Source organism: Thamnophis elegans, chromosome 1, assembly GCF_009769535.1.
Source record: "Thamnophis elegans isolate rThaEle1 chromosome 1, rThaEle1.pri, whole genome shotgun sequence".
In the NCBI taxonomy this organism is placed as follows: Eukaryota; Metazoa; Chordata; class Lepidosauria; order Squamata; family Colubridae; genus Thamnophis; species Thamnophis elegans.
The window spans coordinates 65,493,282-65,626,727 of NC_045541.1; the positions used below are offsets into that span (position 1 = coordinate 65,493,282).

A 133,446-nucleotide genomic window follows, 5' to 3' on the forward strand; every position below is an offset into this window, starting at 1 on the left:
ATATTTAACAACTGTAAACATTCTTTCTAAAAATATCTGGGAGTTTTATGTTTGGGATGGAAGGAGGTATATGATTTTGCTATGTAATGGGATGTACCAGGCTGCTTTTGAAGCTGGATTGTGTGTGAAACAGGGCAGCGGAAGGAGTCCTGCCATTTGGAAAACTTTAAGATGAGGTTTGCATGGAATAGAGCAATATGGATTCAATTATGAAAGATCCTGTTTTCCAAAGTGATCAATTTATACGTTGATAAAGTTACTTCTATCTTTGAAGCTATCCCTTAACCATTAGACTCATTAGCTATAGGATAATGAGAAATTAGCCACAGAGAACTGCTTAATGAGGTAATCCTGAACTAATCATTTGGGGACAAAAAAACCCTCTAAGTGACAGGGACTGCTGTTGCCTGTGGCCATAGTCTCTGCCTTGTGTAATGAGTGTGTGTTTATATGGATATGCTACCATAAATACTTATAGCTTGCTTATCTTTCATGCAAGGAAGGATTGAGTCTAATGCCAGGGACAAAATTAGTGCTAAAACATTTAAGCTTGTGTTTTCCTTTTCAAAGAAACATATGTCCTTTGCTGCCTCTCTAGCAACACAGCAGTGTTTTGTTATAACATAAAGCAGAACTATGGAGCCTCCTTGCTTGCAGAGCATCTGGCACATAGGCCCCCATGCTACAGCTGCTCCTCATAGTACCACTACCCTGGGTTGCTCCCAGGTTAATAGGATTATTTCAGGAGGAGCTTTGCAGCAAGCTGCCAGAATAATGCCAGAGGGAAGAAAAAGAAGATAAGTTGCTTCCTTATAGACAGGAAACATTTACAGAGCATAACAAGGTATGCTCAGGCACTGCTTCCTAAGACACAAATAGCTTGGGGCCATAGGTTTGTGCCTTAAAGAAACAACTCCCATCAGGACTAGGTTGTGCAAATGACACTTCCACAGCACCAGTTTCTTGTCCAACTCCTACCAGGTCCCATACCTAAAACCTCATCTGAAGTACTTGAGTTGCATTATGGCAGCCCGGCATGTACTTTGGGATTGCAGTATTGACGGCTGTGCTTATTTTGAAAAGACTGGTTTGCAGAGCTACTCAAATCTTGTGGAGATAGATTCCCAGAAATTAGTATGGACTTCAATTCTGCTCTTTCCTTTCTGGCTTCATGTATTTTGGAAGGAAGGATAACTGCTGTTTGTAACTGCAAAGTTTCTTGGGATGAATATTGATTATGAAGAAGCCTGTGGGAAAATGGGGACCTGAGCCTTTTATCACTGCAGAGGATTAGTCAGGACTCAATCAATTCCAGGAAAGAAACCGAACTGGCTGGCCTGGAACACATAGGACAATTAACCAGTCAGTCATGCATCCCCTCTCCATTGCCTTGGTAGAGCATTAAAACACATTAAGTACTAACAAGTGTTAAGGTTTGAATTTTCTTATTCCCAGTGAAGGATGGGATGCGGACTGTTAATCAGGAGCAGAATCCTGTTTGCTTAACATATACATATGAAATGGTATGGATTAAGAGTTCTTCATTACACCAAGTATCAATCATCTAGTGGTTGCCTGGATTATTTTTTTTCCAGCTTTGCAGCCCAGATATTATAAATTGACAAAGCTAGTGTTAGGACCAGCATTTGTTGTGAGCTACTTTGTTTATTTATGGATTGATTGATTTATATCCTAACCAAATTTTATAAATCAAGGCAGAAAACATACCTATTATTCCTTCTTCCTCCCATTTTCTCCAAAACATGCCTGTGAGGCAACAGTACCCTGTACAAAAAGGAAACCTAGCTACCAGGGTATGAGAGGAATTAGAAAAGTTGTGCTATGGGAGGAAAAACAGATTAGTAGTTGAGTAGAAAATGCAGTATTCTATTTGGGACTCAATTCCCCACATTTTGGGTTAGGCCAATGCAGGGAGGATTCCAAATGTTGATTATGGAACAAGAGTGTGATTATTTAGAGAACAAGAGTATAATTATTTATGTCAGTGAATTGGTGTAGTTTTTCAGTTACTGTATATACTCGAGTATAAGCCTAGTTTTTCAGCCCACTTTTTGGGCTGAAAAAAGCTGCCTCGGCTTATACTCGAGTCAGTGAAAAATTTGCCCGAAATGGAGGAGAAAAAGGGGCGGGGCCATGCCGCTGGGTGACACTTGTGAATGGCCCGGCGCCCCTGTGAGTTTCCCCTCCCTCTGTGTCAGTTTGCCGCGCAGCGCGCACCGCACCATCCCCCCTCCTCACGTTCTAATGTAATGCAGGGCTGTCTTACGATTCCCCTTCCTCCCCCTCCTGCCGCTCTGCAACGATGTCCCACCTCCTCCTTGTTATGGCAAGCAGCCACATAGCGATGTCCCACCTCCTCTGGTACAGTGATCCAATGATAGGAATCACTGTGCCGTGTGTCATAGGAGGCGGGACATCGCTCCCGCGGCTGCACGGGACATCATCATCACAGCGGGACATCAGCATCATGAGGTGAGTGAAGTATTTCATTGAATACACCGCTAGTTTACTGTTTTTCTTTGAAATAAATATTCAAAAACATTATTGGTATCTATTTTTATTTTTGAAATTTACCGGTAGCTGCTGCATTTCCCACCCTAGGCTTATACTCGAGTCAATAACTTTTCCAGTTTTTTGTGGTAAAATTTGGTGCCTCGGCTTATATTCGGGTCGGCCTATACTCGGGTATATACGGTATATCAACAAGAGGTAGTGGTTTGTTTTTATTCGACCCACATCTTGTTAATGTAAAAAGTAAGATAAGTTCCACCACAACTGAATGATGAAAATTCTCAGATTGTGAAATTTTGTGTAATCTAACATCCTACATATTTTAGTAGGCCTTCCTCTTTGGAACCTTTACGTAGCAAATGCATTTATTCATTCTGTATTGTGTGCACACTTCTTTGAAATTAGGCCCTGCTGTATCCAGTGTGTTTTGTATATAAACATTCATAAGAACAGGACACAAGCCCCTTCTTTTGTTAAGAAGTTCAACATGGGATCCTGGCATAAACTTTGTAGTTGTACTAGATCTTCCGATTCTGCTATTCCCAAGCCAACTTGCAATTTCCAGACATAGTGTATTTATGAATAAGAAATATTAAGGTTGAAACACAGGCCTGAGCTATTGCTTTTATGTCCTGCTTTAATTTTGTGGCATTTAGTTGGCTACTGTAAGAACAGATTGCAGGATTCAATAGACTGTTGATCTAATCCAGCTGACCTTTTTCTGCCCTTCCATTTTTTATTCATTTTTCACATGTATTTTCACAGCAGAGCTTCCAGAAATATAAGGGAGTTTTCCACTGTATATCTACATTACATTTTTCAGATTTCTCTTAAAATTACCTGAAGAAGATAAAGTTTCGGCCTTGGTGGAAGGATATTCCATTAAGTAGTGGTCACAATTGAAAAACCTGGTTTATTTCCTCTATAACCAGATTCCTCTATAAGCAGTGCCCATAGCAAATGTTAGTGGACAGATAGAGCTTTCAGTTCCTTAAATTAAATTAAAATGTTCCTTAAATTAAGCAGATTAGGCATTCAGTAGTATTATCTTTTGTTATTGTCCATGGGGTTTTCATGGTAAAGATATTGGAGTGGATTGCCATTTCCTTCTCCAGTGGATGACGTTTTGTCAGAGCTCTCTGTTATAACCTGTCTGTCTTGGGTGGCTCTGTACGGCATAGCTCATAGCTTCATTGAGCTACACAAGCCCCTTGGCCACGACAAGGCAGTAATCCATGAAGGGGCCTAATGCTGGAAACAATTGAGGGCAAAAGAAGAAGGGGGATGACAGAGAATGAGGTGGCTGGATGGAGACACCAAAGCATTAGACGTGAGCTTAAATGGTCTCCGGGGGATGGTAGAGGACAGGAAGGCCTGGAGGAATGTTGTCCATGGGGTTGCGATGGGCCAGACATGATTTCACAATTAACAACAAAAGTATTATCTTTGAATTAAGCAGATCCGACATGATCATCACCCAGAATTCCCAGATCACCTTCATTGTTCTTAATTATGTGATAGGTAACTGACTATCAGACAGTTTCCCATTTCTACCTCTAAATAAAAATAAAATATGATTCAAAGAATTGTTTTCTTTCCAGTAGCTTTGATGTTACCTTCCCTGTAAAAAAATGCTGCCACTGTAACCAGATCATTGTTGGACATGATTCACTGGGCTGCTGATCATTAGGGCAGGTAGTTCAGGTAGCAATTATATATAGCAGGAATGGCATTGCATAGCCCACCAGATGATGCTAAACTTCAGGTCCCACGCTAGCCAGTGTATTACGATATCGAGAGTTTCAATCTCTCCAAAATTGTAGAGGGACATATTGTTCACCCTGAAAGCGAGGAAGAATAGGGACAATTGTTTCATCCAGATGTACCCAATGTGCAGGTACCAGGTATAATGTGTTGGGCTATAACTCTCAGAATTCCTAGCCATGTACCCAGCAGATAGTCTATTAGAGCAGGCTGGTTTCATAATTTCATAAGCCATTATCTACAAATTCTTACCAGGTATGAGGAGCTTTTGAAACAAAGCAAAAACAAAAAAAAGCGCAACCCTAGAAAGAAAGAAAAAAGCAGTCAGTTGATCATTTCACAACAGCCAATCAGAAAATGCCTTGCCTGCCTTAGCAACAAAGAGCACACCAATCAGAAGAGGGCATGCTTTTAGTCTTGGTTTTCATTGGCTGTGGGGAGGGAGGGAATGAATAAAAGCAGCGGATGGAGGGGGGTAGGAAAAAAATAGGAAGGAGCTTCTGCTTTCCTAGGCTGCTGGCCTCTTTGTGTGCATGTGAGCTATATACCACCTTCAACGCTCCTCCCTCTCCATACTAACAACTGATTGCATTGCTGCAGAAGGATTCCTATATGTCCATGTGGGCGGTGGGTGGCTGTGGAAGGAGGCTGTCTGGAATAAAAACAAGCATCCAGGTTGAGATGCATTGTTGATTCAGGATTTTGTCCTTTCAGTTGCCGAAGGCTAGAGTGGGAGGGCTTGTGTGCTGCTGCAGCTTATATTCTGGTTGATTAGCAAATTCTTCATGAGCAGGAAATGGTTAACAAAGCGATGCTTTGCAACCTATAATCCATCAGACAGGGCAGGAAATGGGCTGTTGCATGGTTTGATTTTAAACCCAAGCCACTTATCTTTTATTTTTCTTGCCCTTTGTGCCACCTCCTATATCTCTATTGTTCTTGTCTTGTGGCAAACAAAAAAACACAAATACGAGAAGAGACTGCCTGAGATACTTAGCCTGTTCTTAGCTTTAGGCTCGAGCAGCCCATGCACACCAAGATAGGGTTAATGCAAGCCGGCCTTTGACAGATGCTTTTTCCACACTGCTACCCACCCCCTTTGGTGACTCACTCACTTACCCCCTCAGTTCTTTAAGCCAGAGACTGGGGGTTGGAAGTGTGGGTGGGGGGAATGTTGTTAAAAGTATCATCTGTTCTTAGCTTTGTTGCTATAGAGACCATACGGTGGTGATTCTCTTTATAGCCACTCCCTCCCCTCCCCCGATTTTGGAAACTTCTTGTCCCATTCCTATTCAGCTCTCCCTTCTTCCAGAATTGCTCTGAGCTGTTCTGTCATGGAATATGATATAAAAGAGTTTCCAGCAGGCTTTGCAAGGTTCTTATAAGGGAGGAGGATCTGCCAGCTTCTGAATAACCACAAGAATAGAAATAACTTGGAGTTAGTTATCTGGCCTGTTTGGCCCCTTTAACGTCTTGCCAACATTCTAGAGAGCTGCTTCTGCTTGACTGTAATATTTTCTGGGCTCAAGTTCCAGGAGCTGGTGGGTGTTCCTAACTCTGATGTCATTTGTTTAATTCTGATTCTTAATTGCTGCTTGCAGCCATTACAAAAGGGGTTGTTTCAGCTCAGTGGCAGAGCAGGCATGCATTGCATAAGGAAGATCCCAGCATCTAGCAGAGCTGTGAGAGAATCGGGAGTTATGTGGGAGTGATGATCTGATGGCTGAGGGGGAGCTCCTTAAGTTCCTGTGAAATTCTAGCAGAACAGCCCTGTCTGTAGGGAGTTGCTGGTTCTTCCTTCAGAGATGTTGTAGCCTGTGAAGACATTGTAGCCGATGGTAGGTTATGCTATCAATCGTACCACGCTGGACTTCCAAGAAGCTGAGGTTCACCATGCCTTTCCTATTCTTTCTCCACAGATGGAAATGAAGTCATGAGGCAGCATCTTCTACAAGTGACTGGGAGAGAGAAGGGAGCCTGACATCGCCACAGAAGACTTGAAGAGCCATGACGTCAACTGTACAGTCTCTGCGTTTCCCACTGCTTCCACATGAACCAGACCAAGACCGGACACATAATTGTGATCAGGAGATTGAGAGGCACTATCAAGTAGTGCCCTCCGTTGTATGTGCCATGTGCTGCCTCTTTGGTATCATCTATTGCTTCTTTGGTGAGTGTGTTGTTGGGGGGGGGGGGGATTGGCTTGTAGATTACTCCAGATCTATAAGGAACAATTAAAGCATGTGGATTCAAGATGAATGTATTATTTCATTGTCTTATTGGGACATTTTAATGGGCAATCCCACTTATAGCCAGTCACAAGTCTTATTAACTGTGTAGCATGACAAAATTAACTGATCATAGGGGAAGGAACAAATGTGTTGGGTCAGCTCTCTAATTCACACTTAATTAATCCTAGTCTCTCTTTCATTGAAACCTTTTACATGTTCTGTCGCTGTGAAGTACGGAGGGGTAGGAAAATCCCCACACATCTGAAACATAGGAAGTGGGGGGGGGGAAAGGGCCAGCCTCCTTTGATACATCTGGTGAAACTTAACAAACAACAACAACAACAACTGGGGCATGACAAATTCAGCCATTTTTGAGTTGTGGCTACCTTCACACCAAAATAAACGGCTCTGTTCACAGGTGTGGTCAGAACTGATGAGGTGGTTGTGTTGAAAATTGCTATTGTTTTTATCTTGGCTGTCAATTATACATGTATTTTGTATCTCTTATATTTCTTTGCTCATTTTAATTGTTAGTCACCCAATGTGTTTTGTTTGAGACAGGTAGCCATATAAATGGAATAAAATGAAATAAAAAATACTCCCTTGACTGAGGCTGATGGGGGCATCTGGTTCAGCCATGTTCCATGAACATAACCAATGTATGTTTAGTACTAATGTAATGAAACTCAGGTTTCTGAACTGTTCTGGCCAATATCCTCCTGTGGCTACATTCCTAACTATAGCAAACTCTATGACTGAGTCCCTGGATAAATGTAAAAAGCCCTAGAAGGAAACATTCAGAGTGACAGCTCTGTGCTTCCAATTACACATTATAGAGGATCTGAAATGTTTAAGGAAAGGATATAAAGTTCTCCTTTTAAAACCTCAAATATCCCTTAGTAATATATAATAAAAGGTGTACATGTGTAAAAAGGGAGCGTGCAAATTGTCATACACATGCACAAATGCTAACAAACACAGGTCTCCAAATGGAATGAGAATCATTCTGCTTTGCTAGAGCAAACAGTTGGGCAACCTATCCTATCCCCCTTATCACTCTCCTTTCTTTCTTTCCTTAGGATACCGATGCTTCAAAGCAGTGATGTTCCTGACTGGGCTGATGTTTGGTTCAGTAATCATCTTCATGTTGTGCTACAAAGAGCGGGTGCTGGACACTCAGCTAAGCGTGGAGGCCTCTGTGGGCATTGGCCTGGGCATTGGCGTGCTCTGTGGGCTAGTCACCATGCTGGTACGCAGCGTCGGGCTGTTCATGGTTGGGCTGCTGCTGGGGCTACTACTGGCTGTGGCTACACTGGTAGTGATGGAGCAGTTCTATCACCCGCCTACTGTCTGGATTCCCATTGGTTTATTGCTGGGCGTGGGCATGCTGTGTGCTGTCCTGACCCTACAATGGCAGCGCCTCTTCACCACATTGTCGACTGCTGTCTTCGGTAGTGCTGTCATGACTGCCACCGCTGACTACTTTGTTGAGCTCTTTTTGCTGCTGCAGTATGTTTATGAGCGTGTCAAGGTGGCACCTGCACGGCCCATCTGCTGGTACAGCTGGGTCATCCTGGGTACTTGGCCTGTCCTGGCATTTTTGGGTGTCTTGGTGCAATGGAAAGTCACAGCTGAAGGATACTCACATACTGAAGGTGAGTGTGGTCTTATGGGGTGGAGAGCAAAATGGCTGAAAGCAAGCAAATCGGCATTCAGATTAAATGAGGTTCAGATTAAACAAGGCCTTGTATTGACTGGTCTTGCATATCATACTTGAGTAACCATGGTTTATTTAGCAACAAAAAATTATTGGGTTCTCCTCATACACTAAGACCTACATTTAGAATGGATAACTTCCAGTTTTAAGCCACGTCCTACTCCTCCAACCATTGCTAGGATCACAATTGGCATAATAAAAAGCAGCAGGATAGAAACAGGTAGCCCTACCTAACTTTTGATGGTATGAATCAGGGATGCCATTTTCTTTGAATTTTAAAGTGTGAACATTAGAGCAGCTAATTTGGGCAATGAATCTTGGGTCATTCTGGCATCATGCCAAGGTTTCTGTTAAAGGTCAAAGCTTTCTGACGGGTGGGGTTCTGCTGGATTCCTGTATATGCTGTTGGATTCCTGTATACCATAAACAGTAGGACTGGGTTTAATATGGCAAGCATTGGTTGGGCCTAGACTTCCTGATAACAGGGGCTGGCACTGCTTTTATTGAAGTTATCCTTTGCCCCCCCCCCCCCCAAAAAAATTGCTTGTCATCCTTTTTTGTCAAAAGCTGTGAAATTACATAGCAATTTTTTCCTTGTTCCAGTTTTTGTCTTTTACAGATTTTTCCTGTCCCCTTTTGCTTTCTGGGGAGATAAATTATTTTAAGTTCCTGAATGTGGAAAGCTTTCCCCCTTGATCAGGTGTGAATGGAGTTTGAGAGGTTAGGAGGGTACAAGACAATTTCCTGATCATCTGATGTTATGGTGACAGGGCAACTATGTGGGGGCAGCAGAAAATGTCAAAATTGTAGCTGCAACCATATGATGAAAGCTCCACCCTTTAAAAAATGCATTTTACAGATTTTCAACCATGTAGTTACAATGCACTCCTGACTGATAAAAGGTGCCAATAATAGTGAAACAGCTCAGGGAAGCAAATTGTTCCCATCCTAATAGTAAAGCCTTCGTGGTCCATTTAGATACTTACCAGATCACCATTTTGGAACTGAGTGCAGCCATGTTTCAAGGATAAGACAAAACTACGGGGATGAGAGTACTTTGCTTTTCAGAGATCTTTTGCTCCCATTCCCCTCCTTAATTCTGCAAATGCCAACATTGTCCAAAATTAGACTCATGCTCTCATTTCCAGCTTTACTTTTATATAAAAAAATTCATGTGACACTATTTATAAATACTGATAGTATGATTTAAGGCTACTGGTAAATTGCAGAGGGGATGTCCCATGTGATTCACAGGCTGCTCCATAAAAGTGTAATATTGTTGTGCTGGTTTACTATCAATACTTGATCTGTTCCTTCTTTTAAAAATGAAATCCACCCTGGCCAGGGGTCTCATTATGAGATTGTAATCTTCTAGAGGACACTGAATTGTCTGGTGTAGATTAAATGAAATTAACCATGAATTATATTATATATAGCAAACTCAGAATCCAGCTAAAGCTGTCAAAATGAAACAAATGCTTTTAAGAGGGAGTGAGAACATATGATTCTATAGACGAGAGGTGAAATAAAATACCATGTTGATATAGGAACAGTGCCAGAAAGTATTTGGGGGAAAGTGATCCTGCCAGTTCTCACTTAGACCTTTTAGCTTTTGACACCATAAACAACACTATTCTTCCAGAGCAACTGAAAGAGCTGAGCACTGTTTTGTAGTTCCAAAAATCACTGTTGGGATGTACCCGGAAGGTGGCGTCGGGGGATTTCTACTTGACATTAAGGTTATCGTAGTGACCTGTGGCATTCCACAAAGATGATTTTAGGATTGAGGTGAAGGTTATTCTGGATAGTACTGCACTTCCCCAGAAAGAGCAGGTTTACAGCTGGGTGGCTTTTTATCCCTCATGTGCCACTGGATGTATGCTTGCATACCAGTGGAGCAACTGCAGCCCTTCTGGAGATAGTTGGACTAAATTATTCATGACTTGGTTTCAACCCAACTTGGCAATGCAATGCATTTTATTGGAATTGCCATTGAAGTGTCCATAAATAGCAACAGGTGGTACTGCTCACCTGTGCAAGGAACAGGAGTCATATTGTATACGCCTGTATGAAAAGATCTGCTGTCTGTGTGTGTGTGTGTGTTTGTGTGTGTGTGTGTGTGTGTGTGTGCTATTGGTTACTGATGGGTACGAGTTAAAATATTACTGTAGCCCTTTAAAGTCCTAAAATGACTTAGGACTTGAATATCTGCTTTTCCTGATGTGAACCTGAACACTTTCTTAGATCTCCTTGAGGCTCTTCTGAAGATGACCTTAGTGTTTGGAACTGCACTGTTGAGCATGTATAAAAGGTTTTTTTTAATTGTGTGGCTCTTGAACTAAGCAATGTGTTCCTCAAAAAGTTAAATGACTCCCAGTCTCTCAGTATTTAGGGAGTGGATACAAATGCATCTTTCACTAAGTTTTAATTGTTAACTATTTGAGGAATGATTTTAATACCATTGATTGTATTCTTTTACAATGCTAAATTTAAAGTTTTGCCTTCATTTGTAATGTTAAATTTAATTGTGTCCAGCTACCTTGAGTGTTGAAATAAAGGCAGGAATATAAATTGAAGATCAAAATAAAGATTAGAACTATGGCATGTTCCCTGATATGGCAATATGTCTGTACAAATATAGTTTGAGAAATATATTTGTGACCATAAGATTTATGTAGAATCTAACTTTAAAAGCATATTGACATGAATTTCATCTGAATGCTCTCGGTGTCAGTGGCCTAGGGTTGTTATTGTTAGAAGAAAGTCACACTGATTTCATCCTGAAAGGCAATATGTGTGCTTTCTATTAGCATCAAATGGAAGAAATGCCATTTTTACTTTCCATTTCTTTGAAATATGCACGAGTCCTCCTCACATAAGTACCCAACAATTAATTTGGAACAAACTTTAATATATGATTAAAGCTTAACTGATTAATTACAGTAATTAATCAATTACTATTTTAAAACTTTTATTCAGACTTTATTCAGGACCATGTATTTGCCTTTGAGAAGCAAGTAGCTATAATTGCGACTTGTCATCCTTTTTTTATAAACCCACTTTAGGGGGATGCAGCTGATGCTGGTGACAGCAGAATATGCTTAATTCTTTTTCTATCTGTTTCTTCCATGTAAATCCTTAATATCTTTTCTCCCTGAACTTTAAATGTGTACAAACAGTACTTATTCATTAAAGATTCTCCATATCATCCCAGCAGAGTTTAAGATTGGTTAGAGATTATGGTGTGAATATAGAAGACCTAACCAGGCTGAGCCTTTGCTAGCAGGGATGTACCCCCAGTTAATGGTTGATCCTGGAAAGAGATCCACCAAGCCAAGTACCTGGTCCCCAACCTATGGGAACAAAAGTTCTTTCCTCAGTCATGCCAACTAATGCCTCAGGACCTTTGTCAATCATCAACTTACCTAATTTTTGTTGGATGTCAACTCTGCTTTTTTCATTTAAAAAAGAAATCCACAATAAAGAAGTTTCAATATGGCTGCACTCCCTCATTGGGAGCCAGCCCTTTGTCCTGTGGGGTCTCACGCCACGCTCTTCTTCCCCCATAGTGATTATCAGTCGACAGCAGCGTCGTGTGCAATTGATGCGGATCAAGCAGCGGGAAGAGCGGAAAGAAAAGAAGAAAAAGCGGCCACATCCTCACCCCCACCTGCAACATAAGGCCCACCCGCCCGAGCCGGCCTACCGCCGCAAGCCTAATCCTGTGCGCCGATTTGATGGGGATGTGCTCTCCCCTGTGAGTAACTGGCCAGGGACTTCCTCCACAGCAGTAGGGCCATAGGAATCTCAGCTGGAAATTTGCTATTAATTTCCACCATCCTGTTTGTGAAGTATTTTCACAGTGTGCTCCTAGTTTACTTTTTCGATACCCTTTTCTTGCAGCATGGATGCGTTTCTGCATCTACTGCTTTCCTGCCCTCTCCCTCGGCAATTTAGCTGGGATTTATTTTGAGATGTAAGGAAAAAAACCAGAAATGAGAAGATCCCAGATCAGTGGTGAAATTCAGCTGGTTCTATCTGGTTCGGGCAAACCGATAGTGCTGGCAGTGGGAGGCTCCACCCACCTGCCCAGACGTCATCACGTCCCATTTTTGACACTCTGTGCATGCGCGCATGCGCGTAGGTGACGCATGCACTCACATTTGCGAACCAGTAGTGAAGGTAAGTTGATTTCACCCCTGCCTCAGACCCATTGGCTGCCTATGAATTGATACCTTCATGCTAGTTGAAGAGTTGTGTATGTAAAAAGATGTTCAGAGAAAATGCAATCCAACTGTGGCTTTGGTGGTTGCATTTGGAAGACAGGAATGGAGAAGCCTCTTTCTATCTCTTCACAATTTATTTTTAACCATATGGGAATGTCTACTTTTTACCAATAATGTTATCATAAGGAACCCCTACCCCCAAATTAAAATACATGTAGCGAGCTTTCCATCTAATAATAATATACATAATTATGCCAGCCAAAGTTTGTTGACACTTTTGTAATCTGTGCTGATGAAAAAAAACATTCTTATGACAAGCCATTGTATCCCTCCTGCTACTGGAGTACAGTACCTAAATACAGCATATTGCAACTTGTTTAAAATGGTAAAATGAGTGAGACGTCTAGCAGCTATTTAAGATGATAGCAGTACTGTAATAATTAGTGATAGCTCAAGATTATGCATGCCTCCTCCCAAGCACATCAGGAGATGAAGCTGGACTTACCCAAAGCATTTTAGAACAAGACAGCAAATCTGGTTTTTCCTTGTCGTAACATTTCAGCAAGAAATTGGGATATGATTTTTTAAAAAATCATTTAAAAATATTTTTTTCTTTTCCCAGAGCTACATACAGAGCTTCCGAGAACGGCAGACAGGTTCCTCTCTCAACAGCCTCCTGGCCAACGCTCATGCTACTATTGACATAGACTATGACTGTGGCTCCACTGTGCCCCTGACCACCGGCTCGGGTCCTGCCATGAGAGTATAGACCAGCACTTCCCCCAGAATACAAGTGCTGTCTCCTGTGGTCACCTGGGCCAAGCCATGTGGCTAGAACTAGCATCTTGGTTACCACCAGGATCTGAGAACATTCTTCACTGGTATTTACAGCCTATGCGCAGATGTATTTCAACACCTCTCAAACCGCTAACCATAAGTGGAATTCTTCCTAGTGCTTCTAAGCCATCATGCAACAAGGGGTGAGGAAGGAGTTTGAGCAGGTGCTTGAGGCAAAGGGCTGAAGCAAGATCTGGCTGTAATCCACACCTAGTCAGAAATGTGAAATGCAGAACTTGCGGGAGTGGGAGGTCATTAAAAGAATTACTCATGTGGAACAGCCCCAATGACAACATTTTCCTACCCATCACTTCTGGAGCGGGCCTCAAAAGGAAGGACTGTACAGACTGTATTTGCATGCACTGACCTGAAGGACTGTTTCAGGGTGCAGGTGCCATGGTGTACTGTTAGTAGAAGCTTATGACTCAGTTCGCTCCAGTCTGGTGGGAACTAGCCAGCTCAGGGAAATGGGGCCTTCTGGCCCTGGGCCCCTTGCCCATACCAGTGCCTGGCATTCTGTTTAAATGCGTGACTCAAGGAAGGAAGGGGAGGAGGGTGGGGTTTGACAACCTGGGCTGGGCTTTGTCACTGTTGAAGTATGCAAGTGTGAGTGTGAGTCTGTGTGCGTGTGGTGGCACTGGAGAAGATACGGAAATGCGACTGGTATCCAGGCAACAAACCTTTTTGGATGCCCCCCTCCCTTTCACTTCTGATGCTGGCAAGAGCGTGAGGTCGTAATGGAGCTGGAGAGGGGGAACCCATGTACATAGTCTTGTGACAGTTATTTGTATTAATTTATTATTGACCAAGAGTTGGGCTGGAGAGTTTTGCCAGATCCAGAAGTTGGAGAGAGAAAAGGGAATAGGGCCTTAGGCCCAAACCATGTTTTCCTATCTAAGTCTCATAAAAATGGTGGAGAAGAGAGAGAGAGAGGTGTTTCCCCTGCACTGCCGGACAAACGTTAGCAGGTCCCACATTTTCAGTTTGGACTTCCACTGTTGTCTCTGGGACTAGGGGCTTTCTCAATATCTCCAACTTTAAGGAAACTGGAAAGGGGTGGGGAGGATTCATCAGCCATTTTTTAAAAGGGGAGGCAGATAAGGATCCAGCAAGGCTTCTCTCCATTGAGAAACTGCATGTGTCTGTCACCGATCATCACTGTTGTCACCCCAGAAACTTTGCACTCTTGTTTGTTTTGTCTTTCTCTTTTTGTATATGTGCCAAACGCTGCCGGGCTGTGGCTGCGCAAGTAAAAGAAAAAAGCCTTTTAGGAGTAGTGCTTCCATCAATGAATGTGCTACAAGCATCAAACTTGAATCAAGCCATGTTACTTACCTATGCAGATAGGACTGGAGCCCAGTGAAGGCTTAATTCGTAAGGAGAATGAAGTCTACCCACATCTTAAAACAATATTTGTAGCAGATATATTTAAAGAGCAATCTTGACGTTCTGAAGTTTTCCTACTTTATTGGCAAAGGTATAACACACTCCAGACAATTGCTTTAAATTATCCATGTGTGTTTTTCCTCCAAAGGAATATCTTTCTCTTTTTGATTTCAGATCTTCTTTAAGGAATTGGGTTTAGAAATATAAATAATACACATAAAGGTATACTGCACACACATATTTACTGCATCTACACTATATTGCCAAAAGTATTCACTTACCTGCCTTTACTCGCTTATGAACTTACTGTAAGTGACATCCCATTCCTAATCCATAGGGTTCAATATGACGTCGGTCCACCCTTTACAGCTACAACAAGCTTCAACTCTTCTGGGAAGGCTGTCCACAAGGTTTAGGAGTGTGTTTATGGGAATTTTTGACCATTCTTCCAGAAGCGCATTTGTGAAGTCACACACTGATGTTGGACGAGTTTACATGGCCTACCACTTCGTGGCTGAGTTGCTGTCATTCCCAAACACTTCCACGTTCTTATAATACAGCTGACAGTTGACTGGAATATTTAGGAGCGAGGAAATTTCATGACTGGATTTGTTACACGGGTGGCATCCTTTCATAGTTCCATGCCGGAATTCACTGAGCTCCTGAGAGCTACCCATTCTTTCACAAATGTTTGTAAAAACAGTCTGCATGCCTAGGTACTTGATTTTATACACCTGTGGCCATGGAAGTGATTGGAACACCTGATTCTGATTATTTGGATGGATAAGCGAATACTTTTGGCAATATAGTGTATCTAGGCATACCCTAACCTTTCTGTTGAGCCTGTTGCAGCTTTATATGAAGAATGTGGGAGAACAGAATATAGTACACACCACAAGTTCAATGCATCTGTGAGGGGAAGTGAGTTTTATTGGGTGGGGAGAAGAAAGTAGATTGGCCATTCAGTTGGTCTAAATTAGACCCATTAAAGAATATATAAAGTTAGAGGTAATAAGAGTTCAAGTGCTTTGTCTTTTCCCCATTGATCCAAGACCAGCAGATCATCACATCAACCAAACGCAACATTTTTTTAAAAGTAGGACTTAAGAACATTTAACAAAGCAGAATGTGGTTCCCATGTCATGCAAAAGAGGAAGAAGACGACTTGTCTTTTTGTATGCAATTATTCATATAACCGTCTAACTTGTTTCCTTGGCTTTTTGCAAGGTTAAACTTTGCTGCACTGTATTCAGGACTTTCATGATGCTAGCACTCTGGTTTAAAAAAAACAAACAAACAATGGTTTAGACAAATAAATCTATCATGACTGAGGAACCATTCAACCACTTCCCCTTCCCTCAAATGTATATTCCCAGGGATAGGGATCTATAGTTACCCAGATGTTGCTGAACTATAATTCCCAGTAACTCTAGCTAACATGGCCACCATTGAGGAATCCTAGGAACCTAGGTTCAATGTCAAATTCAAAGATTATCACTCTGAATTCAGTATTTTGTTGGGCCCCTTTCATCTTCAATCAGTATTCCAAGTACCGTATTTTTTGGAGTATAAGACACACTTTTTCCCCTCAAAAAAGAGGCTGAAAATCTGGATGGGTCTTATACACTGAATACAGCATTTTTTGCCTCCCGAAACCCCACCTCCTTCACCAAAATGACAGTGCATAGCCTTTAGGAGGCTTATAGAGTGCTCCTGGGGGCTGGGGAGGGAAGAAATGAGAGAAAAACGGCCTGATTTTTGCTCAATTTTGTCCCCCCCCCCCAATGCCCAGGAGCATTCTACAAGCCTAAAGGCTATGCATGCCCTTTTTTTTTTGACAAAAAACAGGCCCGTTTTCACAAAAAAACGGGCTGTTTTTTGCTCATTTTTGCCCCATCCCACCCCCAGGAGCACTCTACAAGCCTCCTAAAGGCTATTCACTCGCCTTTTTTTTTTGAAAAACAAATGGACCCGTTTTCACAAAAATCGGGCTGTTTTGGGAGGTCTGCAGAGTGCAAAAACTTTTTTTTTTATTTGCCTCTTCAAAATCTTGGCCGTCTTATCCTCCGGTGCGTATTATACTCCAAAAATATGGGTAGATCTATGGTAATGTGCAAGCCATGGAAGATGTGATCCATTTCTCACATTATTTCCCAAGGCTCAGACTAGCCTTAACAACCAGGTTTATCACAGGGTCGTCAAAAAGAAAGTTTAATGAATTCCACATATTCCCTGAGCCCATCCAAACAACCCATTAGACATATTTACCTCGCACTGTGAGATGGGCTTTGGAACGGGCATTACCAATGGTAATCTTCACCATCCCACTCATGTTAGGACTAGTCCTGCAGAACCTCAGTTTATGGATGTGTCCCACACTCTCCATCTGCACCTGCAAGCCAGGCTGCAGCTCCTCCCCGTTGAGGCTCCACTGGGGAGTGAAGTCTGAAGGGGCAGATATTTCACACTCAAACTGCGCCTCAAAGGGAGCCATCACTTCCACGTTCTTCAGAGGTTGGACCACCTGGATTCCCTCAGCTGCAACAGAAGAGAACAACAAAAATTTATAGACACGGTAACCGCTCTCTAAAGAACGTGTCTGAAGTGAGCTAACAGATTGTTGGGTAATTTGCCATGGATGAGCAAGTGTCCAGCTTTAAGTATCAGACAAATACAACAACAATGTGGCTCACTCCGTTGTGTTAAAACTAGAGTAACAAGGCAAAGGTGAAAAACTGAAGAAAGGATGACTACTGCTCTTGTATGAACAAGACAGCTCAATCTAGGTATTAAAAGCAAACTCAGCTGAGCATATAACAAAAGAAGCACCCTGGTGTGAGATTCTAAACCAGGAACTTTTTGATGGCTGCACAGCTTTTTATTTTGGAGGACTGAAACGAAAAGTAAACTGTATCGTGCAAAACAGGAGGGAGAGGAGATTTATTTATTTAAAGTTGTCAATCCTGTTCTAGGGCTTCTGCTACAACTGTCATCTATTTGTTCTCTCAAACTTTGAGAAGTCACGCCAGGTTTACGGCAGTGTCACTAAAATGTGTTGGTGAAGTCAATAGGGCATGAGAAGCTGTCAAAAGGGGCTTTCTGCCATGCAGCTAAAGGTCACAATTTTTTTAATTCTAATTCTGGTTCCACTTCTGCCTCTTCGGCATTCTCAGTCTGTTGCTGGCTAGCAATTCCTGCTAATCCTTTCTCCATAGCATTGTCTTCTTTGAAGTATGCCATCTCCCCTGCCTGTTGGTTTCTTCACTGCACTCACACACTCTTACCCTCCACTAGCAGGCGGGCTGTGGAATGATCATCCAGGGCATCACAGGTATACAGGCCTTCATCTGCAGGATCCACACAGTGAATAACCAGAGTTCGGTAACAATCCAAGTTGCAGATTTCATACTTTGGCCCAGCATAGATCTCTGTGTCACCCCGAAACCAGCGCACACGTCCTCGAGCCTGAGACACTGTGCATTCCAGCGTGGCTTTGTGACGCACCAGTACAGTTTTATCCCGCAGTGGCTTCACAATGCGAATTGGCAATGCTGTAGGAGAGAGCAGGCCCAAAGGCTCTGAGAAGTTGGCTTCTCACCTCCTGACCCCTGACTCACTTTTGCAAATTAATAAAGGAGTTCTGGTTCCTTATAATACATTCTCAATAAGTTGCACACACGGAGACATTCTCAGAACCATGAGGCTTTTGTAAAAAGGAGGAAAGCAAATCATGCCATAAGCTCCAACCCTTTCATCATGATGCATCATACCAACAAGACACTATTTTTCTCATTTTGCTACATAAATATAATGAACAGAATAACAGAGTTGGAAGGGACCTTGCAGGCCTTCTAGTCCAACCCTCTTAATTCTGAATAATTCTGTATCCCTTAGTAAACCACTGAGAATTATTATATTGTGGTGGGATAGAAATTCAACAAATATGAGTAATTCTGCCCTCACTTGAAAACATTGCTGTGCATATAAATATAAGTTATAGACTTATCAAAGCAAAGCAAATTACTGGAAAGGGCAGTTTCAGAATATGTTTTCAGTTTTTTTCCCTCTCTGTTCACATATAATCTTTCCCAAGCAGTTTTTCCCAATCTTTATAGTTTCCATGCGTGTACTCTCATGCACACGGATGCACAGGGTCTGGTAGCTGCCTATAAACATGCAATCCTTGTCATTGTATAACGTTTGTAAATGCACAATCTTTCTTCCCAGAGACCTTCATTTTCAATGTAACAATTCTGAAAATAGGAACAAAGGAAGCAAAATTCTGTTTCTGTCCTACTCCTTCTCACTGATTTTTTGAAGTGCACCTGTCTCAAAGCAGATTGGGGGCAAGTATAGTTAGTAGTGTCCCTTCCCTGCAAAGAGAGAGTTAGGGTTAGGTTACCCTAACCCAGTGATAGGATTCAAAAATTTTTACTACTGGTTCTGTGGGCGTGGCTTGGTGGGCATGGCTTGGGCGGGACGGGGATTGGTGGGTGTGGCATGGCTTAGCGTGGTAGGGAAAGGATACTGCAAAATTCCCCATTCCAGGGGTGGGTTGCTGCCGACATTACTGCCAGTTCAGTGCACACGCAATTTTGCTCCGTGTACGTGCACAGTTGCCCATAAACAGGTTTGCGCATGCCCAGAACATTAAAAAATGAAAAAAAAACCTCATGCCACGCTAACTGGGGAACTGGTTTGGAGGTATAGGAGGCCTGGGTTGTGGCCAGTTCCGGCAACCCAGGCCGGCAAACCACTTCCGGTTCAGTTGAACCGGGCCAAACTGGTAGGAACGCACCACTGCCCCATTCCCTCCCCACTCCTAGGGGAAGGTTAATGTAAAATCCTCATTCCCTCCCCACCACACTAACAGCTTTGTTCTCCTGTGTAGGGCATCAAAAGAAGACCCAGTCGATCTGCTAATAGTCCAATCAGCTGGGACTTGAGAAGCAGTGAATAGATAGGGCCTGGCCAGCCAGAGATGGTATTTACCGATACTCCGAACTACTCAAAATTTCCACTACAGTTTGCCAGAACCAATCAGAACTGGCTGAATATCACCTCTGCCCTAACTCTAGTCCTAACCCTGCTCTTCCAGCACAAATACCAACTCCTTCTTTGCCTGCTGTGGTCAACCCAGTTCACCCGAGAACTAACATCGGACCCAACAGAGAAGTAGCTTCCTTACCTTCCACTTCCAGCCTGGCTTCCGAAGCTGCTGTCTTGGCCACAAAACGGACCTGGCCTGTGTCCTCAGGGCGGGCAGAGCTCAGAAGCAAGAAGTGGCGGGTTCCTTGTGGTGATGGGGGAGAAAGGAAAAAGAGGGTTGTCTGCGTTGTTAAGGAGAGACAGTGAGGGGGCCTAAAAAGACAGAAGGTGCCAGGATACTGTTGGCTGGAAGCAAGGACTCTATCTTGCTCACAGAAGTAATGAAAGGTTTGTCTGGGTTTGCAAACACTGATACATTTGTATTAGTAAATAACAGCTGTTTTAAAGGATGAAAACACAGCCTTTGTTGCTTTTTTCCCAGCCGGGGGGAGGGGGGAGATCCCCTCCTATCGCAATAAAATAAATGTAGGCTACAATTGTATAGGTCAGTAGTGATTGCCTATGATGTGATCCTGTCCGTCCCCCCCCCCCCAACATTGCTGTTTTGAAATCAAGGCACGGAGTAAGAACTGGTGGGAAGCCACCCAAGGGAAAGTTAGGTGTAAGCTTAATCAGAAAGAAAAGAGAAACATTTTACATTGGGAGACGCGTTCCAAGCCAAGGCTGAAGATGAGCAGATGCTGCTTTCACCCCCACCCCCAATCAAGGTTACTTTCTAAACTACAGCAGACATCTTTCACCATCCTTGCAGGGTTTTTTGGCTGAAGGGCAGATGCTTCCACCCGCATTGCCAGTCCAAGGTCAATGCTTCAAGCAGACTGAAAAGAGAATTTCCTAGATAGAAAGCAAGGCTTGGCTTCCTTCGGATATCTCTTCCCATAGGGCAGGAGGGGAGCCACTATCATCACTGATAGACCTAATAGGGGATAAAACGTCTTTGAAAGTAGAGAGTCTCTGCCATTCAATAACCACTTTCCTATCCTCTCCATCTCCGTCCCCTTTCTTCAGTGTTACATGATCCCTCTCTTGGTGAATTTGAAATAGGACTCCATTCTGCATCATTTACTGTACAACGAAATTTGCTGTACCAAGAAATCAGGGAGTGTCCCTACTGAGACGTTGCCAGGTCCACATTGCTTCTGCGGCTGGACTGTTTCTTACCTGTGTTCTATTCAGTGACTTGCCTCCTGTCTTTCAGGATCATTCCCAAGTACCATGACAGAAGGAATCACAAGCTAAGAAAGGGCCAACATGATGTTTTTCAGGGCAATTGCAGTGGGTTCTTTAATCACAAGTCCGCTTTGCATATAACAATTACAATGCAGGGTTTTTTGTTTGTTTGTTTGTTCAGAATAGGATGTGGAGCCATTCTCAGGGAGAAATTGTGCTTTATAAGAAGCCACCACATAAAATTAGGCTGTCCTATGCATCCTGACTTGTTTTAACCATGTCTTTTTGTTATTTAACTACAGTGTTTTCCCGAAAATAAGACAGGGTCTTATTTTTGTTTGACCCTGAAATAAGTGCTTGGTCTTATTTCCGGGGAGGGCTTATTATTTTTGAGGTGCAGAAGGCAGCAAGCATGGTCACCTCATGGCTGCTGCTGTGTTGCAATATTTTCAGGGAGGGCTTATTTTTGGGGGGAGGGCTTATTTTAGAGCATGTGCTCAAAAGCCCTATTGGTCTTATTTTCAGGGAAACAGGGTATGACTTTCATTTAGTCCTCTTCCAATAACTAAACAGAAAACTGAAAGCAGGGAAATTTGTACCCCATTCATATGAGGTTTGAAGCTATGTGAATGAACTCTACATTGATGTAATACCTTTGATCACCTGCCTTGAAGAGGCAGGAACCAAGCAAAAGGCGCATGCAAGCTTGCAGAGGTAGCAGCAAGCAAAATTACGTGTGGTCTGAATTTGCTCATTCATATCCTGATTTGATGTGCTATCCTGTTGTGCTCTAAGTGGTGTGCAAACATGGCCTCCTCCAAAACTTGTTTTTCTTCATTTTGATTAACTTCACTGAAATGTGCAGAATTAATTTTTCAGAGCTTACCCTGAGGACTGAAACTAATAACTTTGTATTTAATGCAGTGAGACTAATTTCAAGTTGGCTCTTTGATCGATTGCTCTTTTTTTAAATTTCTTTATCTTCATTCCTTAAGCAACCAAACTACCCTCTAAAGCAGTGGTCTCCAACCTTGGCAACTTTAAGACTTGTGGACTTCAACTCCCAGAGTTCCTCAGCCAGCAAAGCTGGTCCACAGGTCTTAAAGTTGCCAAGGTTGGAGACCACTGCTCTAAAGGATGAATGCATAAGAAAAGCCACTCAAATATTTTCCCAGGATATTCACTATCCCCCAGTTTGCTTTCTCTCCAGGTATATTTGGAACTTATTATTTTTGTAATAATAAGGGTTCGGAGCTAAGCTTTTTTTAAAAAAACAAGTAGTACTTAGGAACACTCGGTTGTTAAGACTTTTAAGAATATTTTCTATCATTGTTATAATCTGAAGTAGGAGAATGTGTTATTTGCTCAGATGACATTTTCCTCAATTTGTTTTTAATCTGTGGGCAAATTGTCATCCGACATATATCATAGCATGTTTACACTTTGCTAACTGTTTTTAAGGGACCTATCCTCATAACAATGTTTCTGTGTCAACCATGGCCGGCTGAAAGCATTCAGAATGCCCTTTAGTTAATTCACTGTCATAGCAGTATTTTCTATTTTTTGCTGCATACAAAAGTTGCTGTCCAATCTGTGATGAGTCTCATAATGATACAGACCAGTGGTGGGTTTCAAAATTTTCAAAATGTTGGCTCAGAAACTCTGGCATTTGAAGCACGCAAGTCTTAAAGCTGTCAAGTTACAAGACCCTTGCACCCCTAACCCTTTAGAAAAAACCCAGAGGTGTTCAAACTTGACAGCTTGTGGACTTCAACTCCCAGAATTCCTCCTCTCATTCTTCATCTTGTGCAGACGGGCGGGGGGGAGGGAGCTGGAACCGGTTCTAAACGGCACTGTAGGTTTGTGGAACCTCTTCTATAGAAGAGGTTAGAACTGGCAGGAACCCACCCCTGATACAGACCAATCTGTGATGAGTCTGATAATGAAAACAAGACCCCAGGATCTGTCCACCATTTGTTGGCCACTTAAGTTTCTGCAGACATACCACCCTCCATTCAGCCATTATTGGGTAGTGCTTTCCATGAGTATTTTGACTGGAGAGGTGAAACAGACCAGACACCTGACTCACACAGCCATTTAGTCTTCGTTTCTGGCAAGGAAATATGTATTTCCTGGAAAAAACAGCACATTGTTTTCTGTTATTCGCCAATCCATCCTACACCTTTCGGTCTACAAGGGTCTCTGCCACACCAAGCAAATGCCATTTTTCCAGGAAACTGGAAAAAGATTTATTAGTTGGTTTATTTTCTTTAAGTATAGACCACACCTCAAAATTCTTGGCAAGTTCGTAGCAGTTATGAAACAACAGTGAAACATGCATGGTGTATTTAAATTAAAATTATATTAAATTAATGTCAAAATACAAAACTCCTATGGTGCCACAATTAGCCCCTGAATTAACTTGGGTTTAACTAGCTTCCGAAAAGCTATATTTGGGAAGCTAATCATAACCCTTATGGGAGGCCACCCCAGAGAAGCAATACTGCCTGGCTTCAATCTCTCTCACTTCCCAGAAATTAGCCACGACTGACAGCTTCATTTAGGAAAAATGCCTTAAATAGATCAAATCCTGTTGGAAAAGATGGTTCCAAAAGTACCTTTAGTTGACAGAATGGGGGACAGGGTAAAGTAGGAAGAAGATCTGTTGATCTGCTTATAGGCTCCATCTTGCCTGATAAATTAAAGGTGGTAACAATAGGTCTATCATTCTTCTGGAATTATTTTTTTTTTCATAGGCAGATTCATTTCCTGCCTTTTCCTTGGACACTTTCCTCTGTGTCCACTTTGGTTTGGGCTGCAAGAGGGTTTGTACACCTGATTAGGCAGAATAGTCTTATCAGTCAGGGTCTTTGTCCTGTCCCCCCCAAATAGGCCTATGAGGGGAGCAGGATCAAGACTGAGCAGAAGTATGCTCTCATACGCAGCCAGTTTTTTTCAACAAACATTCATTTCTTGCAACGGACCACATAGTGGTCATTACTTTTCTACCAGCATTTGCACGTCTTAAAATTACCTTTTACCAGGATACACAATTTGGGAACCTTTAACCAGGATACACAATTCATTAGCATGCTCTATTTCTTTTGCCATTTATTACAATCTGCAAATATTCACTCCATTTTCTCATTCATCCATGTTTCCGAAACATTAATTTTAATAACCGTGCTTCTTCTTGCAATATACAGGACATTCCCTGCAAATAATTCAGATCCTCAGCCAACAACATAGCATTTTCTGCATAGACACGGCCATGGATTTTCAAGTTCTTCCAACAACTCATATGCATTTATCCATCCATACATGAAACAACTGATGGAACATCACACATTCTTGTCTTAGTCTTTGGGTATTGTTGAACGTGTAGTTAGTATTCCATTCATTCGGAAGCAGGCATTATTGCCATGATACATTGCTCCTATTACAATAAGCAACTTCAAGCCCCTTATTTGTGGATAATATTCCCTAATTCAAACCTTTTCACTTTGTCTAAAACAGAGATGGCTAACCTTTTTTGGCTCGGGTGCCAAAAGCGTGCATACGTGCGATAGCGCAAGGGCGCGTGCCCACACCCATAATTCAATACCCCCTGTGCACATACCCCCTGCACATGTGCGCATGCTCCCTCCTCCTGAAGCCTGGGGAGGACGAAAACTGCCTCCCCCGGCCCTCTGGAGGCTCTTCAAAGGCCAAAAATCAACTGGCCGGCGCACACATGTGCCCTCAGAGATGGCTCCCCATGCCACTTGTGGCACACGTGCCATAGGTTCGCCATCACAGGACTAAAACAACAAATATACAATAGATTTTATTTGATTTCTTCATTTCTCAATGACCTACTGGAAAGCAAAAATTTTATCTGCACATTTCAAGTCTGGCACAAAGCCTAATATATTACACCCATTTCTTTATCTTAGTTTCCTATTTCCTTCCTTCCTTCCTACCTACCTTCCTTCCTTTCTCTGTATTGTTGTAGGTTAGAATAACAGAGTCTTGAAAGCTGGCTAAACAAAATCAAGGTTGGTTATTTTGAGTTTCATTCTCATACTTTCCTCTTTCCCAAAGATAATTTGCCTTTTGTATCTCCTTAATGCTCCGTTGTTCTCTTCCACTCCCTAAGGTCAGTTTCTACCTGCTCTCTTTCATCAGTTCATGTTCTTTACAATTTATCCTTTTTGTATTCCAAGTTGCAACTACCTTGATCTCCACTACATGGGCCTCACATAACCTTCACTGCACAATGTTGATTTTATTACAGTTTTTACATATACATTTTAGTACAACAGAGAAGATGTTATCAGCTTTAGTTGCACCCATGCCACATACAGTATTTCCTACTAATGATAAGAATGTTTGGGTCAATATGCCACAAGTACAATCCAAGCCTAGTTTAACTCTAGCTATGTTTATGTTATTTTGTGCAAACAAAGGTCTCCGATGGGATTGTTGCCTCCTTTCTCTTGTCATCTACTGTCCAATATAATTGTGGTTTTCTTCTTATCTACCTTCCCCCTTGTATTCCAATCAGGAAATGTCATATCTATTGCCATGGCAAGAATGAAAGGGTACACTTACCTTCCTGTCGTATTTTCACAGTGCTGGTGACTTTGAGTCTCTCTCCATTATTATACCATTCACCTTTCACCTCCGCTAGGGACACCTCACATATGAAAACAGCATTCTCGTTCTCCTGCACACGGACATCCTCCAGCTCTCGCACAATCTGGACCTGACGTTCTATTTGGGGGGGGGGGCGAGAAAGCCCACGCAGTTAGAATTGAAAGGTATTTACAAAAGTGATATTTGGACTCATGTGGATTTCCTAAACCTCTACTCTTGATCATGGTACTCCCCCAGTTGTCACTAGAACAAACAGATGCCAATTATAAAAAATATATCACAAGTCATGATGAGAAACAAACATATTATCTAAGATTGTAAGAGCTACAGCTGTAATCTAATCACCAGAACATAGCAAGGACTCTGCTGGATCAAGGAGAAAGTAATAGCAGATCATTTTACCCTCTGAGGACACCAGAATGTACAGTTCAAAATGGGTTTTTAATAATAAACTACATTGCCAGTATTATTGGGTGAGAGGCTGAAAAATCCACATTCATCAAAAGGTTACAGGCTATCTCGGAAGGACTTATGAAAGACAATGAATTTTTAACCCATCACAATTGCTAATTGATTTGGTACTTGTAGTCCCTCTCATATAACCTGCATCTGCATACCCACACTTTCTTTCTTCACCCTTACTTCATCAAAATCCTACAAGAATGTTTAAATCCTCCATCAGTTTAACAATCAGCCCATGCATCTGATGAAGAGAGGAAGCTAAAAGTAAAGGTTCCCATGTCAGCTGTGTCCAATTCTAGGGCACTATGTTCATCTCCATTTCTTGGCCAAGGGAGCTGGCATTGTCCAAAGACACTTATGTGACTATATACCGAAGATACATGAACACTGCTACCTTCACACCAAAGTGATATATATTAACTACTTGCATGTGCATGCTAGGTACCCGGTTTCCCTGAAAATAAGACCTCCATGGATAATAAGCCCAATCGGGCTTTTGAGTGCATGCACTAAAATAAGCCCTCTCCCCAAAATAAGCCCTCCCCCAAAATATTGCAATACAGCAGCAGCTATGAAGTGACCATGCTCTCCCCCTCTTTCACTTCAGAAATAATAAGACCTCCCTGAAAATAAGGTCAAGCGCTTATTTTGGAGGTCAAAAGAAAATAAGACCCTGTCTTAATTTTGGGAAAACATGTTAGGCAGGAGCTGGGGCATGTAATGCCCCCCCTTCAAGAAATTGGTTCTTGAACATGGGTGGTCAGCCCACAAACTCAATGTCTTTAATCACTGAGCCATCATGCCTCGATCAAATGAACAGCAGTACACAAAAGCTATGCTTTTTATTAAAATATGTTGGTGGGGAAAAAGTGCTGTCAAACTCCTCCTTATTTTGGGCTGGTATAGCCTAATATAGTTCTCCTTCTATCATTCCTGCTGGATCAAGAGAAACATTCATCTACTGCCCGTTCTGCTTTTCTTAATGGCCAACCAGCTACTTTTAAGAAGCCCCAAGCAGGATAGGAGAAAAACAGCTCTCTAGCAACACTGATGTTCAGCAACAAGTATTCAGTTAGATTGCTCTCTCTGATAGTAAATGTCCAAAATTATCCTTATTTCATAGCCTGTTTCCAAGAATGGCCAGGCAGATATTTCCAGGAAGCCGTATTCCTTTTTATTCATTATGAAATTGCCCTTTCAAGCATAAACATGGAGATGCTATCTAGTGAGTGGGCTAGTAACCATGCATTACGTCTCTCCTCTAAAACCCACTTAAATATTCATTGGCTCTCATTTCCCATCTAGCTTTCTATAGAAGCCTTGCAAATTTGACTCACTATAGTGCACTGTGCATTGGATGTTCACCAGCCTGCTCCAGCCACTGGAGGCAAAAGTCAGGGAAGCAAAAGGGGCCTTGCCCTCATCCAGAACATGACAAGTGAGCATGCTTTGTATGGGGAGCTCCATCCCAAGCCTTTCCCGCTCCCCACACCATCCACTCCATTTCTGCTCTTATCCATAACCCAAGTCATCCATACCAAAGATTCTCAGTTTGGCAGAGGCATGGCAATCACCGGCATCACACATATATTCGCCAGCATCTTCAAGGCTGCAATGGTTGAGCTGCAGGAGACGCCGACGCCCCACTGAATATATGCGGCAGTTGGGGCTCACCTGGATCTCCTTGCCATCCTGTGAGAATGAAAGACATAGAGAACAGGGTCTGTTTTAGCTCTGAGAAAGGAAAGGGGGAGAAAGGGAAGCTCTCGGGTGGTTCTGAGGACACAGAGGGGAGTGAGGGAAGATGGAGATCGTATTAATCAAGAATGTTCCCTTGAATAAATCAGGAGGACTTTTCAGGACAGCCCGTTCCTGCAGTTATAGAGAAGATCAAAGAAATGGGGATGTTGATAAGAGGTAATACCCTCACCTTGTACCACTTCACCTCAGCCAGGGGTCGGGACAGCTCACACTCAAAGGTAGCTGAGCCTGTCTCGGGAATTCCCAAGTCCTGGGGCAAGCGCAGCATTGTAATTGGTGGCTCTACAAGGACAGAGATAGCAACAGCAATAGCACTTATATACTGTTTCACAGTGCTTTACAGCCTTCTCTAAGCGGTTTACAGAGTCAGCATATTGCCCACAACAATCTGGGTCCTCATTTTACCGACCTTGGAAGGATGGAAGTTTGAGTCAACCTTGAGCTTGGTGAGATTTGAACTGTTGGCAGTTGGCAGAATTAGCCTGCAATACTGCATTCTAACCCACTGCGCCAGCGCGGCTCTAAATACAGTTGCAAGTAGGTTGATGATGCACTATTTTGGAGACTAAAAAGATTAAACGTCTTCAAGGGATGGTACTTAGCCAAACCACACCAGTTTGCATCCCTTATCCTCAGTTACACCAATTTATCTAACAGACACCAATTTATCTACAGTACCTGTCGTACTTCCCATGCCCAGTTTTCTCATGCTGCTCTTGCTATCAAAACTGCTCTGCTCTGCAGGTACATTGAATTTTGGACATTAAATCTGTTAGAAAAATAGGAATAACCCAAAGAGCATCTAGTCTAGCATTCTGCTTCCTGCAATGGCCAGCTAAAGGATGTAAGGATGTTACAATCTGGGCATGATGGCACTGCTTTTTCCTACTTTATTTCCAGCACCAAGGTTGCCTTTCCTCAGTCCTCCCTCCACTAGTCCAGTACCTCGGACCGTAAGGCGCGCACAGCTCCGCACAGTATCCGCAGTGAAGGCCACAGTCCCTGTGTCATCTAGCATGAGCCTTTGCAGCGTCAGGCTGTGCACACAACCAGTGGCACTCATTTGGCAGGTGGAACTAGGCTTCACACGGATGCCGTCACGCGTCCAGACCCCCAATACATTGGGGTGAGAAAGCTCAAGCTCAAATGTCACTGTCTCCTTTTCCAATGTCTCCACATCTGATAGTGGTTTCTTCACTGTCACCTTCCGGGCTGGAGAGGAAGAAAAGTCTGATAGATCCAGTTTTGTCATGAAAAAAGCTTATTTCAAATCAAAGCAAGTTACCAGGAATGGCATATTTAATATTAAGACTCCAATTCAACAAATACAGAATCATAGGATGCTTCTTCTGTGACTCCCACTAGTAAGAAAATTGTATGTTTCTCTGAGCTACTTGAGTAGACTCCACACTCACTTTTTCCTCATACATTTATTGCAAAATAGAGTGGAAGGTTTTTAACAGATTCAGCACATTTATCAGAATGAACTAGTTGAACTAGAATTCGAGATAATTTTTCCTCATAAGAAACTTATCAGCACTAGGGCAATCTTAATGAATCTCACAAAAGCTAAGCAGGGTTGGACTTGGCTAATATTTAATGGGAGACCAAGAGGAAATCCCAGGACTCTGAGGTAAACTGGGATGTTTTTTTTAAAAAAATCCCAGCAGGCGGCAATGGCAAACCCACTTCCATATTGTTGCCAAGCAAGTAATGTGGACATGTCACCGTGAGTCACATTTAACTCAAGTGAACATTGTGTAAAAATAAATAAATGATAAACAAAGGCAACAGTCTTATGCAGTATCTTCTACTATATTTGGCCACTACATATATAACTGCTAAAGTTCAGATTCCAAAAAGACAAGGATAGGACAAAAATGAGATTGCAATAACTGAATTAAGAATTACTAGTTAAAAATAAGTATCTGTAAAATAGTGCACTTTATTAAAATAATTGATTTCTTATCTGCATACGCCAAGTTATTTTACTCATGAAAAAAATCACTCTTACACCCAGAAATATGCAAGTAACGTGTTCAGACCAGTGGTGAAGTGCAAATTTCTTTACCACCAGTTCTGTGGGCATGGCTTGGTGGGCGTAGTGAGGCTTGGTGGGCATGGCTTGGTAGGCAGGGGAAAGGATACTGCAAAATCTCCATTCCCACCCTACTCTGGGGCCAGCCAGAGGTAGCATTTGCCAGTTCTGCGAACTACTCAAAATTTCCACTACTGGTTCTCCGAATTACTCGAAATTTCCGCTACCGGTTCTCCAGAACCTGTGAGAACCTGCTGGATTTCACCCCTGGTTCAGACACTGTTACCTTTCCTTCCAGCATAAACAGGGACGGGAAGGGAGAAGCGAAGGGAAGGGAGAAGAAACGCTAACTGCACTGGGAAGAAAAGGAAAAGAAATGGATGGAAACAAAATAAGAATCAGAGGAACTGAATATGGAACGCATCAATGTTTAGGCTTACAGAAAGGGTTAAAGCAAGCAGAGCTTCCTAAGCAACTGGTAATACTCAGATAATCATTGTTAAAGGAGTTCTCACATTCAGCAGAGATGTCATGGAGGAAAATAAAACCCCTAAGATAAAACGTTACACTGACTTTCTCCCAAGGTTCTACAACATAAAACTGCGAGAGAAAACAAGATCAGGATAGAAATGACACCTACGTTCCACGCTCAGCCTGGCTTGAGTGCGATCATGCAGACTCTCACAGCGATAGGTGCCTCGGTCAGCAAGCTCAATCTGATGGATAGTAAGGACCCTTTTTGGCCCTTGCACCTCCATGGAGTGTCTTGGATTCTGCTGCAGTAAGATGCCTTGCTTCATCCACTGCACCTCCGCACTCTCCACGCTCAGCTCCACTTCCAAGCGGACATCCTGTCCCTCCTCAGCCGCCAAATCACGCAACGTCCGCACAAACAGCACCTGAGCCTCTGCAGAAAATAAGGCTCAGTGGTTGAATGCTAGCTGATACCTGAATGCATTCCCAGGCCACCATCCCTCCCTCTTTACAGAGAGAAGACAAGCCAGGATCTAGCCATTTCCCAAGGCCTGAGTCAGTCTGGCATGTTTACAAACATAGATTTCAGAAGACTCAGAACCTCAGAGCTTTTATTCCCCCCCCTCCCCCCCGCAAAAAAAATACAAGTTCGGAACCTGCAGGGCTGTGGAGATAAAGTTTTGAAAATTCGACATGCTGTGCCTAGATAAATCTTCAAAGACGAAAGGAAAGTCAAAGTAGAATTTCCAAAAGGGATTCTATTATCTTCCCTGCATGACTAAAGGAGCAGCATAAATTATGCAAACTAAGTAAGCAGAGATATCATTTGGAGTAAAGAAATTTATATTTTCTTCGCATGGAATTGGGAAGACAAGAAAGGACACAGCCGTGGCATCAGCTGATAACCCCCTTGTAACTCTGACTAATGAGAATTACTAATTACTATCACTGATGCACAGTACTTCTGCCCAACACCGTTCCTCTTACCTTGCACACTGAGTCTGCCTGAACTTGACAGACCTTCCGCACAGACGATGACTATGCCGGTGTCACTCAAGCGGCATTGTCGTAGGGTGAGGGTATGGCATAGCCCATTCTTGGTTATGGTCAACCGCTCACTGTTCACGACGTCTTGTCCATTCAGCTGCCAATTCAACCTGACATCATCGGGACATATCACCACTTTGAAAATGGCATCATCCCCTTCCAGCACCGTTAAATTATGCAGCTCAGAAATTATCTCCACCAACCTAGGGACTGAGAAAAAGGTGCCATCTCAGTTTACATGAAGTTTGCTAGCGTACAACCAATCCAACAGGAGACCCCAAAGTCCATCCAATGTGGTATCACCATGGGATTCATCTCTTAGGTAGGACATACAGGTTTGCCTCTTTGCACTGAAGCTTATTATTTATTTATTTATTTATTTATTTATTTATTTATTTATTTATTTATTTAATTATTTAATTAATTAATTAAATAAATTTAATTTATTTGGCAAGGAAGGCTGTTAAAATGGGGTAAAGCTCACACAACAAATGTCTCACTTAGCAACAAAAATGTTGGGCTAATTGTAATCATAAGTCAAGGACCATCTGCATAGCAATGCACAGAGGATAAGAGAATTGCACTGCAGCCTGGGAAGCATGTGCATGCTATTATGAGACAAGAAACAAGAATTACTTGAACAATTTCCTAATTTTGGAATATTCATCTTTCATTTGATGGGATCTGGATGTGTTCATACAACTTCTGCCTTCTTTTAATAAGTGGGAATAAAGGATGCTTTATATTAATGTGATGTTGTACCTAAAGATACTAGAAGTTGAAACTAGATGTTTTCCATGCAAGGCATCTACTTTCCAACTTCTCCAAAAAGAACTTACTTTGGACTGTGAGAATAGCCAAAGTACGGTCATCTTTGCTTTCACATGAATATTCGCCAGCATCTTCGGTCCTCACATTGCTGAGTGTCAAGGAACGCTCTCGTCCCTCTGCTCCGATCTTCACGTCTTCATTGGGTTCCAGCTCCTGCCCATCTTTCAGCCATGTTACATCACCTTTGGTTTTGCACAATTCACACCAAAACAACACCGTGTCACCCTGCACCGCTGTCACATCTGAGAGACCCCGAACAAACTTCACCAGTAGTTCTGAGGTGGGTAAAGAAAAGTTTGGTTAGGAGGATCAGATCTTGGCAACTGGCAGAAGCCAATCAAATTATTGGGGATTTAGAGTAGACTGGAAATCTTCAATGCATCCCAAATATTCCACAGCTCGCCACTTTTGCAGTTTTTCACATTCCTAGTTTGTTTGCTTTTTAAACTTCTAGACCTCATGACTATGGTCTACTCTGGCTCAAACATGGCTAAGTAAGGTGTCCCCAAATAGGAGACAGTCCCTGCTGCCTCTTCTCAAAGTCAATTACTCCAAGGGCCATGGCTCTATTCCTCTCAGGCTGTTCTGACCTAGGCTTCCTGATACAGTAAAAAGCACACGCTTAGTCCCCCAAACCCTCTTTGTATCTCAAAGGCTGTGAATTATGTTCATTCACTGCTGGTAAGGAGACACAAATAGTTGTAAAGAGTCCGACAGTAGTCTGCCAAAGTCTTTCGAGATAAGGCTGATAAGCACCCACCTTTATCTTCCTTGAAACGCTGCCAAAGACTTATAGGCAATCAGCTTGGCAAGTCCACACAGAACAAAGAGTCAAAACGGAGCTTCAGAAGGTAAATTGACCAGCATGAACCAAGTTGCTTCCTACAAAGGCTCACGTGCCTTTGCTCCTCCTTTATGTCCTATGGGAGGGGCCAATCACCTCCAAACCTTATTCCCGAGTCAGCCCTTCTGTCTTAACTGTTCTTGCCTTCTGGCAGCTCTGTGCATGCGCGCACAGGGAACAGGAGGAACCTGTTCCTCTGCCTCGCTGATGTCTCACTCTGGAGGCTCCGGAGGCAGCACATAACTCCCAGATGGCCCTGGCCCCCTCTCTGCCTCTGACAGCGAGCCATAGTTCGAGCCTTCCCCAGCCTCCAGGACTGACCCATGTTCCTCCCCAACCTCCTCACTGTCCAACTCCGCTGCCAGCTCTTCAGGCTGCCAGCGGACCACAATACAGGCTTAGACCTATTTATTTTGCCTGGCACAATGAAGTTTCAGGAAAGAGTATTTCCCTGCTTCTGCAACCTGGGATCATTTTAACTATCTTACTGAATCAGGCAGGGGTTTGTTTCGCCCTGTGTTATATTTTCAACAGTGACCAGGCAGACACATCTATAGTCTCTCATAGACAATAAAGCTGTCCCACTGCTTGACCACAAGCATATGCCAATCAAAAATATATTGCCTCTACACACAAATGGTCTATTTAGCTCTCATGGCTAATAACTGCCAATAGTTCCCTTACTGAAAATAACAGGCTATTTAAAACAAAAACAAAAACCACCCATTTTTATGGAAAGAACTACTGAGGAAATAAGAGGAAACCCTCCCTTCTTCCCAGCTGCTTGAGCAACACATCAGAGGTTGGGAAATTAAGCTTAAAGCTTCAATCCTGCAGACAAAGTTTGCTGCATGATTGTAGGCCCCCCTCTTGCAAACAAAGCCAGTCAGTCTGTTAGAAGGTCTACGGTCTCCATAGTCCAGTGCAGTGATGGCTAACCTTTTTGGTACTGAGTATCCAAAACACACACCCCAAAATGCAATACGAGCGCCCCCTGCGTATGCACCCTGCCTCCACCTATGTGCCCCACCCCAACACCCATTTTTGTCTTCCAGGTTGCTGCAGGAGGCTCTCCAGGCCCAAAACGGGGCGCAGTAGGGCCTCGCATGGCGCCCCCGTGCCCTTGTTTTCTTGCAGATGTTTGCAGATGTGCAGGCCTTCCTGGCCCAAAATGGTGTGGGAGGGGCATGCACGTGCAACCCCCGGCAAAAAACCCCTGCCTGCACGGCAGAGACCAAAAAACCAGTGGGAGGCACGCACGCATACATGGTGGAGCTGGGCTGGGGCGACAGCTGGTGTGCTCGCAGAGAGCGTTCTGCATGCCACTTGTAGCATGCGTGCCATAGGTTCTCTATAACGGCCATAGTCAATCAAGCTGAAGAGACAGAAGGTACAGCAGGGACATAGTTTGATAGGCTCCTTTTGTGATTATGTTGCCAGGAAAAGTTTGACCAGTATAGCTCACCCCATGCCTGACTGTAACCAAAGGTCCCCCCGCATGTCAAAACCCTTGTTTTAATGTAACATAAAAATTCATTTCTTTTTGACCGTGGTCATCCATCTTGAGCAGGCTGTATTTTATCTATTAAGGTATTCCATAATATAAACATACCCTAGGATCACAGGTGTTGCCTAAACCATTGGCCATGGCCTCTGAAAGTCTCCCAAACTGATAACCAAGAAGAAAAACTAAATTGAGTATGGCTCCCATCTCCTGCTTTGCGGAGCGTAGTCTTTGGTGCACTACCAAAGACCAAATATGGCACCCTACCCAAGACCATTACTGTAGGCCCATATCTGATTACCTCTTGACTTGCCAAGACAGTGAACAGCCTCTGCACAGATCTCTTACCTTTCACACTAAGCTCAAAATGCAGCTGATCATGAGAAGAATGGCAGGTGTACTCTCCGGCATCTGCTTTGCCTACATTACTCAGCAAGAGGCTGTGGACCCGTCCTTCTCTCCGTAACTGGCAGTGTTCCCCTGCCACAAGGTTCCCTCGGGGTCCGTTCCAGCTGACCACGGACGACTCCTTGGAGACGATGGCTGACAGCACTGCACTGCTCCCCTCCAGGACCAGCACCTTCTCTGGATGCTGTGATTTTGACACAAACAGCACCGGGGCCTCTAGAATAAGAGAAATAGAGCAGAGAGGCTTGAAGAAAGCAAGGAACACTCAGCTAAGCCTCTGATCCACACACCCCATTGTGACCACAGAAACTGCTTCTCTCTCTTTCCCCCTTCCTCTCCCCTCCCCCTCCCCCCTCTCTCCCTCCCCTCTCCCCCTCTCCCTCTCTCCTCTCCTCTCATCTCTCCCTCCCCCTCTCTCCTCTTCCCCCTTTCTCCCCCTCCCTCCTCCCTCTCCCTCTCTCCCTCCCACCCACTCCTCTCCCTCTCCCCTTTCCTCCTCTCTCTCCCCCTCTCTCCTTCCTTCCCCTCTCTCCTCTCCCTCCCTCTCCCTCTCTTCCCTCTTCCTCTCCACATCTCCCTCCCTCCTCTTCCTGGTCCATTGGAATATTTCAGAAGTTAAAGATTCTGGTGAGGGGTATTCACCCCACTCAGCATACCACACATACTCATAGGAGTGACTCCTGCTAATCTCTTGTTTCTAAGATCAACAAAGCAATCCTCAAAACAGATAGGTGTCATACATGCCATCTGCACTAAATGGGGATGGGTAATGTACATTCACATATGACCACTAAAGAAACCCCAGTTCAAAATGATAAAGAATTAGCTCTTTATCATGGTCTCTGTGACTAACGCATGAGCCAGACATAATAGCAGCTTTATTATCTGGAGAAGGTAGCGGTTTACAGAAAAGCCCTCCCATATCTCCAGGGTGGAAGATTAAGCAGGTTGGGTTGGATAAAGGCCGACAGTTGTTCCCAAGTGTGGGCAAGGAAATGTGATTAAGAAAAGCTTCAGTGGCTGTTGCTGCTCTCCTAGAGCAACCTCAGCAACCTCAACTAAACCATAACTGAGCCTGATGACAGCCATAATTCATTTGGAAAGTTTCTGAGTGAGAAAATGTAAAGATTTCTGAGCCCCTGAAAGCTCACAAAAGGGTGTTGGTTTCCCCAGAAAGCAATCAGTTGATACAAATAAAAAGCAACCATTTTGTAGATAGCCAAAGCACGCATAGTCCATTCCAGCAGGATCAAAGAGGTGATGATAGAACTAGCAAGGTATCTTGATTCAAGCAAGAGGACTTCAGCAGAAAAGAAATATCAAAATGGAAAGCTAACTTTGTTCTTTGCTTCACTGCACATTGTACATAGGATGCACAGCTATTTTATCTGCCTGAAGTAGGGGTGGGTTCCTGCCAGGAAACTTAAGTGGCCAACAAATGGTGGACAGATCCTGGTGTCTTGTTTTCATTATCAGGCTCATCACAGATTGGTCTGTATCAGGGGTGGGTTCCTGCCAGTTCTAACCTCTTCTATAGAAGAGGTTCCACAAATCTACAGTGCCGTTTAGAACCGGTTCCAGCTCCTTCCCCCTGCCCGTCCGCCCATCATCAAGATGAAGAGCGAGAGGAAGAATTCTGGGACTTGAAGTCCACAAGTCTTAAAGCTGTCAAGTTGAACACCCCTGGGGTTTTTTTTCTAAAGGGTTAGGGGTGCAAGGGTCTGGTAACTTGACAGCTTTAAGACTTGCGTGCTTCAAATGCCAGAGATTCTGAGCCAACATTTTGGTTGCTAAGCAAGAGCGTTGTTAAGTGAGTTTCACCACATTTTACAAGTTGGCCATGCCCACCCAGTCACATGGCTGGCAAGCCACTCCCACCCAGTCACATGGTCGGCAAGCCACTCCCACAAAGCAGGCCACCCCTACAGAAGAGGTTCTAAAAAAATTTGAAACCCACCATTGGCCTGAAGTTACAGCTGCTAAGAATGCAGGGTTTCACCACAAACAGCAAAAGTAGCCATCAGTTCAAGCGGCTTCTGCATTAGCACAAACAGGAACAATGACATGTTGGTACCGGCAGAGATATGAGTAAAACTAAAGCCAAGTATTTCATGAAACATGAAATGGATCTAAACCAGAAGAAAGTAGTTAGCTACCCATGAGGTATATCCGTAGCTATATTAAAGTTAATCCACTGCATGGAAAGACAGTACACGGTGAGGATCGCAAGTGTTTTATATAGAATAATTTGATAAGACACACAGCTATATTCTCTGAATGTCTGCCCCTCCGGGATAAAGTGCAAAGTATCAGAGTTGTAATGGATGCAAGAGGGTGAACACGGTGACAAAAGTAGCTGCGTTGCTATATGTCCAAGCAATTGAAGGGTTGTCGAAGTATGCATCTGGCAGGCGACAGTATCCATGAGATACTGGCAAAAATGTGTGCTTGTCAATGAGAAAAGTTCTGTCCTTCCTCGTATCCAATGAACTGTATCCCCTAGGAGGAGATTAAATAAACTTCCTTGATGTTGCTCTGAAGTCTGCAGCTAATCAAGAATATATTGCCCATTTCAAATAGGATAGCACTAGCAATAGCACTTGGACTTATATACCACTTCACAGTGCTTTACAGCCCTCTCTAAGCAGTTTACAGAGTCAGCATATTGCCCCCTACAATCTGGGTCCTCATTTTACTCACCATGGAAAGAGGGAAGGCTGAGTTAACCTTAAGCTGATGAGATTCGAACTGCTAAATTGCAGGCAGCCAGCAGACAGCAGAAGTAGCCTGCAGTACTCCATTCTAACCATTGCAGCACTGTGGCTCTAAGGATGCACCAATAATGAGTCAATTGTCCCTGCATGGACAGGCGATACCCTGCAAGTGAAAATTTGTCACCATGATGGACATAAGAATTTTTTTTGGGGGGGAGGGGAAGGGAAGCCATGGCTGTTAGGATGGAGAAAGAAGAACTGCTAATCTAAGCCAAAATCAGGAAAGATGGAGGAACAATAATCATGCAGATTCTGTATGGAACAGGTCTCTTAAACAACTGCAGAAGTCCAGAGTCTTCCCCAGTATCAGAGACAAGAATGTCATGCTCCAAGTCCATTGTTAATGATTTCTTCTGAGGCTGCCTTGGGCATGTTGGTTGTTGCCTAAGATATAAATAGAGGGATGGACACAGTGTCTTCAAGGTACAGTAAATCCTGAATCAGGAGCCTTCAATACCTGCTCTTGAAGGGTTGCTCTTCAGTGAGAAGAGTAGCTTTTAGAAGTCTATTATACAAAGCTCTGGAAACATAAACAGGCACATACAACACATTCCTCTCCTGGCATAATAGGCAGAGTTCATGTCAATGGGAGAAGGTAAGCTTGACAATGTTAGCAATTATAGAAAGGCTATGCGGGCTAAGGATACCCCAGAATCTCTCATCTCCATAAATCACTACTTTAACAGGCTTCAGTGAAACAAGATAAACCATAAGCAGATGAGCACAAGACAAAGTAAAAATAAGTACATTTAGTAAGAATAGAAACACATTTAAAGAGAAAGGCAAATATCCAAGAGATGCCAAACCAATTACTACTACAAACTTGAGGATAGTAGCAGGAGCTCAGTCTATGAGCATATGTAATATGCAGAGAAGAATGAACCTTCAAGAAAAAGCCTCCAAGTTCCAGGCAGGCAAAGAACTTCATAAGTGTGAATTTCAGAAATTACAATATTTAAGGAATGGTGAAGCCCAGCATTTTCCTCCCTGTCCACCCCACAAGGACCATCCTGTATTTCATCGCACACTCAAACTCATGTTCCTCTCATTACATTACCTCAAGTATTCTTCCCCTTTTCTAAGGCCTCTCATTCCATTCTATGAACTCCACAATCCCTTGTAACATACACAACCTAGAACCAGGCTGCTATGTTAGTCTTCCAAGGATGGAAGAACGACAGAAAAAGCTCTGACACTAGAGCATCTGGCTTGAAATTAAGACGGGTATTCTTCAGGGGTGGGATTGAAAATTTTTAGCAACTGGTTCTCTGCCCAGTTGCTAGGTGTAGCCATGGGGGTGTGGCCTAGTCAGCTTCCTGCATTACAGCAGGGAGGGGTTTCACCCTCCCCAGGCTCTGGAGGCTATTCTCGAGCCTCCAGGAGGGTGAAAACAGGCCCCTGGGCTCCGGAGGGCCTCCGGAGGCCAGAAATGGGCCAGTTTCTGGACTTCCAGTAGGCCCATTTGTCGCCCTCCCAGAGCCTCTGTGCGGGCCCTGCACTTACCTGGCATCCAACACGGGCTGCGTGGAGACTCCTGGGAGGGGAGGGGAGGGTGGGTGGGGTAAGCCAGGCCTTTCAACTACCGGTTCAGCAAACCAGATTAAAATTAACATCTGGTTCGCCTGAACTGGTCCGAACTGGCTGAATCCCACCCCTGGTATTCTTACCTTGTACATTTATTGTGTAATGCATTTCATCATCTCCAGTATTGCAGGTAAATGTGCCACAATCACATGGCTCTGATTGTTGAATGGTTAGGCTATGGACCAGCCCCTCACTGCTCATAATCATTCGTGGCCCAGGACACAGTGGCTGCCTATTCTTGAGCCACTGAACACAGGTCTTCTCTTGAGAAAGTTGGGCAACCAACGTCACATTCTCTCCTTCCTGGACTTCAATGGGCTCCCGGGTATCATCCTTATTCACAATGCACACAGGGGGTGCTAAGAGGAAAAAAGAGTTCCCAGTTAAGCAAAACTGGATATGTTCCCTGTCCTAAAAGAAATTTTTTTAAAAAATTGTGCTACCATTGAAGTACAATATCTTATAAACCTTTCTGAAACCGTAAAAAGAGAATTATATGAATTACAGCTACATCTTTTCTTTTTGGACACTTATTTTATTACCATTTTGGAAAAGAATTGAAATCATCTTAATATTAATTCAACATATCCAGGTGGCATCAACATCAATGGCAGTTCCTTCTGTTAATTATTACCACATGCTAAAAAATAAGCAATGTTATTTATTTTTATACTATGTAAGAGGAGGAGGAAGAGGAGGACTGGAAATATGGAATACAAGGATTTCCAGTCTCTTCTTAATACTTCTTCATATTACTTTGGGGAAACTGAGTACATTTCCATTACCAGTGGCAGACCACAACTGCTACTCCTTTTCCTCTGCATAATCTCCAGAAGCAAACAGCTTTTAATTAAGAATTTAAGCCTAGATGCAAAAAGATGCTGCTTGTCTCTGCCGCCACCTCATCTTTTGGCAAGGACTGATGAGTTATTTTCTGCTTCTCCTCAAAGCGTCTGTCCTGGTGCTTCCCCCACAATTTCTTTCAAAGTCTGTACAGTATATCTTGCTTTCAGTCAGAAGATGAATTACAGGCCAAAAGCACATAAGTCTTAGTAACCTAAGAATGTGGCCAAGTTACAGTCAATGGAGTGCAGGCAAAGGGCCAGCTTGTTCCCTTCATTTGTTGTGTGCCCTATTCCAATTACTAAATTTTTCTGGATGTGATGATGGGAAATCCTCCTACAAGACACGATCTCCAAAGGAATTCAGAACTTGTCTGCGATGGGGGGCAGGTAAGGTGGCGGGGGGATGATTATATGTGTGTGATGACATAATCAATCAAATGTTAATCCTACTTAAGTAAACTACTGCGGAGGAATGGTCCCAAGCCCCCTTCTGGCAGCTTCACCCAAGGCCATTGCTGCCAGAGCAACAGAAATCATGCTGACAGCAATAGCATTTAGACTTATATACTGTTTCATTGAGCTTTACTACCCTCTCTAAGTGATTTACAGAGTCGGCATATAGCAAGTCTCATGATAGGAGATGATAGAAAACACATCAGATCCATTAAAAATGGTGTTAGACATCTTAGCTATGGGATAGAGAAGAGACAAAGACAGTATCATGAGGACATAAAGAAAAAATACCAAGTTATCTTTGAACCATAGTTAGAGGACATATAAATACATACAGGTAATCCTTTACTTACAACCACAACTGGGAACAAATATTCCATCTGTAAGGGCTGCAGTCCTTAAGTAAATTGTGTCTGATTTTATAATTAATTTATTTATTTTTTGCCATAGTTATTAAGTGAATTCAGCTTCTCCTATTGACTTTGTTTGTTAGAAGTACCCCGGGAAGGTTGCAAATGGGGATCACATGACTCTGGGACACTACAATCATCACAAATAGATCCTGGTTGCCAAGCTCCCAAATTTTGATCATGGGACCGTGGAGACGCTTTGACAGTGAGGACCAGTTGTAAGTCACTTTTTCAGCATCATCAAAACTGCAAATGGCCGTTAAACGAATGGTTGTAAGTTGAGGATTACCTATACTTTGTCAGTCATCTTTACAGCCATCGGATGGCCATTATTGCCCTACTACTGTCAGCTGGGTTGAGGATGAAATATTATTTATTTTATTATTTGTTTGCTTCCCATTTTGCTGCATGCAACTCTGGGCAGCTTACAATTTTAAAGCAGTAAAACCATAAATGTAAATCTCTCTAATAACAATAAAAGAGCAATACCACTTAGGCTTATATACTGTTTCACAGTGTTTTTACAGCCCTCTCTAAGCTGTTTACAGAGTCAGCATATTTTCCCCAACAATCTGGGACCTCATTTTACCCACCTTGGAAGGATGGAAGGCTGAGTCAACCTTGAGCCTGGTGAGATTCCACCTGTCAAACTGCAGGCAGTGCTGCACTCTAACCACTGTGCCGCCACGGATACAAATTATGATTCAAAGGTGGGAGGGGAGGGAGCAAAATGTATGAGGAGATGTGGGCTCTTCTGTTGGTCCATCAACCACATTCCCCATGAGGTCAACTAGCAGAACCAGGTCTTCAGGCCCTTACGGAAGGTCAGGATGATGGGGCAGATCTTACTCTGAGAGGCAAGATTCAGGGGACCCCAAAACCCAACAGCCACAGCCCATTTGGAACCAGGCTGTGGAAAAGGTGTGCGCGCAAAGCTGTATTTGTTAAAGTAGCACACATACACGCAAAACTGTCCCCTCTACCCCCTACCCCGCCACTATCACCTCCGCCAGTCTGCTGAGCCAGAAAGGTTGGAAATTGCTAAAAGGCAGGAATCATGGCAGAGGAGGCTTTTCTCCTAGACCCCACCAGTCAGAATTCCTTGGCCAATGGGATCTGCCACATGCCTCCTCTGCCAGCAGGGTAGGGTGGTCCTGTCTCATTGGGCTAAGACTGTTCCTCAAGTAACCTGGACCCATGCCAGGCAGGACTTTATAGATAATAATCAACACTTTGAATTGCATCCGGAAGCAAACTGGCACCAGTGCAGCTCGCGGAACAGCCGTGTAGCATGGCTTCTCTATGTTATAAATTCTGAAATGAGGAGAATATTGAATACCATTCAATATTGAAAATATTCAATATTGAATTCTATTCAATAATCAATACTAATATTGAATACGATATTCAATATTGAACCAATAATGTCTTGCTCAATATCTCAGATTCAGCCATTACTCTACACCAGTTTGTTCCCCATACATTACATTTTTGTGCCTTCCTGTGCTTTCAACCCTTCTCCCCCCTTGAACCACTCTCACCTGCTACTTCTACGGTAGTCGCCCTCTGGTCTGTGCCTGCATCACACACATAAGAGCCTGAATCCCCTGGGGTGACACTATGGATGGTGAGTTGATGGTGCCTTCCAGTGGCCTCTATGCGAATACGCTTGGCCGCTCCCACTAGCTCCTTGCCATTCCGGAGCCATCGCACAGCAGCCGTAGGTGAAGATGTCTCGCAAGCCAAGATTAAATCTTCTCCAGTTGCCAAGGAGCATCGCTCTGGCATCCCTGCATTTCCCACGATGGAGATGGGAGGCTCTTGGAAACCAAGAAAAAGAAAACACTGTCATAAAACAGGGCCCATGCAACTTTTGGCAGCCAGCTGAATGGCATAAGCTGCCTCTAGTCAGTCTTCACAAAATATCAGTGTCCTGTAGCTGACCAGACAAATGGGCCTGATCTTGAAAGTCATTTATTTCAGGCTCTAAAAATATGTAGCTTGCTTGCCTTACTTCCCCCACCCGGGAATGTTAAATTCAAGATTTAGCATTAGAGTCTTTTAAATGGACAGCTTCCCCTCCACCCCCTTCAAAAAAAGCTTCAGGGCAGGAAGACATTCCCCTAGGTGTCACTTCAGAGCAAAGGGGAACTGGTGTGCAAAGGACACAGACATCTGTAATGCTGGAGACAATATTGCCCTCGTGGCAAGTCAACGACCACAGCCATGTCCTAGATAAACTGTGTAACTTTTTCCCACAACAAATAAAAGTGGAAGAATTTGTATTAGATAAGGAAGGTGGTGTGTAGCTACTGTTCTTGATGTATCTTAGTAATACCCAGCGTTTCTTGATGCTAAATTTTGACTTTCTTTTATAAACAACCCTTATAGCCTAGTAATTACTCCAAATATCAGCAGAAACAAAGCCCATCTTAAGCTCTGCATTGAATGATAACACTGTGTTTTATTAGTGGGATTTCAGAAAGTGCTGGAAATGCAACTCTGCGAAGACTAATTACCTCTTAAAAGTCTTCTTCAATTGAAGCACTATAAACAATTTATAAGCAAATAAAACAAATGTATAGTCATGGTTCTGAAAATATGTTAAATCATATTGACTTTAAGTAGCCAAAACATGCAGTTTCCTGTTTATGAATAATGAGAAACCCTCTAAGACTCCATTCACAAAATAACAGCCACAACTCTTGTTGCCAAAAAGGAGAGACAAAGCTAGGGACTGTGAATAAGCTGACCTTCTTCAAATGTAAGTGGAAGAACAAGTTTGTATTGAATCCTTTATTTCCTGTGCTGAATATGGATTACTGAAATAGTATTGAACTAATCTGGAAGCGGGAACATAATGCTCTTTCCATGTTACCCTTGTCATTCTTGCTTCATAAATAATATATTTTTTTCATACGAGGAACTTGTTCATAAGTGCCCTTTCCTTCCACCCACACCCCACCCTCAGACATTACCTTCTATCATGACATAGAAGATAAGGCTATCATCACCACTGTCGCACAGATATTCCCCAGCATCAGACATTTCCACTGCTGAAATCACCAATGAATGTCGTGTTCCATCTTGTTCCAACCACACACGTTCCGTGTCCTGCAGTTTTTCCCCATCCTTGTACCACTTCACCTCTCCTTTGGGGCAAGACAATGTTATCGAGAGCACCAGGTCTTCAGAAACCAAACAATGGTGGTGTGTTTGCAGCTCATCTCGCCCCACTATTTGGACTGGGGGATCTGCCAGTACAAACAATGTTAGTTAAATTTCTGTAGCTGTTTTAATTTTAACTGCTGTCTTAATGAGGGGGACGCTGTTGTGATTAACATAATAGTATTTCTCCTATTTCAGTTCTCTCTTGTTTTACATTAAAAAAAAAGTTTCCTAAGTGGTGCACAATTTAAGAGAAATTGGAATAGTGTGAGCTTATGCTGAGGATCTAATCTCCAAGGGACATCTAATTTAAGACATCAGCTCTAAAAACAAAACCACACATAGCTGAAGGTGGACTTGACCTTGACCCAGGAGAACATGTTGCTTCGAGAACCTAGATCAGATTTCCCCTATTATTACCCTTCAGTCGTTAGATATCATTTCTCACCATTTCAGCCAGTTTTAGAACCAGGCTTCATTTTCCAGAGAAGCACTAAAGGCTTCTTGAGCTTGGGAAGAAATGTACCAAGGATTAGTCAATGTTCTCTTAACAAGAGTATGTCATAAGGTTGGCCTCTGGAATCAACAGACCTGCAGATAGCTATTGTGAAGTCAATTGGACACTGATACCCCAGGCATAAATGAACAATGAACATTTTCATCTGTAAAGCTTCAATGATTTGGGACCCCTCTCCCTCTGTTTTTCCAACATCACAACCTTATTCATACAGAAAAGATAGCAGGAGAAAGGTATCTTTAAGACAAATGATCATCCTATGCGTATGACTTTTACTTTTCCATTATATATCAAGGGTTGTCCTTGACTTAGGGCTACAATTGGGCTAGAATCTCTGCTGCTAAGCAAGTTAATGAATCACACCTGATTTTATGACTTTTCTGCTATAGCTGTTAATAAATCAATGTAGTTGTTAAATGAATCACACGGTCACAAAGTAAATCTAGATGCTCTCTAGTAATTTCCTATTCAAAGGTCCTCATAGACTTTCCGAGGGCTGCAACATTAAGCCTTGCAGAACGTTCACTGATCCCATGAGAGCAAAGTGCAACAAAGGGTACTTCATCCCTGAGTTTGCAGATTTTCTTTCCCTGCCTTTTCTACAAATTCCTCTTCTAGTAAAGAAAATGTTTTAAGCCCCAAAAGTCCATAGCAAATCTTTAAGAAAACAAGCCTTTCCCAGAAGGAACACCAAGAGCACCCAAGTTGTACACTCTTTGTATATATGGTGTATTCACGAAGAAAGCCTTTTGAACTTTGTACTGTACTTTACTTCCAGCCTCCTCTCAAGCAACCAAAAACAAAACCAGAACCAAACAATATCCTATCTCCTGGCCTTCATCATCGCTTACGCACCAAATACGCTAAATGCAGATCATCTGCTGTCAAGGCTGTCACAAAGCCAGCTCCATCTAGTGGACAAACTCTACACAGCAACTCACCGATGGCGTTCATAAGCACCCAGTGGGATTCAACTAATTCAGCTCCTAAAGGAGCTAACCTCTTTCTTCCAAGAGGAAATTGAGTCACCTCTCCATGTTTTTGCTCAAAGCATACTTTAAAAAAATATATTTTTCCTCCTCTCTTAACTATCCAGTTAGGACATTCTTACATACAGCTGCTACGCGGAATAAAGTTCCAACTTTGTCAAATCAACAGAGGTTGTTATTCTCTTGCAACAAGGATCACTTTCCTAAAGTACTTTCCATTACACTTCTTATATGCTGCTCTTCAAAGTGATGAAGAGTACAGAAATGTAAGAGAGATTGATTGCAGATAGTTTGCTATCTGAAGAAGGATATTACTCATGCCAGCCTCTCAAACCAAGGTGTGCAAAAACCAAAGCTGCTCAAGTTACTCTGGCACTGGGTCTAAAGAGCCAAACTAATACAACAGTAAGTAGACCAGCTGGGCTTTCATGACAATTAAAATGAGCTGCTCAAGACAACCTTCTTACTTAGCCTAATTGTAGGACAGGCCCTGACCAAAAAAAGATTTTTGACACCAAAGGCTACATTCTGTGGAAAGTCTGAATATTCCCCTGTACATACCCCAGTTTAAAAATATAGCATTTATCAAACATCTCCATTTAAAAAAACAGAGCAACATTCTATTAATAATACTTTTTTTAAGTAAAACAGTACACAGGGGAGGAAATCCAATTTTCTCTCTCAAGAAACCAAAGGCAAGTTCAAGTAAACGAAATCGCCTGAAAATGAATTCATTTCACTCAGTCAACTCTCCTTGGGTGGTTTTAGAAAGAAAGATTCTTTAGCCAAAGATTCCTCAGAAGCAGCTAAGGATAGATGGCCAAGAGTCAGGAAAACGTCAGTTGTGTGACATTGTGTAAGAAAATAGTAATCTGATGCCAGCGGTCCAAGTACCAATAATGGCATTAAATAAATATACAATACTATATCGTAAAGATAAATTTTAATCAGAAGAGAGACTAGACCACATGTAACTATGCTAGAACTATGCTCAGAATTTCTAGAAAGTTTATCAAACTAAAAATTTTAATTTCAAAAGAATGTACAATAAAGCTCTGTACTTTACCAGATAAAGCCACCTCTTATCACTTGCATCTATCAGACAAAATTGAACTAAGCACTAAACACAGAGCACCGTATGTACCATTAAAATTATACAAGAATCCTAAAACCAGGATTTGCATGTGAACAAGAGGCAATTTTCAGGAATACCAACAGATTGGATCTGAAGATTAGAAAATGGGTTAAATTTCCTCCTATTCCCAATATAATGATGTCTGGCCATAGGAAAGTTCAGATTCCTTCCATCTGTCACACTCTTGGCTAAGGACCTTGGAAAGTTTTTATCTGGTCCAACCATATTTTTATAAACTGTATATTTTTGAAAACATAAAACGTTTCCAGATGCTGCTTTTTCCTTGCTCCTTGGGCCTCAACCTCCCCCATTAGTATCACTACATTCTCCACCAACCAGCATTGATGCAATGCAAATTTCTAAAATCACCAACACCAGTTTTGGAAAATCTATTTGCATTCTCTTTCTTCCTCACTTCAGAGACAGATAAAATTTATTTTCCAGCAAGTTCACTCTATGTTTATGGCCATTAAAAGAAGCTGCCTTTAACATTTCCCAGCTCCTAGTCAATATTTCATTCAGCCTAGCTAAGGGAAAAGCCCTTAATGCAATTTTGCTGGGCTGTCACACTCCTGACAGACTTTGCTGCCATATATGCTTTCAGTTTGCTAGAATCTTACATAAGCTACATTAGCCTGGTGCTATGGTGTGCACAAAAAAGGCAAAGGTTGCTTGTTAATTCATGATGCATATAAAAGTAGCAGGCACACTGTAAAAACGCACACAGAAAACTCAGAGAATGGAAACAGAATAGCCAATAATCCTCTTCTGGCTAACAAAAGTCAATATTGAAGACAACTGAAATGCTTGCAGCAAGATTGCTTCATGAATGGTGTTCATACCAATCCTCATATACAGTCAGGGGTAGAGAACCCATAGTTAACTTTATGGCTGGTTTGGAGAACCTCCAAATCCCACTCCTGGCTGGCCCCAGCCCACCCCTCTCCTCCCAGGAATCTCCAAGCAGCCCGTTTTGGATGTGAGGTAAGTGCAGGGCCCATGTGGATGGTCAGGGTGGGGGAAAAACGGACCTCCTGTAAGTTCCAGAAGGCCAGAAACAGGCCCTATTTCCAGCCTCCAGAGGGCCTCTGGAGCCTGGGGAAGGTGAAAATCTCCCCCCCCCCACGCCACCGTGGTGCAGGAGGCCAACTAGGCCACGACCATGATGGCCACGCCCACCCAGCAACTGGGCAGAGAATCTGTTGCTGAAATTTTTGAAGCCCACTCCTGTATACAGTCTGTCACCAAACAATTGCAGACCTAAAATATTATTTTGTTTGGACAATTGGGGCCAAGAGATAATGCTTTCTGCCTCTCCTGCATATCAAAGAATACTTTCTTTGAATCAGGAGATAAATTATACTTATGTCCAATTTGCCAACTCTAGAGGTTGGAGAGACCCTTGCTTTTCAGGAGCTCTGGGGCAATTTTGCTCAAGATCTGTATACTGATGCTTTGGAGTATCTACACATCGAGAAAAGAAGCTAAGAACCAACAAAGAATAGTATATCTAAATGATTCAACCAATGTTAGACAAATTCTCCCAACCACCAACCACCCATCCTGGTAGTATGTTCTCACCTCCTTTTCCTAGCACTATCAGCTTTCCTGAATGCTGCACTCACCAGACACCTGGAGGGTGAAGGTCATGGTATCATCAAGAGTGTGGCAGATATATTTCCCAGAATGCTCTGGGCCAGCTGCAGGGATGACCAAACACCGCCGGGCACCCTCTTCCTCCAGGATGAGGCCGCTGTTGGCCTCTACTCTGACACCATCCTTAACCCAGTGGACAGGCGCATTCCCATGGGAGAGCACACAGGCCAGGGTCACTGTATCCCCCGTTGAGGCCTTCAGGACAGAGGGAGTCCTGCGCGGCTGCACGATCTTCACAGGGGACTCTGGAAGGAGAGGGCAGGTAGCCCAGGTTTGAAGAGGCCACAGGCAACACAACTGTTGTTGCTGGGCAAAACCGCAAACGTTTATGGCTGAGAGAACACCTTTGCAACAAGAAAACCTTGCATTTTGGAAAGAGACAAGGCAAGCCTTGGAGATACTTCAGGTCCATCTTTTCTATAGGTACATTTTGACAATTCCCTTTTCCATTTTGCTCTCAGCTTGCCCTTTCTGTCTTTTAGAAAAACACTCCAAAAATTTATCCTCCCTTCCACCTAAAGTGGTTTTGACCTCAGTGCTTCAAGGATTCCTTTCTTGGTATTTTTCTCTATAGAGAGGAATTTAGCAAGACAAGAATTTCAGAAGAAGGGGGAGGGAATTTTTAAAGGTTCCTTCTTTTTGCTACAATTAATTACAGCTGTTCTGTTTCTGTGCTTTTTGTGCATATTTATATATGATGTATCCTATGTAAAAATAAAAATGCCCTCAAGCTAAAATATCTCATCTTCCAAGGTATTTTGTTTTATTCCACACGCTAACGAGTAATTCTGTATATGTAGTTCGGCTCGATTTTCCAAGATTAAGTCATCCTGACTTGCAAGTAATAATTAAAATCTCATTTTAAAGAGCTGCTGTATCTTAAAGAAATATTTTGCAATCCTTTCCCTGCAGCTCCATTCATAAAATCAGGTATGATATTAGATGTTTATGCTGCATCTTCATACTAGCACTATTTTCTCTGATCCACATACTAATTCTATATATGTTGTCCATTTTATGTAGTAGTCAAGATAAATACAACAGTATGCAAAATGTTGCTGTTTCACCAAGCATCTTCAAGACTCTGCATTTAGTATTATTTTTGGGCAAACATTCAGCAAAGCATTCCAGCCCTATGTTTTAGTAGAAGTTTTGACTAAAGCATAGGACTGGAATGCTTTGCTGAATGTTTGCCCAAAAATAATACTAAATGCAGAGTCTTGACAAGCAAAATCAAATATATTACATAACAAACCCCAGTGACTCAGTACTGTTTTAAAATGTATAGAAATTTTAGTCAATAGGGATTCTCCAAGAATAGCTGGCTATACAGGTGGCCAATTTCAGAACAAATCAATTACACTATAAATATATGCAATGCATGCATACATTTAATAGCAATCTTTTCTGCATTTGCTTTTTATAGTAGCAGGGTTTATTTTCACAGCAATTTTGCTTATCTGTTTAGGCGGAAAAGATTCTATCTTTGATACTTCATTATTTTTATTAGTTTTGGCAAAAAAGCAAGGAAGGAAAGAATGATAAAAATGTGTAAAATTTATGCATGGTGTGGGGAATGTACATAAGTCTCTGTCACTGTTCGATCCCAAAATCATCTAATGAAGCTGAAGACGGACTATTCAGAATGACAAAATGAAGTATTCCTTTACACCTGCCTAGTTATGCTACTGAATTATTTTCTATGAAATGTAGTGATCTGTCCTAATTCAGAAGGCTCAATTAATCAATTCAAAAAAGAAGTTGTTCATTGTACCCAATTTCCAACCCCAGAAACTATAGAATCTGGGCAGTTACTGCTGCTTTCATGTCTTGCTGTGTGGCTTTCTTGGGATATCAGATTGGCCACTCTAAAAAATAAATTGCCATCACTTGACCCAGATGTAGTCAGTGTTATACTTGCAGCGTTTACCCCAAAACATATTATTACTTGGAGAGAGATACATTGTTGGCAAAATTCAATAAGGCCTAAATGTCCAAAGACCAATTATATACATAAGTTACTGCCATACTTGGCTCTCGCAGTTGCTGTATGTGTCTGATCTCAGTTAATTTTTCCTTGCATTCAATTTTTCTTATTCTCCCTTGCCTCCCCATCATAACTGATAAAAGGCTAGGTTTGGGAACGAATGGCATAATATTTATTCTATATTGGATTGCATATAACCAGAAAGGAAGTTTTTTTTGAAATGAACAAGGAAAACTCCATAATTTTCATTAACACTAAATTCAATCCTGTTGTTAACAAAGTTTGTAGTTTATGGGCATTGCTACAGCTGTGAAGAGACATTCCATACTGGGATAAAAATAGAAGCACAAGTATAGACCCAGATTACACCCAGAAGGGTGCATTTATAGATTAGTTAAATTAAGATAGGCTTTTGCAGATGTGATGGTTGTATAATTTATAGAGCTGCATCACGTTAGGTTTTGGATTATTTATAAATTTGAGAAGTGCAGAGCCAGGGCTGGAGAGCTCACCTGAAACCATGACATCAAAGGAGACAGATTCATCCTTGGTCTCACAGATGTATTCCCCAGCATCTTCAACGCTTGTCCGCAAGATCATCAGGCAACGTTCTGCACCTTCTGCGTGAAGCAACAGGTTGTGTGTCTCATCCACCTCTAGGCCATCTTTGAACCAGCGCACCGGGGCATCAGGAATGGACACTGTGCAGCTCAACTCTAGGCGGTCAAATTCCTGCACCTGCTTCTCTAGTGAACGTTCCACTGGCTGCAAAATCTGCACCAGAGGCTCTGATAGACAAACATACTGCATGAGTATAGGAGGTCACATTGCTGTGCTGCATACATGCATACGTAGTACATGCATTTAAGCAATTCACATCAGAGTTTCTTTTGCAAGATGGGCGGCAATGTAAATTTAGTTTAACTAAAAATACCAGTAATAAACTAGGAGGGGCAACATTTAGGAGGGATGTATCTAGAGAAATGCCCCTCCTGATTTATTATTTTTAGTTAAACTGAATTTATATTGTCACCTATCTAGCAATGTATACGTCACCTCTTGCTAGATATTAGGTATAGTGCAAAGGAATACATTGCTGGGGTGCATAATGTCAGCAGAAAAATGAAGGAAGTAGGAAACACTAAGAACATTACAACCACTTCTTCTTCACTAATAAATTGTCTTCCCTCACTGCACTTTTCTTTAAAAGAAGTAGTTCCTACATGATTTAAATATATGTCATAGTGTATAATGATGATTCTGGCATTTAATTCCTTCCAATTTCAGTCTAAACTGTGCCAGCAAGATCCTACACTTAAGCATAGACTGTCCTTTCCCATTTCCTATTCAAAGGAGCTCCGATTAACATTATGCTGGAAAACAAACGAACAACCCAAAAATGTTGGAATTAAAATTTTCAGATCTGGCTTCCTCTCATCAATATATGAGCACCTTCTGGAAGTATAAAGAAGAAACAGCCAAGATCTACAAAGTCAAAAAAGGTTGGTGCTATTTATTTGAATACAAATATATGTAGTAAATTCCCAGATAATTCCTCACCAGTGATGGTGACATTGAAAAATATGGAATTTCCAGCAGCATCACACATATACTCTCCTGTATCATGTTTCTGAGCAGCAGGGATGACCAGACGATGATGGAATCCCTTGTTTTCCAGCAAGAAACCATTGTTTTCCACCACCTCCTTCCCATCTTTATACCAGCAAACTGCAACATCTGGGCAAGACAGCTCACAAGATAGCACCACACGGTCTGAAGTCTGGTAGATGTGACTTGCATCTGCAGTGGACTGAATAACACGGACAGGCACCTCTGCAAAAGGAAAGTCCATGATAGCATAGTATATGATATTTCCCAAATGAGCTAGGTTAGTGGAGTTTGGGAGGAAATGTTACCAAGCAAAGAAATTAACTAATTCTGATATAATAGGAGAGTGTGAATCAGTCTCTCTACATCTCACATGCTAGGTAAAAATGAGAAGCAGAGATTCCGGTGATTGCTTGACAGCATTTGATATAATGCAGTCTGTTAATGAACAGAAATAATATTTAGGGATCAATTGCAAGAAAAGGGTGAGAGTAATGGAACAACTGAATAGGCAGACACAAGTCGAATACTAAAGAGAAAAACTTAGTCCAGGACCTAAGTTGGTGATGGATAGAAGAGGCTCAGCAGTAATCCAAGATGCTGCCTCTTCACTTGGGAGTTATCTATCAAAGGCTATCAGTTTATTCATGCATATTATTTCATCTCTTTGTCTCCACTCACCTTCCACAGTCACAGTGAAGTCAACCGTCTCGTCAGCTGTGCAACATGTGTAGGTTCCTGAGTCCAAGAGGCAGGCTGAATTAATCAAAAGCCTCCTAAGGCAGCCCTCTGATTTGACAATGAGACTATTTTCATCCATCAGCACAGGATCTCCATCCTTGAGCCACTGGACAGAGGCATCAGGTGTGGAGACTTGGCATTCCAGAAGGAGTGGCATCCCAGCCAGGATAGTCTGGAAGCACTGAGCTTCTGGCACAGGAGAGATATGTACCTTGGGAGCTAAAGAGATACACTGTGAATGGGCAAAGCATCTGTGGTTTCTGATGGCTGAGTGAATCAAACATATTTGCTTAAGGTGTTGTTTTTTTAGAAAAATGTGCTAATGGACCTTCCTCCATTGTTAAAAGATACTCCAACATTATAAATATATAGCAAGAATGGGGACTGTGGTTTCCAGTTATTGCTGAACTATAACTCCCATGCCACATCTGATCATCGGCCATGCCACATCTGATCTGAGAATCTGAATTTGCACCAGTGAGTTTAATGCATTCATATAACATTCTTTACCCATATTTATGAATGCAGTATCCTTCTAATTCTCAGGTTTCAGAATAAAATCCTAGCAGTGAACACAGTGAATTATGTGGCCTCCATGCAGATTGAGATTTATATCTATATCTCTATGCATCCATCTATTTATCTATCTATCTATCTATCTATCTATCTATCTATCTATCTATCTATCTATCTATCTATCTATCTATCTATCTATCTTGCTCTAAATGCCTGTTACTTTCAGCTTCCTCCTTCCTTTCTCCTTCTCAATGAGTACAGTTTATACAAGAACAATTGAGTGGGATGTATGTAGCTCATATTACAGCAATTTATAATGTCGAACCAAAATTTTTCTATGAATTGTATCTTGGAAAAGATCCAAAACTAATCTCAGTTCCTCCAAGAGGAGCTTATTGGAAAACTCATGAATCTGACAGACAACCAAAGGAGTATAAATTAACTTTACTGAGAAGTTAAAATGAAAACATAATATGTAATCAAATGGGTATTGAATAAAGAATTGCTATACAGAGCAGTATGCAAAAAGTAATTTAATTTAGACCTGGCTACAATCACTCTTACGTGTGTAGTAATTCTCCTCTCTGATGAATACTCACTAAGAAAGGACTTATTTTATCATTAGGTTTTTCTTCCATTTCAACCTTTATTACAGCTATATATTTTTCAAGGTATGCTCTTTATAAATTTGAGAGAGAGAGAGAGAGAGAGAGAGAGAGAGAGAGAGAGAGAGAGAGAGAAAACAGTACATCTGTGAATATAAGGTTGACAACTGTTAAAAATTGCAGGCTGTACAAAGTTTGTGTTTGAAGATAAAGACATCATCCATCAGCAATTCCCACAGCTCCTATTAATGTTTCCAGAACATCCTTGGTCTCAACTGAGAGCTCTGGAAGAAATGGAGTCCCATAGGAAGTAAACATAATGTCTTGATTACTTTCCAAGATTTTAAATCTCCTTTCTATGTCCCTCTATGTCTCAACCAGGCAAGCACCTCCCAGAGATTAGCTGATTGACCAGACATTTTGCCTTCCCAGACTATCTAAAGATCTAAAGAACTGCAGAAAAAACAACCTGCCTTCTATTGAGGACCTATATACTGCATGAGTCAAAAAGAGGACTGTGACATAAATTGTTTCAACTCCTACCCTCAAAACAATATAGCGCTGCACACCAGAATTAGACACAAGGACAGTTTTTTCCTGAATGCCAAGCAAATAATTCCCTCATCACTGTCAAACTATTCACTAAGGCTGCATTACTATTACTATTAATCTTCTCATCGTTCCTATCACCCATCTCCTGCCACTTATGACTGTATTACTATAACTTTATTGCTTGTATCCTTATGATTTATATTGATTTTTTCCTAGTATGATTTGATTGCTTATTTGTACCCTATGACTATCATTAAGTGCTGCACCTTATGATTCGTGATGGATGTATCTTTTCTTTTATGTACACTGAGACCATATGCACCAAAGATAAATTCCTTGTGTATCCAATCACATTTGGCCAATAAAGAATTCTATTCTATTCTAATCTATTCTATTCTAAACTCTTCTTTCCTGAAGATTTTTCTTTCAGTGAATCCTTGCTGGAAACCAACTACTTCTATGAGATCCTTTTTTGCATCTGCCTAAACATATTCAGAATTTACCTTTCTTCTTTGCAATAAACTAAAGCCCTAGTTGTAAAGTAAAGCCCTAATAATTTGTTCATTACGAAGAATACCTGCTGAAGTCGCCAACACTTAATTTTCTATAAAACTTCAGTCTGAGTATTTTTATTTAGATTTGACCCAGCTCAGTAAATACCTTAACACTGCACAGTCACAAAACTAGGAAGTTCATTTAGAGATTACTCTGGCCTGTAAGTTGTGCTTGGATATTCTAGACCACAAAAGAGCAGAAGGATGGGCCCTGGAAAGCAAGCAACTGAGACTTGGCTTCTTTAGTGCTACTGCAACATAGAAAGCTGAATCAAGGCACAATCGCTCGGACATAGGAACTAGAGACCACAGAAGGAGAGAACATTGAGGTTTTGTTTTTATTCAGTGCCGGAGGATGTGGGCTTTCAAGGATATGACCTTTAGCCGAATCTTCCCATCCATTTCCTTTTTTCTATTCAACCCACTAAGCCTGAAAGGCCAATGTTCCCCACACAATTTGGCAATTGGGAGATGGAGGGAAGATTTGAGAGAAAAATGCACCCTTGTAATGATTGGGTAGGGTATAGAATGAAGAGAGAGAAATGTCTCCATGCAGAGGTGGGTTTCACATAATTTTACCACCCGTTCACTGTGCACTGAAAATGTGAGCATGCACAGGGCGTTCCACGCAGGGGTGAAATTCAGCAGGTTCTGACAGGTTCTGGAGAACCGGTAGAGGAAATTTTGAGTAGTTTGGACAAGCGGCAAATACCACCTCTAGCTGCCCCAAAGTGAAGGGGGAATGGAGATTTTGCAGTATCCTTCCCCTGCCATGCCCACCAAGCCCGCCCACAGAACCAGTAGTAAAAATTTTGAATTTCACCACTGCTTCCACGCAAGCGCTTTGCTTGCGCGTGCGGCTTGGTACATGCACATGGCTTAGAAAATATGGATAAATAGGGTGGCATAGCGTTGGGGAGGGTGAGCAGGCCCATCCATAGGTTGCCACTACTGGTTTGCTCGAATCAGTCCGAACCGGCTGAATACCAGCACTGTCTCCATTACTTTGGGCCCCAGAGAATTAAGGAAATCCAAGCATTGGGAACCAAGCTCTTCCTTGATAACAAGCTTGGGAGTGAAGTTGTGGAAATGGGAAGCTGGTGGAGGTCTCTCAAGGCTCTTGTCCACAGACTGAGTCTGATGAAGAAATTGCACTACCACACCACCTCCATTGACACCAAAAAGCCTTAGTCATGGTCTTCCATGTGACCTAAATATGGAGAATGACATTGGCCCCTATTATGCTTAAATCTGATGTTATAGAAAGACATTGGAAGGACAGGCTCTTGATTAAAAAGTTTGCACTCTCTCTCTCTGAGGCCACAAAGATATGGCAAGAAGTACAATATGTACAAATTGTATTCCTTTCGACTTGAAGGTCTCTCAAAGCAATTTAAATCTGGTGACTATGCTAGAGCCCTGCTTATAATTTGGAACAGAGGAAAAACAATGTGGATGGAACAGGAAAGAAACATGTTTAAGCATGCATTCCTTAAAGTTATTCTTATTTTACAAGAACTGCATATGCACATACAAAGTAATATATACTTTGCATTCCAAAAATGGAGTGACACTATGGCTCATTGGTTAAGACTCTGGGCTTGTCAGTGGGAAAGTTGGCAGCCTGGGTTCAAGACCTAAGCACCATGTGATGGGGTGAGCTCCTGTGCTCACACCAGTTGCTGCCTAGCAGTTCGAAAGCATGCAAATGCTAGTAGATAAATAGGTACCACTTTGGTGGGAAAATAACAGCCTCTATGATGTCATGTTGGCCACATGAACATGGAAATGCCTTTAGACAGGCTCAATGGCCTTGAAACAGAGATGAGCACTGCCCCTAAAGTTGGCAACAATTAGGGAAGGAAAATGTTAGGGAATGGGTTCAGAATAGGTAAGAAGCAGAAACCATATAAACCAGCAATCTCCAACTTTTGTGGCTTGGCAGCCCAGCAGAGGAGGGTGTGTGACCAGGCCGCCAAAGTGGCTGGTTGTTGTCACACAAATGCATACAGCTCAACGAGCAATAGGCCAACAGGCATGCACATGTGAATGCAGTTCAACCTGCGCAAGTTGAGTTGTGTGCACTTGTACATGTGCGCTGGCCCGCCACTCATGCAAGTTGAGCTGTGTGCGCGCGTGTGAGTGTACATGCGTGCCAGCCAACCATTCATGCAGCCCAGTTACGAAAAGGCCATGGGCCGGTAGTGGGCCATGGGCCAGAGGTTGGGGACCCTTGATCTAAATAAGTTTCAAGGGAACCAGGAGGGGAACCAAGAGTGCAAGTACTACTCTGATAATTATTATAAAGTTGAAAACTATGCAATCTACCCAGATGTCAGCCCTACCAAGGAGAACCAGGCCAGAAAATTAACTTCCCAGGAAGGCTAAAAGTGCTACTATTGCTATTGGCTATAATAACAGAATCTTGCAACTCTGATTGTGCTGACCTCCTCCTCCTCCTCCTTTAGTTCAGTGAATTAGGGAGGTCTTTGTTTGAGCTATTACCAAATAAGATACGGTTACTCTGGACTTGAGAAAATATTTCAGCCCCTTTTGCCTACGTAACAATTCCTGCATATTGTATCTCCACCAAGGTCATCTTCCTTATTCACTGCACCAGCTAGGGCACCAACAGACTAATCTTTTTCTGTTGTTGTTGGCAGCGCTGTAAGATGTTCCTACTTATGGATAGGCAGACATAGCTTTCTGTTTTTCTGGAACAGCTTCTCCCATTGAATTCCTACCTTTCAGCACTGTTCAAAGATAGTGAGTCACTCTTTACAGGGAACAGAGAATATAGAAATTTTTCATGCATGGCTTCCCAAGATAGAATTGCCATCCTTACTAAGACTATTCAATTACAGCTAACAGGTTCTGCATTTAAAAATAGTTGCTTTTTAAATATGTATTCCCGAGAACAAGATTTCATAGCAGAAGGAAATGGTATCGTGTCAGGCAGTATGAGGTAAGGGAGAAATGAGAGAGGGAAGTGAGATGAGGGAAGCTGTTATTTGGCACTGTGAAGTGCAAACCTTAAAACATCACTTCAGGATTTTTAGTGGGGTTGTGTAAGCAACTGTGTCTATAGCCACAGAACCCCTCTTTGGACTATTTAATCTCTCCTGTTAATACCCCAGGCCTTTTCTGTTCCTGTTGCTCTCCCCTCCTTTTGAGGCATAATTAATAGAAATCCAAATCTATCCCTTTTATCCTTGCCTCAGAACTTTTCATGCATATCTTTACCAGATGAGAATGGTTGATTACAGGTAGTTCTCGACTTACATCAGTTCATTTAGTGACCATTCAAAGTTATAACGGCACTGAAAAATGAGACTTATGACCAGGGGTGAAATTCAGCAGGTTCTGACAGGTTCTGGAGAACCGGTAGAGGAAATTTTGAGTAGTTCAGAGAACTGGCAAATGCCTCCTCTGGCTGGCCCCAGAGTGGGGTGGGAATGGAGATTTTGCAGTATCCTTCTCCTGCCACGCCCACCAAGCCACGCCCACAGAACCAGTAGTAAAAAAAATGAATTTCACCATTGCTTATGACTATTTTTCAAAATTACAACCTTTGAAAATCTCTCTATGAGCTTGTGATCAAAATTCAGATGTTTGAGAACTGGTTCATATTTATGATGATTGCGGTGTCCGGGGTGTGTTTGTGTGTCATGTGATCACCTTTTGCCTTGACCTTCTGACAAGCAGTCAAGGGGGAAGCCAGATTCACTTAACAACCAGGTTACTAACTTATCAACTGTAGTGATTCACTTAACAACTGTGGCCAGAAAGGTCATAAAATGAGGCAAAACTCACTTAACAAATGTCTCGCTTAACAACAAAAAATTTGGGTTCCACTGTGGCTGTAAGTCGAGGACGACCTGTATTCTGCCTCTCCTCCCAGGCCCTCAAACAAAAACAAACTGTATGGATAAATACAGATACAGGTAATCCTCGACTTACAACCATTCATTTACTGGTGGTTTGAAGTTACAAAGGCACTGAAAAAGTGACCTGAACTTTGTTCATATTTATGGCCACTGCAGCATCGTTATGATTACAAGATCAATATTCGGGCCCTTGGCGACTGACACGTATTTATGACAGTGGCATTGTCCCCAGGTAATATGATCAGCGGTCAACATTTGTAATCTTCTCACCCAGCTTCCAACAAGCAAAATCAATGGGGGGAAACCAGGTTCACTTAACAATTGTGTTATTAGCAACCCTAAGTGATTCGCTTAACAATCATGAGGGAAGAAAGGTAATAAAATTGGTGTGACTCAATTAACAACTGCCTTGCTTAACAATGGAAATTCTGGTATCAATTGTGGTCATAAGTTGAGGAGTAGCTAGCTATATTTAGCTTGGAGTTGTTTCCTCTGAATGGCAAATTAGAACCAAGCTTCCGGTGTAACTCAAAGCAAATATATTTAATGCATCATAATGGGCCTAAAGCAGGGGTCTCCAACCTGGTCAACTTTAAGACTTGTGGACTTCAACTCCCAGGAGTTGAGGTCCACAAGTCTTAAAGTTGACCAAGTTGGAGACCCCTGGCCTAAAGGAAGACTCATGGCATATTACTGACCTGCAACTGTAACATTGAAGAAGGCAGAGTCATCGCCTGCATCACACACAAACTCGCCACTGTCTTGCACTTGCGCGAAGGGAAGGACGAGTCGTCGGTGGGGCCCTTGGCTCTCAAATAGCAAGCCATCACCTTCTTCTAATTCCTCCCCATTTTTGTACCATTGGACAGGGGCGTTGGGGCAAGAAAGCTCGCAGGTCAGCACCACGCGGTCGGAGGTCTGATAAGCATGAGTGGCCTCTGCATTGGACTGCACAATTTGCACAAGTGGTTCTGCAGCATCAAGGGAGACAGAGAAACCAGAGTTTTAGAACAGTTGTGGACCTATAGACTCAAGGTCTAGAGAAAATGGCTGGCACTGGTGGTAGACTATCCAGGGACCTCCAGATGTTTTTTTTCAAAGCAGCTCCCACAATTCCTGACCCCTGTGGCCATATTGATAAAGGTTCATGAGAATAGTAGTCCAAAACACCTGGAGGGAACCTGCTTACAATCCTTTATAGCTGACCAAAACCTGGGAGGAAAGAGGAACTGGTGCACCAGGGCAGTGTTTGTGTTCTGAAAGTTGTTTTGTGTGAAGCAAAAAGGAAGAGAAGATATTAGAGAAAGCATTCACCCCTTCTCATAACAAAAATTGAAGATCATCTCAAACCAGGAGGCTTGAGAAAACAAAGGGAAGAATTGCCTTTCACAATCAGTTTGTGATATTCATTGACAAGGGATGTTGTGACGGCAGGGCACCTAACATAAACAACCTTGTGGAAGGATTAGATAACCAGTAGAAGATAGGCTGCCTTATGACGCAGAATAGCTTACCGTGCAAGTCCTACATTTGTAGTCATTATATCTCTGAGTGACCACCAATTATCTGAAGCTAAGAACTGAACATGGAAAGCACAACTACTCTGTGCTCATTCACAAAGTCCCTGGGTGCTTCTGTTGAATCATTCATCAGAAAAACAGCACAGTATAAGTGGGCCAGGGACAAATTCAGCTCTCCTTCAGACCAAAATACACCCATGGAGCCTTTGAAACAACTCAGTGTGCAGCAGCTCACATCACCCAGAGCATTCTAAATTTACTAGACTTTAATTTCCATAACTCCCAACCAAACACAAACTTTGTCTCTGTGATATGAAAATTCTAAGAGCTGTAATCCAGTCCACCACCACCACCACCGTTGCCCCAGAAGACACTTGGCAGGGGAAGAAATGAAGATGGCCTTTGCCTAGTAGGATATAATAATTCTCTTGCCTGTGACAGTGATGTTGAAGAATGCCGAATCGCCACCTGCATCACACACAAACTCCCCAGAATCTTTTACTTGAGCTGAAGGAATGACCAACCGACGGTGAGGGCCCTCACTCTCCAGTAGGAGTCCTTCACTTTCTTCCACCTCTTCTCCATCCTTGTACCAATTTACGAGGGCATCAGGACGAGAAAGCTCGCAGGATAGCTCTATGCGTTCTGCAACCTGGTAAACATGGCTCTCTTCATCATTGGAGTATATGATCCTTACAGGATGGTCTGTGGCAAGAGAATACATTCTATGAATGAGGGTTGGTAGAAATAGGATTATGAAATACATTTTCCCCTTCCTTGAAACGTACTTATATGCAGGTTGCTGCTGGTTTTACTACCGGTTCGCAACCCGCGCATGTGCTGTTCAATGCAAATTGTTTTCGCACATGTGCAGAACAATATACAGTGAACTGCGCATACGCAGTCACTAAAAATCAAAATGGCAATGGCCCAGCAGCGGCGAGAGAACCAGATTGGGGGCGTGGCACGACTGGGTTGCTGCTGGTTCTGCAACCCAGACTTGAATCCCACTACCAGTTCGGCCAAACCGGGCCAAACCAGGAGCAACCCACCTCTGATGCACATGCACAACTGGAACTGAAATGGAAGTGTTTTACTGCAAATTAAGCTTATTTGTCTATCTACATGTTTGGCTTTTTATAGAATATAAGAGAAGAGGTGCCTGCCACAATGCCTTTGAAATCCAGTATAGGACATGTTGTCTGGTTCCTGTATTGAGGTAAGTCATGATTTACAATTTGTTGAATAAACTATAATTAGTTTATGCACAATTAGGCATACATCCTGAATAAAAACAAGCTACATTCAATGTGTTCTCATATCACTTAACCCTTAATAAACACTTTAAAATTACAATTGCAGCACCGTCACAATATATTACATATGAATAAATAAATCCGATTTACACAACATATTAAGATAATGGCTGAGTTCCTATAACATGTTGAACCCAAATCTTCATTTTGCCTTGCCTAAGTGTCATGCAAAGCTTGTCATTATGGTGCAGTCTCACTAGAAAAGAGTAGAAAAGTAGGCATAAAATTGAGAAGCGGACCAATGATGAATGCAGGGCACTGAGGATATTTGGAGCTAAATGAAATGTGCAAAGTAATAAGCAAATCTGACCCTTATTTTAACATTTTGAGATCTGGTAGTCCTATAATCAAGCTCAATTGGATAAAAAGAACTGACATTTTTCCACAGGTCTGATTAGAACTTCAAAAAATCAAGATCAAATCTGAATCCCAACAAAAGTTACTGATGAATGACTGCTTTTAGTATGACAAAACTATCACACAAATGGGGAATAAACACAGCAAGCAGAGTATTTCTGAGCCCTATGACAATGTAATTTTTATGTGTGAGGCAGTTTAGCTCTTTGTCAATTAGGCATAATTGCCAACGAACTGCTTTGAAAGTTATTCTTGTATTTAGTTTGTTTTGAAGGTTGATTGAAATAGGCTGGAGAGGTCATTTGTTCGGGTAGCTTGGTGTTAAACCATAAAAAGTTTTTAAGGCCAAAATGAGCTGTAGGAGTTGCACTCAGAAGGCAACAGGAAACCAGGAAAGGTCTCAGAGTATGCTAGTATTGAGATCTATGAGCTAAAAACAGGTTGCTGCATTCTGGACCATTCCCTGTACAGCTTCTATGTGGTTTTCAGAAAAAGCCATATGAAGAGCACTTTACAGTAGTTCTGACCCATAATGATGAGGATGAGAGTTACTGGCATAATGTCCCCTGCTCCAGGTACTGTATGTCCATAATCAAAGTCCCAAATGTTCCATTTGACACAGCAAAGATTACTCTAAACCATAGCCATGAATCCAGGGAAACTGCAGAATTATCGCTACAAAGCCAACTTTCATGAGATAACAGTCCAGCCAACTCTTTCAACAAATGCTATATTAGAGAATCTATGCAGCTCTCAGTTGGACTGCTGGATTCTTGATAGACTCTGAACTTGGCTGTTTTCCTGCAGATATCTTATAATCAGGCTAAGTAGCATCATCGGTGTGAGGGAGAGTGGGGTTTGTATGCTGTTTATATATTCCTTGCCCTGCCAGTCTGGGCTGTTGGGGGATGATTTTTGTTGATTGTTCTTTGATTAGGATATTCTTTGTTTTTGATTGCTTATGTAGTGCCATTTCCTGCTTATCTGGGTGTCTGTTGCTGGGGAGGATGTGTTCCAAAATGGTTGTTTCTTTCTATGACTTTTGGTTGTACCAATAAATGGCATGTAGATGAGGTTTATGTCTCTCTGTCCAATAACAGCTGATTTCACCATTTTGTTACTGAACCTGGTAACGAAACATCTGCTGGAAAACAACCAAGCTCAGGGAACACCAAGAATCCGACACATCATTCTAAAGTGTGCAGAAAAGTATCAGTCACGATTCAGCCACAAGTAAGCTGAGTGTAGGAAAGAACGGAGAACAATTTCAAAGGAGAAATGTAAAGAAGACGACCCCCTGCTGTAATCTGCCTGAGAAAAGGGACAAAGAGGAAGATGGCCGAAACCTCCTGCAGCATCAGCTCCCTCGAGTCTGGTGAATTAAATCAAACATGCAACTATGATAATTACAAAAACGCCCAGCCCTGTCTGAATTCCAGAACACAATAGCTCTCTAAAGTGGCATGCATCACAGATTCTCTTTTTTTTTAAGGTAAAGGCTCCCCTAAATCAAACTTAAATCTTGTGGATCACATGACACACCCAGATTCCTTTCTTAGCAACAGAGTGGAAATGGTTTGTTAATCCCTTCACCTGGGTTGTTTATGCAGCTCCTCAGTAAACCCCGGGATTTCCCTGTGGTTTCCCATCCAAATCTGAACTATGTCTAACCCAACTTGAGTCAGCCACGCTTAGCCGGGCGTAATCACCTGCTGTGGCTTTGTCAAGAAAAATACAATTTAAATCCCCAAGTGAGAGCAGGGGGGGGGGGAGGGGGGAGAGAGACAAATCATACTGACCTGAAACAGTTACAATGAAAAAGACAGAATCGCCTCCCAGATCACATACAAATTCTCCTGTGTCTTGCACCTGGGCTGAGGCAATGATCAGGCGGTGATGAGGCCCTTCGCTTTCCAGCCGCAGACCCTCCGTTTCTTCTACTGCTTTCCCATCCTTATACCAGTGCACGAGAGCATTAGGGCGGGACAGCTCACAGGCCAAAGTTACTTGTTCTAAAGCCCAGTAAGTATGAGCCTCATCTGCATTGGAGCATACCACCTGTACAGGTGGCTCTGGAACAGGAAGGACACCAAATGTGAGGAAAAGATCATAATTCAGTAGCAGTAAACCTATTTTGTCTGGCAGACTTCTGTTTTAAACCCTGATATCTTTAGTTAGGGCTGTATGAAGGTCTATGAAGAGTTGCAAAGTTGGTTAAAATATATTGCATTAGAAAGGTGATGGCAAACCTATGGTACACCATGTCATTTTTGGTGACATGCCAGGCCTCCAGCCCCACTGAAAGTCACAGGAGAAAAGTCTCTCACACAGCCCCTGAGGCCTCTAAAAATCAGGTGAGCATTCTCCCTTGATTTTCAGAGGCTCCAGAGCTCCTGTGGGATCAGGGCCTTCTTCCATGATTTCCAAAGAGTCTGTTCAGAGGCTCTTGGAGACAAGAATCCAGAGGAGAGAAGATCTGGAGATGCCTCCTTTGTCTTACACTTACACACCTTGTCTGTGGTGTGTATGTTTAAGACACACCAGGAGGTCAATGTAGACATTTTTTTGAATTTTGACATATCAATCCCAAAAGGTTCACCATCACTGCACTAGATAGACTAAAACAAAAATATATCTCAGCATAATGTGGCTTCCGCTGTTTTATTTATTTTCATCCCACCATTATTGTTCTTTTTAAACATATATAATACTCCTTCCTCCTCTTTTCCCTACAACAACCACCCTGTGAGGTGGGTTAGGCTGAAAGAGAGTGACTAGGCCAGGCACCCAACCTGCTTTCAAACCTAAGGCAAGATTAGAACTCACAGTCTCCTGGTTTCTAGACTGATGCCTTAAATACTGGACCCATTTTTTTTTCATAATAGGAAGGTCATTAATTAGAAGAGTTCTCTATGCTGGACCAAACCATCTTTATAGCACAGTGTGAAAGATCCACTTCCAGATATTTCCTGGGACTGCTTGTATGATTCCTTCTTGAACTTCATCTCTGTGCTTGAGGTCACCACAATTCTATTGAGTAAAAACCAACTTTCTGAGGTATAACAAATCACAAGTGCCTCCAAGTATTAGAAACCCAGAAATAGTGGTGTTAGAAGTAACATAAAATAAACAAAAGTATATCCCACCTCTCCCGTGAGAGGCAAATAAACAACCAAAAATTTCTCTTTACCAAAGCAAAACAGAACTGGGCTGCCTGCCCAGCAGTTGGCAGAATGATTTCTTAGAACAGATATCCCAGCTTTTCCCAATATGAGAAATTCTGAGTTTTGTGGGGAGTGCAGGCCTAATCCATCTGCAGGTTGGGAAAGGCTGGTTTAGGAGCGTCATGTACTGCACCTTGAGTCCAAATGAAGAGAGTTGAAAAAGAAAAAAATGATTCTACATAAATAAGGCATGCCTAGAAGGGCTATTTCTAACCTGTGATAGTGATGTTGAAGAAGGCAGAGTCACCACCTGCATCACACACAAACTCTCCTGTATCCTGGACGTGGGCAGAGACAAGGATCAGCCGGCAGTGTGGACCCTCGTTCTCCAGCAGGAGGTCCTGGCTTTCCTCCACCTTTTCCCCATCCTTGTACCAGCACACAGGGGCGTTAGGACGGGACAGCTCACAGGCCAGTACCACACGCTCTGAGACCAGGTAGGTGTGAGCTTCCTCAGGGCTGCAGTGCATAATATGGACAGGAGTTTCTGTGGAGCAAAGAAATGTGCTGGGAAGATTGTGGTACCTTCTTACAACACCATTTTATCTGCACATGGAAATTTGCTACGCGCCTATTTGCATTGCATCCTTAAGCTGCTTCTGTTCTGTCAGTCTTTCAGACAGAAGGGGAAACATTCGTTTTTAACACTAACATTACTAAGGGCAGGGAGTGAGCGTCCACACTCAAAGGCTGGAGATAAGTCGAACACAGTCTCATCAGAATAAGGCAGTAAAAGTGTGCTGTTAAGAGTGTGGCTATGGTGAGGAAAGACCAAAGAAAAACTTTCCTGAAGCAAGAGAACACTTTTGCAGTAAATTAACCATTGGGTTCAAAACAGAGGTGGATTGCTGCCGGTTCGGCCCGAATTGGCTGAACCAGTAGTAGCGGCGGCAGGAGGCTCCGCCCATCTGCCCGGATGCTTCTGCACATGCGCAGAAGTGTAGCACACATGGGAGCACACCCAAACTGGTAGTAAAAAAAATTAGCAACCTATCTCTGTTTCAAAATTATATCCCCTGGCTCTTGTATCACAACATAAAAAGAAATTGAATCAGAAGGCATAGGAAAGGCTTTCTGATCCCTTGATGAAGTTGGTCAAATGCTTTAAAAAAAAAAACACTCAGAGAGTGCTTGGTCCCAACTTGCTCTTGGTTTTACCTGCAGGAGTTTTTGTCTTTGATTAAGAGGTGGTACAGTACCTGCTTCCACCTGAAGGGAACAAAGTAACCAGGCTTTACAGGAAGACTTTCAGGTATTTGTCATGGGTCCTTCACTTGAGTTCATGCTAAGCATTTGTAACAACAATATGGATGATGAGGTTTCCATTTTCTGCCCCTCACAGGTTAAGACTCACTATTTCCATTAGAAAGAAGAGGTAGAAAAAGATTCTTTCAAATCTCACATTTGCAATGAAATCGCATTAGGCCATTTCAAAAACAGCTCAATGTTTCAGATTTGAAAAATCCTAAAGTGCACACTAGACTCCAGGTTGCTAAGGTCTAGAGGCACAAAAATTCTCCTGAGTTTAGAAATCACTCCTTGCTTACAGCATTGCAAAAGCAAGTTATTTCATTTTCCCATAGATTTTGTAGGCAAGTTTTTAATCAGAAACTTGAAGTCAAAACATACAGCAAATATTTTCTGTTTTCCATGCCTTTGTTAAAATGCATTCTACTCTAGAAATACTTGAGAAATACTTAGTATCACAAGCTTACAAATAACAGAATTTGGACCGAGCAGTAACCACTTTTGTAGAATTCTTTTGTATAACTTTTAAGCAATTGTGCAATTAGGATAAAATTAGACAGTGATCTGTGTCATCTGGAGAGGCTACTGACCTGCAACAATAATGTTGAAAATGACAGATTCTCCACCAATGTCACATACAAATTCCCCAGTATCCTGCACTCTGGCTGAGGAAATGGTCAAGTGATGGTGAGGTCCCACGTTCTCCATCAGGAGGTCCTTGCTATCTTTCAGAGTTTCTCCATCCTTGTACCAACGCACAGTGACATCAGGGTGGGATAACTCACAGGACAGCACCACACGATCCGCAACATTGTAGTTGTGAGCCTCTTTGGAATTGGACTGAACAACCTTCACAGGAGGTTCTGTGGAGGGGAGAAATAGGGTGAAGGGACCAATTGTTACCAAGCTCGGAATCATTACTGAATTTCCACATTTGGAAAGAAAGGATATGATTACCGGTTAAATCCTGCTAATAGTCAAATGACAGAAAATATTGGATATTATTTTATGTGGGATCAGCTATTCTGAAGGTGCTTTTTTTAGGAGGCAACTGGACTTAGTTTTTTCTTTGAAGTCAGCTATATTCAAAATGCTTATGGAGCTTCAAGCTCCATATCTTTGGCACTAAACCCTATAAAAGGACATGCACCTTTACACTATAAACCGCCCTGCTTAAATCAAGAGTTTTTGTTTCTTTCAACTTACCTTCCACAGTCACAGTGAAACTGATGGCATCATCTTTGGCATCACATATATATGTCCCAGAGTCCAGAGAGCAGACAGAGGGAATCAACAGCTTATGAATGTAGCCTTCTGACTGGACACAAGCACCATTATTCAAAGCTATAGGATTCCCATCTTTGAGCCAGCAGACAGGGGCATCAGGCATGGAAAGCTCGCATTCCAGAAGCAGAGGCATCCCAGGAGGAAGGGCTCGAAGTCGCCTGGCCTCAGGCACTGCAGTAATATGTACCTGTGGAGCTGAAAGCAAGTAAAATCTATGCATAACAGCATTTGTTTCATCTTGGGCTATTCTTGCGATCATAACAGCATTGAACCATTCTGTATACATTCCAAGCCACTTAGGAAACCCGTAGGATACAGTATATGCTGGGATGGAGCTGAAGCTTTGCACTGCTTGTCTTTACTGCAAACATACAGTAAAGGTGAACACTGGCTTTCTCACACAGCCTTTGCAGGTCAATGCATCATAGTTGCAAGCAAGTCATGGGAAAAACATAGGGCAGCACGGCAAGTCATACTTCACATAGAACTACACTATTGGATTTCATGATTATTATTATTATTTTTGGTTTGTTTAATTTGAAAACCACAGTGAGGGAGTTATACTTCTAATTAGAATAGCCATAAACTGAGCAGTGGTGGTGCAGTGGTTAGAATACAGTACACCATATTTCAGGCAGCCAGGAGTTCGATCCTGAAAGGCTCAAGGTTGACTTAGCCTTCCATCTTTCCAAGGTCGGTAAAGTGAGGAGCCAGATTTTTGGGAGCAATAGGTACTGTAAACCACTTAGAGAGGGCTGTAAAAAGTGCTATAGCCGTGATGGGGAACCTGTGGCACATGGAGCCCTCTATGCAGGCATGTGAGCCATAGCCCAGCACAGCTCCACTGCACATGCACACGCACCTCCCGCTGTCCAGCTGATTTTCGGGTCTGACATGCACGCAGGAGATGTGCGCACATGCATGGGGGAGGGGAGTGGGGGGGTGTAGTGCACTCCCACTCCATTTTTGCAACAGGAGGCTTTAGGGAGGGCCTCTGGAGCCTTGGGGAGGCCATTTTCGCCCTCCCGGAAGCTTGAGAAAAGCTCCTGGAACCCAGGGAGGGCAAAAAACAGGACTTTCTGAAGTTCAGAAACGGGTGTGTTTCCAGCCTCTAGAGGGCCTTCAGAGCCCAGGGGAGGCCATTTCGACCTCCCGGAGGCTTGAGGACAGCCTCCGGAGCCTGGAGAGGGCAAAAACTCTCCCCCCATGGGGAGGGGCGGTCACACATACATGCTCAGGGGGGTCATGTGCTTATGCAGAGGTGGATGGGGCTCATTGCATTATGGGTGTGGGGCACACGTGTGCGCACTATTGCACGTGCACACACAATTTTAATAAAAAAAATAAATATAATTGTTTCTAATTACTGATCTGTTCTCAGAACCAACTAAGAGCTCACCTTGTACATGCAACACTGCTGATTCTTTCACACCATTGGCTTCAAATCGCACCTCGGACCCATTGGCAGCTAACTGCACATTTTTGACCTGCAAAGTATGGCTCACTCCACTGTGCATGATGAGGTACTGCTGGTCTTCCTCTTCCTTTGCCAGCCTCTTCCCACTGAGGTACCAGCAACCAGACATGGGAGCTGACAGCTTCACTGAAAAAGTGGCATCCTCATTGATACAAACCGTCACATCTTGCAGTCCCTCCTTTATGTGGGCTCTGGGCACTGGAAGAAGAATCAAAGGTTGGGAGAGTAATATCAGCCCTACAACCCTATATAGTTATGTAGAGAGAAGGCTCTTGATGGAGATCTATTACCAAACCTGCTGCTCTCAATAAAACTAAACCGTCCTTTGGTGGGGTTTAAACAGACCTGGTATATCTCCATCAAGGTAATATTTCTTAGTCTTAAGTTTATTCTTTGAGACAAATGTGTTATGATGACTCTAGTCATTTGGATTTGCAAATCTAGGCTTTAAAAGTTAGCAGCTGTACAGACCCCGCTGGTTGTAGATCCAATAGCGGGTGCATACACACAGCTAGCATAATTTGCAAAACCAAGCATACAGGATAAATTATTCCAGTAGAGCTCAAACTCTGAAAGAAAAGGGAAAAAAGGAAGGTATTCAGCAACCTGAATGTGTAAGAAGGATGCAAATGAAGAACAGCCAGTTGGGGAAAGCAGAATAGTGCGCTAGTGTGCAGTGGGAGAAGGAAAAAGCAATTGACTAGTCAGTGCCTGAGGAACTTGCCAGTCACAAAGCAGCCAAAATCAGAAGAGAGATCCTTATGCAAAGAGGAAGCCACACCTTTGAGGAGCAGGGAGGCTTACCAAGATGCACGGAGCCTGGGAATTCCACATGCTCACTGCACCCATACTGATTGGCAGAGCATACACGGAAGCGGTAGTCAGCCTCCTGGGGCACACCATCCCCTGGAACTTCAACCATGCTAGCGACATCAGTGGTTAGGCAAGGCACCCACTCAGCCTCTCCTACAGTCTGCCTCTCAAGGATGTAGCTGCTTGGTGGGCTACGATGTAGATTTGGTGGTGGGCACCACGCCAGGAGGGCAGCATTGCTACGTCTGGTGCACATCTTTACTTCCACAGGTGCACTTGGTGGAATCCTTTTGGCACCTAGGAAAAAGAAATCCTTTATATTATCTTCTTCCTGCAATAACCACCTATTCCCCACAAACCTTGTGGAGTAATTAAAACTTCTAAAATCTCTGCAAAGTGCAGCATTTTACAATAGCCAATTAAATGTAGATTTGTTCTATGAAACATATCTGTGACTGGACTATTTCTGTCCCAAAGAGGTAACTAACCATAACTTGTTAGCCTAAGCTTGGCGTCTAGGGATAAAGTTGGCTTTAGGAAGATCCACAAATTATAAATGTGTTTCTGTGAGTAGAATCCCATCCACAGGCTGGGCACAATCTCTCTGAAAAGTGAGCCATCTTCCCACTGAATTTCCATGTTCACAGGAATCTCTTTCAGATTAATGGCTTTCTTCCAGCCCATTCCTAATTTCCGGCAATGTGTCAGAACTAAGTCTTTGCAGCTAACTGTACCATATTCTTACAGTTGTCAAGAAAACTACAGGGACATGAGAATGACGTAACCTGGAGCTGAGCGTGACTGCAGAAAATAATATTTCTGTGCTGCAGTATGCAAACTACAAGTGATGCATAGGCCCATTTTGAGACACCTCCCCCTACATTCTCACTAGCAAAATATTTAGTGGTAAACTCCCAAGTTATAGTGACACAATCTCACAACATTAAGAAAACAAAATATAATTAATATTGAGTGGAATTCATTTAATTGAAGGGCTAATTTCAATTGTTAATTGTTATGAAAAAAGTTTAAAAAGAAATTTAATTATAGTTTGTTGGTTTAAAGAATTGTATGATAAACTGATTAGGGTTAAATTGTGGACTGATTTGCACATATATGAAGGTTGATTTCTCAAAGGGATAATAGCAGTGTATGATGGTAGTAAAGCTTATGTGATAATAAACTGAAGACTTAGCAAATGCTTCAACACTGAGCAGGAAGTAACACAAAGAAGTGAGATATCCCCTAGGTTGCCTGATGTATTAAATGTATAAAAATCCTTGGGGTGACATTATAAATATGTATATCAGGACACAAAAGTATATTTCATTTTATATGCAGTCGTTGCCATATTGTTGGCTGAGAAACTGAACAGTTTGTGATGAATGTTAGGTACGCATCCTGCAGTGAGGCATATGAATTCCAAAATTAATATGTCAGAGTTAGTTGATTTTGCATGTAAAATAGAATGACTGCAAATTATGTGTGAGTGGAGGAAAACTGTGAGTGGAGATCGTTTTTAACAGAATATTTATTGAACATGGGAAATGAATGGAGAATTATTGAGAGAAATGCAAATGCTACAGAGCTTCCTTTAGAATGCAGCTTCCCAGAATATATTTTACTTTTAGCAACAAAGGAAACTTCCCAAGTCCTCCTGTGGAAGCAGGAAGTCGAAAGATTGTTGGACTGCAGCAAAAAACAAAAAAAAAAGATAACAAAAACAACTGAAGATAGAACACCTTTTTATCCATGATGAACCTGTTCCCAAGACATTTCAAGTACAAGAACTCTTGATCAAGAGTTATTCATATTAAACTCAGATACAGGTCTCTTAAAGGCTGATTTAGAGTTGCCCGCAACTTCCTACAGCCATCGCTGCAAACTTACACTGCAAAGGGGTTGTCAGGTAAACATAGGTTGCTGATGGCTGTAGATGCCAATGCAAACACCTCCCAAATGCATAGGTGTGCAGAGGTGCGTATCTGTGTTTTGCTGTTTGAGTGGCCCCCACCCCAGCCAGAACATTACATTTGCAGAAATATAAATGGACCATCTATGTAACTGTCCCTGAACAACAGATTCATAAGCTCTTTGACTTGCAGTGCAGGAGAAGTGTACTGGATTAGCTAAGAGTTCTTCTTGTTTCCTTCCTGCTCCCCCCCCCCCCCCCAAACACACAATTAAGATTCTAGAGCTGCTTTCCTTCAGTTCAATGCCTCAGACTGTTAGGCTGAAATCCTCCTCTATCATCCCCAACCAGCAATGCTGTTTGGGTGTGGTTGGAGTTATAGTTTAACATAAATGGAGGGCACTACATTGGAGGAAGCTGTCCAACTGTTATTTGATTCTCTTTTGAGGTAGATAATCAGAAACACAAGACCTACAACCAATGAACACTTCTCACAGATGGATGGATGGATGGATGGATGGATAGATGGATGGACAGACAATGTAAGAACCTCAGACTTAGGAAATAAATAAATAAATAAATAAATAAATAAATAAATAAATAGCAATAGCAATAGCAATAGCAATAGCAATAGCAATAGCAGTTAGACTTATATACCGCTTCATAGGGCTTTCAGCCCTCTCTAAGCGGTTTACAGAGTCAGCATATCGCCCCCACAGTCTGGGTCCTCATTTCACCCATGTCGGAAGGATGGAAGGCTGAGTCAACCTTGAGCCGGTGAGATTAGAACCGCTGAACTGCAGATAATGGTCAGCTGAAGTGGCCTGCAGAACTGCACCCTAACCACTGCACCACCTAACAATCTATCCATCTAACAAAAAAGCCAGGTCTTTATGTTTCTAAATCCTCAAGCTTTTCCCAGGATGTCTGAAATTTTAATTTGAGGTCACTTTCAACATAAATGTAAAGCTGAGATATGATTGATGGATTCTAAAATCAATCACAGGAAATATAACCTTGCAAAATTCAGATGTACAATTCAGTCTTAGAAGGGGAGAGTGCAAATTACAATTGTTCCAAGCAATGTGTATATGAGGAAGAAAAAACAATTGTGGTGGTGGATAATTTCTAGAACTGGAATATTCAAACATGTTTTAGTAATTGTAAGACTGGGCCCTATTAAATAACTTCCATTAATTGCTTAGATGTTTCATAGATTGATGTCCCAGTTTATATGGGCCTTTGAGTGGTTTCTTTCCAAGCATGCATGAAGACAACCACTACATATCTTCTACACCAGTGATGGCGAACCTATGACACGCGTGTCAGTGCTGACACGCGTAGCCATTTCGGGTGACACGCACATGCTCCCCAAACTTGTTTCAGCGGCAGCTCTCAGCCTGGGCGGCAGCGTCACACAGGTTGTGGAAGGAGGAGGAGGAGGAGGAGGAGGAGGGAACCAACCAAAGAGAGGCTTTTACCGGGTCTGCGCCCCACAGCCAGGATCGTCCTTGCGCCTCAAGCCGCGTTTCTTCCTGCAAAGCCCTTCGGGCAACCCGAGAGTTCCGCTTGACGCCAGAAGGGCTTTGCAGGAAGAAACGCGGCTTGAGGCGCCAGGACGGTCCTGGCTGTGGGGCGCAGACTCGGTAAAAGCCTCTCTTTGGTTGGTTCCCTCCTCCTCCTCCTCCTCCTCCTCCTTCCACAGCCTGCGTGACGCTGCCGCCCAGGCTGAGAGCTGCCGCTGCCGCTGCTGCACAACTGAGGGAGGGAGAGGGAAAGCAGAGGTAGCCTCAAATTCCACCGTTGGGACAGGGGAAAGGGCTTGTCCCTCAAGAGTGGGGGGGGGATAGAGGTGGGAAGAAGGGGCCCGGCCTGTCCCCAGCGCCCCCCACAGACGGATTACGGATCGAACGCTTCTCTCTCTGCAGCCTTTTTCTGCAAGTCCCAGCTACTCAGCGGGGCGTCATCATTTCCGGGGGGTTGCAGTTTTCCAGCTCAGATATCAGGATCCGCCGGGATTAAGTGGGAGAAAACGCCGCTGGCCGAGCGGAACAAACACATCCAAAGGTTAATCTTATTTTACGAAAACACAACTTCCAAAAGTCGATCGTGGCCTCCGTCAAGAAGCTCTTCCCCCACCCCCCACCCATTCTGGGGTCTTGGTGTCCCTCGGCTAAGATCCACCCCGGAAAGCAGAACGGGGGCAGCCCTCCTGTAATTCTGGCTGGGTTAAAGAGCAGGGATGGAGGAGCCATATCACACCTTCATTCAAAGGGTGGGGAGGGGGAGGCCCGATAAAGTCCCTCCCTTGGGGTGTCTGAAGTCCCAGCTGAAGCAGCCGAAGGAAAAAGGATAAGCATCCGTCGCTTGGGGTAACCCCGCTGGGCAGAGCCAGTCGAGGCTCATCCTGCAAATGAGGGTTTCCTTTGGGGAGGGCCAGGTGGTTTCAAGCACCCCAAACAGCCAATCTCTCTCTCTCCGTCCCCCTTCCTTTGCTCCTGGGGCTGCAGAACTTTCCATGGGCTCAACAGTAATTGAGTAAAATTCTAAGCCACTGCAGTAGCTGCTTTTTGGTTTTATTTTTTTTAATATTTATCAGTCTCTCTTTTAGTTGAAGAGTTGAAGTCCACAAGGCTTAAAGCTGTCAGGTTTGAAGACCCCTGGGTTTTTTTTTCCTAAAGGGTTAGGGGTGCAAGGTTCTTGTAACTTGACAGCTTTAAGACTTGCACGCTTCAATGCCAGAGTTTCTGAGCCAACATTTTGGTTGCTAAGCAGGACCGTTGGTAAGTGATACTGATAATAATATCAAGGGCAACATACGAAATCGACTGATGAACAAAGAAGTTACTAAGCAGCTATGTTAAATAATTTGTTTTGGGTTTATTAAATACAATTATATTGCAATTATATATTTTTGTAGTTTAAACTATAAATTGCGCAAAATTATGTTTTTGTCGAAGTGACACACAACGCGAGTTATGCTCGATTTTTTGCCGATTTTTGACACACCACGCCAAAAAGGTTGCCCATCACTGTTCTACACTGTGGCAGCAGCTGATGCTACAAGTCATCAGCAGGAATCTGATCACAAGTGGAGGCCTGTGAGAGACTGCCTGATAAGTAATATGATTGGGCGGGGGGGGGGGGGAAGCATCTGATGTACAGCCAGACATAATTTGCACTTGCCCATGCCAGTTTAGGAAGTAGCAAAAGCAGCAGCATCCATGAGCACTAGATTGCTTTGGAAATATGTTTGCTAAAGATAAAACATTGATTTAGCAATCTGGAACAGTGCAGTGTTATAGTACAGTACTGTAATTTCATTCTTCTGTCCTGATTTGACATCAGTTCTAAAACATCTTTGATCAAACTAGATCATTGCCAAGTCTAAATAACTAAGCATAATATGTATCTAAATTTGTTGTAGATCTCTGTAATCTAATATGGCAAGCCTCCTTTGTCCCAAATATCAGGCATCATTGAATCTAAGATAAGGGATAAGATAAATAATTTGCAGGCCCCTAGTAAGAGGTTCATTTGGTGAATAATGTTTATGTCAAAAGCAAATAGAAACATTGAATGACCCCTAGATAGAAAAGCATGATTCCTCCTTCCCTTCTTCAATAGTTCCACTTCTGCTCTGTACTCACATTTCACACGAAGCTGTGCTGATGTTTGTGAGTCGCCCGCCATGAAAGTGATGACTCCAGCATCATGCCGTGACACATGTACCAATACCAAAATATGTGTTTTCCCAAAGCTCCTAATAAGCGTATGTGGGGCCTCAACCAGTTCTTGCCCATTACGGCCCCAACTTGGTGCTTCCACAGGTTCCCGGGTCTCCACATAGAAGGCTGCATTTTCTCCTTCCATCACATCCAGTTTTCGTGGCAAGCGCTTTACAATGAGACCTGAAGGAGGGAGTTTGCTCAATTACTATCAGAATGGAAACCCAAATGACACTTAGCCGTCAGCAAGATTACATGTTGCAGGCACTACCATGTTGGGATGGCCGCTTATTAACAGCCAGAAAGAAGGGCTGTGATTTACATTATTAATATTAGAGATATGTAATATCACTCTATTGGGTCTTCTTATAGAGGGAATACAGGCAGTCCTCGACTTACAGCCACAATCGAGCGCAAGATTTCTGTTGTTAAGTGAATTTTGCCACGTTTTATGATCTTTCTTGCCACAATTGTTAAGTGAATCACCGCAGTGGATAAGTTAGTAACCCAGTTGTTAAGTGAATCTGGCTTCCTCTCTGACTTTGCTTGTCAGAAAGTCACAAAAGGGGATCACATGACTCCAGGACACTGCAACTGGTTCATAAACATGAACCAGTTGCCAAGCATCTGAATTTGGATCACATGTTCACGGGGCTGCAACAAAGGTCGTAAGTGTGAAAAATGCTCAAAAGTCAGTGCCACTGTGACTTGAACGGTCAGTAAATAAACTGTTGTAAATCGAGGATTACCTGTACCTACTTGGTAACAGTTTAAATTTTGGAGTTCTATTTATTTATTAAACAAATGTATATGAATGCCCAACTTATGCAGGGTGACTCCAGAAGGCTTACAACATTAAAATTCCACAGTATAAAACACCTATGCCACCCTCATGCAATATATGTATATATATAATACAGTACATTCTGATGTACTACAGAAGCCTGAAACACACTTCTGAATGGCTTAGGGTGGAAAAGACCAGAGTCTTTTTCCACAAGGTAAACAAGGCTCCAGTTTTGGTCTACTGCAGGCAATTCAAAACTGTATTATGTTAAGAACATAATATTTTTTTTAGTGTGCCTGCTGAATCTTCTCCGCAGTTGCTAACGTCAAAGCTCCTGCTTTGATAGGGTTCTTTATCACTACACGGAGTTTAGACTGCACTCGCCATCATATCCAAGGACAACTTCAAACACAGCCCTGTCCTCTGACGGTTCTCCAAACAAAGGATTATCCTCTTGTACAATGTGTAAAGGCTGAGGCTGGCGATCCATTAAATAAAAAAAACAACCCTCTCTTCTGAAGCTACCAACTAACCCACTCAATATCCAATATTCCTGAACGGCAGGAGGATGAAGCCTAGACTTCAGGAGCAGAGACATTGACATCTCTGGCTCTTGCCGGCAATTAGCTGCTGTTTTTGAGATTTCATTCCGATCTGCAATAAATATTTTTTTACTCTAGCCAAGTCATGTCTGTGAATATGCTGCCAAATTGAGCCGAGAGCTAAACTAAGGTTGAATTTGCACAGATGAACTGCCAAAATTAGGTATCAGGTGAAATACCTGAAGGGCTTTGCATGTAAAAATATTATAATGTATTCTAGTAATTTATTTGAATTGATGCAATTACTTCAAAAACCCCTCACCTTGCACAGAGAGCTCCCCAATGCTGCGGCCCTTGCCTTCCATCTCACACAGGTAGATGCCGTCATCATCGGCCCGTGCATCACGCACTGTCAGCCGCCTCAGTAGGCCCTGCTCCTCCATCAGGTACTTGGGGCTGGGTTGCAGGCGCTTGTCTTCAAGATACCATGCGGTAGGCATTGTCTCTAGAGGCACCTGGCACTCTAAGACTGCATCTTGGTGTTCCATCACTTCTACATCCATCAAAGGTGCCTGGAACTGTAGCTGGGGTTCTGGAAGACAGACACAGAAAGACTCCACGTGGAGACCTATGGATAGTCTTCAACTTACAACCACAATTGAGCCCAAAATGTCCGTTGCTAAGCAAGGCAGTTGTTTTGCCCTGCTTTTGTGACCTTTTTGCCATAGTCATTAGGCAAAGCACTGCAGTTAAGTGAATCATGTGGTTCAGTGGTGGGCTTCCATTTTTTTTATTACCGGTTCGTGCACGTGCAACACTTCTGCGCATGTACAGAAGCATCCGGGGGGTGGGAGGAGCCTCCCACTACTGCCACTATCGATTTGGCCAGTGTGGGCTGAACTAGGAGCAACCCACTCTGATATGGTCATTTAATCAAATCTTCCCCCACTTACTTCGCTCATGAGAAGCCAGCTGGGACAGTTAACAAATGGAGATCACGTGACCCCAGGATAGTGCAACAGTCATAAATACCTGCCAGTTGCCAAGCTTCTGAATTTTGATCACGTGACCATCAGGATGCTACAATGTTCATAAATGTGTAAGTCACTTTTTTCATTGCTAAAGTAATTATTTTAAGGACTACCTATATAGTCCTGTATCCCTAGTCTCCCTAAAATGCCAGCCCAACCCTCCACCTTCAATTCTTAAGCTTTCACATATTTTATTTCATAATTCCCCTCTCACTATCGACCCTCGGGGTCAGAACCCTTTTAGAATATTTAAATGCTAGGTTATTATATGCACAATAATGGAAGAATAATGAAATCCCCACTATGGATTGTGAAAATGTCAGGAATGGGTTGTGAAAATGTCAGAACTTGCAAAAATGGCAAAACTGAGCTGTTTGATCGGGGGGGGGGGGGGACAAACAAACACTTTTTTGAAAGACTGGAAGCCTTATATGGATTTTGGCTTTAAAAAAAAAGACAGAAATGAAATGATGGTTTCTGGGTTTGAAGATTAAGATAGACTTGGATTAAACGAGAGGCTGAAGGGACTATATATTTAAGAGGGAAGAGGGATTATAAAATTGTAGCTATCTGTTGAAAAGCAGGTTAGAGGTCATTATATTTCTTAACTTTCCCTGTTTTCCTGTTTCATGCAGTTTTTCCTTTCCTTTGATTTACCTTTTATTATTCTTAATAAACATAAATAAATGAGAAAGAACTCTTAGCATATTTAAAATGCTGCCGCTGTTCAATGTGCCTCCAGAAATCCATGTCCTCCATTTCTATTGGTTTTTCTGGCATATATTTGCTAGCCACAGTTTAATCCCTCCTGAGAAACTGTGATGAACCCAGCTAAGCTCTGTAGGATTTGCCCACAAGGAGTAATCAGTAATAGGCGCAGGCTTAATTAATACTGAACCTTTCTTAAAAAGATAACTTCTCTTTCTAACAAATGCTGTAACAATGTCCCATAGTCTTCATTGAATAATTTACTATCAAAGGAGAAAATGTTGATGATGGGTATAAGGGTGAACTTAATTGCTTTAATGAATGGTGGCGACCCCCCCCCCTTTTTAGAATGATTTACATTACTACCGACAAAGGAATATAAACCCAAACATTTAATGCCATTATTTTTTAACTTTTAAGATTTGCGGATTATTGAGGAGATGAGGACTCTACCTTGGTTTGCTGTCAGAGAAGAGGGTGGCCTTTCTCCAAAGGATTATTCTGAACAAGAACAGAGTGCTAAGTGGGTGGCATGTGGTATCTATAGCGCTCAAGGGCCGTACCATCAGCTCTTCGGAGCCCACTGCTAAGGACACCTGTCTACCCCTTCAGCAAGCCAAGGATCAGAGTTACAGAGATGAAATTGCAGGAAAGAGCAATGTCAAATATCTTTGAAAAGACAGGTGGGAGTTGTTTAGATGGCACAATTGAGCCCAGTGGTTTTGTTTCTCGAAAAGAGACGCCAGGCTTAAGCCCCTCCCTTAATCAACAATGTGTAGTCTCTTTACAGAGTGGGAAACACCATAATTTATATTGAACTGAAAAATCATTTCTATTTTTTTCCTTCCAATTTCCAGGGCCAAGAAATTCGAGGGTTAAGTAGATGTTAGTGCTGAGACCCAAATGAGCCGCTTTTCTTATCCTCAGGATGTGGCAATTAATATTCATCAATATGTCTGTCATGTTTGGAGAAGCAGAATCACCTTGGAAATAGCATTTTGAGTGTGCCGATGAGATAAGGTAGAGATTTACCAGTCTGCACCACTTGATCTGATATTGGATAATATTACCCTACAGGAAATTAGCATTTCTTGGAGAAGACCAAGCTAAAGCTTAATTTCCTATATTTATTTACTGATGTACTGGTTGCATTGCCTATGCTATAAATAAAGGTTCTGTTGGCTAATGTTTAAGTGTATTCCGATATTTCTGAGCCTTGTCGGCTTTAACAAGTATGGATTTCAATTCTCAGAATTCTCCAGCCAGCATGGCAAGGTTGAGAAACATTTCTTCATTCAATCATTGAATGGGGCTTTGGCCAGTTATTTCTACTGTTATGCATACAGCCCCATCAGGGTTGTTTGTGAGCCACCTAAAGTTGATATGAGTCACACAGAGCTGCATTTTTGGATGGGCGGCCACACAAATCTTTTAAAGCCATTTAAAGCCAAATAAATAAATAAATAAATAAATGTTAAATAAATATGTAATTGATCTAAATTTAAATAAATATATTGAGATGCTAGAAATTGCGCAGAGAAGAGTAATAAAGATGATTAGGGGACTGAAGGCTGAAGCATGAAAAACAGTTGCAAGAATTGGGTATGTTTAATTTAATGAAAAGAAGTGAGGGTGACATGATAGCAGTGTTCCAATATCTCAGGGGAGGCCACAAAGAAGAGGGAGACAACTTATTCTCCAAAGCACTTGAAGGCAGGGCAAGAAGCAATGGATGGAAACTAATCAAGAACAAAACAAATCTAGAACTAAGGAAAAAATTCCTGACAGAATAATCAGTGGAACCACTTGCTTTCAAAAGTTGGGGGCGCTCCAATACTGGAGGTTTTTAAGAAGAGACTGGTGTAGGATTTCCGCTTGAGCAGTGGGGTTGGGCTAGAAGATCTCCAAGGTCTCTTCTAACTCTGCTATTCTGTTAACAGTCTGCCATCTCTCCCTCCATCTTCCTCTTTCTCTATTTTTTTTCCTCCCTTTTTCTACACAGGGTCCCATCACGAAATACATTTTGCCTATTAAAAAAAAATTCAAGTGAGTGCAGATGCTACAAGCTCTCTGGGTAAGGTATTCTACTGCACTGCTATTCTTACAGGCAGAAAAACCTTCCTGTTTCATTCCTCTTTTGTCACTCAAGCCCACCTCGTCTCTTGTCTGACCCTCAAGAGATTTAGATAACAGCTGATTTCCTGACCAAGAGCAGCCTTTGACATATAACTGAATCCTGTTATCTCATATCCGCCCCTCTGATTCTCCTCTCCAGGCTAAACAAACATTGCTGCTCCTTCAGAGCTTCACATGGCATTTTGTCCGCTTTATCCGCCTTCTTGCTCTCCCCAGAGCATTCTGCAAAATTCATGAATTCCAAGCATCTCTCTTGGAAAAGCAAAGGGCCTGAAATCCATCCATCATGACCTACACAGTCAAAAGCATTTCTATAACCCTATTTTCTTTCTCTTTATCAGTTGCCTTGCCTCAGTTCCATTAATATCCCATCTCTTGTCTTTCCCCATCTTTTTAATGCTATGATCTCTGCCATTCTGAAGGTAGCCTGGCTAGGTGGCTCAGTGGCTAAGACACTGAGCTTGTCAATCAGAAAGGTCGGCAGTTCGAATCCCTAGTATAGGTCTTCTGCGTGAACAGGGGGTTGGACTAGATTATCTCCAAGAACCCTTCCAACTCTGTTACTGTTAAGGTCTGTTCTAAAGCTAAGGGTCAGAGCAGCTAAACTTGGAATCCCTCCTTCTATTGATGCAGTCCTGAAGGCAAGGAGCAATCCCAGGAGCATGTCAGAGGTTGAATAGCAGCCTTGTCTTAAACAACAGTCTCTCATCAGACTGAGATCTGTCACTAAATGAAATTTTGCATTGCATCTAAAACCCAGTATCAAGTATTTAATAAGCTGTTTTGAGGGGAAAATTATTCCAGATACCACCCTAGCAAGTTGAATAGTTCTGCTGTATTGGCTCTTGTAAAAATAAATTCAATTTTAAATAAAATTTAGTAGACGTAACTATTGATTATTTAATAAAATTAAATAAGCCATGAATGTCATATCTCGATGTCTGGAGCCTATGGGGGTCTAGATGAAGAATGACAAGCTTCAGCTGAATCGCAAGATTGAATGGTTTTGAATTGTGGGGCCCACTAATTCTAGGACTTTGTCATCTCTGGTGCACTGTCCCAGACAGTGTGCAGTCCCGTGGTCCTCCTAGCTTCATGACTCCTGCTCAAAGGGCGAGTGGCATCATGGCTAGGAGAGCCTTTGCACAGCTGCTTGTGCACCAGTTGCACCCTTTTCTGGATTGGTAGACCACTTACAGTCTCTCATGCCTTAACTACCTCCAGATTGACTATTGCATTGGCTCTACATGGCACTTCCCTTGAAGTGTATCCAGAAGCTTCAGCTGGTACAAAATATAGCAGCAAAGGCAGTTATGTGCACTTCTAGAATGGCATATGTTACATCTCTACTACACAAGCTGCATTGGTTGCCAGTCTGCTTTGAATTCAAAGTACTGGCTTTGATCTTTAAAGCTCTGAATGGAATGGAACCGGACTATATGAGGAACTGCCTCTCCCTGGTTACGTTAGCCTTCTCCATAGGTACTGGCAGAGTAGGCATGCTGCAGGTGCCATCAGCTAGGGATCTATATTTGTTGCGTCCCAGGAGACTTGCCTTATCTGACATGATGTCTGCCTTATGGAACATTCTTCCCCCAGAAACTAGATTATTAACTCCACTCTTTTGATATTCCAAAAGTCCCTCAAGATCTAGTTATATGATCAGGTCCAGGTCCCAAGGATCTGGATATATGCTCAGATTACTCCATTGCTAGTTGTCCCTTTGCTGGTATATTTGTCTTCATAATTTTTGATGCATTTTGTGAGATGGAAGGCTATATAAATTTAATTAATAATTAAAATATATTAAATTACACTGCATGGGTAGACGTAGTCCATCCCTATCAAATTAAAGAGCAGGTGCAGTATTAAATGTTTCTGTTCTGATTGCTGGTGGTACATCACATAACGATAGTATTTCCATTGCACATACTGAATGTTCAGAGAAAACTGGGCCATGTATTAAATATAGAAGATCATTCAGTTGTGCTAGGCTCCATCTCCAGACTGTATAATCCAGGAACATTCACATTCACTAAACTTGGCTGGCCAGCAAACTCTCCTTCCTAAGCCATAGTAGACAACAACAGAATCGGTGCAAGTGGAGAAGACTATTACCTACATGCTGATCTCTAAATTCACATTTGTTGATCAAGACATATTCCTAACCCAAGGTAGAAGGAACCATGTCCAGCCAAGCTTTTATCAATGGTTGCTATCTCACATGCCATGTTCCTTCCCTTGAGAGAAAACAAAGCTTTGCTGTCCATCTCGTCTAGCATGGACCAAACCACTCTGCAGTTCATAGGTACTGTTATTGACAAAGAGTGTACACACCTCAAGAATGGAGCCCAAGGACCATTTGGATCTCTCAGAGAATAGGCAACAGGCTGCAACCAAGTTTCTGCTTGCGATCCTGCAACTTTCATAAAGGTCTAAAGACTCCCTGCTGCTTCTGAAACTCATCTTGTAATCCATCTGAAAAATTTTTGCTCTAGGCCTGTTCCCGTTCTCACAAGTGGTTTGGCCATTCCTCTTGGGTTTAACTAATCTATCATGGGCTGGATTGGTTTATAGACTGGTTCAAGCTTAACATTTATGCTTTGTCATGCCTTTCAAGTAATGCCTACATATTTTGTCTTGTGCTTGATTTGTCAAGCACTAAATCAACAATTCTTTCTTTTGGAGTTGCCCATTCATTTTTATTCACTAATTCCACCCACATGGCTGGGTTTGCAGAACCCATTTATCCAGGTCAATTAAAGTTGATATGTAAACCCAATCAATGTGTTCTCATGCAGGTTCAGTGGTGTCCCCACATCCCCACCCCACTCTTTTTCCTCCCCCTTGGATGGATACCTTGGACATGGAGTCTCACCGCACTGAGCGTCTGGCCGGCAGTGTTGCAGGCTGTGCACACATAGAGTCCACAATCTCGTGCTGTGCAGTACAACACCTTAAGGATGAAGTAGCCCTCTCTATCCTCGTAGAGCAGGTGTCTTCGTCCAGGGGACAACACCTTACCATCCTTCTGCCAGACGATCTCCGGCTTGGGCTTGCCAATGACGTAGCAGCGGAACTTGGCATGCTTCCCTTCATTCACAGTAAAAGACTTTGTAGGGGGGGAGCTGGGAAGCACTTCTCCATTCTGCCTGCCTTCAGACAATACAATGCGTGCAGGGTGGTGTGGATGCCTCTTATCGTCTTGTGACTCAGGTGGCTTCTTGAAATGGCTGTTTTGCGGAGCCCCTTGAGATGGGTCATTATGAGGAAGGCATGCCACAGGGTCTACCAGGAGCACCGCTGCAGCCATGCTCTCCCCAAAGCTGTTCTGTGCTCGGCACACATAGACGCCTGCATCTGGCAATCGGGTGTTATAGATGTGCAGAGAATGCCAATCCCCAGGCTCTACATCCATTCTGTAATGGCTGCTCTCAAAGATGTCTGATAATCTGCGTCCATCTTTTTTCCATTCAAGCTGCCCTGAGACCCTACAGGCAAAAGTCACATCTTCACCCCGGGTCACACATGCTGAGACAGGCCTATTCAGGAAGATGGGAGACTGACAGTCAAGATCTCCATTAGGTTTCAGTTCGGATCCTGTTTCCACTTTCAGCAGAGCAGCTGCATAGGTTTCACCCACACTGTTCTTTGCTTTGCACACATAGCGTCCGCTGTCCCCTGGGCCAGCCTGAGAGACCAGCAGGCTGTATGCATCCCCGTTCACTTCAAGAAACATCCGGCCAGAGGGCAGCTCTAGCACAGAGCCATCTTTCTCCCAGACAATGCTGGGACGCGGCTCCCCGGCCACCTGCCACTTCAGGATGGCATTCGTGCCACTTTGGACTGAGAAAGTACGAGGAGAGGCAAGGAATCGGGGAGCTCCACCAAAAGCATCCATTGCCAGCCTAATGGGGATTCAGCTGAGGTCAGGGACCTATAAAGAATCAAATCAAGGCAGTGTTATAATTAGAGGAGCAGGAAGGGTTGAAAGGAAATCAATATCAGAGGTGGTATTCAGCCAGTTCTGACAGGTTCTGGAGAACTGGTAATGGAAATTTTGAGTAGTTCGGAGAACCGGCAAATAGGCTGGCCCCGCCCCTGCTGCCTCCCAGCTGATCTTCTTTTGTTGCCCTGAACAGGAGAAGGGAGCTGGAAAGCAGGTTAAGGGGTGGGGAGGGAATGGGGATATTGCAGTAACTTTCCACTGTGACACCCACAAAGCCATGCCTACAGAACTGGTAGTAAAAAAATTTGAATCCTACCACTGGTCAGTATCTTCACTTTAGATGAAATGAGAACAGTAAACTGCATGGAGAAAACAATTCAGAGCTCAGTTTGGCACACATGATCACTTCACATTTCACCCTCATTCTCTCCTGCATTTCTGGATAAAGTTCTAACTCTGGCTTTAATCACACTGCTACTCAGCCTTGATGTTATAAAACCTGGACTGAATGGGAAGCTGGGCACCTAGTGAAGCTGTTCCGCAAGGGGAGTCCAAAGCCATTCCAGCCTACTACTCTCACTACCCTCTCTGCAACAAATGGCATCTCCAGGCTAACCCTGCCACATACTGCATTCTTATTTTACACAATCCTTTTGTGAGGCTAACATTTTGATGCATTGTGTTGATCTCAGCTGAGCTAGGCAAATCTACATGGCGTTAATAGGCAATTATATGTTAAAACTGGGAACTGGACTGTAGTGAATAGATACTTTTGTGAAACTAAGATAACAAATAGGGAGACATTAAGTCTCCTTGCTTTAATCTTTGCAGCTTTTCCCAGTAGCATGAGGCAAGGTCATGCCAGAACTATCACCTTTAGTGCAATTCTGTTTGCATAAAAGTGGGTGTCTTTTTTTGTGCACCTATGCATCTTCAGCCAGTTCAAGGTATTCTTTATCTGTATCATTAATAGCCAGAGAGCTACTAATTCTGAAAGCCACTCAAGAACTACATTTCCTGGTTTTCAGAGGGATGAGGGCTGCCATGAGGGCAGAATCAGTGAGTTATCATGTCACACACAGAGCCATTTTTTAGAGTCACTTTTGCTTTGCCAGGTTTTGAAGGAGCCAACCTATTTCATTTTAAAACTTTTGAGAGGCTACACTACATTTTTAGGTATTTCCTACCTCAAATGTCAGATGATACAGTTGATTTTCAGCAGTTGTGTTCAGATGGATTTCAGCAGCTGCAAACAAAAAAAAGGGGCTGAGAGCGCACAATATCTGTGTTTTTTGTTTTTTTGCTTGCTTTTGAGATTTATATTCCACCTTATTTCCAGAAACTGGGCAGCTTACATCCCCTGAGAGGATCCAGTTGCCCAACTGTCACCACAGCCTGCCAGGCATACTTGCCCTATCATGCATTCCTCCCCTATCAGACTCTAATTTAGCTTCCTTTTTTTAAAAAAAATGTTGCACACCACATCAACCCTGAGAAATATGTTAAACTGAAAATAACAGACCCGAAGTTGGTAAGTAGTTCCATAATGAGGTATAGTGACGTCTTCATTCAAATTACTTGTGACACATTGTGTAAATGCCATGAGTAACTTGAATGATGAGGTTACAAAACTGTTCAGGACACCATTTTGACATCAGTATGGCTTGAAACAGATGTTTACGAGAAGGAATTGAGGAAGTCCTAGTCCAACCTCTTTAACCAGTTTACCACTTTGGTGTTGGGTTGTCCACCCCACGCTCTAGCCCTTCTCAATACAGCACCTGTTCAATCCACCAGAAGGAAGAATGCAAACTAAATTTCTTATTTACAAATTAGACCTGAAGGAGGTCTAATGAAAAATATTGGGTATATATATATATATATCCAACCATATTTGAACTAAAGCAAAACCGTGACCTATAGCTCAGCCACCACCAGCATATTTCAAGCGTTTGCATAAACTGGATTCCCAATATTGTATGATTGTGTATAATAGGGCAAGTAGGAACTAAGGCAGTTGCACACAGGGACCTCTTAATGAGAGACAGAGTAATGGAAGATTTGAACTAGGGGCTTCCCAATTCATCTTCCCTGCTGAAACGCTACCCCAGTGCTGAGAGGATCCAGTTGCCCAACTGTCACCACAGCCTGCCAGGCATACTTGCCCTATCATGCATTCCTCCCCTATCAGACTCTAAATAGTGTTTTGCTGATAATAGGCTGCCACTCACTGCCACCCAGTGCACCCACCCCCAGAAGAAAGTGAGGGGGAGAATTCCAGCCGGATGGAACACTATTTTCTTTCCCCCCAGTTCTCACTGAGGAGATTCTAGTATTCCCTATAACCTGTTGGAAACAGCAAGGAGAAGCTGCTCAGGATGGCAGCCACTTCATGGAGAGGAAGGCTGATATGGGAGAAACTCTTGGTCTGTCTCACTCCACAAAGCTCCAGATCACCAAGGCCTGTAGTCTGTTTCCTTTGGTACCCCAAAACCTTTTTCCTTTGGATATGTTACTCAGCAACCAGGAATGGTTACTGATTGTATGGCCCTCATCATTCAGAAGCATCCAGAATACCCTCCTAGGCAACTTTGGTTCTCTTTGATCCCATTATTTGCATAGGGACATAAGCTAAAAAGGGGGCGTAGGAAGGGTTTCCCAACAGCACCCCCTGCTTCTCTCTCTGGGTTCACTAACCTCATGTATCCGATTTCTCAGGCAACCGGTTCTTGCTTCTCCTGGTCCTGTCAGATGATGTCCAGCTGTTCAATCATTCATGGGTCTGAACTCCTATTGTTCTCCTCAATACTTCTCTGTCCTTTCCTGTTCTATGATCAGTCTGTGCATCTCTGTTGTCTGCCTGCCTGCCTATTCTTCCTCATACACCCTAATTGCTGTCTGCCCCTCTTATGCTGTAGCACCCTGGTCTCCTTCTGCCCTGCTCCCCAGGCATTTGTGAGTGGAGCAAAGCTGAAGTGTTACAAATGCCTGCAGCTGCTGTCCCCAAAAATACTCTCTGATGACATGGCTGGGCCATGAGATAAGAGGGGGCTGGGACTTGGCTAAGTATAGAGCCCAGCAGGGAGGCACACACAGGCATCCCTCAGGCCTGAAGTTGCCTCAGGCTTAGCCCACCTCAACAGAAGGGAGTAGGGGGAGAACAGGGTGACCCCGCCCCATCTCAAAGCAGCTTGTAGTATGAAGGATCCTTGGCGTTCTCTGAGTTTGGTTGCTTTGTTGCAGACCTTTCATTACCCAAACTAGGTATCTTCATCAGTGCTAGATGTTACTTAGTTTGGTCTGCAAGAAAACAACCAAGCTCAGTGAGCACCAAGGATCCCTCATTTCAACCCTGGGTGACAAATGTTCTCCTTTTTTAGTTTGTAGTGTGCCAGCAATGGTCTGAAATTCTGGTCCCAATGTCATACCATAATATCACAGGCTAATATCTACACCTCACCATCCAAAGCAGCTCTTAAGGACTACCAATAACAATTTGTACACCAAATCCTCCCCATCAGACTGCTGAGTCTGTGAACTTCCATCTCCTTCCCCAGATGCCGTCATGATGCATTGAGTGGTAATAAAAATTGGCAGCAAGCCCCTAGGCTTGGAATGCTGCTACCAAACATGGTTTCTCAACAAAAGAAGTGAAGTAGTAGAACAGGAGTGTCAAACTCGATTTCCTTGAGGGCCTCATCAGGGTTATATTTGACCTTGGGGGGCCAGGGTGGACATGGCCAGCTTGACATCACTCCTGTCGGAGGCACTGTGGTGGCCCGAGTGCTCTGCCAGAAAAAAACAGACTCTCTAGCTCTGTTTTCGGCTGCCATAGCCTCCTGCAACCCTCTGGTGGCCTTTCAGCTACAACGGTCCTTGGAGGAAGCTAACTATCTTGATCTATTCCAGTCTGGCTTCAGGCCTGGCTACAACACAGAAACTGCTTTGGTCGCATTGACTGATGACCTCTGGAGACCAGGGACGGAGGCCACGCCTCCATCCTGGTACTCCTTGACCTCTCAGCGGCTTTCGATACCATCGACCATGGTATCCTTCTGCGACGACTGCGGGAGGTGGGGGTGGGAGGCACTGTTCTACAGTGGTTCTCCTCTTACCTCTCGGACAGGTCGCAGTCGGTGTTAGTTGGAGGGCAGAGATCGACCCCTAGGCCCCTAACATATGGGGTGCCGCAGGGTTCGGTCCTGTCCCCCCTACTTTTTTTTTTTTAAATATAATTTTTATTAAACATTATTACCTTTAAAAAACAGGAAGAAAAATACAGCGACATAAATACAATGACATAAGCAAGACAAATCATACATAACAATATAAAGTAAAACATACAGATACAAATGTCGTTTTAGACATACAACCCCCCCTCCCCCCCCGCGGTGACAGTCATTCACAGCCCAACTTTTTCTTTCCTTCCTCATTGTTAGGTCTCTAAGCCACATCTTCTCATTGCAAGATTCAGGGATCTATTACGGTACCTATGTTAACTTTCCCCATTTTAAGTCCCTGCTGTTCTCCTAGTCGCCCACATATACCATAGGTTCCAGCTAAGATAATGTTCTGTTTCTCCTTTGTCCCTCAGCCAACCCGTCATTCTGTCCATTTCTGCACATTCGTAGATCTTTTTAATTATAGCATCTTCCGGCGGTATAGTGGTGGATTTCCAAAATTGTGCATAGGTTATTCTTGCGGCCACAATTATATGCAGGCTCAAATGCCATATTGAACTGCTTATGTTATCTGGTTTGATGCTTAGTAACAGGTTCTCAGGTCTCCATTCAATGTTTGCCCCGGTAACCTCTTTTAACCATTTTTTAATCCTTTTCCAATATTTCGTGGCCTCAGTACAGGACCACCAAATATGGTAGAATGTGCCATCCTTTCTTCCACATTTCCAACACAATGGAGATAACCCAGGAAACATCTTAGCTAACCTCGTTGGGGGGAAGTGCCACCTATAAACCATCTTGTATATGTTTTCTTTGAATGCAGTAGATGTTGTAAGTTTAATGGTCTTACTCCATAGATCCCACCATTTGCCCATTTCAATTTCATAACCTAGGTTTCTCTCCCATACTATTAGAAGGCTTTTGTCCATCTCTTCATTAGTATCTTGGCAGGTCAAAAATTGGTAGATCTTCTATAACATTTTCTTGTCTCCACCAAACAAGATCTTATCTAGCCCCTGAGGGTTTTCTGTCCCCCCTACTTTTTAATAACTACATGAAACCGCTGGGTGAGATCATTCAGCGGCATGGGATAAAATACCACCAATATGCGGACGATACACAGTTGTATCTGTCCGCCCCGTGCCAACTCAATGAAGCGGTGGACGTGATGAGCCAGGGCCTTGAGGCTGTTAGAGACTGGATGAGGGTTAACAAGCTTGTGCTCAATCCAGATAAGACCGAGTGGCTGTTGTGCTTCCCTCCCACTAATTTGCCAAGTGTTCCATCTCTCAGGCTGGGGGGTCAAATACTACGCCCCTCAGACAGGGTCCGCAACTTGGGAGTCCTCCTGGAGCTGACTTTTGAACACCATTTGTCAGCTGTGACCAGGGGGGCATTTACCCAGGTTCGCCTGGTACACCAGTTGCGCCCCTACCTGAACCGGGAGGCTCTCACAACAGTCACTCGTGCCCTTGTGACCTCTAGGCTGGAGTACTGCAATGTGCTCTACATGGGGCTACCCTTGAAGAGTCTCCGGCGACTTCAGCTATTTCAGAATGCGGCCGCGCAAGCGATCGTGGGTGCACCTCGTTTCACCCACATAACACCTATCCTCCGCGAGCTGCACTGGCTACCTGTCGATCTCCGGGTACGCTTCAAGGTGCTACTTGTCACCTACAAAGCCCTTCATGGTAGTGGATCTGGGTACTTGAGAGACCGCCTACTGCCAATTACCTCCTCTCGATCAATCAGATCCCATAGATTAGGCCTCCTCCGAGTTCCATCGGCCGGTCAGTGTCGACTGGCAACCACGCGGAGGAGAGCCTTCTCGGTGGCAGCTCCGACCCTATGGAACGATCTCCCCGTGGAGATTCGTACCCTCACCACCCTTCAGACCTTCCGCATAGCCCTCAAAACCTGGCTGTCCCGGCAGGCCTGGGACTAAAGACTTCAACCCACCCGAATTGTATGAATGTTGTGTTTTTTAACGATGTACTGTCTTATGTGTTTAATTTGTATGTCCTCCCTCCCTTTTGAACTGTAAGCCGCCCTGAGTCCCCCCAGGGAAAAGGGCGGCATATAAATAAAACTACCTACCTACCTACCTACCTCTGCCCACCTGTGTGCGGCCTTCCCGAGTTCTGTTTTCACTGACAAAGGGTTGCAGGAGGCCGTGGCAGCCAAAAACAGAGCCCAGGAGCCCGTTTGTGCAGGCAGAAGCACTGTGGGCTGGTCCTTCACTGTTTCCAAGACAGCCCCATGGACCAGATCTAAGTACCTCGCAGGCCGGATCCGGCCCCCAGGCCTTGAGTTTGACACCCCTGTACTAGAAGATTCTTTGTCATCAGATCTCAGCCTCCTGATTGTCCCTCTCCCTGTATAATTAGGAAAGTGAATCAATTATAACTCACACAGCTGCACTAGTGGCAGAAAGTATTTCATTACCAAAGACTGGAATGAAGAGATGGCCAAGGAGATGGTAGTGTCAGCCAAAACAGAAATGTAAATCACACCCACTCACACTTATAAAGGCACAACCCTTACTACCACTACTTCAACAAGACTGAATTCTGTAAAGATCATTATTATTTTTTTCACAGATTCAGTAAACTGCATCCTTCCCTTTCTTTTCATGTTACAAACCTTATCAACAAATATACTGCTGCCATAACAAAATATTCTTCCCAGGATTATTTGTAACTTACTTTCTCTGTTCCTTGAGATATGATTTTTTTTCATTTCCCCCCATAAGGAACCTATTTCCAGCAGCATTATGTTAATGTTCAGTTCAGGGGAAAGTATGGAATTAGGACAGGATGTTTATTTATAAACATTTTTCAATGCTTCAGAGAGGTAATTTCTCTAGAAAAGAGTGCCCAGAAAAAAATAGATGGATTTTGCAAGGAGAGATAAATGAGGAAAGATTATGCACAATAGGATAATTTTTTTCCTTAAAGTGGGTCACCTCTGACTGCAGTTGAAAACTTACACATTTGAATAAAAAATCCTACATACGAAGCAAATTTAAAGTGTCAGGATATTCCTAAACTGATTCTTCTGCAACATACCATTTCTGACAGGCAAAGTGTTAAGAGGTGAATGCAGATTTGCAACAGGCTTATACTGGTATTATCTTTCTTTCATAAAAACCTCTCATCTCTAAGTAACCTGAGATGACACAGCAAAAAAATTTCTGCTTGTGTATATCAGACAAATGTAAGAAGACAAATGTTATCTATATCATCAAAAAGAGGAAAAAAGGAGATACAGAGAACTGTAAACCAATCCATCTGAAATAAATTCCTGGGATAATCTAGAGCAAATGATAAAGAAGTTGGATAAAGAATACAGTTATCACCAAGATTTTTATAACATGGATTTGCAAAACTAACCTTATCTGATTTTTTTATTAAATAAAAGTTTCCATAATAAATGGTGTGAATTCTGTAAACATATTATATATTGGTTTCAGCAAAGTACTTGAAGTATCCCATGGTATTCTCATTAGCAATAAATTAGGTTAGAGGGCATGATAACTAACTGGATACATAGCTGGCTTGAAAATCACACATAACCAATGATTATGAATAGTCATTGACTACAAACTGAATGTATCAGTAGTGTGATTTGGTTGCAAAACTGCTTATTCTAGGTTCAGCCACATTATAGACATATACTCTCCAAATTTCAGAAAGAAAGTCTACTATAATCTGCATTGTTCATAAACAGCAGTCAGACAAATGGGATAGGTTTAGATAATAATGAGGATTAAGGGACTAGAAAATCCAGTGAAGAGAGACTGAAAGAAATAAGAAAGATTAGTCTTACGAAAAAAAGAGGGAAATATAATAATATCAAATTGCTTAAGACTTAAAAGGATGCCACATGTAATAAAGTTCTCCAGAAGGTAGGATGCGAAATATTGGATTTACATTACAGAACATCAGATACCAACTTGAGAAGCCTCAGTAAGAACAATGGGATAGTGGAATCAAGTGCCCAGAGCGGCACCAAACTCACTCCCTTTCACTTCATGTCTTCATGTGGAAACTAGAGAGCCATTTCTCTGGGCTACTTCTGTCTGAATTATTGCAATGATCAGAAGATTGAACTTAATGGCTTAAATTCCACTCTACTAATTTTCAGATTCTGAGACTCTTGATCCTCTTTAAGACAACTTCAGATTTCATGGCCTTGAAATGTTAATACTTTCTTGTACATACTGGGGGGGGGGGATATTCTCATTGATTCTGCAGTTTGCTATGATTCTGTTGAATTCAGAGAAGTCTAACAGGTGAGAAAAGTGTGTAGGAAAGTTTCCATATGACCTGTGTGCTGACTGACTTTACTGTTGGCCAGTGTCCAGGAAATCAGTCGTTCCATTCTTACTTCCTGATGGACGAGATGCAATAAAATCCAAAGCCAACATTGCTGTCAACTGCATCCCCCTTCACCCCCACTTGCTTTATTTTTCTGAAGGGCCCAGAGATTTTCACATTACCAGGATTCCAGTGATACACTCTTATCTGAAACACAAGATAGGTCTGCCCGAATTGTGGCATACTTTTAAGGTACAGTAACATGTAACACAAAGCTGCTTCTACCCCCTCATGTTCAATCAGAATCCAGTAGATAAAAAAATAAACTCTGTCTTGCAAGAATAATTTGAGTTGTTATCTCTGCTTCCATTGTGTTGTATCGCTCTGCCACCTGATTATTTGCCTTTTCTTAGTTCCCCATGCTGCACCTCTAGACCAGGGAAGTACAAGTACAGCTTTAAAAAGAAAAGGAGAACACTAGCAATACTGTTATGTTAGCTTTCCCATACATAGCAATGTTCAATTAACAATGTTGCTTTTCACACATAACGCTTAAACGTTTGTGAACCCTTTTGATCTTTCCACAGTTCTATATAAATATGTCCTAAAACATGATTTGTTCTCCACATGTCCTAAAAGTAGATAAAGAGAACCCAGTGGAAAAAAAATGAGTCCAAAATTATTTGTTCATTTATCACAGTATAGGGAGGGAAAGTTGTGGGTTTCCAGATGGTTTGTTAAACTGCAACTTCCAGGGATTCCAACCAGTTTGTATATTGTGTAAGAGATGCCTACCTTCATCCTCTATTTCAGTCCTTCAGTTTTCATTTGTTGTCTCTCTTTCCATTCTTATTCAATCTCTTGAAACAGTAGCTTTTCTCTCAAGTCCTTCATTTTACCAATTTCACAAACAAAGTTTGTATGTTTTCAGCATGGGATATTGTACCAAACTAGCATTGACTCCTATAGTTAACAACCAGCTGGTGGCCAAGGCAAACCATCTGTTTTCAATGCTGCTCTGATTAGATCTCTCATTGGGTCATCCCACCTCCAACTACCAATTAACTTTATAAATTAACTATTAATGTTCCACCTGAGGTTTTTCTTTGTGCAACGATTCTAGATCTACTCATTTCTCTGTTCTTTTCTGTTATATGGAATAGTTCTATCTCCCAACCTTTGTCTTCATCAGTATATCTCAGGCTTCAGTGTAGGTTCCCTTTCATTTGCTTTGAATTATTTAATTTCTTCTTGTCAATTTAATTGTCTCATCTATGCTGACAATATATTATTTTGTTCTGATGACCCAATGCTTGAACTTCTTTGCAAAGTGCTTTCAAAAGGTCTTGGCCAGCCCCACCCCCCCTCAACCTGAGCATAAGAAAGCAGAGATGGCTGTGTTTCACCCTAACTATCCCATCTTCTCTCTTTCCATCTCCTCTTATTTAATACAATACAATACAATAGCAGAGTTGGAAGGGACCTTGGAGGTCTTCTAGTCCAACCCCCTGCCTAGGCAGGAAACCCTATACCGTTTCAGACAAATGGCTATCCAACATCATCTTTTTTTATTTTATTTTAATAGAACAAAAACACAAAAAAGAAATCATCCTTCATTACATCTTGTAGAAAGCATGTTGATTGGTTACAGATAACTTTCGTGCATTTCTTCCACAGTCATTACTTATAGTTCATATTAGATTATACACTTTAACTCAAAAATCTTTGTATATCTTACTATCAATGTACCACAATTCTCATTTGACTACAATTATTTGAACATGCTTTTACCTCAAATCATTCATACTTAAAAGACACAACCACATAATGGCATTCATTAGCTATTTCAAAAAATCCTCCAATAACATTACACCTTCATAGCATCTTTTAAGTAAAAGTTAATTAATAAAGTTTCTAAGCCTTTCCCCCCCTTTTTATTTTCCAATTCATTGATTAAAATTTATATCCAAGTTACTTTTGCCAATACCATAGCATGTATATATTATTAAACAATGTCCATTAACACTTCCTTGTTGTTATTATAATTGGCTAAAAATCATTTACTATTTATGCCCCATCTCATTAGAGCCCCTCCCCCTCAAAAAAACCTTACACCTTTATAACAAGATCCAAATGAAAATTTGTTAATAAAATTTATAGGTCTTTTTCCCAAGTCACAATTTACAATTTATATCCAAATTTCTTTTACTAAATTGCCAATACATGTATATATCATTACGCTGTATCCATTATCATTTCATTATTATTATTTATGGTTAATTAATTGTTAACGAGTAAACATTTAATAACAATCTAAAACAATCTAAGAGTTACAAAATTCCTACTTATTAATCATCAAAATCAACTAATTTTTTATTATCAACTTTCATTGTCAACCTGTATCTTTCCAATAACAAAACAGTCTTATCTCTCTTGCCAATTGTGGAGTCAGTCTTCTTTTTATCTTCTTTATAAGGCTTCTCTCCGCACTTTGTTGCTTGAAGGGTCTCTCAGATAATCTCGTTGCCCACCAGTTGCTACTAAAATTAACTTGTCTTTGGTTGTCAGTCTTGTTCTGAAAAAAATTCTCTTCTTATGTCTATCATCATTAGTATTTTTGTTTACTTCTGTGTCCTGGAATCTGGGTTAGAGCTCCAATTCGTCGAATTCCCTTTTCCATATTCCCTTCCTTCCACTTTCACCCACATTTGCTCCATTAATAAATTCATCTATTGTCTTATCTTTATCGTCTATATCTTCATTCTACTCTTTAATTTTGGGGGCTCCAACCCCATCATCTTTTGCTGTGAGGAAGACTAGTCTTTCCAACTTCTTCTCAATTCTCCCATATCCTTCCAATAGATTTTGAATTCCAGCCAAGATATTTTGGAATTTTAAGGTTTCCTCATCTAAGTATTGATCCATGTTTCCAAAACAGAAGAGAGAAAGAAAAAGAAAAAAAACTAATAGTGACTGCCACTCTAGCCTTCCAGGCCTCTCTTATTTTTTATTTTTTATTTTAAATTGACTTGAACACAAATTCTTTTATGCTCTTCAAAGGGGAAGGGTTCTATTCCCCTCTTTCTTTCTTTCTTTCTTTCTTTCTTTCTTTCTTTCTTTTTTTCTTTCTTTCCCTGCCAAAATAGTTCTCAGAGGCACTTGTGGAAACAGTTCGTGCTCTTGGTTCTTTATCAGTTTCTGTAAACAAGTTGCAAACCCTTCAGCTGCAAAGTTAGTGAAGTCAAATAAGAAAAGAAGAGAGATATGTTGTTTCAAAAAACCCAGCTTCTGACGTCCGAGTGGCAGTTAATTTTCACCTTCTATAGGGAACAAAGTTCTTTAGCTTTCTTTTAGTATGGTTTAATAACAAGTAGTAGGAAGAATTGTTAAAATAAAAAAGAAGGTTTTAATCCAGAAGTCAAAAAATAAAGCAACAAGAAGCAGAAGAAAAAAAATCAATCCATTCACTTTAAGAGGAGAGATGAAGAATGTTATGAGCATTTCAATCCACAAAAAATAGTTACAAAGAAAAAAAAACTTTCCACAGCAATCCCATTAGGATTATTTTCGCCGCTCAGTTCTTTTGTTTAAGGATCTAATTTGTCTTTAAAGAAACATTTCTTTGGGCAGTCTTTAGCAAAATAGAAAAAACAGTTCACCAGATGGACTCACTTTCTCTTTTTACTTCCTTCCTTCCAGAGCGTCCCGATTTCATCAGCCTAGGGGCTGCCTGTTTACCGCCAGCTTGAAGCTCTTCCCTTGGGTCTATCAGGGATTTTGTTATATCCCTGACACCAGCAAGGCTTTGTCTTCCTGATCACCATCTCTACAGGATGGTTTAGGTCTCAATGGACCCTCCAGTGGCAAAAGTGTCAACAGCGGTCTCGGAGTATTAAGACCGCATGTTGTAACATTGCGAAGTGGCTCCTCCTTCCCAACATCTTCTTAAAGACTTCCAGTGTTGGGGCATTCACAACTTCTGGAGGCAAGCTGTTCCACTGATTAATTGTTCTGTCAGGAAATTTCTCCTCAGTTCTAAGGTTCAGTTCTATTTTATTTTCAGGGCTGTAGGTGGTGGGCCTGCTCTGTGGTGAGAAACCAAGGAATCCAGATCAAGGAAGAATCCGCTTTATGAATTTTCATCATTAAAACCACTAAAAAGCACATCTTTCTTTGAATTACTGAAATGTTCCTTAAACTCCTCCCACTTTTCCCACATTATTCATACTGATTCAGATCTTCTCCAAACATCCCTCCTTCTGTCTATTATACATCCCTATGCTAGCTGGATATCCAAAGAAGTTTCAATTACGTGCATTGGGCCTTGTATAACCATACTCGGTTATTTTGAATATTTGCTTGAGGCTGGAGAAGGCAGGGCCCGGGGGGTGGGGGGAAGACTCATGCCTAACCTGATTGTGATCCTGCTACTAAAATAGCCACAATTATATGACAATCTTTTCTCATCTGGAACCAGATTCTATAATCTGATTTATCAACATTTTAAAAAGAACTATAAACATTTCTGTTTTATGGACCTTCATAAAGGTGATTTAATAATCACTTCTCTAACCAAAATGCAGTGTGTTGTTGTCCCAAAATGTCAATGCTGTATTTAGATTGTATCTACTTATGAAGGTGACTTAAAACAGTTACGGAGTCTCTATTTTGAGAGTTGTGTTAACTTTGAAAGATGGAGTTGCTGTAACAGAAGACTCTTTGATTTGGGTACCATGTTTCTTTTGACCCCTGAAATAAGCACTTGGCTTTATTTTCAGGGAGATCTTATTATTTTTGAGGTGCAGGATGCCCCTTAACCTCAGCCCACGGCCCATGGATCAGCTGATCTAGAGAGGGCTGGAAGTTCTGTCTGTTTCTGGCACAATCTTGCCAGGCCTAGCACCACTGGGCCTGCCGCTCTTTTTGCAGTCAACACTAAGGGGCATGGTAGCTAGAGTTTGGGACCCCCATGAGGGTGTTCCGCGTGGATGGCAGGTGCATGTGGGGCACATGGGGCATGTTCCCCTTCCCCCCCAGGAAATGGCAGGGACCGGCTGTGCATGCGGTTAGATATTTTAGGGGAGGGCTTATTTTAGCGCATGTGCTCAAAAGCCCAATTGGGCTTATTATCCGGGAAGGTCTTATTTTCAGGGAAACAGGGTAGAAACATAAAAAAGTAGGATGCATTTAATGAATTTACTTCTAGGATCATGCAAATATCATATTAACAAGCAATTGTATTGCCTTGTAACACATGGCAAACCTTTACCCAGTGTGATCAAAGGTAGAACTTATATGCCTTTTTAAATATATGTGTAAAGTTCATTCCAATGCATTTGAAGCCTTTTGAATACTGAACTAGGGAGTGATAGTGTGTGGATTGCAAATTGTGAGCTTGTGTACATATGCGAAACATTTGTAAACTGCCTACTAAGTGTTTGATGTAGAATTTAATATTATATGAATGACTTAAAGCTGAAAACTGCCTGGGATAGAGGAGAATGATCAGGCTCCACAGAACATAACACTTTGAAGACCCTGAATTTCAGATAGCCCAGTAAAAAAAAAAAACTAAGGAGAATCACCCCTCTATTACTGCTCCAATGTTGAGGGACTTGGGGACTACATCCATCTCTCCTTCAGAGTACTCTGCTCTAGGTCCTGTCCCCTAGGCAACACCGTCCTTGCATTCCAGACATCTCCTGTGTTTTTGCTGCCCAGGAGATAATATTCATGGCTACCAGACATTTGCGTCAGTGTCAGATAGTCTCAATGCCATCATGCCCCAGCTTGGCTCAATAAAGAAATCAGGATGCAGAAGGAGCTGGGCAGATGCAACCGAAGAGCCAGTCCACCTCATCCACCAGATAAGACATTCTGAGCCACCAAGCAATCTCTGGGAACAGTGCCTCCTGCCTAAACTCTTATACACAGGCAAGAACTTTTTTCCTCTGCAGGAACTTCACACAGCCTGCATCTCATTCCCTGTACCTGATGGATCAAGGCTCTCTGCACATCTGGACCAGGATGAACTCCATGCTGATCCTGCAGCTGATTTTGCTAGGTCCTGCTGCTGCTGCTGGCTGCAATAGGGATGCTGACAGGCCACTCATCCTGGCTAAAATCAAGGCACATTTCCTGGACTTTCTTGGTCCTGTCCCCCCAAATGAAAGGTTCCAAGGGGGACAAAGGGGGCTCCACAGGCGGCATACCTTGGACACAGCAGTGACTCGCAGCTTGGAGGAAGAAGACATCTCCCAAGTGATTGCTTTCCCAACCCAAGGTAAGCAGAAGCATGATTCAAGGGGCCCTGGGAGGCTTAAAACCCACAGAAAAAGTGTAGTCATTATTTTATCATCTAACCCATTTCAACAGATGCAGGAACAAATACTGAGGTTAAGCTCATGTTGTGGATCCTGCACAAAGCAGAGGGTTGGACTAGATGATCTTTTAGGTCATGCCCAATTGTATGATTATAAAATCTATAAAATCATAGAGCAGTGAACTTCATACCAGAGATGTCCTTGCGCACACAAACACACACATTTTGATTTTATTCCAGCTACAGCAGAAATTTAAGCCAGATTCAGCAATTCAAACTCAGCTGATGCTGGCAGTGTGGGAGCTCTCGGATATCCTGGCGGCTTTTAAATATTTCACTTTTCCTGTAGATATGCACTCCGGTTTTCTTTCTAGTTGTTCAGAGGTCCCACTGAATTTAACACAATTAACAGGATATCTATACATGACCTTAAACATAGGACTAATTGGATTCAACTGGATTATTTCCAGAGAACAAGATATAGTATTTCAACCACAATTTGTAAAGTTATATTCTTTTATTTGAGAGTTAGTCTCAGGGAGACTTTCTTCAGAATAAGCAGGTAACCCTGTACTGTGACTTCATAATGAACTTGCAGCCTTAAGCTTTTTGTTGCAATAACGTAAACCCACTATTTTAGATTCTGCAGGTGCTTGTGTATAGAATTGCCTCCTTAGGAACTATCTTTGAAAGAGATCTCAACTTTCCACAATCCAGATTGCTGACGTGGGTTTTTGTCTGAATAGGAAATGGGATGTAATGATGTTATGCAGAAAAAATGGGGAGGTAGAGGAAGACAATTTAAATTCCATAAAGGGAGAAATGACTCACTGGAATTATGTGAACTTTGAATGTGATCACCCTTGCATATAGACTTATTCTTTTGCAGCTTTGCTGTATCTGAGCTGCAAAAGTCCAGATCTCCGTTTTACAGGAAGAGAGAATTATGGTTGGAAAGAACTGTGTATCTCTTTTCTGCTGTCTAGTGGCTGTCCAGATTTTGGCAGCCCAGTTTTGGCAGCTCTAGCTTCCTCAGCACTTTCTTTGGAATTTATTTAGTATTAATACACCGGTCTGCATTATGAATATGTAGGCATTAATGTACAGATGAAAAACTTCAACAGTAAGCCAGGCAATATTTGTATGGGATTCAGTATGTGCAACTGCAAGATTTTGCTGTCGCCTCACATGTAAACATATAATCAGAAAAATTATTTTTCTGAAAAACAAATGTTATTAAAAGGCATGAGCTTGTGCCTTTTAATAAAAATGTGCAAGTCAGAACAGGTGGTATCAGTTTCTTCCTGGTTTTTTTTTTTTTTTTGCTATCCCAGCTTAACACTGCTCTCCTCCTACAATGTAAGCCTATCAACGCCCAGCCAGTTATTAATTTTATAAAAGAAAGAACTTGGCTGTATTTTTTGAACCTGCCCTAATAAAGGGAAAGGAGACTGGAGTCATCAACACTTGTCCTTTCTTCCTTCACTTTCAGGAGAAATGATAGCCTACAGTATGTAATGCTAAATCCCCTTAATCCAGTGTTTCTCAACCTTGGCAACTTGAAGATGTCCGGACTTCAACTTCCAGAATTCCCCAGCCAGCATTCGCTGGCTGGGGAATTCTGGGAGTTGAAGTCCAGACATCTTCAAGTTGCCAAGGTTGAGAAAGCCTTAATCCTTCTCTATTTTTTTTTTTGCAGAGGTATCCTGTGAGCCACTTCAGCCAGATGAGCTTCCAGAGGATGAGGGAGTTTTCACCCACATTTTTCAACCCTCAATACATATCCTGAGTCGTGAGGTGACAGCAGCCCAGCTGTGGTTTTACACGGGCCCTGTGATTGTTCAGAACAGCCCCTTAGAAGCTGCCTCCAACAACTCCTTCCCAGAGATATTGACGCTCTCTGAAGAAGGCCAGGTTCCTCTAGCCACCAGGGCCATGCCAGCTCCTGAGGGCTGGACTGTCTTTCATTTTAGAAGATCCTTCTTCCATTACCTTTCCCAGAATGTATTTGTGCTCTTCATCCGTTGCCTAGGCTGCCCCTGTGTGGCCGATGCTGAAAAAATGCCTTTCCTTGTGGCAACCACCAAACCCAAAACACAGGACCGGGCCCGGCGTTCCTCAAAAGAAAACTTTCTAGCTAATCTCACTTTGTTCCAGCATAATGTTATGCCCCATGACAACTGCCACCGCACCTCCATCAACATCTCTTTTGAAGAACTAGGGTGGGACAATTGGATCGTCCATCCTAGCAGCTTTATGTTTTATTACTGTCATGGAAACTGTTCTGGCATCCAGACTTTGATTCCCAACTCCCAAAATTGCTGTGCTGCCTTGCCAAGCACAATGCAGTCTCTGAGAGTTCGCACCACCTCCGACGGTGGCTACTCCTTCAAGTATGAGACAGTGCCCAACATCATCACCCAGGACTGTGTCTGCATGTAACAATAACTCAGCTTTAGCAATATAGTGCTGTCCTAAAGGAAAGCTATTGTCTGGCTTAGATCTCTCTAGATCTTCTGCAACAAGATATCTTCTTCATACGAACCGAGAACTAAAGCACTTCTACTCGGGGCTTAATAGTGCCAGTACCTTATCTTTTCAATATGAAGATTGGCACCTTTGGCCTTCACAGCCACATTTGAAGGCCTCGCAAGATCTCATTTGTCCTTGGATTTTATTAACAGAAGCTAAAATCAGAATGGAGAACCAGGACTGGGGTGCAGAAGCTGCTTAATCTTCTTCTTTTGTTTTGTTCACTCAGAAGTGCCTCTGCTTAACGGATCTGCAACCCACAGAATAATTTCAGGTTAGAGAGGGTGATATTGAGCAGACAGGAAGGGATATGATAGTCTTCCTTCTCCTCTTTCTTCTTCTTCTCCTCCTCCTCCATTTGTTCCCCCTTGATGACAGCCCACAAGGAAAGCAAATGAATGCATGTATTGTATTTGTATTGAACCTGTATCTCTGAACAGAACAAGAAGTGCAGTCCTTTTTTCCAAAACCTGAAAGGAGAGTTTAAGGAGATTCATAACCTGAGAAAAAGAATAGGGCTGGTGAAGATTCTTATTAATCATAGAAGAGCCATACACTCTTTCAGTTAACTTGCTCTTCAAATTTTCTGAATTCGAGGGATCTGAATGCTTCCTTTTAAAAAAATGGAGGGGGGGGAATTGCCCATTTTTGATGAATGATTAATGATCCTCAGTCCTGACATGCTACATTTTCACTGTCTTTCTTTCCTCATGCTCTTTCAGACAGATTTCCCCTTGGGTGAACTTGCAACAAATTGCTTAAGCTTTTCAACCACCTCCTTTCTTATTTGCCAAATGAACCAAAGGCTGGGGAATAGGACATATATACATACATACATAGTGTGTGTGTGTGTGTGTGTGTGTGTGTGTGTGTGTGTGTATACACACACACACACACACATATATACATATATTCATACATACATACAGTATACACACACACACACTCTGATGTTATGTAAACTCTTACATAACTATTATATGTGTGTACATACATACCTACATTCGTATATTCACATACAGTATATATAATCTATAATATAGTTCTTATCAAAATACTGGGGAGCAGGAAGGTGAGCCTATTTTAGAAATATCTAGAAATCTCTAATTTTAAAAAAACAGCCAGTTGAATGCAGCAAGTACAGAGAGTTCTCGACTTACAAAAACATTCATCTAGAAACTGTTTTGAGGTTACAATGGCACTGAAAAAAAATGACTTGCAACCAGTCCTTGCACTTAAAACTGTCACAGCTTTCTCAATCACATAATCAAAATCCAGACACTCGTATTTAAAGTGGTTACAGCACCCCAGGGTCACATGGTTGCCATTTGTGACCTTCCTAGTTGGCTTCTGATAAGCAGTCAATGGGGAAAGCCAGATCTGCTTAATGACCCCGATTCACTTAACAACAGTAATGATTTTCTTAACAAAAAGGTCCTAAAATCAGGTATGAATCACTTAACAACTGTCATGTTTAGCAATGGAAATTCTAACCCCAATTGGGGTTGTTGAGGTCTACCTGTTTAGCTTGGTTTAGGAATTGGTGATGTCTGCCTTTTGCAGTAGATATCATCACTTGCTAAATATTCCACCCAAGGAGGAAAATTTCAATTTCACTATTGAAATGGATGAAATAGAAGTCAATTGGTTTAAACAAGCACTGAGGATGTGGTGAACATTTGGAGGCCGAAAGAAGTCCTGCTTGTAGCTAGAGAGCATCCTTAATCAGAATGTGGTGAGGTGGCCAGGGTGTATACCCTTGCTTTGTGAAACTGCATCCTAATCAGCAATCATTGTGAAAGCCTTAAAAATGTTTCCAAAACAATGGCAGTTACAATAAAAGTTTTATTCTCCAAAAGAAAATTATCAATGCTATTCAGTTGTTGTTTTTTTTAAAAAAAAGATGCCACTCCTGGGTCAGTTTGTGCTCACTTTACTAAACGGAAAAAACAATCTAATGAATGTCAGAAAAATAATGCTTTGCATTCTTGATTTCATATAGGTATTTCACTGTAAATTCTTGCAGGTAAGTTTCAAGGTATTTGTTGAAGAGAAGGAAGCAGTGGGGGAGAAGATCAATTTGCCTTTAAACCCCAAGATTGCATTACGGTACAGACACAACAGGATGAGAGCCAGCCAGTTTAGCTGAGCTCCTAACTCTACTCTGGAGTCTGGTTATATTCTGCAGGTAATACCAGGTTTTGTCACTAGATGGCTCCCAAAGTGAATGAACAGAAAATAAGAGTTCCTTCATCTTGATTCCCCTACTTGGTAGATATTGACTTTTGGGGAGTTCAGTGAAAGCAACGTTTGTTGACAAGAGCCAAAAGGAGCAACCTCTTTCAAGATTTCATAGGCAGGGCAGTGTGACACTACATCATTCTGTAAAGTAGCTATGTGCAGTTCACCCCCACATTTTAGTCTAGCATGCAGTGCAAACTCAAATCTGTGATGAATCTGTTTCACTTTAATAAGCCATAATTCATTATTTGTAAGTAAATGCGTCCAAGTATACACCACCTTCCTTAAGATGACTAAAAAATATTTCTTGGAAGTGTTAAGAACAAGGAATTTAGGAGGCAAGTTTACTACATGGTACGGTAGGTAAAAGCACTGTCTCATTCCTGTCCCGAACTCTAGTAGGTTATGCTGGAAGTAATAGATCTCTGCCTGGAAGAGCACACAGAAAAATGTAGTTGTAGTCATCATTCTCGAAAAAGCATGGAAGGTAGGATAGGAAAGCTGTGAGAAAGGCTTACCTGTATGAGCAGGGTACAGATTCAGACAGAAAGTCATGTTTAACTTGTGGTCTAACGTAGGAAAGGTATATAAGGGTGAACAGCAGTCAAGGAGGCTTGTCTATGCTTGCAATAGGCTGACCATTGTGCCATATGTTGTAGTACATTGTACCTGTTCTTCAGGCCCTACAGTGGTTACCAGTAGGTTTGTTGGTGCAAATTCAAATAAATCCCTAAATGATGACTTGTTGCTTAGATGCTTCCAGGATTGCTTCCCCCTACCTGAACTGGTGCATCGAAGGTTCGTCTCAGAAGCTCTTGATTGCACCCCACTTTTGTGAAATGAGAAAAATAAAAACCAGGAAGTGGTTTGCTAGTTGTTTCCTCTACCTTGTGTAGAATGGTCTCCCTGTAGAATTAAGGCTGACACCATTCTTTGTAAAATTCTGGAAGCCACAAGAGGGACATTTTTACAAAGAACATCTGGTTGAAGTTCGCTAGGTAAAGGTTCCCCTCGCATATATGTGCTACTCGTTCCCGATTCTAGGGGGCGGTGCTCATCTCCGTTTCAAATCAGAAGAGCCATGCTGTCCGAAGACGTCTCCGTGGTCATGTGGCCAGCATGACTAAGCACCAAAAATGCATGCAATGCTGTTACCTTCCCACCAAAGGTGGTCCCTATTTTTCTACTTGCATTTTTACATGCTTTTGAACTGCTAGGTGGACAGAAGCTGGGACAAGTAAAGGAAGCTCACTCTTATGCGGCACTAGGGATTCGAACCGCTGAACTGCCAATCTTCTGATCGATAAGCTCAGTGTCCTAGCCACTGAGCATCCCTATATAGCATATAGATGCTATTGCCATCTATATTTCATTTTGACTTATATCAACCTATTGGTTTTTGTTACAGATTATTTTTCATGTTTACTTTTAATAATTATTTTAATTAATCTTTACCATGAGCCCTTTTAATTGTTGGAAGTTCTTATAGTCTTATAAACTGCCGTCCATCTGTATTCATTAAACTTGTATAGAAGGAAAATAACTGATCGTCTGAATCATTCCTTTTATTCATGCGTGGGACAGACCAATCCTGTCAAAATTTTAGGGACTCGTCATCCTACAAGTTCAGATAGATTCTTGGCCTGAGGGAAGATGATCATTTTCCACAGGTATAATTTCAAAACAACTTTGCAAGAAAACTATCTTGGACTGACACCTTATGACTTAAATGCTACTTTTCAATCTGGGGCTTCCTCCCTGTCAGGAAGCACTATTTGGGAAATCAACCAGACACCGAATTCAATTTTAAGATTTGGTATCACAAGATGGCTACCAGCTTGGCTAGCTTCTGAAAAGGGTTGGACCACTTTATGAAAATCAGAGGGGCTAGTTAATGACTGTTTGCTTTGATGGCAGCATTATTGCTCCCTTGCTGGGAGACCTGTGGGCTTCCTTGTGCAGTTGGTTGAGCACTGTGAGGAGATTGCTCAACAGTGGCAGGTTCTGGATCCCGTTCCAACTGGTACGGATGGAATGGGCCCAGCGGCGTTCACATGGACACGCACAGCGTGCACATGCATCTTAGTGCCTCTGTGAGTCTCCGCAACGCTCCAGCTGCTCAGCGGAGCATCACACAGGTGCTGTACGTGCCATGCGCATGCACGCCGAAGACTTAAAATACCGGTAAGGAGCTTGGGCGGGCGGGCCCTCCGGAGCACCATACCAGAATGGTATCCGGTGCTCCGGGCAGGCTCCAGTGCGCCCATACTGGGGCGTACCGCCTGCAACCCACCACTGCTGCTCAACTAAATGGGACAAAGTCCCTGTCTGACAGGACATGGTTATAGTCATATACTGTTGCCTGGCAATAAGGTGACTGAATTTTGCCTCCTACCAGTTCTTGGCAAGACACTACCTGAGAAATGCTTGCATGTTAAATTGGCCACAACTGTGACCCAGGATAAGACACTTCTTAAGACACCCCAACTCCATCTTAATAACTGCCATCTTAGTAAAGCTACCCTAAAATTCATAGCACACTTCACGACTTTTCATAAAAATACGATTGAAATGGGTGCATTAAGCTTTCACGTGTTAAACCTGTCTTCCTTCTTTTTAAGAAAATAACCCAAATTATTAACCCTCCAAATAATATATACATACACACACCATTCCTATTTGAAAGTCCGAAATATTTTAAGGATTTAACTCAGCTGCAAAGTTATGATTCCTTCTCCTGCCTTACAATATTTATTGATTTGCTGGGATCCACAGATTTCCCCCACTATGAAGTTAGTGAAGTTTTAGAGTACAACCAAGGAATCCTAATCTTCCATAGCTGTGAAAACCTTCTTACTAATTACTTTCCCACCCCCTGCAAAAAGAGTCAAGACATCAGGATTGCTATAAAAAAAATCTTGATTTTTTTTACCAAATATATATATATATATATATATATATATATATAAACTGTATATATTATACATCCATATAAAAGAACAAAAATTGAGAACCATTCCGGTAAATTATATATAAAAAAATTAAAACATAAAAAAACATTTCATGTCTGTCTCTGAGATGACTCAAACGTGACTTTGGTCCCCCTGCCATTCAGGAGGAACCGAGCACAGCTCCCCACAGAGGGCAAGGAAGGCAGACGCTGCTCATAAACCAGCATCTTGGAATGCAGCAGAATTATCTTTGGCCCAACCACCAATCTCTTCCATTATCTGGTAGTCAGGAAAGAGGAAACAAAAGATGAGGGAGTTTGACTTGTGCGCGCAGTAGATGAATCCTGAGCAAAATCCTGGAAAGTTGGAGATATCCTCTTATATACAGTAAACTGAAATAATATAAAGTATAAAGAAGGACACAATTGCAATGTAGCTAATAATTCAGTACCATTGGAAAGAGAGGTGAAAAAAGACAAAATGTCCTCTAGGTAAAGCAACAGTACATCTACAATTTGTATAAAAGTTTTTTTAAAAAGTTTCCCTTTTAGACCCATAAAAAGACACACATACAAAGACTTATGAAAGTAATCACTACAGCTGCTCCACCCACCCGGAATCTGGAACCTGGGGACTCAATATTATCTCCTTTTCGCTTTCCCTCCATAGAAATAAGATTGGAGCATATTCTTATCCCTCGACTTTTCAGTCAGGATACTTCCAAACATCAGGCTTATTTATGTGCATTTATGTACATGCTTTCGGTTCCCTCCATTTCTTCTTGTCACCTGGGCAGCTGTCCAGTGCTTCAGAGACCTGGAAATAAGAGGAAAAGGATTTTAGTCTCTCATTCCAATCTCTGAAGAATAGATCGCACACACACCCCTCTTCATTATCTCTTGGGGGGTTTCCAGCTTTCCTGGGGATATATAATTCTGCCTCTTCACACCATATACACGTCTGAGATTAATCCATCAGCATCCATGCATGTTTTTTCCCCCTGTGCCAGATTTTACATCCCTGTCCTAGCAAATGATATATTTGAACCCATGGAAATGACGAAACAGCTGGCAATTCAAAACTAATGGAGAAGTCGTATTGTCATTATACTCTTCAATGAGGGGCCCTTGGTGCTCTCTGAGCTTGGCTTTTGTCTTATCACCCAAAGTAGGTAACGTGGTGAAACGTCTAAAAGGCAACAACTAAGCTCAGAGAGCACCAAGGATCCCTCATTTCAGCCCCGAGTGACAAACCTTCCCCTTTATCGGGAGTCTTTAATAAAATTATTTGGGAAAAAGGGAGAAATTCTGAGAACTGTACAGATTACTGATGCATTTTTAAAAAAATGACTAAAACCACCCCAATCATTCCCCCTCAGTTTGCCCTTCCATCATGTCACTCATCATCTTGAGAAGAGCCACTTAATGAGAAAAACTGTTCGTTGTCCCAGGCACATTGCAAAGAGAGCTTAGAGCTGGGGTGTCAAACTCGATTTCACAGAGGGCCGCTTGATCTTATGGGGCCATTTGATCTTAGGGGGTTGTTTGATCTTGGGGGGGCTGGGGGGGGCAGGCTAGCTTGAGATCACTCGTGTTGGGGGCACCTGTGGTGGCCTGAGTACTCTGCCATTTAAAATGGGCTCCCAAGCTGTTTTCAGCTGCAAGGGTCTCCTGCAACCCTCAGCCAGCGAAAACAGAGCTCGGGAGGGCTGGCAGAGGCACCTTAGGCTGGCCCTTCACTGTTCCCAGGGTGGCCCGTGGGCCAGTTCTAAGCACCTCGTGGGCCAGATCTGGCCCCTGGGCCTTGAATTTGACACCTCTGGCTTAGAGCAAGGATCCCATCCTGGACCATATCAGGATTTTGTTTGCACTTGGGGAGGCGGGGGGCGGGGTAGTCATTGCTGCCGACTGTGTGGATGGGGCTGGGATAGACCGGGGCTGCACAGGCCAGGCCCTCACCATTTCCAGGACAGCTCCACGGGACAATTCTGGGCCTATCATGGGCCAAATCCACAGGAAAATTCTGGGCCTATCACAGGCCATGTGTTTGACACCACTGGCTTAGAGGCATGCTTGGTTCAGAGAACGTATAAGTGGATCCAACAGCTAAAAGCCCCAAGAAACCAACCAGTCACCACTGTTCCCTCTAAGGTGCCTGGCTGCGCGGCCGCGCACGTGGCAAGAAAACACTGCGCAGCCATTTCTAACTGCGCGCAGTAATTTCTGTCACAGGCAGAAAGGGAATATCTGCTGCCTCCTCCTCCTCCAACAGCACTTCCGGATTTGCCGCCCGACACAGCTGAGGTGAAGCCGCCAAAGCTCCCGTCAGCACCCCCGCCCGTGGCAGTGGTGCCTCTCCCTCCACGCAGAGCACCTGAGCTGGCCCTGCGTTATCCCTCCCCCTCCCTCCTCCGCCGTGCTTTTGAGGAGCCATGAGGTCGCGGGAGCTAGTAGGAAGGCGGCAGAGGGGGCGGGAGCAGGAAAAAAAGACCTCATGGCTTCTCAAAAGCACGGTGGAGGCAGTGGCAGGGGTAGCCCAGAGCCCAGCTCAGGTGCTCCGAGGGGAGAGGGAGGCACCACCGCTGCTGCCATGGGTGGGGGCGCCTGCTGGAGCTTTGGCTGCTTCACCTCGGCTGCAGCGCTGGGCAGAAAATGTGTTGGTGATGTTGGAGGAGGAGGCGAAAGTGGCAGCAATTATTCTAGTGGCGGCGGGGGCTCATTGGCATCTTCAGTGGCAGCCCTGCCCCCTGTGAAAAAAACCAAAAATGGATCCACGCAGATGACATCGCCGCAACATGACTGGAGGAGGAATTCTGAGAGTTGAAGTCCACAAATCTTAAAGCTGTCAGGTTTGAAGACCCCTGGGTTTTTTCCCCCTAAAACGTTATGGGTGCAAGGATCTTGTAACTTGACAACTTTAAGACTTGCATGCTTCACTGCCAGAGTTTCTGAGCCAACATGACTGGAGGAGGAATTCTGGGAGTTGAAGTCCACAAATCTTAAAGCTGTCAGGTTTGAAGACCCCTGGAGTTTTTTTCCCTAAAGGGTTATGGGTGCAAGGATCTTGTAACTTGACAGCTTTAAGACTGTCACACTTCAAATGCCAGACTTTCTGAGCCAAGTTTTTGGTTGCTAAGCAGGACCGTTGTTAAGTGATACTGATATTATATAACACTTTTAATTAAATGGGTACCTTGAATAAACATAACTTTGAGTTTCAAATAATACTGATTTTGTTGTTGTCTTAGGTGACATCTGTGAAAAAAATTCAAGTGCTCAGGCATGAAAATATGCCGCTCAAACACTACTTTTCTGCTCACACTGAAAAAAAAATAGAGGGAACATTGCCAGTCACCCCAATTACTTTTTAAGCACAATCAAATTCAGACTCAGAATAAGGGTTCCTGCCAAGATGGCCCATTTTTGCCCATCGTTGATTGACTTTTTCTAACACACTGTTGCTGACCTCCAAACAAAACCTTGTTCCCCATCCACACTTACCACTAGCTCGTTCACAAGCTGTTCCTTCCTTCTCGTGGGCCAAGTTGAAGCGATTCTGCTCTGCAGCCAGTCCATTAGATTCAGGGCTGCTACTTCGCAAAGGGCTGGCGATCCCCTCCGGCTGCATTTGGAAAGCCATTTCTAGATGCTCCTGGGCTACCCTCAGGTGTTTACGCAGTCGCTCCAATTCGTGGCTGGGGAGTCTCGATGTCACCGGGTAACGCTCGGCAGCCATCCTCTCCCCCCTGTAACCCAATTTCTCCTTGGTCAATTGGCCCTTGGAGGGATGTTTCTTCAGAGAGTGGTAGGTTGGAGGTGCAGAGGGATCCTTCTGAGCATACTGGGGCTTTGGGGGTGGAGCATCGTCCTTAAGGCCACGGAGTGCATCCCGGATCCCCCCACAGCCCAGGTGGAAGAGCTCACAGATACTGAGAAGCAGGCAGAGCCCACTCACAGCATACATGATTAGGAGGAAGATGGTTTTCTCAGTGGGGCGAGAGACAAAGCAATCCACGGTGTGAGGGCAGGGGCTGCTTTTGCATATATATGAGGGGTTAACCTCGAATTGGTAGAGCATATATTGCCCCATCAGAAAGCCCACCTCAAAAGCCGAACGGGCCAGCAGCTGCAGCACATATGCTGTCATCAAACCATCCTTTTTGATGCGCCGGCGGCCATCATGTTTCTGGCTCTCAGGCTCCTTCACCTCCTTCTCAGGCTCAATCTCCTCAAAGATCATGGGGTCCTCCTCCCCATTGTCCTCCGCCTCCTCATAATCACGGGCAGCACCATGTCGCACCACAGGTGCCCGTCTTTTTCGAGGAGGTTGGCGTGAAAGCCGGTGCAGCGCAAAGCCCAGGTACATCACTGAGGGTGTAGCTATCATAATGATCTGGAAAATCCAAAAACGGACATGCGAAAGGGGGGCAAAGGAATCATAGCAGACATTTTCACAGCCTGGCTGCTGTGTATTGCAGACAAACTTGCTCTGTTCATCGTAGTAGATGGACTCGCCACCGACAGCAGTCAAGACAATGCGGAAGACAATCAACACTGTCAGCCACACCTTTCCCACAAAAGTTGAATGCTGGTTGATCTCCTCAAGGAGGCGAGTCAGGAAGCTCCAGCTCATTTTGGCTCAGCGTATGCCTGCAGCCAAGATACACAATAGGCAAAAGGTTAAACTGAGAAAAATTTGTCGGGATTATCCCACTCTAGAAGTCAGGGGAAAGGTCCCCTCCTCACCCATCTCCAGCCACCCCTGAAAGCATAGAGCATTAGGAAAACCGAAATAACAAAATGTTGAGATAAGAAAACAAAAGGAAAACAGTAAAGGACACAAACAGAGCAATCCTGCAATGATAACAATAGGGAGAGGCAGCCTTATGACCTGTATAGGACAAATATGTTCTTTTTTCCTTCTTTTCCTTTCATCTTTCACCGCCCACAATAATAAGAATTAACTGCAGAAATGTCAGAATTGATGAATCTCAGAGAAATGCTAGGGGTGATGTCAGCAGAGAATGGGGCTTATGAATCTTTGATCTATGACCTTCTTTGACAAAACACAATTCCAGAGGACTTTATTTTAATCCCTAAAAGCAATGAAACAACAGCACTTTTCTAATGTTGCATGACAGAAATCCCCAGGAACACATGTGCCATCCTACCCCAAAGGTGCCTTTGTCAGCAGCACTTTCTATCACACGCATGGCCCCATCTATAACATCTGGAGGGAAATAAATACATGGCCTTTGCTACTACTTTAAAACTTCCTTTCTTTTAACAAAACTATGTAACATCAGCGTCATGTCATCCAAAACTGAATTTGTTTGTTTATAAATTATTGAAGGCAATAACTTCAAGGTTTTTTTCCAAATGCTATTAAGAAAACTTTCCCAGGAAATTCAAGAGTTTTAGATTCTGAACTTTTCCTCTGAATCCTCATGGGCTTCAGAACATGAACTGAAATACTTGCTCTCTTGTTTCTTGATTTCAAGTGCGTATTTTTCAAAGGCAAATCAGTTGCATTCAAATGCTACAGTGGGGTTCCCAAACCTTTTCTTTAGAATTGGTTTTTTTAATAGGTAACATTTCAGGAGACACCAACTACAAGACCTCAGTGGAACCACTTGACATGAGATTTTTGACAAGAGCCACTAAATTCATTGAAATTCACATCCAGGAAAAGTAAACAGTAAACAACTTCCAATATTGGAATAAAATTCCAATACACCAGCATGAACTAATTTTAGTACAGGACTAATTTTATTTATAAATAAATGTAGAGAGATTATATATTAGCTAAAAAAAATCTTAAAACTTACACTTGGAAACAAAGAATTTAATCCATATTTATCCAAACACAACTTCTACTTAGAAGATGAGGAAATTCTCAGATTTGAAAATGGATTTTCCCCAATCTTCCCAGTATCTTTCTCCAGACTTTCAGAAACCCCCGAAGCCAAATGACATCAAACTTAGCTTCATTTCCTTAAAAAATTTAACCTCACCTTTGAAAACCTCTCTAATGATGTGCCAATTGAACACCACACAATCTCCACAGCAATTGAATACATTACTTTTTAAATATGTACTAGCAGTATCTTGCATATGAACATACATACATACATACACACACACACACACACAACAAAAAACACATGAGGCAAAAGAGACAAAAAGAGATGCAAAACTGGCCATGGATTCTTATCAGTTTGACATATATTAGCTACCATACATTGTTTAAAAGGTGGCAATTTATCACCCTCAGAATAGACTAAGAAAGCAACTGCTCTTTCTCTCCCTCTCACAGTTCATAGATTCAGCTCAAAGCAAATTGAGTGTCAGATGAAGTTACCAGAAAAGTCTTCTATCACTACTGGCAGCTTCAAGGAATCCAACTTGGGTTGGGATACCGCACCTAGGAGGAGAAGGCACCTCTCTTCAAATCTTCATCTAAGCTTCCTCTCCCAAATTAATATCTCTAAAGCAGGGCTGTCAAACTCATGGCCCTGGAGCCGGATGCACCACAGGCTAGCCACGCCCACGCTCAGTTTAGTGAAAGGGGGGATCACGATATGTCATGTGACTGCGCCATGATGACACGAGTTTGACATCCTTGCTCTAAAGCAGTGGTTCTCAACCTTCCCAACGCCGCGACCCTTTAATACAGTTCCTCATGCTGTGGTGACCCCCAACCATAAAATTATTTTCGTTGCTACTTCATAACTGTAATTTTGCTACTGTTATGAATCATAATGTAAATATCTGATATGCAGGATGTATTTTCACTATTACAAATTGAATATAATTAAAGCATAGTGATTAATCACAAAAACAATATGTAATTATATATTGTGAAATATTTATTTCTAATTACAAATAAATGAAATTTTGTCTTGAAGCATGATGTAGCATGGGTAACAGTCTAAATATAACAACAGTAAACTACATTGCTACATTTTGCGACAATATTTGCAATGTGAAATAACAGAGCATTGTTCGACGCATCCAACTCGTTGCAGTTGCACAAAATGTGGTGAAACTCACTTAACAACGCTCTTGCTTAGCAACCAAAATTTTGGGCTCAATTGTGGTCATACGTTCTCTTTCTTTTTCTTTCTTTTTTTCTTTCATCTCTCTCTCCCACTTTCTTTTTCTTTTCTTTCTTTCTTCCTTCCTCTCTCTCTCTCTTTCCGTCTGTCTCTGTGTGTGGCTCTGTCTCTTTCTCCTTCCTCCCCCCATTTCTGTCACTGTGTGTCTCTGTGTGTGTGTGTCTCTCTCTCTCTCTGTCACTCTCTGTGTGTGTATGTGTCTGTCTCTCTCACTCACTCACTCACTCTGTCTCTCTCTCTCTCTGTATCTCTCCCTTCCTCCCTCCCTCCCTCTTTCTGTCTCTCTCTGTCTCTGTGTTTGTCTGTCCGTCTGATTCCCTCCCTCCCTTTCTGTCTCTCTCTCACTCACACACACAGACACACATACTGTGGCCACCTTGCTGAGTGTTCCAATCACATTTGAAACACTCAACAATTGGCCTGCATTTTTGCAGCATTCTGCAACCATAGAACCAAAATATATGGTTAAAAGTACCTGGCAGCATTTTTCCCTGGGGGGCTCCGCAGAACATCCCAAGACTGATACCACCACATCTCCCCTCTTCGGGACCCCGCTGGTCCCCCTCGTATTCTTCATCTTCCAGCCGCGGCCCCACACCATAGAAAACATAGGCACACACACGTCCCGTGCAATTACAGCCAGAGCAGGACCATATCCCCTCTCCCAACTGGCCCTTCCTCCCTTGGAGGGCTTTGGGGGGAAGCTTCTGCAGAAGCCCAGGCAAGTGAGAACAAGTTCCCACCGTTAACGAAGACTCTGAGATTGTAATTGTGCAGGACGTGCGCGTGCCCATGTTTTTCACGGCGTGGGCCCGCAGCTGGAAGGCAAGGAACGTGAAGGGGACCAGCGGGGCCTCGTCCTTCTGAACAGGACCTGTCCCGAAGAGGGTAGATGTGGTGGCATCAGTCTTGGGATGTTCTGCGAAGCCCCCAGGGAAAAACACCACAGAGGATGGCTGTTTAACCAGGCAGCTGTCAGAGAGAAGAGGGCAGCATGCACCTGTGTCTTAGGCGACACCTGTGAAAAGGTCGTTCGACCCCCAAAGGGGTCGCGACCCACAGGGTTGAGAACCGCTGCTCTAAAGGAAAAAAACCAGAATGCAGGTGTCTATAAATTTCCTTGCAGCTGGATTCACTGTAAATTTCAACCCTTCCTTCTCTAGAGAATTGTAATCCTTCTCCCCAACAATGCTTTTTTTGCAAATAAGAAAAAGTGTAATTCCAGCACATAGACACCACCTCCCTAAAAACACATATGTAGACATCACAACATTTCATACATAAGGCTGAAGAGATGTGAAGCAAGTCAACCAAGCTGGACAGAAGCAATCAATTGCAAGGGTGAATTTTCATAGACTTTTCTTTTTCCTGTTCCTTCACTGTCCATTTAGTCCTAAAATCCATGAATGAGGTTTGGCAAAAAAAACTCCTGAGAGTCAGTATGTCTTAGCTGTTGGATGGATGCCACATCCTGGTAGACTGGGATGGGCATGACGCTCCAGTGGTTATGCACAATGAATGTGTCCTGAAGTAAGGGAGGTACTCATAAAAGGATGCCACATAGTAGAAACTGTAATCCTAGGGAATAGTTCTGTTCTTCATTGATGCTTGCTTGCCAAGGTCAAAGGTAGCAAGCTCCCTAATGCTCTGTTTATTGCTTTCACCACTTTAATCTACCTTAATATAATTGAGAATCAACCACAAAGCAGTGAAACCAAGTTTCCAGATGGGGCTAGAGACCTGATCAAGAAGCAAATCAAAACTCTTGACTTTGCCAATCACAAGGAGGTCTAGAATAGATAATCTCAGTTCCACTTGTAACTTCCTCTCCCCTCCCCCAAAGAAATCTCTTTTCAATCTACTGATATGTGAAGTCACTACAAGAGACATATGAGTTGTAGAAAGTTAGCACCCACACCTCTCCTAGAAGAATGAAATATTCTAGAAATATTAAAAAGGCAGAATATTATATTTCCCTGGATGAGAAAAGGAGAAATGTGTTTTTAAAGAGCAGCTCCCTGCCCCCAGGATATATTTGGTGCACATTAAGACTGGGCCAGCCTATCTACAAGACAATTAGAACTTCAGGTCCAGGGTGATGGGATTAAGACATGACCCTCACAGCATAATAGGATTAGCCCTCTACCAATTTAGCAGCAGGGCTTACTGTATTGCAAAATCACCTCGGGACATTATATCACCCAGCAAGGTTCAACCAAACTTAGCTCAGACAACCTTAGCTATGACCCCTGCATAGCTCCCTGGGAGTCTGACAACCAATAAAATAAATTTCTTGCACAGCAACAGGAAGCTCAAGGGCAAGGCCCAAGAGAGGGTATAAATACCTTTCTCTTTCCACTCCATGTGTTCAGCTGCACCAGGACCTCAAACCCATGTCATCCTGTTCATCAATAAACCAACTTTCCAATCAGCCTCCATGTATCCAGTGTCTTTCTCCCCACTTGGAACTGAACCCAGATGGATATTTCTTCCAACAGTCATCTACTTCCCAACATGGTGACTGGACGTTATGATTGGATGACTGGAGTAGTTTAAGTGCCTGAGAAGGCAAGGCTTTTCACTGCATTAAGCATGGAAGCTCCAACTATGTAATTTCTTTTACCTTAGGACAAAAGCTCATTGGCTGTCAGTTCTGTATAAGCCCTTCATACATTTTAGTAGTTATGATCTACGCTATCGATCTAAAACAGTCAAATGTAATCATTTAATCCCTGTTGCATTTAATTTGCAATCAGGACAGTTGGATGATAAAGAGCTTCATCTGGAAGTAATGAAACAGAGGCAATGGAAAATGCTTTCATTCTGTACTCTCCTTAATAACAGGAAAATTTGCTTAGGTCTACCCACCCGCTCCAGATGATGCTCAAGGACACAATCAGCGCAAGACTTAAAATAGTCTTTTGCTTTGATTTTGTATTTGCATTTTTTTTCTTATCCTTGAAATGAGAAAAGATCCTCAGTGGTAAAAGAAAGGGACTATTTCTAAACTGTCCATGTTAACAAACAATATATTGGAGAAACATTTTGCTAATGTTACAGTGACAATCCCCAGAGTGTGACCAATTAACTTAATTCAGTGGGTTTAGGGGTAGCATGTTGTCATATAACTTCACAGTAGCACACACAGGGCTGTTTAATCAATGTCATATTTGGAGGTACCTATGCCTGTAGAATGCATTGTTATCAATTGTTCAGAAAACAAATATCTGAATTCATACAAACTCACTTTATTACAGGATTTGGATTCCCCCAATACTTGATTTTTTAAAATAATAAATGAATAACACATGATGAGTAACACATGAAACATCAGTCTTTCCTATTTCCAAACTAAGATGAGTGTTCTACCTTGAATCAATCAGTTTATCACCATTACTATATAATTAAATCCATCTGACTAATCCAACAGGGATATTATCACTTATTTATCTAATCAGCACTAAAGAGCAAAAGTAACAGAAATATAGATGTCTGCCAGAAAATAAGCATAGTAGACTGAAAATAAATTAAAGCACACACAAGGTAATTCAAATGATGGGACAGAGACCACAGTGTCCAAGTCAGGTGGGGAGTGAAAGATGAGAAGGACTAACTGAGGCAGGTGAGCAGTATTATCTTACATTCAGATTTTAAATATCTCCTTTAAAGAGAAAGGATATCCTCCTACACTTCATAACTCATCCTTTATAGGCACGTACTGATAACAAAAGCATTCAAAATGCACTGGTTATCAAGATGTGTGCAGCTACAAAACACTCAAAAGCATGCTAGTAGGCATTTGGTGTTTACCTATTTAACACTTAATGTTTAATTCTAAAGAAAGCAGGAAATTGATTTGAATCTATTGCTAAAAACTAGCAAAAATGACTTTACCACCAAGCACCCTCTCTCCTTAAGTAACACATCTGAAATGGAGAAAGTTTGCAGATAGCAAACAGTAGAATTTGTGTCTATGAATTGCTGTTTTATTTCCAAGCCACAAGATTGGAAATCTGATTAAATACCTCACTCCCATCTCTGGATGGTAAAACTTGTAGTAAATAAAACAAAGGAGATCCTGGGAGTCCATGTGTCTCCCACCCCAATGCTAGTGGAAACTCCACTTAAATATTTCTATGCAAGGAATATTTTGTGCTCAACTATGCCCAGAAGAGAAAATAATGTAATATGAGAAGGTACCTTCACTGTGAATAGCTGTTTCAGAGCATTCAAAACTCAATTACTTCAAGTTTAACAAATGCACTTTGTACCGGCCCAGCATTATTTTCTTTAAACACACAATGAAAGCACTCAGGAGCTACTTAGCTTCCAAGTGAACTGGGCTTAGGCAGTTTTGCAATTAGTTCATACTCCTTATGGCTAAGAAGAATGAATAGTATGCAGGATCTGAAGATCCAATGAGTCTTTAAAAAAACCTATCATACAAAGTGAATGGAGTCCAACTTCAACGTTTTCTACCTTAAAATGAATGCAAGGCTTCATTTACTGTCTACAATTACAAGGCACATTAATAATTGCAGTTTACAATCTGAAATAAGTTCATAACTCTAGCCATTCAAATAAATCTTTTAAGTCCACAAAAAAATATTATATTTCCTGTTAATCTCAATCTTTCAGGCATGTAAGGAAACTACATAAGGATGCCCCTAAAGAAAAGGTCAGGAATGTGGAAGATAAAGAATTTTTCTTGTAGCTGCTTTAACAATTTACAACTCCATATCACCAGAGTGGAAAAATTTGTCTCCTCTCCCCTTCATTCTTTCAGGAAGCAACAGCGTTGGGTTTTAAAAAATGATGCAACATCAACAAGATCCCCAGGAAATTTCTTTATCCACCAAACCACAGTTTTGCTACCTGGACAAAAGTAATTTAGATCATACCTTGTTTACTTGATCAGATAATAGCATTAGCAAATACCAATTACACAGTCAGTTTAACGCCTCTAGAAATACTAATTTGTGCAACTTTCCAAAATCAGGTGATCTCCATGAACCTTCTCCTTCAGTACTTACAGTTCTTAGCCAGCATTGAGGGGCATTTTTCGGCAGAGCTCAAGAAATCTAAATAATACTACTGTAATATAAAAGTTCGAGAGGAAGGGGTGGGGGTTGTAGGAAGCTGCCCAGGATAAAAAATGGTCAATATCCGCCATGTGGCTGGAGCCAACAACATCAGAGAACCAGCTGGCTTAGACTGCTGCCCAAAAGAACAGACACAACTTGCCAAGTAAGTGAGAAGCCGACTTTCTTAGCCAATATACCTCCATCAGAGGTAGCAAATCCCACGTGGGTATAATCTAAAGAGTTGGTCATTATACCCAACTTTTTTCATCCTTAATTATCATATATAATTTAAAGTATTGACTGCCAACGGGCACTTCCTATCAAAATGGGGCAAATATATACTTCATAATACACGAAACACTTAACTACTTCGAAGCCCCAGGTATATCACTCTGCCCACTCTCTCATTAAGCCTTTAAAAAAAATCTCGTTCCAAAGTAATTTTGTTTCCCAGTGGAAACTAGGACTGATTAAAAATAAGCTTGGTTTAATGCTTTATGGGAAATTAGGGGCAAGGGGAGGAAGGTACCAGGATCCTGAACAAAATAGGAGGGTCGCTTAATGGGCAGCCCAAAATCAGAATCTGGGTAGAGGAACGGCACTATGATCACGGCTTGAAACAATGCATTTTCCAAGAACAGCATTACTGTCTCGCACAAAGGAACTCCACCAAAGCCTTCCATGCATAACGGGAGAATGCATGGAAGGGCAACCACCCAGAAACCGAAAAGGAGGGAAAGGCCATGAATCCGATCCTGGAGAAGGGGGGGTGCTCTAATTCCTAAGAAACCCTAAAGACGACACCGCCACCCCTCCCGCCACCCTTCTATTTCCCTCCCCGGGAATTCAATATTGGCATCAGAGCCTCACTACGCGAGTATCGGGAGTGGGCTCCTTGCAGAAGAGCCGCGTGGCTCGAGAAGACAGGACACCCCTTACCCTCAACCCAATCCATCCCGACAGGGTACCCACCCCCCCGGCACCCTGGAAGCCCACTTACTGGATATCCGCCCGGCGAACCTCACAAAGACGCGCGCCCTGGTGCAATTCCTCTTCTCCCGCCCGCCCAAACAAAGGGCTACAAACGGTCACCGCCCCCAGCCTCCTCAGCTCCGCCTCCAGGACGACCCCCGCCCCTTTTCCCTCGGCTAGAGTATCCGAAGGCGGCTGATGGAGGTGAGCGGGCAAAAAGCCCGCGTGCTTCCAAGGGAGTGTTATACACGTGGACAGATATTCCCCACCCCATTTAAGTGCGGCTCGCCGCCTTTATCGATCTAGCGGCGCCGGAGAAGAAAACAAAACTGTCCTTTAAGGAAAGGAGACGGTTCTTTACAGGGCGAAAGCTGAGGCGCGCTCTGGTTTTCTTGGCGGAGGGGGAAGAGGTGGGGTTGCCAATACTTGCAACCAGTTAGGCGGCATTGCAGAACCTAGTGAGTCACGCGTGCAGTCGGCCAAAGCAAGAAGGATGTCGGTGCGGGCGACAGTAACCCCACGGGGGGAAATAAAAGTGATCGCGTTCCTAAGAATTGTGGAAATGACTAACAAATCTCTCGCCCTGGGAAAACCACGTGCAAGAGAAATCCCGAAAGTGTTTTTCCAAAAGGCAATTGAAAAACACTGCCTTTTGGAAAAGCAGCTTTGGGATAACCCTGACCTTGGATGATTGAGAATCTCCATAGACGTGCAAGACAAAGTTGCACCGCAGAGAGGCCGGACAGTTTACCCCCCCTGTCGATTTCAGGAGGTGTAATCGCGAACGCGCGGGGGAGAAGTGCGCACCAGCCGGGCAACAGCGATCCTGTTTAGCTGCAACTGCTCTCCTGCTCGTGGCGTTCCTTGTTCAGAAAGACTGGTTGAGCTAGTATAGATGGGACTCCCTGGGTCCCTTGCCGCATTAGCACAGGAGCAAAGTAACCGAAAGAGCAAACAACCAAACCTTCGGGCTTGTTAAAGGATCTGATATAACGAACCAGTCAGACCGTGGATTCTTTTCGAAAGCAAGAGGACTTAGGAACACCAATACCTTTTCCATTCTGCAATGCAAATATTGTCAGAAACGGACCTACGATTGCATGGAAAAGATTCAAACCACTGGTTTGAATTAATCACCGGTTAATAAATTTAACCACTGGTTCCTCAAAGGTCCCCCTCGTCCATTAGAAATTTGCAAGAGAGCTTTATTCAAATTCCTCAGATCTACTCAGATGTGTTCAAGATGTGTTCAACCTTTCTGTGGAAAGGAGCATTGGTGGAGAGGGTTGTTAGATACTGAACTGAAAATGGAATCCTCTGGATGGAGTACGGAAAAAGTGGGGAGGGCCTTCTCAAGTAACTGTTAGGAGTGACAAAACAGCCACAGGGTGGAGGATTGGCTGAACCTCCTAGGCCCAGGAACACTCATAGAATTTAGGATGTGTCACTTGCTTCTTGTGGGCTTAGAAAAAGTTACGTACCCCATCCACAATCAGTCCGTGTCTATTAAACCAAGGGCACTGAAATACAGTATAGACATCTTGCAAGCTTATGTGTGTTCAGATCTAATTGTTTTAAGTAGTTATCTTACTCAAAGTATGACGTGCCAGACAAATCACAGAGAAACTGAAAAGGGACTTGTGCATTGCATGTGCAAAGCCTTTCTACTACGATTCCTCATAAGCAAGTAACACTTGAGTTCCATATTGTATAGGTGTGTTACCCTCTCTGGCTAATTTTTGCAAAAATGCACTATCTTTTGCAAATAAATATTTAAAATACATTTTTGTTGGCAGAAGTATGAATTGTAACTATTATTCATCTCCCAAAATTTCAAGCTAAAGCATATTATAGTAAACTGGGAAAATGCAGAGCTTGTTTTTGGATTCCTTTTTAACCAAATTACAGAAGTATATTGATGCATAATGGATCATTTTCCTTAGTCCACATATGGAACATTCTACTAGTTTAGAAATCTTACTTCTTCCCTGAAGCATGTATGGGTAAAATGAGGGATGTCAAACTGGTGGCCCATAGCTGTATGTGTCACATGCAGGCCATGCCCACCCTGGCTTCGCAAAGGCAAAAAAGTTGTGATATATCTTGATACATAACGCAGGGGTGGGCTGCTGGGGGCTCGCAGGGGTTTGGGAGAACCTCTAGCTAAGATTCTGTCTAGTTCAGAGAACCCCCAAATCCCACTCCTGGCTGGCCCCATCCACCCCTCCCCTCCCAGGAGTTCCCACGCGGCCCATTTTGGATGAAGGTAAGCTCAGGGCGCATGTGGAGGCTCAGGGAGGGTGAAAAACAGGCCTATCAGAAATTCAGGAAGGCCAGAAACGGGCCTGTTTCTGGCCTCCAGAGGGCCTCTGGAGCCTGGGGAGGCCGTTTTCACCCTCCCGGAGGATCGAAAAACACCTCCAAAGTCTGGGGAGGGCAAAAACACACCCCTCTGTGGTGCAGGAGGCTGGCTAGGCCATGGCCATGCTCACCCAGCAACTGGGCAGAGAACCCGTTGCTAAAAATTTTGAAGCCCACCCCTAACCACGTGATGCAATCAAGTTTGACACGCGTGGGTAAAATGAAGCTCAAAGTTACCTTTAACAGTTACAGCAGTTGTAAACATCTGTACTGAGGTTTTAATTAAAGTGTCAGTCTATACATGTCATATGCTGTTAGATATTGAATATTAATATATCATCAAATAGATTCCTTCTATTGTTTCTGTAAGCTTTGTTTGTGAATAATAGAATTTTACTCTTATTTCTACACATCTGAGTTCCACTCTGAAGGAATTCTGCTCTAAAAAATGCAAGTCACAATAACAAGTCAAAGCTCATTTTCCCTGAGAATGAATACCTAAAAGTTACATGCCCTTACCAAGTTAATTGCTGGACATTTTTTAATGAAAGTTCCTCATTTGCTAAAGTTAATTCCTCTTCTCAATCTAATTTTAAGCGCCTATACTCTGCACTACATGTTTTGATTTCACAGGTAGTAATCCATGGTTTAAAAGGATTTATTCATAAACCAATTGGCTGAGTTTATACATCACAATGCATAAAGCCTAGTCTGTAACTCATAAGGGCTGGGCAACATATTAAATCTAAAATAACAGCACAATGCAAGACCCACCCTTATTTAAGACCACAATCATGCTGAGCATCATGTAAAGCCCAACTAAACAGAAATTTATTTCTTAGTGGATTTCTGTGGTGTTTGAAAGCCATAGTAACTAAACATACCAAACATTCATGAGTCATTTGCTATTACTGTTTTCTGTGCATTAAAGTCACTACAATAGGAATTCCCCCCCCCCTCAAAAAAACTCTTTTTCTTTTAATTCTTGCAACTGCAGGTTAATTGAAGAATCCCAATGTGGGCTATAAGACACACATTCACTTGCAAGTTGCTTTATGACACATGCTAACAAACAATACAAATGGTATTTCATTTCAAAGCCAATGAAACATTGGATCTTTAAACCTTCCTTTTTGTTATGGGTCAACTCTGCTCTTAAATTCTACAAGAGTGGCTAGAGCCATTTTAGGAAAAGTTGCAAAAGTATGAAGAAACATCTAAAACGTTCCTAAATGGGACTCTTGGCCAGGTTCAGCTACTTAGCCAGATGTTTTATTTGAATAAGCAAAAAATAGTGTTTATTTGCTTAACTGGTATATGTTTTCTTAAACCACAGTTGGTAGATTTGTACTATCGTTATTGCTATGATTTATATCCTCAGGTTTTATGACCTAGGCCATTTCAGTTCATAATTAGAACTAATTGTGCTTTATTCAATAAATGGTAGTTAAACTATCCATAACTTAACATACAGTCCTAGGTCATAAAACAGTTTGTTCAGATTTGTTTTAATGTATTTCTGAATCCAACTGTTATCAGACTATATATATAAAACTAACTAACTGGGATAGTGCACACACACAGACACACACACACACACACACACCATAGCAGCCTATGTGAGTTTGGATGATTCCCCCAAAAGTTGGGGGCCAAATCTGATGAGAGACTACTAGAAGAATATTTCTAGTACAATTTTGAGGCACTCAGAGTCAGATTTAGTTGGAATGTTCTGTAAGCCTGGGGGAGGGTGGAAGTGCACAACAAAATTTCAAATTGCAGAAGGGGTTTTCTTTTTTGTAACTTATCTTGAGTTAGTAAGATTCAGGTGGGACCTTCTGTTATGTAAAACTTGTGCCCTACAGTTGAGTGATAATCATTTCCCTGTTAAATGACCTTGGGGCTTTTTACTCCTTTGTCTAAGTTATTTAATTAAGTGCACTGTTGTCCAGATAAAGGTAAGGATTCTTCATCTATTCTTTCCCCTCTTATCACCCAGAGAAAAGGAAATATAATTCTTCCTCAATCCAAGCTGTAAAAATACAAACATTAGATGAGAATGCAAGAGAATTAAAAAAAAAATCTCTCTAAAACTTTGCTGTCTCCTAGTGATTATCTGGAATTTGCAGCCCAGATCAAAAAGGCATGTTCTGTATGCAGGCCAGCATCCTCCCAAATAAATAACTTGTAGAAGTAATAAAATAGTTAAAACAGTAAAGCATCTTGCTTACTCTCAGAAGTCAGCTGAATTCAAGTGAGATTTTTAAAAATAAAGTTAACAAAGATCTTTAAGAATCTTAGGCAGCATTTAAAATGCTAATAGCTTGATAAGTAAGCTAGTTTACATTTATAGTAGGATTTCTGGGAGGAGTAATGCTTCTGGACTAATATTTTGCCTTGGCCTTGATGAGATCATGTGACATCCTAGCCATATGTTAAAAAACTTTATTTCTTAGAGTGTTCTCCCCCCCCCCCCCAGTCTTAAAAGAAAGGGGCATGCGACTCTTGTACAGAGACACAAAAACAGATTTTCTTAGTGGAAAGTAGTATAGATGTTATCTTGATTGAATTTAAATTCTGAACTTTGCATTTTGAAATAAAAGTTTTAAGCCGGATGAGTGAATTTGTGGTAAAAGGACCAAAACAGATTTATTTAAAACTGAAGTAACTTCCATTGAGTTTATTTTGTCCATCAAATGTATATACTGTAGCTGCCATCTCACAAATGTGAGTCTGGGCAGCATACAATTTTAAAAAGCCATAAAATAAACTATTAAAAATATTTCACAATTTAAAAAACATCAATACTATTAAAAGACTAGAGAGCATATATGATGTTACAAGCTGTGTTGCTGTCTAAGCAATTCACCGTTTCCTTGGGTCTAGATTTCAGCCCAAGCCTCAAAACTGATAGAGGTATAGATATAACACTATTTTGCACCAACTGAAACAATACTGCAACCTGCTGATACTACAGTAATACTGTTTTCCCACATTACCTGTATAGGTAAGGTTGTTTGCTTCTTTCAATATAAATTAATGAGAAAAATATAATCTCTACAATTTCACAATAGTACATTGTCTGTACAAAATTGTATGCTCCCCAAAATACCTAAATATGTAGTTGAAAGCAAATGTAATTTTCACTCACTTTATGTCAGCATTTTAGCAATGACCTATTACCCAGTCAGTCTAACAAGCATGAGGAGTATAAAAATGCCAAGTTTCCTCCCTCGTTCCTCATTTTCCATGGTTGCAACATCTTGTGTCTCACTGTTCTCAGTAAAACTTGAGTTTCCTTAGCTTGTTCAACAGCAGTTGTCAGCTGTTGAATCACATAGTTGAATCAACTATTGTAGTGATTTGCTTAAAGGTGTCATCTTAACTTTCACTAATTTCGGCTCCCCGCTTTAAGAGATGTTTGCATTACTCTTGGGTCTGGCAGGAATCCAGCTCAGCAGTTGGACTCCATTCTGGAAGCCCACTAAGAACTTGCTGGTTTACAAGACTGCTCCTTCCTCACAAGGAGGAGTTTCAGATAATGTGCTAAATGATGCAAGAGAGAGTGATTTGAACTTAGCATGCCCTGTGAACTCAACCATTTGCACTTTATCTGTCAAATGAGAGTTTGGCTTAGCACCAGTGATGGGTTGCCAATTTTTTTACTACCTGTTCGGGCACGTTCCCGCGCTCACGAGCGTCAGGGCAGGTGGGAGGAGCCTTCCAGCACCGCTACTATTGGTTTGCCTGACCTGGGCCGAACCGGGAGCAACCCACCCACCTCTGCATAGCACACTATGTGAACTCTTAAGGCCGTGATCCACCTCAGTTGCTCCTCAAAGCTTTAAAGAGCATCATAAGGCTTCTGGGGACTTCGAAATCAGTGATATACCAAAGAAAGATCCCAAGAAGTTTTTCCTCCCAGGTTTTATTGTTCTGGGGAAACGTAGAAGTACAGTATTTGTTTTTCAGTTGCTATGCAATCTTCCAAGGAAGAAATCTCTTTTTGGCAATACTCAAATTCAGAACACTTGCTTCCTGGTAAACTTTGGCAGTCATTGTGATCAGGTACAAAAGGCAACACAGCCTGTGTGACTCAAGATATGTCAGGTTCATGCTGCAGACTTGAGAGAGGGGTGAGAAATCCTCCCCTCTTGACTGCTGCTTTGAGGCCAGAGGTAGGGAAACTGGCTGGCTGTGGGACCTCTCCTGCTGCAGTTTTTGGAACACGAAACAAGAATGGAAAAAGTTGATCAGTTGGTTCTGACTAAAAGGGAGGAGTCGGTAGGGGAAGACCTAATGTCCTAAGCAGACACAGGAAGTGACTCCCTTGTGTGCAGTCCAAAAAAATTGTAAGAAAGCTTTGTTCTCTTGTTCTCTTCTTCCTTGCCCTTTTTCAGCCACATACAATCCTGTTTAAAACACAGAGGCTATTAAAGGGTTGAAAGAGTAGAAACTATGAACAGCAACTCGAAATAGGCATCAAATAAACTCTTTTCTACATCTGTCTCATTTGCCCCTTCTCCCTATTCTTGTTCCTCATAATGGAGGAAAAACTAGAAATGTGTCTGATAGAGTGGAATTGGCAGTGTTGAAGCTGTTTTAGGGGCATAAATGGGGGGCAGAAGGGGGGCAGAGGAAGGATTCAGCATCTGTACTTCCCTTTTATCTGCTTTAAAGCAACCCCAGTCCAACCACTGCCTTTCAGGCTGTGCAGTCCAAACTTTTGCCACCATTATTTTGAAATAGCATTGTGGAAGATGTTCATAGTAGGGAGCACCCATAAAACAAAGTATCCTCTAATGGAAATCAACTCTTCTTATAGACTTCCAAGTACTGTAGTTTTCTTGTTTCCTGTTCAACTATAAATTGGCCCTAACTTTGCTTAGTTTCTAAATCCAGACAATCCGCCAAGTGCTTCCATCTGCTATAGTCTTGCACATATTTTTTGCACTCCAGCTCCAGGGAGTCCTGAAGTTTTTCAATAGATGAGAGTTGGCGTCTGGAAAGCCACGGATTCCATTTCTATCTCTGGGTCAGAGATTGCTGTGGCTCTTTGCCATTGTTTGGATATTCAAGTTGTTCTTTATCTGGTATCATTGGAAGATTGGGGAGGAGAACAAGAGGAGAATGAAAGAGTCAGCACCACAGCTGACTCTACCACATGTTTATCCCACAGCCCAAAGAAGCATAAATAAGTCAGAATTTTCAGAACTGAAAAGAGGCCTTGACTTATTAGAAAGTAAGGAAATGGCTTAGATAATAATCAGGTTGTTCCATCTTGATTGGTTAAGCAAATCAAGAATATCTCTGAAAAGAGTTTTAACCACTAGCTTTAGTGTCTATGGAGATTCTCAATCATCCCAGTAATGGTTGGGCCAAAGGTGCTTTTTCCAAAAACCAAGAAAGACTCAGTTGCCTTTTGGGGAAAAAATAACAATTGGGACTAGCCTTAGTGCTGAGAGGTAGCAAACTCTTCCCCAGCTAATCATCCCTTACAAAGAAGCAATTTGCTGTGTCTATGCCATGTCTGTATGTGAGGATTTTTATTTGTCTTGAAATTCCACTTAAAATCAGATGGGGTTTTTTGCCAACATTAATGGATGTGATTTTGATAAGTGAATAGACTACTTCCCAGCTTAAAAAAAAAAGTTGATTTTTATTCTCTTAAACTATGTAAGATAAATGTTGTCAAAACATCCCCAAACAACAGAGACCAACTGCAGGTACTTGTTGACTTATGACCACAATTAAGCCTAAAATTTCTATTGCTAAGCAAGACAGTTGTTAAATGAGTTTTGCCCCAATTTATGACTTTTCTTTACGCAGTTGTTAAGCGAATCACTGACGTTCTTAAGCTAGTGACAGTTATGTTACGTGAATCTGGCTTCCCCTGTTGACTTTGCTTGTCAGAACATTATAAAAGGTGACCACATAATCCTTGGACACTGCATCCCTCAGAAATACATGCCAGTTGCCAAACATCCAAATGTTGAACATGTGACCATGAGAATGCCGCAATGATCGTAAATAACTTTTTTCAGTGCTGTTGTAACTTTGAACAATCACTAAACAAATGGATGTAAGTCAAGGATATGTACCGTATTTTCACGCATATATCCCGCCCACGCAAATAACCCGCCCACGCAAATAACCCGCAGGTTTTCAAGATTTATGCAAAAAAGTTTTTATACACCCCGCCTTCTTATATAACCCGCGACGATTAAGCCATCGGACCTCCCCATTATAACCAATCGACGTTATATGTAAACTTTATTGCTAATTACAATGGTATTACGCGTTACCTTTACCGATATTTATCTTCAATAAACGTGAAATCTTTTTAAAATATAGGCCGTACTGGGAACAATAACGCTGTAGTGTGACACTAAGCCATCCAAATAAACAAAAGATCGAGACCGAGACCGGAACATTGTCGATCGAGTTTAGTTTGTTGTTTTTCAAAACCATTCGCGAATTTGTCTCTTATTGCTGATTGCGTTCAAGAAGTTCTTCGCAGAGCCACTGACTTCTAACAGGTATGTTTAGCATTCAGATTACTGTAAGTTCTAAGTTCACATTTTTTAGATCCGTTGCACTTGAATAAATAAAAATTCTAATGACAAATAATTTTGTCTTTATAGAACCATGCCTAAGCGAAAGTCATACACGGCCGATTTCAAACTTAACGTAGTAACACGTGCTGAAGCAACCAGCAACAGATCTGCTGCCCGAGAATTTGAAGTTGACGAAAAGTCAATAAGAGAATGGAGAAAAGATAAGGCTGCATTAGCGAAAATGAATCCTAGGAAACGCGCCAGACGAGGTCCTAGAGCGAAATGGCCGCATTTAGAGGTAGACCTTAAGAACTGGGTTTTAGACAGGCGGGCGAATAACCAAGGAGTTTCTACATTGGCCATCCAAATGAAAGCTAGGCTTATTGCCGTTGAACGAAAAATATCCGATTTCAAATGTGGCTTAACCTGGGTGGGCAAATTTATGAAACGGAACAATTTATCCGTGCGTATGCGCACAACAGTTGGACAACGTTTACCGAATGATTGGGAGCAACTAGTCGCTAATTTTAGAGATTTCACCATTGAGAACATGGAATTTTGCATTCTGAAATAATTAATATGGATGAAGTTCCGATGGCCTTTGACATTCCTGCTACGAGGTCAGTCGCTGAAAAAGGAATTAAAACGGTGGCCGTATCGACTACCGGTCATGAGCGGACCTGCTTTACTGTGGTTCTGGCATGTACAGCAAACGGAATAAAACTTAAACCAATGGTTATATTTAAACGAATCACGATGCCCCGCGAAAAATTTCCACCCGGTGTCTTCGTACACTGCAACAAAAAAGTTTGGATGGACAATGAAGTCATGCTGTTATGGATAGATAAATGTTTCCGAACCCGACCAGGCGGATTTTTCTCGAAGAAATCATTGGTAATATTTGACAGCATGGCTGCACATAAGTGCGAAAACGTTAAAAAGAAACTGAACGGCCTTGGGGCCCATGTTTCTGTTATCCCTGGTGGTTTAACTTCCAAACTTCAGCCACTTGATATTGCAGTAAATCATCCGTTTAAAACTTATGTTCGCGCTGAATGGGACGAATGGATGCAGTCTGGGACTCATACTTTTACACCGTCTGGTCGTTTGCGTCGTGCAACCCATGGAGAAGCCTGCAATTGGGTGCTTAATGCGTGGAACAAAATCTCTCCTGATACTATCCTGAATGGATTTAAAAAGGCGGGCATCATTGCTGACGAAAAAGAAAGCGCTTCAGACCTAAGCGACAACTCGGCAGACGAAGATGACGATCTGCAACAAGACGCTGTCACCTCTGAACGCCTAGAGGCCGTTTTAGCGGCATTTAATGATGATTCGGGCGACGATGCCTTTGAGGGTTTTTCTTCATCTAGTGAAGAAGAGGACAATTAAAGTCTTTTAATTAATTTATAGTAATAGGACAAATATGTTTTAAAGTTTAATTTGGGTTGTATAGGGCTCTTTTATATTGATGTGAAAATATGGTAACTTTGTTTTAATAAATAAAAAATTCAAATAACGCAACAGGTTAGTTTATTCAAGTTTGTTTACTGCTATACTGGTACGTCTCCCTTTAGTTAATCTGTTAGTCGCTGTCATGTAAAATATTTTCCATATACCCCGCCCACTTTTATACCCCGCGGGGGGCATGCGGGGTAGGTTAAAACGCACGTTGCCCGCGGGTTATATGCGTGAAAATACGGTATATATCTCTTTATGGCATCATATATAGCCTCTGCTGAAAACCTCACTATGTAATCTCCGAGAGTGAAATGAGTGATACCTAAATTTGATAAATAAAATGTTCTCTTGAGTAATACAGGTCGACATACTTAATGACTGCCCTGTTTAACGACTGCTTGAAGTTACAATAGTCCTAAAAAAGTAACTTTATGATTAGTGTTCATATTTGTGACTGCCACACCACAGCCATCCCCACACTCGTGCAATTGATATTCTGGCACTTCACAACTGGCAGGCATTTTCAACTGTGGCAACATCCTGTGTCACATAATTGCCATTTGTGTGCTTCAGAATCAGCTTTCAACAAAAAGAATCACTGGAGAAATAGACAATAAAATTGCAAGTCACATGATAGCTCGCCAGTGGTGGGTTGCAGGTGGTACGCCCCGGTATGGGCGTACCAGTGTCTGCCAGGAGTACCAGGTACCGTTCCGGTATGGTGCTCTGGAAGGCTCACCCACCTGCCCTCATTCCTTACCTGTATTTGAAGGAAATGGGTCATCTGTGCGCGTAGCATACAGTGCCTGTGTGCTGCTCCGCCGAGCAGCTGGAGCGTCGCAGATCGCCGCAGGAGGTAAAGACACATGCACCAGGATCCAGAACCCACCACTGTAGCTCGCTTAAAGATGGCTGTAGCAAGTCATAAACCTGTCATAGTCATGTGATGTTTTCCTCACAACCATATTTATTAAGTTTCCCACAGTTCAGTGATACAATTAAATAGTAATGGTCAGCTGCCATTTTCCATTAAAAATCCTGTGGCTAACAATAACAGAAGAAGCACAGGCTAAATTACAAAATCTATTGCAGTTTAAAGCTAATCTGTTTTTGGACTAGCCACGTATCCATATTCTTTTGTATACAGGTAATTGGAATAAGCGCATCTATTTTTGTTATTTGTCCATAAAGATTCTATAGACGAGTTGCCTAGAGGCTGGATAAAAACACTAGATGTATTGAATCTCATATCTAGGAATAGTAAGATGTTCCGACATAGAAAATAATTCAGTACTTTATTGTAGGACTGTATAAATGCTGCAAGCATTCAGGGTCCAAATACCAATTTTGTTGAGGAATCATGAATTCTCCCTTTAAATTTATCTTATAAATTCACACTTGATAGACTAGTGCAAAGAAACTAAGGGGAAGAAATGAAGAATCAATAATAGAGAAATGTTAAAATGATGATCAGTTCCACACTGTCTTTTTGTCTTCAGCTTAGACATCTGTAAAGTGCCCTATGAGATCTGAAAGAGTTGACCATAAAAGAATGTCTGCAATTTTTGAGGAATGCCAACTTGTTGAAACCTGCTGTAGACAACAACAGCACCATCCCCCTTGACAAAAAATGGCTATAGACTGCAGTTATTGCATAACAGCAATGGAAAGAGGATGAAGATATCACTGCAAACTTATTTTTTAATCTTAACTGAGAATAGTTGAACATTTTTTAATACGTTCAATTCTTTTTAAAAAGGATATTAGAAAAATTAAAGACACACAAAATAGTGTGTGTGTGTGTGTGTTTTCCAGCATAACTCTGGAACACCTCGAGCAATTTCAGCCAAACTTGGTACACAGATGACGTATTCTCTGGAAACAAATACTGTGGCCTGGGCTGCTGAAATGAAAAGGATTGAATCATATCTATAGTGTCAAGTCACAGTACTTTTGACAGTGATAGTGTGCATTTTGGATTCAAGTTCTGTTAAGATACATCCTGTTGTGCCTTTAAACGGCACAGTGCCATGGTAAGGGCTTCGCAGTACTCCACAATGGGGCTCCCTCTAATACAGGATTGGGATAAATACATACCCGGACTATGCCGGGTTATCAGCTAGTAGTGAATATTGGTGGATGTGAGCACAAATGTAATAATTTAATATGAAGATCTGCATTATAATTATAAGCAGGCAAGCAGCCTTTTACTTCTGTATATATGCAGGAAAATATCTATATATGGCTTATGGTATATATCAGGTGGGCAACTATGACCTCTTTATGACTTGTGGACTCAACTGGAGTTGAAGTACAAAAGTCATAAAAGGGCCATAGCCCCTCCCAAATATGT

The 133,446-nt window shown here is 42.3% G+C and overlaps 4 protein-coding genes across 5 annotated transcripts; 2 read left to right on the forward strand and 2 right to left on the reverse strand.

The window, feature by feature from the left end:
- The first annotated feature begins 6,287 nt into the window (after window positions 1–6,287).
- TMEM198 (transmembrane protein 198) lies at window positions 6,288–13,305 on the forward strand. The gene is made up of 4 exons (XM_032225557.1): window positions 6,288–6,466; window positions 7,607–8,182; window positions 11,814–12,001; window positions 13,093–13,305. Exons 1-4 carry the CDS (start codon window positions 6,304–6,306, stop codon window positions 13,237–13,239), a joined length of 1,074 nt encoding a protein of 357 aa, XP_032081448.1. The 5' UTR covers window positions 6,288–6,303; the 3' UTR covers window positions 13,240–13,305.
- A 3,642-nt stretch (window positions 13,306–16,947) lies between these two features.
- Window positions 16,948–84,947, reverse strand: OBSL1 (obscurin like cytoskeletal adaptor 1). Its single transcript, XM_032211909.1, has 24 exons — window positions 84,330–84,947; window positions 83,906–84,266; window positions 77,494–77,763; window positions 75,765–76,025; window positions 70,194–70,499; window positions 69,312–69,587; window positions 65,592–65,864; window positions 63,953–64,225; window positions 60,913–61,185; window positions 59,659–59,931; window positions 52,787–53,035; window positions 52,058–52,330; window positions 51,010–51,285; window positions 48,480–48,755; window positions 44,024–44,299; window positions 31,333–31,602; window positions 30,512–30,778; window positions 28,779–29,045; window positions 28,003–28,115; window positions 27,611–27,764; window positions 25,566–25,727; window positions 19,882–19,986; window positions 17,978–18,244; window positions 16,948–17,231 (listed from the first exon to the last, which is right to left on the reverse strand). Exons 1-24 carry the CDS (start codon window positions 84,945–84,947, stop codon window positions 16,948–16,950), a joined length of 6,423 nt encoding a protein of 2,140 aa, XP_032067800.1.
- A 14,575-nt stretch (window positions 84,948–99,522) lies between these two features.
- On the forward strand, window positions 99,523–102,259 carry INHA (inhibin subunit alpha). Its single transcript, XM_032215548.1, has 2 exons — window positions 99,523–99,778; window positions 101,517–102,259. Exons 1-2 carry the CDS (start codon window positions 99,523–99,525, stop codon window positions 102,257–102,259), a joined length of 999 nt encoding a protein of 332 aa, XP_032071439.1.
- Window positions 102,260–107,582: 5,323 nt separating this feature from the next.
- LOC116502536 (gap junction gamma-1 protein-like) lies at window positions 107,583–121,064 on the reverse strand. Of its 2 annotated transcripts, none has more exons than XM_032208419.1 (3): window positions 120,743–121,064; window positions 111,042–112,190; window positions 107,583–108,357 (listed from the first exon to the last, which is right to left on the reverse strand). In XM_032208419.1, exons 2-3 carry the CDS (start codon window positions 112,171–112,173, stop codon window positions 108,350–108,352), a joined length of 1,140 nt encoding a protein of 379 aa, XP_032064310.1. In that variant the 5' UTR covers window positions 112,174–112,190; window positions 120,743–121,064; the 3' UTR covers window positions 107,583–108,349. The 2 variants fall into 2 exon arrangements, with proteins under 2 accessions (XP_032064310.1, XP_032064318.1); XM_032208427.1 differs by lacking the exon at window positions 120,743–121,064 and adding an exon at window positions 119,692–119,793.
- Window positions 121,065–133,446: the final 12,382 nt, after the last annotated feature.

Coding starts and splice junctions, on each gene's coding strand:
- TMEM198 (XM_032225557.1), top strand. CDS start 6,304: ATGACGTCAACTGTACAGTCTCTGCGTTTCCCACTGCTTCCACATGAA. Junction 8,183..11,813: donor AGGATACTCACATACTGAAG/GTGAGTGTGGTC, acceptor CTTCCCCCATAG/TGATTATCAGTCGACAGCAG. Junction 12,002..13,092: donor ATGGGGATGTGCTCTCCCCT/GTGAGTAACTGG, acceptor TTCTTTTCCCAG/AGCTACATACAGAGCTTCCG.
- OBSL1 (XM_032211909.1), bottom strand. CDS start 84,947: ATGGATGCTTTTGGTGGAGCTCCCCGATTCCTTGCCTCTCCTCGTACT. Junction 52,331..52,786: donor CTTCACTGTGACTGTGGAAG/GTGAGTGGAGAC, acceptor TTCCTTTTGCAG/AGGTGCCTGTCCGTGTTATT. Junction 48,756..51,009: donor CTTTGATGTCATGGTTTCAG/GTGAGCTCTCCA, acceptor CTCTCCTTCCAG/AGTCCCCTGTGAAGATCGTG.
- INHA (XM_032215548.1), top strand. CDS start 99,523: ATGAACTCCATGCTGATCCTGCAGCTGATTTTGCTAGGTCCTGCTGCT. Junction 99,779..101,516: donor GATTGCTTTCCCAACCCAAG/GTAAGCAGAAGC, acceptor TTTTTTTTGCAG/AGGTATCCTGTGAGCCACTT.
- LOC116502536 (XM_032208419.1), bottom strand. CDS start 112,173: ATGAGCTGGAGCTTCCTGACTCGCCTCCTTGAGGAGATCAACCAGCAT.